The sequence below is a fragment of the Phaseolus vulgaris genome, chromosome 9, assembly GCF_051622355.1.
Source record: "Phaseolus vulgaris cultivar YP4 chromosome 9, ASM5162235v1, whole genome shotgun sequence".
Classification (NCBI taxonomy): Eukaryota; Viridiplantae; Streptophyta; class Magnoliopsida; order Fabales; family Fabaceae; genus Phaseolus; species Phaseolus vulgaris.
Window position 1 is genome coordinate 34,592,431 of NC_143506.1, and position 144,179 is coordinate 34,736,609.

Here is a 144,179-nt window from a genome sequence, read left to right on the forward strand (position 1 = left end):
ACTGAAAAATCTAAAATATTATAGAAGATGATATTTATCAACTAAAAATGTAGTTATAACTGAAAAATCTAATAGAACATCATATTTATCATCTAATCAACAATATTTTTCAACAATTAAGAACATTTTAAAAGACACAATTATTATGATTAAAAGTATTTAAGAGAAGAGTTTATTTGAACTTTTATCATTTTGGCTTCCATTGTCTTTATCCTTCAAAAAAATGTCTTTGTAAGAAAAGGATCCATCCTTAACATCGGACAACAAAGAAGTGAAAAAGAAAACCATTTTGACTCCATTATTAGTGTCCAAACTCGTCATCACTACATTTTTGTGGCATTATAAATACACTACCCATTGAAGCCTCTTCTCTCCGTATCTCACACTCAACACACTACCTTTGCTCAAACAAAAACCACCAACGTTGTTTTTTTCTCTCTTTCTCTTTTAATTTTCTCCTTTTAACACCCTTCAACCATGGAAGATGGTGTGCCCGAGGCTGATATCTCAGCTTTCAGATAATGTTTATCTCTTTCATGGAAAAACCCTTATGTTCTTCGCCTTGCTTTCTCTGCTGGAATTGGTGGTCTTCTCTTTGGCTATGACACTGGTAAATAACAAAACAAAACAAAAATCGAAGTTATCATACTCCATTTTAACCATTTTCTTCTCTCTCAAGAAAAAACATCAAAAAACTTGTTTTCTTTTTCTAGATGAAACAACCCTTTCCTCTGTTTCTCACCATTCCCACTTACATCTCCATGCTTTTCTAAGTTCTAACTTCAAAATCACTCATTTATTTAGGATTATATGTTGGAAACTATTGTATATTGCTTCTGAATCATTTTAATTTAAGATAGATTAGTATATTACATAAGGGTACATGAGGTTTATTTTTATCATATGATTAATATATATAAGCACATAATAATATGATGATTAGTGTTGTAATTATAATTTTGTTTGTAATTATTGGGTTGATAATGAACTGGGGTGTGTTTGTGTAAGTGCAGGAGTTATATCTGGGGCTCTTTTGTATATCAGAGATGAGTTCAAAGCAGTTGACAGAAAAACTTGGCTTCAGGTAATATCAATCTTCTCTCAGACCATTGATGTAGTTTCAGTCTTTCAATCAATTCAAAGTTCTTGTGAATTGAAACCTATAATGGACTTTAATGCCCTTGCTTACATGCTCTCTGTTTGCAACTTGCAGAAAAAACAAACTCATCTTTTTCTATGTTTCAAACAATCACACAAATAACCTCATACAATTATAATCAACCTATTTAAGATTTTTACACACGAGAAATCATAAATATATCTTTTTATACACAATTTTATTGAATTAGTTTTTTATTTTCATATTTTTACACACGAAAAATCATAGGATTTTTTTTTAAGATAATATTTTTCATGTGTTAGCACAAGAAATGTTTCGTTGGTCCCATTGGGGTGTTGGCCAACAAAGCAAAATTGAGCACCAACTACAGCAACCATTGAAAATCCCCCAAATCCTATTTATATTCTTAACCTGCGTAATCAATCATCAAACACTTCATTAAGAAAAGGAAGTAACTTGTGGAACACTTTAATTCTAATTTAACACTTATATGACCTCAAATCTATGTCATAAAGGTCAGATTCTTTTTCTTTTCTTTTTCATCTCACTGTTTGATTTCAATTTCATGTTGTGCTATAGTATTTGTGTTGTTGAATTGGAATTGTGAGTAAACTACTATTGGGGTGCTACAAAATCTAGCACACTTTTTGAGTTATGCTTATGTGAAACTGTGGTTCTTTGTTATGAAACAAATTTATGGTGATATATGACTTTTGGTATACTCATTTTGTGTGAACATTGGGAAAAAAAATCTCAGGAAGCCATAGTGAGTACTGCAATTGCTGGAGCAATCATAGGGGCTTCAGTTGGAGGATGGATCAACGATCGATTTGGAAGAAAGAAAGGAATTGTTGTAGCAGATGTGATGTGATTCCAATAACCTCATAGAGAAAGGTTCTTGACCTTCTTAGGAATCACCTTGAGTTGGACATTATAGAGGCACTTTTCTTAGAGTTGGATCATTGTTCTAAGACAAGAACTCACCAAAAACTAGTACCAAATCCCAAACTCATTTGGATGTTCCAATTATAGTCAAATTGAACCGATTAAAGTGGAAGAAAATGCAATTGCACCGAACATATTACTTAAGGAATGAATTGAACCGAACAAAAGAGCTAGAAAAACAAAGGAACAAGATGAATGGACAGAATTATAAAACTGCCGAACCAAAAACTCATAAAAACAGCAAGAAAATCTAACCAAAACTCAAGAACACAAGCTAACACAAACAATAGAAAGAGGAGAAAGGAAGGAGAGAAGAAATGCTCATGAAGATGGAAGGAGGATGGATGATCTCGCCACTAGAAGTGTGGAATGCTCCTAGATGAGAGTGATGCCGCCACTTGAGGACTCCATTGATCCATCAAGATAAGACTAGAGAAGAAGGCTCAAAGCTCTCCAAAGTTCACTCAAAATTTGAGTAGAGTTTTCTTAGATTAATTCCAATCTCAATTTTACAAGGAGAGCACCTCTATTTATAGCCTAAGGTGCTGAAAAAGCAAGCTAAACAATTTCAAAATTCCCTCCTAAAACATTCTAGAACCGGCGCCTATTCCATGCATGAGGAAGGTGTGACTCTTTCCTTCACTTTGGCACCTCCTATTCTACTCCTACACCTATCTACTAATACACCCCCCTAAAGCTCCTAACTAAAGCCTAAAAGATGCTAAAACAAAAGAGGTTTCTAATGTTTCCCTCTAAGCACCTTCAACTAAAGAAATTACAAAAAGAGAAAATAAATGTCCTCTAGCTCCCAAAGCTTTGAACATGCTTCTTGTAATCCTTTGAGGTGGACTTTGACCTCCATGGGCGTCTTCTATTTGTTCCTCCACCTCGTCTTGATCTTGTTGATTGGCCTCCATGCCCTCTTTTTTATTGGGTCTGTTATTATGGCTGCTGCCAGTAGCCCAGTTGTTCTCATTGTGGGTCGTGTATTTGTTGGCATTGGTGTTGGTATGGCTTCCATGGCATCACCCCTCTACATATCAGAGGCTTCACCAACCAGAGTAAGAGGAGCCCTTGTCGGTCTTAACAGTTTTCTCGTCACTGGAGGACAGTTTCTCTCATACCTCATCAACTTGGCCTTCACCAAGGTGGGAAACTGTGTTGTCACTTTTCACTTTCTCACAAATTTATGATACATGCCTGACCTATGTTGGTATTCATGAAATGTTTTTCTCTCTCTATATATATAGGCAATATCCTTGAGTGTCTTTAAAGGTATTCTCTTATCAAAATTTGGAGTTTAACCTCTGTAATCCATGGACTAAAGAGGGTAACTAAGTTGAAACTTTCTTAATATTGATTGAAAAATAGTAATAAAAACATATAAGAACATGCATCTAAATTTTTGTCATGTATCTCTCCTTATTGATAGTGTTAGATAGGCCTTAGCTATTTAATGTTTACCAAGAAAGAAACTGTCACAAAAAAAGAAATTGAACATACATGAGATAATCCATTTCCATGCGCATACATTATTAAGAAGTGGACTTTAAGTCTAACTCAACCTTATGAAACCAGCTTATAAGGTGAGGTTTGCATCCACTTATATATATGAAATATTTTTATCTCTAGTCGATCTGGGATCTCTAACATACATGCTTGAACTTTTTTTTTGGTTTTCTTTTGTTCATGTAGTATGTAAATGAATTTGTGCATAATTTGTTGTTCACAAACCAGGGACATGGAGGTGGATGTTAGGGGTAGCAGCAGTACCAGCTTTGGTTCAAGTTCTGTTAATGTTTACACTCCCAGAATCACCTCGTTGGCTATATCGCAAGGTTAGATTATCATCATTGATGGATTGTCATTCATATGTGAAACTGTAAATCTTAATTGTTGTTACATTGTTGCTCCCACAGGGTAGGGAAGAGGAGGCACAAGAAATTCTGAAAAAGATTTACCCGCCTGAGGAAGTTGAAGGTGAAATTCAGGCTTTGAAGGAATCAATTGATATGGAAATTAAGGAAATAGAATCATCAGAGAAGGTGGGCATGATCAAACTTTTGAGAACCAAAGCTGTGAGAAGAGGTTTATATGCAGGCACAGGCCTTCTAATCTTCCAGCAGTTTGTGGGGATCAACACTGTGATGTACTACAGCCCCACCATTGTTCAGTTGGCAGGTTTTGCATCTAACAGAACAGCACTTCTTCTGTCACTCATCACATCTGGCCTGAATGCATTTGGTTCAATTCTGAGCATATACTTCATTGACAAGACTGGGAGGAAAAAGCTTGCTCTGATCAGTTTGTTTGGAGTTGTGTTCTCCCTGGCTATGCTAACTGTTGCTTTTCGAGAAAGTGAAATGCATTCTCCAATGGTTAGTTCCATTGAAACCTCTCAGTTCAACAACACATGTCCTGATTACAATGCAGCTGTGAACCCTGGTAAATGGAGTTGCATGACATGCCTAAAGGCTTCACCATCTTGTGGTTTTTGTGCTGCTGATGACAAGGTAAATCCATTCCACCCTTCTTCATCTTACCAACACCATGTTTCAATTTTGTGGCCACAACACTCTTACCATTATTGGGAGAGAAGGGCTAGAAAACAAGTTATTTCAATTCCAATTGTGACCACATAATGCATATAGCAGGATTTTGCATGTCAGGTTACTATTAGTTATTGGGAGGGAAAGGAATGAAACAAGTTATTTCAATTCCAAATGTCGACACCTCCATGCATATAATTTTATATTTATTGACACTAATTTCAATTAAATCTGCAGCTTTTACCTGGGGCATGTTTGATATCCAATGATGTCACAAAGAAGTTGTGTGGCAGTGATCATAGGGCATGGTACACTAGAGGGTGTCCTAGCAAATATGGTTGGGCTGCTTTAATAGGACTTGCTCTTTACATAATATTCTTCTCACCAGGGATGGGAACTGTTCCATGGGTTGTGAACTCTGAGATCTATCCCTTGAGGTATAGAGGAGTTTGTGGAGGAATAGCATCCACAGCTGTTTGGATTTCCAATCTCATTGTTTCAGAATCCTTTTTGTCCTTGACAGAAGCTATTGGGACAGCATGGACATTCATGTTGTTTGGAATTGTAGCCATTGTGGCCATTTTCTTTGTCATTGTTTATGTACCTGAGACCAAAGGGGTTCCAATGGAAGAAGTAGAGAAGATGTTAAAACAAAGATCATTGCAATTCAAGTTTTGGCAGAAGAGATATTCTGGTTCTGAGAAACAGTGACTCAAACAAGAAAAAGAAAAAACTTGTTTGAGTCACGTTTAGATGTTATAGCTTTAAATAGTAAAATAATTGTCTTCGAAAGTATGAACTATGGGTTCAGATTATGAAACTTCAATATCAAGAATTTGATCTTCTAACATAACCATTTTCTATTTGGCTTCTTTTTCTCCTTTACACTAACTAATGTTAAGAAAACAAGAAAACATTTGAGAAAGTGTTTTTGTATATCTTCTTGCATCCGCTTTAAATTTTACACTACTCTGAATTGATGTCATGATAATTTATTTATGGCAAACAAAAACTGAAATAGCTACTAAGTGCATTCAAATATGAGCAATAAAAACACTCTTTTTCTAATTCACTTTTTTATTAAGATAAATACGAGATTCACGTGTTGGTGGAATCCAAATGGCATTCACATAATAAAAATTAATTTTTCAAAAAAGTTAATATTAAAAAATAGTGTATAGTATAAAGTTAAATATATTTTTCGTTTATGTACTATAATGCAAAATTAGTTTCTATTCTTAGTTCAAATTTTACACCTTTTGAGTACTTGTTGTAGGAAAACTATTCGAATATGATGGAGATCAAGTTCAAGACCAAATGGAGGCCAATACTCAAGGACAAGAAGAGGAAGAGGCTCAAGTGTTAGACGCTCAAGGAGTTGGTAGCCCACCTCAAAGGCTTACAAGAAGTCAATTCAAGGCATTAGGAAATAATGGAAGGTTGTTTTCTCTTTTTGTAATATCTTTGTGTTAGAAGGTGCTTAGAGGGAAACATGAGACACCTCTTTTGTAAAAGCATTTTTAGGCCTTTAGTTTAGGAAAATAATAGGAAGCTTAGGGGTGTGAGCTTAGTAGAGGGGTGTAGGCGTAATAGGGAGGTGCCAAACTAAGAGAGGAAGTCACACCTTCCTCATGCTCTAAGTTGGCACCACTTTTATGTCATTTGGGGGGTAATTTGAGTTTCATTAGCTTTTCATTTCAGCACCTCTTAGGCTATAAATAAAGGTGCTTGCCTTTGTAAAAATCAGATTGGAAATTAGCAATACAGAAACTCTACTCAATTTGAGAGAGAATTTGTGAGAACTTGATTTCTCCTTCACCTTGTCTTATCTTGAGTGCATTTGGTTCTCTCAAGTGACGGCACTAGCTCACTCATCTTGGAGCCTTCACCATCCAAGTGGCGTGATCATCAAATCAAAACATCCATCTCCATAAGTTCTTCTTTCTTTCATCTCCATATTATATGAAGCTTAAACATGTCTTAGTTTCTTTTGTTCGGTTCATATGCCTTTCCTTGCACTTTTGTTCGGCTATTTTCATTTGCTTCTGTTTTAATTCATTTCAGTAGCTTCTTTTCATATTCTGTTCGGTTCATTTGCTTTCTTAAGAGTTTCAATCGGTTCATTTGCCTTTTTGCACAATTTAATCGGTTCAATTGGCAATAGATGGATCTTCCATATGAGTTTAGTGTTTGGTGCAAGTTTTGGTGAGTTCTTGAAACATAGAACCTTGATCCAATTCTATTAAAAGTGCCTAAGCTATCTCCAACTCAAGTTGATTCCTTAGAATGTCAAAGAATCATCTCTTCTTTGCTAGTGGATTCATATCAGAATAGGTCCTTACCAATAATTTTTTTGTATGTAAAATCTGTTAATGATAAGTCAGCATGAAATATGACCAACTTCTAATAATTTTCTTACTACAAATATCTACAAATTCTAAAGTTTGGATTAGGGACAAAAATCAATTTTCTATAAAATTACATAGACAAAAAAATATGTAACCCTATATTATATTAAAATATTTAGTGTGTGGGTCAAATTTAAAGGATCATAGTTTGTGGACATACACCAGTTGATCATAATTTAAAGTAAATTCATAACTTCACTCATCTCTTAAAATTATAAAGCTTGGATTGTTGCTAGACAAAGGGACGCATAGCACAATTATATAAGTGACATAACATGTTTTTTCTTTTAATTTTGTGCTCCATTTATTGATTAATGCAAAGTAAAAATGTAGTATTTCCTATTATATTTTTTTCACTACTAAAAAATCATTAAATAGAAACCAATTTTAGAGATAAAAAAATTATTAGTTTCTATAGTGACTAAATTAGATACTAATTTAGAGACTAAAAAAGCTATTGGTATCTAAATTAGTTTCAATTATTGATAAAAAAATAGTTTCTAATTTGATATCTAATTAGATACCTAAGTTTTAGCTACTAATTATTTAGATTCTAAAGTTGGTATCTAAAACTTTGGTATCTAATTAGATACCAATTTAGAAATTATTTATCAATAATAAAAACTAATTTAGATATCAATATTTTTTAAAATAGTATCTAATTTTGTCAATAATAGTATTTATTGATTTATTAGAAAAAGACATGGTAATTCTTCAAGTTGGCATATTAAACTTGTAATCTTAAATTCAACACTTTAAGGATTGTTGCTTGTCAAATTGCCTTTCATCAAATCCATAAGTATGCAAAGTAGTTTAGAAAAATGACTAATTAAAAATATTATTAGTGAGACATGTATTTTATTAAATGTGTAAAGTTAAATATGTATAATTATACTGGGATATTAAATATAAGAATATATCTAATACAAGGATCATACTCAAGATTATAACTTAAGAAAACTTTTATAAGAAATTTTGATTGAAGCATGCTAATATGATATGAGATTGTCTTAAATTTAATATCTTGGGTTACAATATAGAAGAGATTAAACACAAGAAAAAGATTGAAATTTTTTAATGTAGTTTTTAAAAACTTTCTTTATATACGTGTTTATCATATGACATCTTTAGATAATAAAATATTATCAGATTCAAGGTCTAATTTAGAAAAATAAAGAAAAATTACAATTGATAATTCAAATGAAACACAAGTATTCTTTGAGGTCACTCCTGACTTAACAACACAAATATTATTTATAGTAGCTTCTTGAAGCTTTAAAATCCACTAGTATTCTTTATCAAACAAGTCACTCCTAGCTTATACATAACATAATAGTTTTATAGAGGAAGATTTTGAATACAAAGTTCAATTTAGACTAGGTTTTCTATGTATTACAAACAAATATAATGTTTAAGCTCTTTAAGTTTAAGCCACACTCCTTAAGATATGATAATTAAGAATTTACAAAACTGAAAGCTTAAGATAAGAAGGCTTGAAAATGTTGTTAACGAATTTTTCATTTTCAATTTTCTTCATCTTTGTTGGAGAAAAATCCAACTGCCTATATTTTGATTAAGTGTTGATATACAAAAAAAAGTATAAAACATTATCATACTTCATTTATAAGATGAAATGTTCTTTTCACAAACATATCATGTAAGACACAAGTGTTTCGTCTAGCAAACGCTATAACACTATGCAGTCTCTATTTTCATCTGATAAGGAATGTTTTGCTTCAATACTACGCATGAAGATTGAAGTTAATCTTGTACTTCATGAAAATATCTTTATATTTATTCTATGTTGTAGAGATTGTTTGTTTCCTTCGTGTGCCAAGTTGATTCATAAAAGCACATGTCAACATCAACAATTTCTTGGAAAATAATCTAAAGTTGTTATACTTAACGCTTGTTTTGTCAACTTTGGAAAAAACAGTCTGACCTATACGATTTTGTGCATTACACAACATTTTGGATTAGAAAAGGATTTGCAATGACTATTTTCTTCAATGTCTATTTCAAGACATCTTTCGAAGAAAAGAACAAAAATCTAAGTCATATTTTGCAAAGTTCTAAAACGCTACTGAAATTATTTTTTTGAGCCCTATAATAGTTTTGTAAGAACATTGTTGTGTTCATTAGCAAATTAATAGAGTACTTAAACCTTGTATATGTTGAAAGATGTTTCCCTCTCTAGTCAGTGAACCTTTTTTATCTTTTAGATTACATTTTTAGACAAATCTTTGTCTTAGTAAAAAATGGCTATTGTAAAAGAATACTTTGTGGGTTAACTAGGTTGTGTACCAAAATAATACTTGGGTTTTTAGCTAGAAGTGACTAAGTGTTTAAAGACTATTCGACAAGTTAGCTAGAAGTGGCTATGTTTCAAATGAATACTCGATGGGTTAGTCAAGAATGACTACGTTCTGAAAAAATACTCAACGGGTTAGCCAATAGTGGTTACACTCCAAAAGAATACTCGATAGGTTAGCTAGTGGTCATGTTATAAAATAATACTAGTGTTGTAACTTGTAAGGTTAGTTTGCACAATGAAACTCAATTAGTTGATATAGAACAAGATGTAATATGTGTTATCAGATGAACCAATATATAAATAAGAGTATATTCTTCTTTCTTTCATCTTGTTGAAATTTCACGTTATTAAATTTGCATTGACTTAATAAAGAGAGTAGCGAATGAAAATAATTGCAAAAGTTTAAAAAAAAGAAGATAATTAGGTTGATAAGAAAAATAATTAATTTATCCCAACTCTACTCTCATATATTTTATATCCAGTATTTTGAATGCATATTAGTATAAGATTGATTACATATTAACATTTAATTTTTCTTTGAATAAGCACACCTCCTGAAAATTACTAAAGAACAAACATGTTCTTAATTACCTCTACCATTAATGAAATTCAAATAGAACTAACAAAATTAAAGTTTTTTTTACTAAGACTATTTTTTTTTTTTTATTATTTTATTGTAGTTAAAAAAAATGTCAATACTAATAATAGTGAAATGACTATTTACCCAATATCTAAATATATTTTTATTTCATTAGAGTTATAAGTTTGGACATTTTCCATCTTTCGGATTTCATTAGTTTACATTAATTTATAACAAAACTACTATTTATATTTAAATGTTTTAGTAATTTAAAATAGAGAGGAATGTGAAGACGAAATGAATATTGAGAGGAGTATAAGAATGAGAGACATACTACATGTCCATGCACTAAATGTGAGCAAAGCTTGTGAGCAGACACGTTTGTTTCAGTTTGTGATGCTACCAAACCAATTGTGAAAAACTTGATTATGGGTGTATGCTTTAACACCGCATCAACACTACTTTGGTTTCTCAAATTTGATTATGGCTTATGCCCCTTTCACTTTGAAAAATGTATAACACATCAAATCTATGCTCCATTTTTAGACTTGCATTTTCAAGGTCCAAATTCATGCACACAGCAACAAACATATGCAACAATGTTATCTCAAAATCACATCTTTTGCCCCCGGAGACCCAAGATTCTCTCACACCCCATTTGGAATCTTTGTTCCGGGCTTGTTCAGATGCTTCTTTGCTTCAACAAGTTAGACAAGTTCACACCCAAGTCGTTGTTGGTGGCATGAGTGATGTTTGCTCACTGAGTTCCAGGATTTTGGGGCTGTATGTTCTTTGTGGTAGAATCAAGGATGCAGAGAACTTGTTCTTCAGGCTTGAATTGTGCTATGCTCTTCCTTGGAATTGGATGATAAGAGGGCTTTACATGTTGGGGTGGTTTGATTTTGCTTTATTGTTTTACTTCAAGATGTTGGGTAACAAAGTTTCACCTGACAAATACACATTCCCTTATGTGATTAAAGCTTGTGGTGGTTTGAATAATGTGCCGTTGTGTATGGTGGTTCATAATATGGTTCGGTTGATGGGGTTTCATGTGGACTTGTTTGTTGGTAGTGCTTTGATCAAGTTGTATGCTGATAATGGTTATATACATGATGCACGACTAGTGTTTGATGAATTGCCTCTAAGAGATACCATTTTGTGGAATGTCATGCTTCATGGTTACGTGAAAATTGGAGATTTTGGCAATGCAATGGGGACTTTTCGTGACATGAGGACCTCTTATAGTAAGCCTAATTCAGTGACATATACTTGTATTTTGTCTATATGTGCTACGAAAGGAAAATTTTGTGTTGGTGCTCCGCTTCATGGTCTTGTTATTAGTAGTGGATTTGAGTTTGATCCACAGGTAGCAAACACACTGGTTGCCATGTATTCAAAATGTGGGAACCTTTTAGATGCTCGCAAGTTATTTAATACAATGTCACAAACTGATACGGTAAGTTGGAATGGGTTGATTGCTGGATATGTACAAAATGGATTTACAGATGAGGCTGCACCTTTATTTAATGCAATGATCTCTGCTGGTGTCAAACCAGATGCGGTCACTTTTGCAAGTTTCCTTCCTTCTATACTTAAATCTGGGAGTCTCAAACATTGTAAGGAAGTTCATAGTTACATAGTGCGACATAGAGTGCCTTTTGATGTCTATTTGAAGAGTGCTCTTATTGACATATACTTCAAGAGTGGAGATGTAAAGACGGCATACAAGATTTTCCAGCAGAATACTTTGGTTGATGTTGCAGTTTGCACAGCTATGATCTCAGGTTATGTACTTAATGGGCTGAATATGGAGGCTATAAACATTTTTCGGTGGTTAATTAAAGAGGGAATGGTTCCTAATTGCCTAACCATGGCTAGTGTTTTACCAGCTTGTGCTGCAGTGGCTGCTATGAAATTAGGGAAGGAGTTGCATTGTGATATTCTAAAGAAACGACTAGAGAATGTTAATGTCGGATCTGCCATCACAGATATGTATGCGAAATGTGGTAGACTGGATCTTGCTTATCAATTTTTCAGAAGAATGTCCGAAAGAGATAGTGTATGTTGGAACTCAATGCTTTCAAGCTTCTCACAGAATGGAAAACCAGAAATGGCAATTGATCTCTTTCGCCAAATGGGAATTAGTGGAGCCAAGTATGATGCTGTGAGCCTATCATCTGCCCTCTCTGCTGCTTCAAATTTATCAGCACTCTATTATGGGAAAGAGATGCATGCCTATGTGACAAGAAATGCATTTGGTTTTGATACTTTTGTTGCAAGTGCACTGATAGATATGTATTCTAAATGTGGAAAACTAGCTTTGGCTCGATGTGTGTTTGACCTGATGGATGGGAAGAATGAAGTTTCATGGAACAACATCATTGCTGCCTATGGAAACCACGGTTTCGCTAGAGAATGCCTTGACCTATTCCATGAGATGTTAGGAGCTAGAATTCACCCTGATCATGTTACTTTTCTTGTTATAGTATCTGCTTGTGGCCATGCAGGCTTAGTTGATGAAGGCATACACTACTTTCGTTGCATGACTACAGAATATGGTATCTGTGCTAGGATGGAGCACTATGCATGCATGGTAGATTTGTATGGTCGTGCTGGCCGTTTGCACGAAGCATTTGATACCATTAAGAGCATGCCATTCACTCCAGATGCAGGTGTTTGGGGTACATTGCTAGGAGCTTGCCGGCTCCATGGCAATGTGGAGTTGGCTAAACTAGCTTCAAGGCATCTTCAAGAACTGGACCCAAAGAATTCTGGATACTATGTATTGCTTTCTAATGTACATGCTGATGCTGGTGAATGGGCAAGTGTTCTTAAAATAAGAAGTTTAATGAAGGAAAAAGGAGTTCAGAAGATACCTGGATACAGCTGGATTGATGTTAATGGTGGAACCCATATGTTTTCTGCTGCCGATGGAAATCACCCAGACTCTTTTGAGATCTATTTGATTCTGAAGAGTCTCCTTCTTGAGTTGAGAAAACAGGGTTATGTTCCTCAACCATACCTTCCATTGCACCCTCAAATCATGGGCAAGCATTGAAAGAAGAATGATTGATTTCTTTCATATTCTCAGCTACAGTCATAACAAATACTTGACGCAACTAATCATTTTGAGATAACTTCTATCCAAACTCATGAGTATGCTTTAAATTATCACTTAAGCAGGTAGTTATTACGTTAGAATTATTCTTCAAAGGTATATTTCCAATAGTCTCTCCTGAATCTGGTATTTACTTGAGAATTGCCACCCACATGGTTTATGAGCTTCATGTATTGGCTAAATCATGTCAATCATTCTTGTAACTTCTACATTCCTTTATTATCAAATTCTCTGTAACCCACATTGATTACTTGTGTAACATAATTTTCCTTATTCTCTTTTAATTTTTGTTGTTGAATTTATGCACTCTAATCTCTATTTATATTTACCGTAACAGAAATTGTTTTTATGTTGTATAAGCACTTAGATTCTCATATGGAAGACTTGGAAACTTTGTTGCATTTGATATGATTGTGGTACTTGTATGTACTTGCAATATAGCTTAGGGCATACTGAGATGGGAGAATAGAAGAAAAAAAAATCGCCATGAAACAAGGAATTAATTAAGACAGAAGAAAAATTAATAGGATATTTAGAGATAAGGGATCCTCCATAACGAAACAAGGAAAAATAGAACAACAAAAAATCAAAAGCATATTTGAAGTGACACTGCTAAATCTCTTTGATATGTATGAGAGAATGCCCCTCAGAAGATCATGTACTTTAGACCTCATTGAAGCTAATCATACAGTCTTATCCGATATAATTTTCTGAGCAAAAGAAAAATCCATAAAAATATGGCTGTTACACTCCATATTTTTTTGTTATGACTTGGCCTTTATTTCAATATGCCTCTTGGACTTTGCTGGTTGAAGCTTATCTATCTTCATTTCCTCAAGGTTTCAGGATTTCGTCAATCTTCAGTAGTTCGTTACCTCATACAATTGGAAACTATTTTTTCCAATTAACCCATGAATGTTCAGAGGCAGGAGTTGGTTATAATACTGTCTTCTTTTTGAGAAAATGAAATTCACTTCGCAATGGATAGTGTCATTGAAACCTACACTTGTCCTGATTTCAAAGCAGCTGTGATGTGAACCCTTGTGAATGAAGTTGGATGACACGCCTAAAGGCTTGATCTTGTGGTTTTTGTGCTGCTGCTGCTGATAAGGTAAATATATACCACCTTTGTCATTTTACCAACCCATGTTTCAATTTTGTGGTTCACTACAATCCTATCAATTATAATAGGGAGGGAAGGGTATGAAACAAGTTATTTCAATTCCAATTGTTGATGCTACTATACATATAATTTTACATTTTATATTTATTGACACTACTTTCAATGTATTAGTTTGCCATTCTATAAATGACTATTTTTCTCTTTTTCTCAAAAAAAAATTAAAAAACTAATATCCTCTAAAAAGTTGAATAAAAATAATGTATGGTAACCCAAATTTTCACCAAATATTTTTCTAAACTAGCAGCTAAAAAAGGATGGAATAATAAGGAGTCTCATTATTGAGTGAGAAAAGCAATCCTTTGAAATGTGGCCCATAGTATTTGAAAACAGAGTATGAACAACATCACATTAGAGATTAGCCCAAAAACTATGCTTTCTTTCTCTGTCACTTCCCACAGACAAAATAGCAAATAATTATTCAACAAGACAAACCTGAAACTGGTTGACCTCCACTCACTTCCACTCTTTATTATAGTAAGTCAAAGAATGAGCAAGTAGCAAACACCTTAATTAAATAATAAAGATAACATCACACTCACCTATTAAGGTATAAAACATATTATTTCCAATTCAAAATTTTAAAACAAATGTAGATTTTTAATTTAAAACTTTAAAATAATGGTGTGGTAAGTTTTGCTTATTATATATTACTCATCAAACTTATTTCCATCCATCTAATCTTAAATCTACACTTAAATTCTTACCAATGAACCTTACTCTCCCAATTTTCCACTTTTTTTTTTCATCTCTCAGATTACTGACTATGATAATGAGGCCCTTTTTTTCCATACAATTTGAAAGTTCCAATTTCTTTTCATTTTAATAACCATTCAACGCTTAAAGTACAACTCTTGATTATTTCTTTCTCATGTAGACTCTTGCTACTAGCATGCTAATAAATTATATATATATATATATATATATATATATATATATATTACCTTAGATTCTAGTAACAACTTAATACATTTATGTCTATGCATATTGTTAGTGGTAATTTCGCTCTATTCAATTTTTAAGTTGGTGCTAGTATTTTAGTTTAGTCTAATCCTTTGTTAAGCAAATAGGGCAACACATATTTTAGTCCACTTTAAAAACTTATATAAAATATAAAACTAAATATATTTTTCTAAAATTTATATCATATTAATTAAATTATTTTTAATTTTAAATATAATAATTTGATATATAAATAAATAAATAAAATATAATATATGTGTTCTAATAAAATAATAATTATTTTTATTTGATCAAATATAATTATTGTTTTATAAAATGGATCAATTTATAAGTTTATGAGTGGATTGCGTCTAAACCTATTTTAGATTGCAGGACAAAAAAGTTGGATCTAAAATAACTTTATTTAATTTAAGGGCAATTTCTTCTTCCATCCTAATTCATGCATTTCATGGGATGTTGGAAAAAGAATGTATAGAGATAAAAAAAAAAAAAAACCTAGTTTAGGCTATAATTTTTTTTTTTTTCACCTAATCAATCCAATTTTTAGTGTATATATACACACACTTCTTATTAATATTATATTTGAATCCATAACTATCAAGTGTTTAGCAAATTCATCTAAGCTTTATAAAGTTATAAGAATTTATTTCGTAATAATTCAACATTATATAAATAACCTTTTTTTACTTTAATATTATTATTAGTTGATCATATTATATATTTTTTTTTATATTTTTATAATATTATTGCACTTTAATAATTATTCTAGTCAATTATATTATTATTATTATTATTTACATGAAAAAAAGAATAAGTTCTTCTTCAAATTAAGGCCATTAATATAAAATAGCAAGAGAGTAGAAAAAAACCTAAAACCCTACTATTAATTTTTATTTTTTATTTTTGTTTTGCATGAATGCTTAGTGTTTGGTTCATGAGTTATATTTTGTGTGTGTTTAGAAGGGAGAGGATAAGCTGAAGATTGAGTTAAGGTTGAGAAAGAGTAAAGTAGATGATTAATTGATTACAGATGCATGCATAAGGCAGATAGTTGGTTTTTACAGAGCACCAATGTTCTTGAGGCCAAGAACAACCCCAACCCCAATGATGTGCCCAACAGCTCCACAGGCCAAGGTGTCTGCAAGGGTGAAGCCAGCAGGGTCACCAGTCTGCAAGCCTGAGTCCCTCACTTCCAGCTTTAGCCCTGCAGTGGCTTTCCTGTTTGCTGATGGAGCCAATCCAAACCTTCCAGCAAACAGCATCAAGCTTGTAGAAGCCACCATAATCTGTTCAACATCTCAACAATCTCATCTATCATATCAACAGCACTCTCTCTTATCTCACATTCTATTTGGGAAAAACATAAATGTATAACCAGCTCTGCTCTACAACCATCCAGTAACATCCTTATTCTAAGTAACTAAAATGTACACACAAAAAATCATATAAATGAGTATGTGGTCTCTATATCACCACTCTTATTTTTGTTTGAAAATCATTGAATATATAAAATAGGACCAAGTTTGCCACTTTCAATAAAAAATTTAAAAAAAAAGTTGTGTTCCAAAAATGTACTAAAAAGTTTGACAGTAGTATTTCAAATCATGGTAATACTAATCAAACAATTCACAACTGTAACAAGTGGTTTTGAATGTTTTTCTTTGTTCAGTCCACAGTTACCAGGTTCTTGGTATGACATACATGCTTAGAATTCAGTGACTATGATTCAAACAATTCTATAATCAACTTAAGAAACTCCAACTGACAAATACATATTCTCCCTCACTTCTTTTTCATTGCATTTGAACAAGAAAGTAGATTATTTTTAGCACCATTATGCATAGGCAACCAGCAATTCACATGATTGTTGCATGTACAAACAAGAATTTCTTATGTAGCCATCTAAAACCTGAGCTAGTATCTATTATGGTATGCTTTGTATAGTACTCAGATGAAACAAGAAAGGGCCAAGGAGATTTAGAAATGAGTGAAACTCATAAGATCCTACCAGATTAGTGGATGAACCAATGTAGTCACATCGAGTTCCCAAAGCACCCTTCCCCTTGCGCCTCATGGGTTGGACAGCAACCTGTGAACAAAAACATACCCAGTTATCAAAATTACATTTTGAAATGAAAGTAACAACAAGATCATGTTCAATCTTTGTGTCTAACATATATCTATAAAAGGGGCAAAGTGCTGACCAGGTTGTGCACAGGGGCAGCTGAGAATTGGGGTCTGAGACCACTGAATTGTGGGAGAGTGGTCATAGCAGTGGTTGCCATTTGTTAAAACTGAGAAGAGGAAAATGAAAATATGTTTGGTCTCTTTTTTTCTTGAAATGTTTTGTGGGTTGGTTTGGTTTGCAGAAGAACTATGATGTATCTAATGGCAGCCACATGAGGAATTTGTGGCTTCAGAAGGCCAAATTGAGATGGCCAAAGATTCGTTAGTCCCATGTGGCATTATATGATTCGGAGGAATGGATAATGGATAATGTCCGTAAGTGCCACCATGTAACACCCTATTTTTCACAAAAACACAAAACAAAAGAAAATAACATAATATAATTATTTAATTAGACTTAGAAAATAAAATACAAGTATTTTATAAAAATAAAATAAATTTAATTTATTAGAAAGAGAGAGAAAAAATTAACAATGTGTTGAGTTTGGTATTCCAAAATTCAATTTTAGTCATTTATTATCTCTTTTCATTTAAATTTTTCCAAAATGATAGATGTGTTAGGAATCACCTAATTAGAAATAATTATTTTACGCTGATAGCACGCCCATATAAAATTACAAATAAAAGCATATATCATTTTTATCAAGATAAAAATTAAACTCTCCATGATATAAAATTATTTAAGTACCTTATATAGCTAAAAAACTTATCGATTCATGGTGAAAATACTTAAATCAATCATTTATTTTTAAAATAATTTTCTTTTTTTTTCTTTTTTGTATTAATTAATGTGAGATTTGGGAAATACCCACTTAAACATAACAACTTAAAGAGTTTGTAAAGTTACTCTCAAGCTAAGAAAGATAGTACAAAATGTTTTATGTATGAATGTTTATAATAATTGTGAGTAAAAAGTTTATTTCTAAACCTTAATAGGATCTTGTTGTATTTTATTGAAGTATTATGATTGATTTTTTTATTGAGTTTAACTTAATTATTGGTTCATTAAATAATTTGTGTTATGTGTGTCATTTTAAGATTTTTAAATGCTCAGATTAAGAATTTGAATTTATTACTTATTTGTTCTGTAAATAACACAATTTAGGTATTCAAATTGATATAATTTTTGCTTGGTAGAAATTTAAGAGTAAATTTATTAACATCATAAATCCAACCTAACTCCAATGATTCACTAAATAACAAACTTTATATCAACATCATCGCTCATTTACAAATCACCCAAAGAAAAGAAGAAAATGGAATAAAATCCTTAATAACTTTAATAAACCTTTCTCTGAATCACAACTTTAATAAACCTACTTTAATTTTTATCTTATTACTAATATGAGAACACAGCAAAATAAGTTATTATCTCAATTTAAAAGAATTTAGAAAAAAATAAGTTTTATATGAATAAGATTTTTAATTAAATAAATAACTAATATCTCACTCTATTTATAAATTGTATATTCTTTATCTCTATAAACTTTATTTTTAAATAAAACTCAACTAACTAACAAATTTTAGCAAACTCACAATTAAGTATCCATCTAACCATTTTATCTTATTTAATTAGTTGTGTAAAATTATAAATGTAGAAAAAATTATATAAATTAATAACGCATAATAAGAATTGATTTAATTATAAAAAATCATCAACTTAACTAAATCACCATCTATATTAATCTTTCTTTTCCTTTCAATCTAATAACTTCAAAAATAACACATTTAACCACAACATTAAAAAAATGAAAAGTTAAGCTGAAGAATAACATGTTAGAGTTACTCTTACACAACGACTGGTAGAAGAAAATTTTTAATTTCTCGAAAACCTAAAGATGGACAAGTATAATTCCAGAAACAATTTTTAGCTTAATTTTCTGCTTAAACATCCCTGAAAAACTAACTTTCCAAGTTATAATAAATATTTTGGTAAAAAAACACTATATTCCTTTTAAGAAATTTAATATAATAACAAATTAAATATTTTGATAAAAACAATTCATTATCTTTTGATTTAAATAAACTTATACAAGTATTCTCAAGAATACTTTCCACCATCTAAACAAAACGTAATCATTCGTAAAATTCATAATTTTCATATATAGAAAAAGTCCTTCTACCACCAAAGGTTTACTTAAAAGAAATTAGAAGAAATTTCTTTAATTATCATCCAAAATTAGAAGAAATTTTTGTAACAAAATTTAATAAATAGCATGCGAACATAAAAGGTTAAAAAAAGTATAACTTTTAAGTTTAATCTGATAACCCAAACTCTACTAATTGGACTTCATATATTACTTAAAATTTAAGCAACCCAACTAATGAATACCCCATCAAGGTCTAGGCATTATGCATCATTCATCATGCATAACGAATACTCTTAATAGAAGTTGTTTCTACAAGAATAATGATAATATGCAATCCAAATGTCTAAAAGTGAGGTCGATTCTAGCACTGATGATTGACATGGTTTTTGGTATGTTAACAAAGTATCAAGACTCTTTTTGCCTATATTCTTTCTTCACATGATATAATCCAACCTCTGGCTGACTTGAAATGAAACCACCAAACCAAACACTGATTTTAGCTCCATACAGATAGCTAGCTATACAAGAAGCTTGGAGGCCGCGATCCATTTGTGACCTGTATGCAGGCAAACCACAATCTTACATCCTGCATGTCATGTCACCTTAAGATCAGGAAACCATAGTGTTTACATCTCCACAATCCCTGCATCTCCAACACGCTGTTCCAAAACCACCACTCACCAACAAGATAAGTGATAACTCGCCTTTGCCATTAATTTTTTGCTAAGGAGGGTAGTGGCAAAAGACAAGGCTAGGCCATACTAAGGAATATCCGATGAACTTTGTTTTCAAATACTTGTCACGCTGAGAGGAAGAAGGCATCAAATATCTGCCTTCTGTATTTACTTTCTTCTGCTGTAATATATTCCACTGCCAGAATAATTATGATGCCGATGTCTTGATCCACTACCCCTGCCACTGTTTCCATCCAAAGTGCTGCCACGGCCACTGGTTTTGTTACCTACACTCGGCATCCAGTTTGCCGGCTGGGTCCCTAATCCATTAAGCTCCTCCTCTTCTCTGTCATTGTACTCCAAAACAAGCCTCTTGATGTCTTCTTTCTCTTGAAGCTCGGCTGCTTCTTTCTGTTTTGTACTCTGCACCAGTGAGGAATTCCGTGGGATGAACATCTGCTTTGTTTGCTGCTTGTTTCCGCGCTTCACAAGAACTCTAACCTGAACCTCTTTGTTTCCACCTGTATCCTCATCCAGTGCCTCATCACCACTTTCCCCACCAACTCCCCTCCCGTGGTGATCCTTGGTAGATCCCTCAAATACATTCATTGGAATCATCATGTTCAACGTAGGACGACCCCGTAGCTCCTGTCTTCTCTGTTCCATACTCTCCTACAGAATTTATGAAGCAAGTACTTTGAAAAGTTAGAAATACAGCCAGACATAACTAAAACAACAAGACAATGCTGTTTTTACTTTCCAAAGGCAAATCTTAAATTAAAAAAGATTGTTGAAATTTAGGGATTGGATGGAAAAGGGCGAAGAGAAGACAGAATATATTTGAAAGAAAAAAATCTCCAAAATAATTGTGATATAAAAGCGCAAATCAGGGCACAGGTCTTCCACCTAGTGAAACCATGTAAGGATTTACCCCCCTACAAGTGATGAGGCTATTTCCAAAAATTGAACGTGTGACTTCTAAATCAAAAAGTAGTTTATAAAAAATAAATACAAACTCATTGTACATGTGTAGTTCAAGTTGTACAAGACCAGCTCTAATTATTTTTAATTCCAGATGTTGTTCAATTAGAAGGAAGGAATTACTAATTAGTATAGTTTTTCTTTATCATAACAGCGTAGCAGTAGGATTCCAGGAAAAAAATTTAAATTCACAAAGGAAGCATCAAACTTTTGCAGAAATGTAGGAGTAAGCAAATACAATAAATTATGCAAATACTTGCCTGCACTACAGCCTTGAGCTCCTGATCGAAATCAGCTTCTTCCAGAGGGTCCACCTCCGTCACTTTTTGTCTCACATGCACTTCATCCTCCTCATCGGAAGCAGGTCCAGGCCCATCGTCATCGTCATCTTCATCATCCTCAGTTTCACAGCCATCATCGTGATTGTCCTCATCCAACTCTTCATCATTATGACCCTCTACATCAATTGTGTCACTCCCTGAATCAGTCTCACTGTCATTAACATCATCTTGCACCCCATTTTCATCCATACCATTATCAATGCTCTGTCCATTGCCAACCACAGTAGTAGTGGAAATGGTCCTACTCGAAGGCTTCTCATTGTCAGAATGTTTTTCACTACTGGCCCTATCAGAAGAAACTATTCTATCATGTTCCTCAAGTTCTACTAGAGCTGCATTCACTTCCTCAATAGAAGTGTAACGAACCATATTGGGTCGTAAATCCGCAAACAGATCCTGCACCCAACAGATAATGAAAAAAAAAATAGTAAATGAAAGACAACAAAGATATATACCATTTATCATGACAAAAGTTAAACTATAGGGAGTAAGTTAGCTTGGAAACGCCACACCTTGTAGTTAGTGGGATAGCTTTCAAAATCTACTGCCAAATAAAAAATTCTAAAAGGAATACTTGAGTCGATGGGCAGTATAGTATGAAGAGAGGACGAGGTATAGGCTAAATTTTGGCAGCTAGCAATTATCCTAAAAAACTATCACGTTTTCCTAGGTGGCATAACATGCAAGTTCTTTTTTCATTCCAAACATCAGCTCACATATAACCTTAGTTAATTGTGGGAACTTGCCAAAATGACTGCCTCGATCCCAAAATGACTGCAGGTTAAGGTTTTTTCACATAAATTAAGAGTAAAAGTAAATGTGTTACTTGAAACAATCTTATCAAAATAAGCTCATCCTCTAATCTCAATAAATGCATTGCTTTTATTTGCTGCAAATACAAACATTGATATAATTTATAAGAGGACAAATTATGAACAAAATATTTACTTCATTGAAAATCGAGATTTTGTCAATTTGGAATTTAGGTTAAAGCCTACAACTACACTCATTTTGGATGGAGATAGTACAGCACAACAGGCTAGTCATACAAACAAATCTCATTTTACATTGACACTAAGTCCACCGTCAAAATTCCAGAATATAGTCATGCACACAGATGATGTTAGTAACCACTAAAAGCAAGAATAAACAAGAAAACCAATATATCTTTAACCAAACAAGAATAAAAACAATTAGTTATCTGAAAGTGTCAAATCAAAATAATAATAAAATTCAAGAAAGCAGCTAGGAAAGTATAAAGCTACCTAACATTCTTCTCATCAAAATTCTAAATATACAGATGTTAGCTGCAATTTCCAACACTAAAACAAATCCATATCTACAGCATTAGTAGCCCAACATTATTAAGTAAACAAAAAACTATAGCTAAATCAAATCTATAAACAAACAAATCAGCATATTAACCATACCCAAATAATGAAATACTATTAAAAAAAGGGCTGCCTGACTGACCTGTAAGTCAAATTCGATGTCCAGAGGCACAGCCCCTTTGCTTAAAATATACCTCTGGTAGTGTATTAGGAACCGATCAAGTTTCCTCTTAGAAGAGCCACGACCAAAGTAATGCCCACAAGTTTCAAGCAGAGTAATTATCAACCTTATGCGAAAACAATCTTCAGGTGGATCAAGTACGTCTTGCTGACAAGATTAAAGAACAGATTTTTTCATAATGTTACGAGAAGGCTCTCACACATAAAAAAAAAGTAAACTAAGAGTCAAAGAACAACATTCAAGGCCACACAGTAAAACTATGATCTGTTGTCCACTTAATTTTTTCATAGTAACAATGTGTTCAGTAAAATAAGGTAAACGAAGCAGTAGATGAATAATATTGATAATGCACAAAAAAGCATACCCATTAAGTTTGGAAATGTTTAGGGGAGAGGGTATAATTGCCCTTACCAAGTCCAATTAGATGATAAGATCTATGAAAATGCTGGATAATGAAAGTGCAGAGCAAAAGACATACAAAGATGCGCAGATTACGATGATGCCAAGCTCATGAGTCACATTATAAAACTACAGGAAGAAGTAGTTTAAGAGTGGAATAAGACAAGAAACCTATATATCAGAACCAATTTGGCTTTGTACCAATTCAATAGTGGAAGATATATATACTTATTTCAAGGCTTGATAGGAATATACAAAGAAAAAGCAAAGAAAAAAACACATTCAAAGATTTGGGCATGACCTACAATGGAATGCAATGAGAAATATCATTAACAGGTCCAGAGAAAAGAGTATTCATATTGCATATGTTAAATTAGTTTATTATCCGTTGTTCAGCTATTATAAATCTGCATTTGTTGTATATGGAAGGATTAGTGAGTAACCCTATTTCTCTGATATATATGTATGTATGTATATGTATATATTCAAAGTCTGCTACTGGTCACCACCATCTCTTGTTTCCACCTGCCAGCAACCAATTTTGTGACCAATTCAAGGCACAGTAGACAATAGGTGTGTGTATTTTACGTTCGAGGTAAAAGGTCAACTTTCTATGAACAATACTAGCCGTAAAAACATCGGCAGTGAACAGTATTTCCGACTATGAACAGGATACCAAAATGGGTCATACCCAAGGAAACTACTACTATATGGCTTTCGTGACAAAACAGCCAACATCTCAAAATATGATGTTGAACCAAAGTTTTCTAATGAGGAATATTAAAGAAAAATTAGGGATGAAATTCAACAGCCTAGCACAATCATCTACAAATCTCAAATTGCCAACAACTTGAATTTCACAACTTGTAGAAAGTCAAAGTCGATGGATAATAATTAACTCAATTACTTTTGATCATATTTCTGGTTTACTTTTTTGTTCTATTCTTTTTCTTTTCCTAAAATTCCTCATTTCATAACCTTAGCCAGTGAATCTAAAGTTCTTTCTCAAGGAATTTGTCAAGTTTCCCTTTCTCCTAAATTTGTTCTCCTTGTACCCACATGCCCTTCAATCTTAATTTTTTAAGTCAATTAACCATGTCATCAAATTGCTTAGTAACCTTTGATGTTAACTCTTTTGCTATACAGGAATGTGGTACAGGTCACCACTGATTGGCGAAAGACATTCCAAAGGCTTATACTGTTTTGGAACTAGTTCATCTCCGTCTTGTTTTGCATCCCAATCTCCTAAACACATGATCGCTTAGGTCATCCTCACTTGTCAAAATCAAAGAAAGTGGTTCCTGGATTTAGTAGACTTTAAGCCTTAGAATGTGAGTCATGTCAACTAGGAAAACACGTTAGATAATCCTTTCCAAAAAAAATCTAAATCAAGATATAATTTTGTCTTTTCTATCATTCATTCTGATATTTGGGGGTCAAGCTGTCACATCATTTGGATTTAGATATTTGTTACTTTTATTGATGAGTATTCTAAAGGTAGTTGGGCTTGTCTAATGAAAGATAAGTCTGAACTTTTGTCTATTTGTATGTTTTTCCTTAATGAAATCAAAATCAATTTGGGCAACTACGTAAAATTTTAAGTGACAATGCTAAAGAATATTTTTCTTTTGATTTTTCTGCACTTTTAATCAGTCTACATGTCCTCACACACCTCAGTAAAATGGTATAGCAAAGAGAAAAAAGATACTTGGTTGAATTTGCTTGCACCTTATTGCTTGGTTGGATTATACCTATCCATCACTATGATGATGCTATCCTCACTACTTGTTTTCTTATCAACAAAATGTATTTTTCTTCTCATAAAAATAAAGTTCCTTATTCCATTTTATTACTAAATGAACTTCTCTTTCATATTTCTATGTTTGTGGTTGTGTATGTTTTGTTCATGATATGTCTCAGGGTTTCGATAAGGTGTCAGCGAAGCCAAAGCCATCAAATTTCTTTTCTTGGGATATTCTAAAACTAAAAAAGGGAATTGTTACTAGACTTTTGAAACCAAGAGGTACTACATGTGTGCCAAGGTCACTTTTTTTAAGAGACATTTATTTACTCCTTTTGCAAAAGATGTTCATTCAATCCAACAACCCTTCTTATGCCACTGATGGAGTCCTTTATTCTGCCTACATCTAACAACCTAAATCTCATCTAGAGTCCACCCGAACCATCATCACCACCTATAGTTTACCTACCAACACAGGACCCAAATGACTAATCCAATGCTTCAAGATTAGGTCATTCTCAATCGTCACTCAATACCAGGCTTCCAATAATGATTCAAGTAGGTTCATCGTTATCATAGGTTGTCTCCTTTCTATTTTTCTTTTATCTCCTTTGTCTCTTTTATTACAATTACTAAAAATGTGAATGAAGCACTTGATCATCTTGGATGGGAACAAGTCATGATTGTTAAAATGCAAAGTCTTGAACATAGTAGCACATAGCAGTTAGTTCTTCTTCTTTCTGGAAAGAAGACGATTAGACATTGTTGGGTTTAGGTTGTTAAAGTTGGACACCCAATGAAGAAGTTGATCACATCAAAAGCTAAACTAGTAGCCGAAGAATACACTTAGACCTATCGCCTTAATTGTAGTGATACCTCTGGTATCCAACATGACTATTGCCTGCCTATTCTTTGCCATATCAATTATTCATCGTTGATCTCTTCATCAGCTAAACAGTAAAATGTTTGGTTTATACATTTTGTCATTTTCTCTATGCACTCAAACAATACCCACGGCTCAATTTCAAGAATTTAGCCACATTGATCAAACCTTTGGTCTAAAACACACAGAAGCAGGTTATTTGGTATTTTTCTGTTATGCATCCCTTTAAAAAATAGTTTACTTAATATTGTCTGTTGATGAAGGTTGCAATCAAATTCTAGGGTTTTGCAGCAATGAAGCCTGCAATCAGATCAGCAGTCGGAGGCTCCCAAGGATCAGAAGCTATAATACCATCTGAAATTTTGGAAATAAGAGTAGCCTATTCTAGGGGACGAATCCCTGAAATTACGGGATTGTTATACTAGTAATAATAGTAAGACATAGCAAATATAATGAATTAAAACATATTAGGAATAATATATAAAACTCCCTAAAATATATTTTGACAAATCATATTCTAATAAGATATTTCTATAATTATTAAGATCCTAATTAATATAACAAAGCAAATATAAAAGAAAAATAAATTATAAGAGATATAAATAAGATATTCTAAAATAATTTGAGACAATATCTTTAAATATTTATCATTTTTCTACAAGTCTCCAAAGCATATTCATGGTCTATTGAGTTTGTTCAAATTGAAACTTTTGATTCCAAGTACCAGAAATTTGGAAGCCTGAGGTCGTGAATTAAGTAATTCAAGAAAACACGACTCATCTGCTTTTCCCAAGCAAACTTGAAAAATATGTAACTATTTTTTAGTGCCAATCACACAAATAATTGGGGTCCAAGCCTGATCTTTCAATTTAATGAAAGATAGAAGTTAACTTTGTTTTTGTTGCTTTTTCAATGTGATCAAAAACTATTTTAGAAAAACAATTTAAAATTTTGAGAAGTGATAATGTCAAAATGTACTTCAAGAGACAATAAACATCTAAGAAAGATATTCAAAATGTTCAGTTGAATGTTTTAGCTTTTGATAGAGCTCAAAAGGATTAACTCATCAATGTAGCCAGCCCCAGCTTGTTGAATAAACTTTAATTGATGATTTTCGTTGGATGATTCTTTATGATACTTAATGAAAGATAGCTCTGAACTTCTTTTTTTGTTGCTTTTTCAATGAGATAAAAAACCATTTTAGAAAAATAATTTAAAATTTTGAGAAGCGAGAATGTCAAAGTGTAATTCAAGAGAAAAGAAACATCTAAGAAAGATATTCAAAATGTTCAGTTAAATGTTTTAGCTTTTGATAGAGCTCAAAAGGATCAACTCATCAATGTAGCAAGCCCCAGCTTATGGAATAAACGTTAATTGATGATTTTTCTTTTGTCCACATATAGATTGGTGGGCAAAATACATTACAACTCAAGCAATAAATTTTTGTTATTCATGCACAACATGGAAGGAAATGGGTGTAAACAGAATTTTATTACATGTAGTTGCAATAAACTGCAAAGGACTTTACCAGCTCAGCTAAGTGAGACCTGAAACCTATGGTTGTTGATTGTTGAATAGTGATGATGCATAACAAATAAAGACTAAATGAAATTCTAACGAAACCAATGATATTGCAACCTCAAATCCTTCTAAATTGAATAATATTTCATCCTCCCTTTACTGTACCTTCCCTCATATCTCTAACAAATTTAAGTTTTTATTAAAGACAATAATAAATTATTGGTTATTAAAAATAAAGTACTACTTAAATGGGCAAGGAGTTTAAAAAAAAATAGATGACAAAAGGGGGAAGTGCATAATTTTAATACTGACTCTATGGAAAGGAAAGCTCATGAAAAATCTAAAGCACATAAACAAATTTGGTACATATACAGTGCACGCCTTTGTTTTAAAGAAACATACTTTCAGGTTTTAACAATACAGAAGACGGAAAAAGCTTAATTCCTTCTGCCCCTAAAAATAGGTAAACAGTGCAAAATCAATACCTCTGATGTCCCATGACCATAGATGAGAATGAGATATAGGGTCTCAAAAATAACAGAAGAGTCTACATGCTCATAGTTGTAAAGCTCTCCTAAGAATCGCATGTAAGCAATGCGTCTTTGCTGCATCCCATAGTCATTTAACTCTAACCCAACTCTAATCTCCTCAAGAACCTGAAAAGCATATCTTTAGTCAATGTCACTCCAAAACTTCAAATCTTTTGGAGTGGTAAATCTTCAGCAAAACTCTTGTCCCTTGGAAATACTGTTGTTGGTTCTAGAACTTGAAATAATAAATTTTTCATCATTAAACAAATGAAAATAATTTGGTTAACATTAACGTGTTAAATGAAGTGTATAGATTCCAATTGAGGCAACCCTTGTTCAGTCTGACCAAGTTTACATGCATACAGGTAGGCAATGCTCAAACTATGCATCATTTTATTGTACAATGAATAGACCATAAATTCAAGAGTAATATCAACATACCTCATCAACAATAGCTACAGCAAACTCATCATGATACCGACTTAATCCAAGAGCAAGAGATGAAATCAGGTGGATCTGACCATATTTTCCTTTGTAGACCTTCATGAAGCATTTCAAAAGATATGGCTCACATTCATTCCACGGTAATTTGCGCAGTTGCCTCAGCACATGCTCAATGGTAGACTTGTCAAGATCAGAGAAAAGTAATTTTCTGATATACTGCAATGAAGATGTCATTAAAATACTAATTGATTATGAAACTTATTAGAGACACTGAGAGAGAGAGAGAGAGAATAAAAATGAAGATCTCACCTGATGCAATGGAGGACGAACTTTAGCTACTCGTGCAGATCTTTCTGGTGGTTTGCAAAGGTAGTATGCATTCTCCACTAAAGTGCTATGTCTCGGATCCAAATTTTTTACATTTTTCAAGCGCATCAATATCTCCAACATGTTAGCCATTCTTATACTAGTTTCTGGAGACCGATACAGAAAACGGCCACATGTTTCAAGAAGATTGCAAGCTACATCAATGTTGTGATGTGTGAAATCATCTAAACAGGCCTGGAAGGACAACAAGACGTCAATAAGGGACTGAATTTACTATATGAAAACATCAAGATTGTTAAAATAGGTATTAAGTAGGTAGTAAGTAGTAGTTGTACTGGAAAACTAATATATGAGTTGTTTACTTACTAACATTATTTTTTTATACTTTTTGGTGTTCCTAATTTCAAGGAAACTGTGTATCTTTCATTTATGTGTATTTATTTATATACATCTATATAAATCCTCACCCATGTCATATTTAGACACATGGTTTCAGTCGATCTATATCTATTTTTTTGTTAGCTCTTTAACAGGTGGTTTGTCCGTTTTGGTTTCTTGTAACAAAAATACTAAGCGTTGGTGTTCATGTTGATGCTAGTGGGTGGTAGTGCTAATATCTCAACCAACACTGTGTTGCTGTGAGTGGAGACCAAAGTGCAAAGAGATACTAAGCACTTAGTGGTACTAGGTTTGGACTATTTTCATGTGTTTGAGCTGTGTTTCCAAAAAAGTTATGTTGTGTGACTTATATGAGCTGCATGTGGCCTTAAGATTGTGAATTTTTAATGTAAGTTTGTTAAACATTGAGATTTAGAGGTTATTTTTCTTATCTATGTTATTACTAAGCATATGCATACATTAATTTTATTTTGCACTTATAATAAGATCTAACAATACATGTTATGATCACTAAGTTACAATATTGTTTGATCTTAAAGGGGACCTACTATAATTTTGCATATGAGGAGTTATTTATTGGTTTTGTCCAGTCATAATAACTTCATTATTTAGATGATAGTATACAGAAAAATCGCTTGTAAGGAGTCCTATTGAAACAAAGAAATATAAGTCTGCCTGCCACACAAACCAGAATAAATGAAATTTTCCAAAAAAAAAACCTGCCAGTGACAATCTTTCACTTCATTCCCAATCCTAGGTATGATTTCGATTAGGGCAACATACTAACCACAGAGACTAGATTTAAGGTCAATTTTCCTAACGTTTATATCAAATTGATAGTGAAAAAAATGAACAATCTCTTACCTTTACATTGAGCAAGGCTTTAAACAAAAGATTAGTTTGGTGCTCTATATCTCAAAAAAATTAATCAACAGGAAAAGGGAAAACTTTGGAACCCAAGAATTTTCTACATTGGACAATTTCTTTATCCTCATCATAGTGGCTACTTGCATCCTTCCTAACAATCTATAATCTACAAACAAAATGTAAAGAAAAGGGAAAATTCAGGGAAGACAAACAAGCTTGCACAACAACTACATCTCATAAATGTGGCAAATTTCCCAAACAATTTTGCATTTTGAAACTTTGAATTAATCTTTCAATTTTGTGAAATTAAAAAGAATAAAGAAGTCTTCTTCACACATGTGAACCAGAAAAACATATTGTATGCTAATAACACAATTAGGGGCTATCTGTTGTACATGGAAAGACCATGGGGACAAAGGGCATTTGATCCATAAAAAAATTTTGAATCATCAAATATGGAGGATAACACAGTATAATTCATCATAAACCTTATCAAAATACCTAAGACTTCGAAATAAATAAATAAAAAAAGTAATAAAAAGGTAGTTTTGAAAAAAAACGCAACATTTAATCATGGCAAACTGAACCCTGTCAACAATATAGGAATGCCTCCAAAACATAAGTTGCAACATTAAGAAATTTGTAATCATAATTGGAAGGATCTAGCCTCCATTTATAATAATTTGATTATTAATCTATTGTACCTTCAAACAACTGAAGACTAGGCCAGGAGAGGCAATTTTGAACTTGCAAAGTTCTCCAATGAACCTGATATTCCTTATCTTTGTCTCAATATTCATCTGATCCTGTAAAGACATTTCAAAAGCAGATAACAAAAGTAATCAGTTAAATTTTTAGCAGAGGGTAAAAAATTAATCCTATACGCAAAATTGTGTAAAATAACCTTTTTATTTATTAAGAAATTGAATTCCTCCTCCAACATCTGTAACAGAATGGAGGAGACATCCTTCATACAAGTTGAGAGTGTGGCAACCATGCGTGAATAATATGCTAGCAGTTCTAGAGATGTCCTTGGTACATTGAACAAAGCCCTCACAAGCTTTTTCCGATTTGATTTTGAATTCAGATAACAGAACTCGACCTAACATGTGTTAAACAAAAAGGCATAACAAATAATGACAAAAAAATTAACAATACAATGTAAGAATAAGTAATACAGCAAACTAAAGTATCCTCACAGTTAATTGATCTATAAGGTCCCGGCTCACACAACCCGGAAGCCTCTGCAGTAGAGCATCCAAATTTGTCCCTTCAAGACTTCTGAGTTTGTCTTTTTCATTTTCTCCCTTTTTATCATTATCTTTGTCTTTTTCCTTTTCCTTTTCCTTTTCCTTCTCTCTGTCCAGTTCTTTAGACTTGTCTTTTTCTTCCTTATCCTTCACTCTTTCTGTGCTTTCTGCCTCTGGCAAAGCATTAGACTCTGTAGAGATCTCTCCACTTTCATGGGTGGTCTGTTGACCTTTGTCGGATTCAGGTGATATTTCCTAGATAATCATATATCTTGAAGTCAGTGAGTAGTTGCAGAAGGTTGGTAAAAAGAGAAAAAAACATCAACAGGAATGGGTTATATGAGTAAATGTTTATATTATTCTTTCACAGAATTATATGGACAGTAACTAAATTGACTGAAAAAGACTTTTAATAGAAAAGGCATTTTATTAGACAAAAAAAGAAATACAAGAATGCACACAATAAGATATGTTCCAATACAAGGACAACAAGATATAAGAAATATCAATTGTCTAAATGTTATGGCATGTTCAAAAAAATTAACCAATGAGTTCTTACATTTGGTTGGTCTTGACTCTTTGAAGATTGCTCACTACTTTTTTGCTCTGTTTCTCCCAAAAGCACAGCAGGAACAAACGCTCTGAAGAAAAATATGCAGGAAAAAGTTCCATATAAAAATAAAACACTGTTGAACCAACTAAAAGAAACTTCAAACATTCCATGATTATATCAAAACTTTAAACAGGAAAGAATACAGAAATCAACTGGATGAATATATTTGTTACAGAGAAGTATTTTAGAAATACAAACCTAAGATCAGGTAAACATTCATAGAAAGTCCTTGTATCTTCATCATCCCATATTGGTTCAACAACAGAAGAATCTTTACCAGAAGCAGAAGAAATACCCTCCTCACCACTGGTAACCCTAGTCGTATGTCCATCCTCTGGCATTACAGGAGGCTGCATATCAAGTGCTTCTGCTAATCTATAACAAGAAAATCATAATTACAGGCTTTAAGAACTTAAGGGGATAATTAGTGACATCAAAGCGATACTCACTCAACAATGATTAGACATTTATAGTTAAACAGTAGAGTGACATACTAAATTTAAGAAAAACTGAATTCAGGGGATAGTGGAGCAGACCTATCATACAAAGGCAACAAATTCTTTTTTTAACCAATTTGGGGTACCAGGCCGAGAGAGATAAGCACTTGCTGGAGGGTGGAGCTTACCTTAGACAATGAGATCTTAATATATAGGAATAGATGAACCTAAATGCATTATGTTTCTAAAGGACAGAGATCTCCCTGAACTAACCTAACCAACAGATAATCATATCCAGATTTGCCTCAAATTTGCTTGACTGAATGTCTCACTAGATCAAAGCTTTCATGAACACACATATATGCTAGTGATAGGCTGAAATATGCAGGTACAGCAACACATGTAAACCATCAACTGGGGTTCTTAGTATTTCAAGAATATAATTAGTCAGTATACACCAAGAACATATGCAGTAAACAGCAATGAAATAGTCAAAAGTAAACAAAACAACTTACGATGAAACATTTCGGTACAAATGGTCAAAGGATTTACGAAGCTTTTCATATGAAGCAATATTTTCATCACTTAGCTCTCCTTTTGCATTCAAAATCTTCGAATTTTCATGCTCCATTAATCTAAGTGACTGTCGGAAAGCAAAATTGATCAGTAATCAAAGAGGGCATAACAACCTTCTGTTTGTAAGTGACCTTTAAGAAATACAATTCTCAGGTTTCATACTATATTTTTCTCTCAGAATTCTCTAATATGTGTGTGTGTAAAGGCAGAAGCTCTTACAGAATGCTCAGACTGAAGCAGTTCAGCTGCAGCATCATAAAAGGAATAGCATGCTTTCCGTAAAACTTTCTTCTGATCTGCTGTGATGTTAAGGCCTTTAAAAAACTGCATCAGAATGTCAGTACAGGAAAATATATAATTCAGCTAGTAACAGAATAATCCTTGATTGATACAGAGTAAGATAAAAATAGAAATGAGGGCTGAAGTTAAACTTGCAATCATGATGAAAAATGACTGAAGATTATTATGAAAGTCAATGAAAATATAAAAAGGAAAAAAGGACAAAAATAAGCAATAGAAAGCGTGAGAATATCCTACTTAAGATTAATAAAAGAAATACCTCTTCATGAATTTCCGGCCCACTAACTGAGAGTCCAAGAAAAATTCTCCCCTGACGAGCAAAACTGGAAAGAAGGGTCAAACTTGTTTGTGCAGCTTCCCGATCTTTCAGCTGTTCCCCATTGGTAAGATCTTTTATGATATTTATAAAAATGCCACCATCTTCAATAACGCCAACAAAAAAAAGTTCCAATAGAAGTTTCAGGGTGCTGCGCTTCTTCATTGCCTTCAAGTTTTTATCAGCATCTGATTCATCACCAGGTTTTCCAGGAGAGAAAACCTTGAGAAGCCCTTGAATCAGGCTTGGAGCAAAGTCCTTGTACCTTTGATGAAGCAAAGAACAGATCTTTCCAAAAAGAAGCAAATGATGGAGCATATCAGAAGGCAAGTATTTAAGTTAAGATACGCACTATATATAAATTAATATAGAAATACAAATTTTGTGGAAAAATTAACTATGTGCTAAACTATGTAATCAATTATTTATCTTTAATTAATATAACAACCATTGAGAAAAGGAAGTGTTGTGTAGTACAGTAACCATAATTAGTTGTGATTTGTTAGCATAATTAGTTGTGATTTCTTTGCATAATAAGAAATTTGGGAAAGATTTAATTAGACTTGATTTGTATGGTTTTCCTTCTCATTGAGTTTCTCCGAGATTGAGTGCGAGCAAGATATCGGTGCAGTGGAAGAAGAAGATGGAGCAGAGCACTACGCCACTAGGATCCTGGATCTCCAGGTACAAATGTTAGAGGTTATAAAGAAGAGAACGAAGGAGAGAAAGAATTGAAGTAAGAAAATCATATTTGTCATTGCATTTAAAATCCGATAACAACAAACAAATATTATATTGCTAGAATGAACTAACTGAAAACTGACACAGTACAATATTCACACAGTAACCATAACTAATCAGTGGATCCCTTGCTTCTGAGGAAAAAACTTCAAATGACATAGAAAACAGGGTGAAAAAACTGCAAAAGCACATACCTGAACTGCAGCTTGTATATCAGAACTTCTGAGTTTGGCATCACATATTGCAGTCACCGCTTCACTGACAAATTTGCTTAAGTTGACACTTCTCAACTCATCCATCAGAGATTCACGCTGCTCCTCATTGATCTGCTTCAGCTTCTTAATAACCGCAGTGTTACGCTTAATGCTGGAATCCAGTGTCCTTAAGAATCCTGAGTCTGCATGTAAGAGCAGATTGATTATTATTCATGCAATTAGTACTAAGACAATACAACAAACATTCAACAGGACAAAGACCTTATTCTGCAACCCCCTCCCTCACTCTTCCTTTGTGTTTTCACTTTCAATTGTTCTGCCTATAATTTCAACTACATTACATTTTGAAATTTGGGTGAAACTCCTTTTCTTGGGTTCTGAAAACACTTAGGAATCATGCTCTAAGAGTGGTTGGCATCCACTCCTTAAGAATTATTTATCCTATGCTCGGATTTCTTTTCAACCTCTAAAAATTACTTTTAACTCAAAAATAACAAAGGTGATCCTTCCTCTATCGTAGTTTAAATGTATATCCACTCCCCTGAAATGATTACCTAAACAAGCAACTAGATCTTTGAGCTGAAAGATTGAGCAATTATTTTGTTCACATAGGAAGGATAGAATAGTGAATTATGGGTGATGTCAGTTCAATTTTAGAAAATTTTTGAATTTCTATGGATATAGAATGGTGCAAAGTGATTTTGAGGGGAAGACCAATAGTTAATTTATAAACGATGTGAGTGATTTTTAATTACAACACTACACACATGAATGCTTCTTAATTTCCAACTGACTTGTGTTGCATGCAGGGATATGAATTTTTTGGATCCGAAAGGACTCCCAAGGCAAAAAAAAATTTAGAACTTACCATTGACTTTCTACACTGTTCTGAGATCATAATTTTGGTTATCTTGAATGAGAAGAAATTTTTCAAGCATTCAATTTATTCTTTAGGTTTTTAAGTTTCAAAATGGCTTAATTTAAATTGTTTTACTTGATGGATAATGTGCATGGCACGTTGAAATTACTCAATAAAAAAATATGGGTTTTGCTTGCTTGTGCTATTTCAGTTATAGCACAGTAGGGATCGCTCAATATGTTATAAATCACTTAAATCATGGCTATGTACTTTCAAATAAAGGAAAAGGGAGCTTCTTATTCTACTCCTCCAGACTGAGGCAGGGAATCTAATATAGTTTTAGTGGAGTGCCCGAAAGTTTGTTTCAAGACACTTAGTATTTAGGTCTTATATTTCTTGAAGTTGCTCAATTATTTTTCAAGCAGAATTTTAGACAGGACTTATGTCATGGTTTGTCATTTACCAATAATCAATATTCAAAAATTGGATTTGGTTATTTATAAAATTTCAAAGTATGAGCTATTTGGAAGTGAACTGTGCTTTAAAATCCTCCAGTGAAGGCCCAAGAATAGTTTTCATATCTCTAAGACACTCCCATCAAGCAAGAGCCTTTTGGATTTGAAGCATGGATAATGCAAAAGTCCATTTCTGCTGAACTGAAATTTATTTTACGAAGAATCTTAATGGTAAGGATCAACACTGATGATTTGGTCATAAAAACTCTGATACCATGCTACAGACCAGTTCTTTTGAAAGCTTAACCTATTAAGGGAAAGCACATGAATTGTTTTTATATCTCAAATTATGTATTAGTTTGAAAATATACTGATAACTTACATATTAATTTCCTAATATAAAGCAGATTCTATATCGAACAAAAACTTATCAAATACAATTACATTGACTGATAATAGTAGTGTGTTTAGACAACAAGCAGCTGCCAGGATCAAGGAAGCAGTCCAGAATCACATTCAAAAAGAAGCAGCTGCAGCTATCTATCTACCAGAATGTGTCTGCAAATATTTGCATTAGACAACCCAACCTAAGGAATTATATTATATAGAAACTAACATAAGAGTGTCATCAAGATTCATTTTCTCAAAAATTGAGTTTCCCATTTATCTTCCAATAATCATCTCCGAAGCAATACATATTGCTAGCAGTATGTATCCAACAATAGTTGTCGAAGGTAGAAGCTAAGAATCATCTTAAATAAATAACAAGATAAGAATCTCTCTGATAACAAATGTCATTATTGTGCATGTTTCCAATCAAGTTGTTAACACAGCATAAGAAAGCACTTTTATTTACAACAGTAAAACTATTATTATTCATCTTAGGGAGCCATTTTTTTTGCTTTCTGATTTGTTCTGAACGAGGTATAAGACTTAATGCCATGATGGTTAGGAGTCAACCCTGAGATCAAGTAGTCTATCAAAGGTACTCAATAAGGGAGAACTTAAGTAATTCTATTGTCTCCAATGATTTGAAGAATTATATCCATTCTATTGGCAGCAAAAAATCATTTAGCATATAAATAATTATTCAAAACTAACAGAAGATTAACTAACCAGGCCTTTCAGGATTCAAATTGCTTTGACGTAAAGCCATCTTTGCCTCAACAGATTTTTTTATCTCCTCGAGGCGAGCAACAGCTTCCTGCGTAACATTAGAGAAGTTAGGCCTTTACTAAGTCATCTTGCAATGAATGATCTATCCAAGAACTTCCATTACACAACTTCTTATTCACAGACAACACAAAATACACATCCACAAATCCTCATGAATACCGAAATTAGCAGCCAATTTACAGTTACCCTTCACAAAACTGCTAAATTGTCCTACTGAATACTCACAGAAAGAGAATAGAAGAAAAATACTCAACCAATATAGGCACCATGTAGTCATGAAAAAAAAAAAAAAAACTAAACCATTGATGTAACTTATAAATAAACAAAGTAGCCCACAATAGAGTAATGCTTAAACCTCATCGTCTTGTTTGCTGTTACTTTCATCCTCATGGTGATCCATATCCGTATCTTGTGCTCCCAAAACACGCGCCTGCGCAGCAACAATTGGAAGAACACTGACACGAATTAGCTTAGGGTTCAGCGTGAGAAAAGAGAGTTTTTCCCCAGGCAGAATAATACTTGAAGAAAACTGCAATTGAATGGTTAAAACACAGTAGCGATAAAACGCGACAGAGCACATGCATGGATTTAAGGGGAGAAAGCGGATCAAAGATGAAATTACCGGTGTGAGGGTCGATATTTTGGGGAAGAGGAGCGAAGTGGGTTTTGGTGTAATCGTCAGAGGTTGCTTTGAGTGGGAAAAAGGAGAGAAGAATAGGAGATGGAAGTGGTGAGTGTTGGTTTGATTTTCGAAGAAAATGGTGGTTTTGTTTTGATGAAATTGCGAAGGTGAGAGATGGGTTTGTGTGAGTTTTTTTGGGTACTGTTTGCAGTGCGGAAAATGAAGGGTTTTGCTTCCTGCACCCTCTCATTTTTTTAACCTACACCCCCTCAATTTTTAATATGCACCCCTCATGTTTTAACCTGCATCTCATAATTGGGTGAAATGACCAACCTACCCTGTCTGTTTCTCCTCATTGCACCCTACCACCATTGCTGCCGCCACTCCTCCACCATCACTAATGTAGTTAGAAGAAGAAAAGCAAAATTAATGTCATTTTGAAAAGCTTTTTCTGTAACACATTTTGCAAAACTCTTTCTCGAACACATTTATGAAAGGTGTATAAATGCATTTCGCAAGGTATTATATATGTTTTAGAAAGTTTATTTTAAAAATCTTATTCCAAAATGTATTTCATGTGTTGTAGAAATTTTATTTCGAAGATCTTGTTCTAATAATGTTGTATTAGTATATGGTCTAAAACATCATGCACTGAAAATAAGTCAAGTGAGTGATCAAGAATGATACAACGATTCTTTCTACAACACCAGTAGGAAGGTATGTATTCTGACATATCCTTTTACCCTTTCATTTCTCGCTTTGTAGTCATACCCATCAAGCACTCTAACATTTTTCTTCGCCAAAATGACCTTAAACAGCTAGTTCGTCTCGTCCTATAATATTTCATGAAAAAAAAATCATAACTTGTATCTATATGCATTTAAAGACCATCTTTTGATGGATTTCATACTTAGTTACACTTTGTCTACCCTTATAGACTTTCAACCCTAAAAAACCTAAGGTATGCAACCAAGAGCACTTATCATCAACCCCTTCTAAACAATTCATCGATCTCCTTATCTATGATTAGAGTAATGTATACCAAGATAAAAACTTCATGAGGCCCCTGACCAAAGTTGATGTTAAGTTTATTATGGTTAGCCCTAATCCTTACTCACCCAACCTTACCCAAAACAACCTCTACACAATATTGGTGTTAGTCCTTCTAATTCTGATGAAGTGTTTTCCATAGTTGATTATGTTAGCTTGTACACACAAGATCATCCTCAAATAACCAACTTTCACAATAGTAATGTTGCCTTTGTTCGGGATCTAGAGCATCCAATCAAAAAAAATTATGGGACTATGTATCAACTGAAATAGCCATTTTTTACTTTTACAAGCTTTTTAAGGCCCAAACATCTCTTCTAATCTTAAGAATTTAGAATAAAGTTGAGGTTGTTTTCACTATGTAGAGAGAATAAGCTTGAAAGAAGATTGACCTTCAAACTCATGTTGAGCTCGAGCATCATATAGAAGCAAATGCCAAAGCCTTAGTAGACGTTGAAGTTGCGACTAAAAAAGGCTAAAGCAAATGTTGAACTCATGCCAAAACACTTGAGAATGCTAAGTCCAAGGCTCTTCAAGAAGTTGCTATGGTCAGAACTAATGATGTTATATCTACTGACTCAGCAAGATCTAAACCTTTGTTTACTCAAACTATATCAAAAGTATCACCCCCACAATCAACATAAGCCATTATCGTCTAAGTCTAATCAATTCTCGAAGCTCATGATTTTTGCTAGTGAGAAAAGTTGACCTCATTAACCAAATTCTTTACTGATTAGATGAGAACCATGGTTCTTCAAATTATTGTTGCCAAAAAGCCTAAATCACCTTTTCTTCAATTGATCCAACCAACCTAGACACCTTAAACAAACCAACCTTCATCCTCTTAAACACAAGCCTAAACAAAGCAAGCACACTTACCTTCACCTTCAAAATTATTCGAGTGTTCCACCCTTTTTTTTATATAACAAAAGGGAGAGAAAATGCTTACAATTTTGTAACACGACCATACATTCATTCTTTTTGTACATTAGCTTAAATTAAACACTTGTAGATAATTATAGAATTCTTTGTATATGCATTCTTTTGCATATGAACTAATAAGAATATTTTATGCATATATGCATACGAATCTTACAATTTATTATATATCATACATACATGAAATTTTGTGCTTTAAATCTAACACATATATTTTATATATGCAAGCAACTATTTTACATATATTTTATGATACATCCTTCATACTCTGATAACTTAATCTTTTATGCTTTGATATGTTTTTATTTCAGATGATATTCATGCTCTAATACTCTTTTACTTGTGAGATATATTTTTGTTTTATCTCTTATAGATACGTTAATCATACAATTATGTTATGTTATTTTATGTCTTGATCAATTTTCACGCTCTCATACTATCTATCTTCATCTATATAAAATTTGATTAAACATATTTGCTCAAATAATGCTAAGACATTATGATTACATATATATTTGCTTTGATGATGTGTTAGTTTTACAATGATGTTCCTAAAAGTATAATTCTTAGTTGTTTTTAATGATATGATGTTTTGATCCTATGCTTCGATATCTTAATCTCACATTACATTTGATGACACCATGATGTTACTAGCTTTGATTCATGCTCTAAAAGCTCTAATGATGTATCTCGTCTAATGCCTTTTAATGACTATAATAGACCGTGCACTTAAAAAGAAAAGTCTTTTCTTAAAAAATATTTAAATGAACTATCACCCTATTTATAAAAAAAAATTGATTATTTTTCAAAAGAACCAATTAAATGAGACAACTAGATAGAAAAAATATACATGTTTCCTTGCTTATAAAGTTGATATTATTTGTCATGATAAAAAAAAAATTGAGATTATTATCAAAGCATAAATGAGTCTAGTGATGATAATATGCAAGTCTTAATCTAAAAGCTCACAAGATAATCGTGTTTTGATGATAATAAACAAGACAATTTTGACACCTCTAATAGAGTTACCAAGTGCAAAATAAGTACTAGACAAAACACAAGGTGTTAAAAGATTTATCTTGTACAAAAAGATGATGAGACACAAGACATACTTAAAGCTCTAGATGCAAAATATTTTATATCATACTAACAAAATATCTTAATACAAAATTTATGAGATTAGACACATTCTCACAAGCTCTAGATAAAGTTTTAAACCTTAAACAAGTTTGTCTCTATGAATATTTAAGGAGACAATATGCAACTAGTGAAGCGTTGAATGAAAGGTCACCAAACGCAAGTGTTATGAAGATTAAACAAGTGTTAGAAGCGTTTGAAAAAAGTATCACAAGATGCATATGTTACAAGACTACAAGTCTCAACAAAGTACTAGCCAAGGTTAGATCAAGACATAACTAAAAAAGATTAAACAAGGTTTATAAGTGGCATAAGACACATAAGTGAGATATGAAATCACCTAATAGGTACTAAGATAACCAATAATATTTTTCAAGATAAAAGTCTCTGACACAAAAGTACCAATTATTTATGTGTGTATGCTCAATATGGTATTGTCTACAAAAGCAAAGACTTACCAAAGATAAAGAGTGTTCCTCACACACCTCTTTGATGACATTAATATAAAAGTCAACATAAAGTCGTAACCTTCAAAGAAAGCTTAACCACAAGATCTTCTAAAGCATGTAAGCTACAAAACTCGTTTTATATATTATAAAAAGAAGTTTTTCCATGCAGAGAGATGTCATTGTGAGTAAACTCAAAATTTCCCTTTGAAAGAGGTTCAAAAGAGACATCGTTTGTAGTGTATAAGCTTACCTAGGTCACATAAAGATTTACAATATGATGTCGATATGTATTAGGGTGTCGAGTGGGTTTAATTTGTATGAGATTGAGATCCTCGTAATTGTGTTCGTATGATAAAAATATAGTCACGATGATGGTAATAATAAATGATGATGATGGTGATAATAATAATAATATAAATAACAATATGAGAATAACAATATAATAATAATATTCAATTTGGTACATTCTTGAGTTTGTTTTCCTAATTGAAGAATGAAAAAAAACTTAACTGTGTCATTGAAGGATGAAAGAAAAATATAGTGTTAAACCAAAATATTACAATGTTAAAAGAGGAAGATAACTCAAAATAGGAAAAGAAATAAATTAGATAAATATATAAAGATGGAAATAAAAAATAAATGTAAGTTACACATATTTTTTATTTTCTTGTGTATAAAAAAATTAAGTTGCATTTGCTTGAATAATAATATATATGCTACATTTAAGAACAAAATAACTCAAAGGACTTAGTATAGAATAGAAATATCCTATCCGTAGCATATTTGAACTGGATAATATCCTTATAAATAGGTTGACCAGCATTAACAAGACACAAGTCGCCTTGAATTGACAAGATTGAAGGGTTGATGGGTTCAATGGATTGAAAATTCCTGCAATTCAAAAACAGGTTCTTTACTGGACATGAACACTTATTGGTAATAGTGACAATCCATTCGGTCTTTCCTTGCACTTGAACTCCGGTTCTCTTTTGGCTTGTAATAATATCTGCCGGATAGCATTGACCAAAGCCTAACATCATGAGACATAAAAGAGAAATATATGAATAAAAATATAAAAAAAAAAAAATATGTACAATTGAAGAAAACCCTAAATATTACCTTGAGAAATAAGGGAAAGGACGTAAACTATGCTAAGAATTTTGATGATTGAATTAGCCATAATAGACAACAAATGTAAGACTTGATTCTTAAATTCGATTTTTCACATTATTTATAGGAAACTTGTATAAGTTAACATTGCTTTAAGTTGTTTACATCATTAATTGGTGAGTTATTAGAATAATTTACGTTTGAGATGAGTAATTTGTAGATGAGTTATTTAAAAACTACGTTGTTGTTGCTATGAATTATTTATAGAAGAGTTATTGTATACAAACTTATGAAATTTATTCCACTAAAACATTGATACTTCCCCGAATAATAAATTTCTAATTAATTAAATACTTTTTTTAATTAAACTAATAAAAGGAAAAATTAAGAGGAGACAAAAATATATGGAATAGGATCTGGGTGGGATTTTATTTTTTTTATTTCAAAAACTTAAAAATGACGTTTTATGTATTACACCAATGTCATAGAAACTTCAAAATAAGAGTACACATATTTTTTAAAACACATGTAAAAAATATTTTTGAAAATGAAAATTTTAGGAATTTTTTTAAAATAATATGCAAAAAAAATAAAAATCATCCAAACATATTTTTCTATTTCTTTATTTTGTTTAAATCTTAAAATACTTTTCGAAGATTATAATTAAATAAGTCTGAAATTTCTTTCTCTCTCTAATTGTATATTGCTTGTGAGAGACAAATTTTCAGTTTTGATAAGATGGTAAGTGAAGAGTTTGAGAAAAAAAAAACCTATTTATTCTTCTAAAAATTTAATTTCCTTATTGACGTATAGTATGTTCTGAAACTAAAAGAAAAATCGTTATTACTTACTTATAATTGTCTATAGATTTAAATATATAGTTAAATTAAAATTTAAATATAGATTTTACGTATGAATTATTATTTATATATAAAATTGATTTATCTTTAAATTTTCATCTAATAGTGAAGTGAAGTAGTTTAACAACAACCATAAGTAAGAGCTTTATGTAATTTTGACATATGTGAGTGAATTATTTTTTAAATATATCATTTGGTAGATAGATAAAATCATATTTCACCTACTCGTTTTACACATGAATTATAACAAATAACTTATTGAAAAATTAAACTTAATATTAATATTAATAATAATAACATCAATAATAATATTAGTATTATTATTTATTAGTGGAAACACATGTTGTGTATCCGTTTTTTTATGGTAAAAAGAAAAAAGTAAACAATTAGTTTTTATAAAAAAACATATTAAATTTATAAAAGAAGTATGTTAATAAAATATAATTATAAAATAAATAAATATTTTTTATAATTTTATAAGGTAGTTAATTGATTTTAAAAAATAATTATAAATAGAATGAGATAAATTGATGAGGATAAAGTCGGTAGTGAATTGTGTACACCAAAATAACATTCCAAAACCGTTATATATTAATAGTTATAGATGTTATTAATAATATTATTAAATAATATTAATATTATTAAAATTTAATAATATTATAATTGTTATTAATATTATTATTAACATTACTAATATTAGTATAAATAACATTGCTATTATTATTATTATCATTATTATTTATTATTACCATTATTAACAATTAATAATATTTTTATTATAAATACTATTATTATTTATTTTTATTTTTATTATTAATTATTTTTATTAATAATAATCGTAATAATAATAATAATTGTAATGTGATCACAAATTTTTTTTCTCGTGTAGTGTATATGTTTTATGTATATTAATGAAGTTTGGGTTTGATTACCTTTTGTAGCAAATTATTAATAATAATAATAAGTTTACTAGCGTTTGATTTTAAAAATCCATAGATAACAATTACATAGCGTTTGTTTTATCTACGACTTTCTTCTATTATCTACGATTTTCTATAATAACTAATCATCATGAATTTTTTTTATTATCACTTTCTCATACATAAATTATTCAATCTTATGAAATTAGATATGTGAAGGTTTCTTAATATAAATAATGTAATTTTACATTGAATCTACAGAAATGGGTAAGTTTTTAAAATGTAAGTCATATTTTGAAGCATGTACGATTTCAAAACGAAGAAAATAAAAAAAAATATTAATGTTTAGAATTTCTCTTTAATTTTAATTTTGAAAAGACTAATATATCTCTGCAATATTGATTCAATTGTTGAAGGGGTGGTTGGCAAAAGGGAATTATAATGTTTGTAAAGAAAGCAATGTTAACAAATAAAATGAAGATTTAAATTATTATCATTATATGATACATTTAAGAACAAAATAACTCAAAGGACTTAGTAGAGAATAGAAATATGGTATTCCTAGTATATTTGAACCGGATAGTATCCTTATAAATAGGTTTACCAGCATTAACTAGACACAAGTCGCCTTGAACTGATAAGATTGAAGAGTTGATGGGTTCAATGGATTGAAATTTCCTGTAATTCAAAATCACGTTCTTTACTGGACATGAACATTTATTGGTGATAGTAACAATCCATTCCGTCTTTCCTTGTACGGTAACTCCTGTTCTCTTTTGGCTTGTAATGATATCCGTCGAAAGACACTGACCAAAGCCTAACATCATGATGCAGAAATATATGAATAAAAATATATAAAAAAAATTAAGATGTGTATGTATAAAGAAAACCCTAAAGATTACCTTGAGAAATAAGAGAAAGGAAGTAAACTATGGCAAGAATTTTGACCGTGAAATTAGCCATATTAGAAACACAAATGTAAGATTTGATTGTTAAATTCGTTTTCTCATATTACAACATCATCAGAGTTACATTATTTATGGGTATTGTGAATAAGTTACGTAATTTATTATCATTAATTATAAGTAATTATCGTTAATTAACATTAATTGGTGAGTTATTGGGATAATTTACGTATGTTATGAAACTTATTCAACTAAAGAATTGACACTTTCCCAAATAATAAATTAATAAATAATTAGATACCTCTCTTTTTATTTTTATTTTTTTTAATTGAGCTACTGAAAGGAAAAATTACGAGGAGATTAAAATATGGAATAAGATCTTGTTGAGATTTTTTTTTTTAATTTCTAAACTTAAAAATGACGTTTTATTTATTACATGAGTGTAATAAAACTTCAAAATAAGAGTACACAAATATTTTTTTAAACACATGCAAAAATAATTTTCAAGATAAAATTTTTTAGGAACATTTTAAAGCAGTATGCAAAAAAAATCATCCAAGCATATATATTTTCTATTTTTTTTTTAAATCTTAAAATACTTTTCGAAAATTATAATTAGATAAGTCTGAAATTTCTTTCTCTCTCTAATTGTATAATGCTTGTAAGAGGCAAAATTTCAGTTTTGAAAAGGTGATCAGTGAAGAGTTTGAGAAATAAAAAACCTATTTATTCTTCTATAAATTTTTTTTGAATATCTACTTATTTTTAGATGGATTTTTTTTCTTTTTTTCTAAACACTTTACTTCCAATTAAAATAGTTATCAATTATCTTCTTACACTATAAGATCCAACCAAAAGGTATAAATAGTAAAAACAATCAAGCTAATGTATCATAGCTTCATTTTTGCTCGAACCCCTTTGCCACCAACCTTGTCTTGTATATATCAATCTCATCATTTTCTTTCACTTTAATCTTGTACACCCACTTCACATCAATTGCTTTGTGTCCTTTGGAAGATCAGTGAGCTGTCTGTAAATTTAAACATGAATAAACGTAAATTGAACACATACAATAATGTTCTCATATAGATCTTATCATATTATAGGAATAAACACTTACCTTGATCCATGAGTGATCCTAATTGAGCAATTACTTTATCTCCTTCTTCTCAATTTATCTCTTAACAATTCCGTTCTTGTCACACACTTTCGTGATGGTTAACAATGAGACAACTATTATTTGCAGAGACAGAACCCTATAGCCTTTAGTTCCCAATCTCCATCAGATGTAGGTTTTCCATTAGGTATATCATCAGATATATATTTCTCACATTAACCAATGGGCCTTTAATTCTATTATTATTATTAAATCATATTCGGGCTCAAAGCCCAAACTCTAAGTCATGTGAGTCACTTTATAGAAATTAATTTACATAATTTCTTACACTGTCATGAATCTGCAAGAAAAGCAAAGTGAATCAATTCTCCATTGTCATCAGCTTCATCATCAAGATTTACTTTGTAATCTTAAAGGTATACAGGTTGTCGTTGCTGCCTTCTTGATCGCTCCATCATAGTTGCAATTGAAGCTGCAACTTCAGGTTGAATTACAGCTTCCGGTTGAACTGCAGGTGCTTTAAGAGTGACTCCATCTTCCATATCATCGTTCAAAACGTAAAATATATCGTTTTTTCGAATCCATTTCAGTTGTTGCATTCCATTGCTATTCCTCATCTTCGACAAATGTAACATCACGACTGACAACCACCTTCTTTGTCATTGGATTGTACAGTTTGTATTCCCCATGCTTATATCCAATGAAAATGGTCTTCACTGCCTTATCATCCAACTTCGATCTTGCTGCTTTGGGAACACGAGCATAAGTAATTGACCCAAATACCTTCAAGTGATGCACATTGGGTTTGAATCCGCTCCATGCCTCAATCGGAGTTGTGTTAGGAACACTCCGAGTGGGTGATCTGTTTATCAAATATACCGCACATGTTACGGTCTCAACCCAAAAATAATTTGGCATACCTTTCGCTTTAAGCATGCTCTTTGCCATGTCCGTGATTTTTCTGTTCTTTCTATCGGCAACTTCATTCTGTTGAGGGGTGTAGGGACAGGTTATGTTATGCTGCAACCCAAGTTCTTCACAGTGCCTCTTGAACTCATTAGACTTGTACTCACCCCCTCCATCACTACGCACCATCTTAATTAGTTTGTCATTCTGTCTTTCAACAAATGTTTTAAATATTTTAGAGTAATGGAATACCTCATCCTTGCTTTTCAATAGATAAATTCAGTTTTTCCTTGAAAATTATCAATAAAGGTTAAAAAAATACTTATTACCTCCAATTGATTGTATGCTCATCGGGCCACAAACATCTGTATGAACAAGCTTCAAAGAAAATTTCACACGCCAAGGCTCCTTAACAAATGGTATCCTATGATTCTTTCCAAAAATGCAAGTCTCACATAATTGATCAGGGTGATGAATATGGGGTAAACCATTCACTAAATTTCGTTTGGAGAGATTTTCCAAACTCTGAAAATTTAAGTGCCCAAAGCGTAAATGTCACAACCACGATTCATTATTCGTTATTGCATTCAAGCACTTGAAATCACCCATATGAAAATCTACTAAACATGCTGTTTTTTTATAAAAAGGTTTTAAGAATTGAGAATTGATTTTCAACTATGTGCATCACGTAACCCTTTTTGGTCAGTTGTCTCATACTCAACAAATTACTTTTCATATCATGTAATGTACCTGTGATCACCATTCTTCAATGTGATAAGAATTCTCCCTTTTCCAGTTACTAGTACGAACCTGCCATCACCAAATTTCACTTTTGTGCGAAATGAGTCATCCAAATCTACAAAACAGCTCTTTCTAACCACACATATGATTCGTGCAACCTATATTCAAATACCAAGTCTGATTGTTTGGAGTTTCATTTGATGTGGTTGCCATTAGTACTGCATGATCTTCTTCATCTTGTTCATGATCTTGTTCGTGATTATTGTCTTCTTGAGCACAACTGACAACATGATTATCACCTTTTGATTTGCACTCATTTGCATAATGGTTGCGTTTATGGCAGTTATAACACTCCATATTTAATTTATTATACATGTCTCTCGTCCTCCGCAACCATGTTCTCCACGACCACCTCCTCTGCACCAAGAGTTATTTGAACTTGGATTATGATTGGAACTAATGTTGTTTTGCTCATCGCCTCAATGATTCTAGCCACCACGATCTTTGTTGGAATAGCTACCACCATGTCCTCGTCCTCTACCTCGTGAACTACTGTGTTTATGATAAGAGCTACCAATTGAGATTTGTACTTCTGAAGTCTGTTCAATTGATTTTTCAATCTTATTGTCATTCATCCACTGCTCATGCACTCGTAGGGAATCAAACAATAACCTAACTATCATTGTTGAAATGTCATTGGCCTTTTCATTGCGGCAACAACATGTTCGAATCTGGGAGTTAAAGACCTCAAAATCTTCTCCACCTTTACATGTTCTGAATGTGTTTCACCATTTATCTTCATCTGATTTGTCAAGGCAAGAACTTTATTTATATAGACATCAACAGTCTCTGTGGTTTCCATCTGCATCAGTTCATATTGGCGTCTTAGAGTTTGAAGACGCACCATCTTGATCTTGTCATCACCTTTATAATTGGTTGACAAAATGGTTCAAGTCTCACTTGCAGTTGTTGCTCCTTCTATTTGCTCAAACGTCTCGTCATTCATCCCTTGATGGATGAGATACAAAGTCTTTTTGTCCTTTTTTTTCTGGTCACGATGCACTAGTCGTTGTGCCTCAGTTGCATTATCAGCTAATGCAAACACACCACTCTCAACGACATCCCATAACTCATGATAATCAAACAAAACTCTCATTTGCACACACCACCAATTGTAAACTTTTTCATCAAGGATAGAGACTAATTATTGGGTAGAGTTCATGATAATAGATTGACCTTGATACCAGTTGTAGAAACTAATTGAAGGAAATAACATAAGACAAAAAGTTGTAGAAACTTATTGAACGTAATTGAACAAAATTGCAAAACTTCTTAGTTGATACATGCATTTTGATTTACTTCAATAATATATAATAAAATGACTGGAAACTATAAAATAGGAATACTAACATTCCTGTAAACGGACCACTAATACAATACTAACAGTAAATCATTTAAAACTAATAAAATCTGAACTAATAACTAACATTAACCATAAAAAAATGATATCATTTTGAAAACAAATTAAAAGACTATCTCAAGTGGTTTTGAGTGACAAACAATCTCATCTAAGAGAACAAATTAAGACAAAGGAAAAAAAAATCAAGTCAAATTATTATAATCCATTAAAACTAGATTGTTAATCTAGTAGAAAAAATACTTTGAAACTCAAACTGATAGTTTTGATCGATTTCAACCCAGTGCGTTTTAATTGATTAAAACAACTTTTTAAAAGATTACAACGACTTTTTAATCGATAAAATCATTAAAATACTCATTTACTATTTTGATGGATTAAAATGAGTTTTTAATCGGCTAAAAAGGAGAGTAAATTCATTGTAGCCATGAAAATAAAATAAAAACCAAATAACATGCAATATTCAAATATCATTAATTGTAAATCAAATGAATACATCAATTAAAATCAAAACAACACTATCATATTAAAATAATTGGAACTTTTTGGTTAAACTTATTCAATTACATCATGAGTTTTAAGTATACATTAGTTTGACAATGTTCAGGTTGGCACGATATTACATTACGCTAAACCAAATAATTATCTTTGTGGTAGTAAATGTATGTTGAATGAAGCTGTAGAATATGGAAGTTGGAACGCATATAGAAAGAGAGACGATATTAGGAAAAAAAATGGTGTAAAAACTTAAGAAATTAATTGCAATGTAGGATGATATTTACGAGGTACAAAGTGAAATAGCATATAGTAAATTGTTTATGATAATGTCATAAAAGCAGTTATTGCGTTAATGGATCAGTGGTATATATTAGAAAAATATGCAAAAATTTATCTTCGTTTTTAAATAAGGCACATCCATTAAGGGCAAGAATGGAGCACGGTTGAATTAACGAAAATGAATTACTGTTTCTTCCTGCAACACCACATCTGCACCTTCACATGTTCTTCTCGAACCTCCATAAATTTTGATATTTTCAAAAATATTAATATTTCAGATTACATGTTATTCAAAAGTCTTTTTCTAAATTATATAATCTAGAAGTTTTTTATAAAATGAGATTAGTTTCTGAATTATTTAATCTTTCAAATACATGTCCAGATTTCATAATTAAAAAAATAATATTTTAGATTATATAATCTATAAGTTAATTCTGAATCTGAAATTAATCTTCAAATTATATAATCCAAAATAATATATAATCCAGAATATGACATAATAACATATAGAAATATATGAAGAAAGAGTCATTCATGAAACAATACACAAACTAAAAGTGTTCTTGCGTGGGCCTTCATACAAAACAGACGTATTGCATTAGGAGGAATTATTTTTGGTGGAGTTGAAGGTGTTCGAAATGTTAATAGCCATTATTTTGATGCACCTTGGAAGCGAGAATAGTAAAGGATTAAAATTATAAGTTGAAAATAATTTGATATTTCCTCTAAAACTGGTGAATACAAAAGACCCTCTTCAGCAAGAAAATTGGTACAAAGAATGAGCACTTGCATGTAAGCTACAAAATATAAACAGTGAGGGAGAAATGTGATTAGTGTCCTAGAATCCACTTAAAACTACGTGAATAGAGTTACAACGTCTCTACGATAACCTCTTACAATCAAAATCCTTGGTACATTCTCCAGCAACAGATCCATGTATTCCATATAGAAGTATGCTGGGTGACTCAGTGGAGGTGGAGGAAGACTTACCAATACAACAGCAGCCATTCTTGAATATCTCAAAATTATTGAATTCAGCTTAAGTGTTGTGTAAAGAAATTTCTCAACCTGCTTCTCGTTCACAATCACAGGTTTACCATCTGCCATTAGAGGAGTACCTTCTGTCTGGGCTCCCACCTTCATCTGGGTTAAGTAATCTTCAATTCTCTGCTGAGCACTAGTAAATGCTTCCGTTGACTCGTCTTGTGGAGACCCACCACCCCCATCCATCTGTGCATCCCATTTCATTGTTATCACAAACACTTCCGCTTGCATCCGAAGATCATAAAGGAATTTTTTCACATCAGCTTTCAGTCCCTCTGCATCCCCGTCATCTTCTGCGATACAAAACACCTGAATCTTACAATTCTCAAAGCTCGCCTTGGTAAGAAGGAGCTGAGAGAGAAGCAGCATGAGACCACCATCTCTTACAATCCAGTACAAATCAATTGTACCATACTGCCTCTGGTACTCATTCGGCCATTCATCAAGACCCTTAACTATAACCACAGCTTTGTTTGCAACAATGCAATCATTGATTATCCCAACAAAGGTGGCAGGGATTTCTGTCAAGTTTTCCCTTCGCCAAATTTCTGGGTAACGCATCACCACAATGTTTGGTTTGAGATTGCCCAGGCCCATTGTCTGAATAATGCCACGGAAGCCTTCAGACATGTTAGGAGCAACAACAATCTCAGCCACACCTTCACAATTTTTGTAATCAATGTAGGTGCTAAGTTGTTTACAAGCAGTTTTGGCATCTTCAGCACATTCATGGTAATCGCCATCTAGTATAGAAACAAATATGGACATTCCTCGACCTTTCTTCTTCATGCAATTGGCAAAATCTGCAAGTTTGGGATGACAGGGAACGTTTTCTGGCAGTTTGCCCCAGGGTCGGCAAAATATTAGTGGAATTGGATACCAATTCTTTGGGTGCACTTGGTTTGCTACAAAAATAAATGGAAATAAGTTGCTAGGGGAACCTAAGTTTACAATAACAAATACATTAACAGAAAAAGAAAATGAGCATCATAATGCGATAAAGCTCTTTCTATAAAAACATTTATTTTGACATTTTTAAAAATAAACTGCTTAACAATTTTTAATTTTAACATATGAATCATCAGACTCTTACTCTGAATGATCAAGATATTAAAAAATGTAGATGATAAATTAGGTCATGAGAAATACATGCAATATCAGAGAAAGTAACAGCAATTCAAGTTTTAAGTTACAAGTGCTATGATTGAAATTTATAATCAAGCAAACTGTAACTAGTAATGGCTTATTTGGAAAACATTTATCAAAATGAATATTTATCGTAAATAGACAAGCCAAATTCTGTCAAGAATTTCTGTTCAACATTATCTTGCAACGCCTATAATAAATATTCATTTCTTTATAAAAGATATTCTAAATGATCATCTTTCTTTCCTCTTCCATTGGGGTTGACAAGGCATTTGATGAGAAACGTTAATTGGACAACTGGATGAGTAATCAATTTGTTGCGATAATAAAAGGTCCTAATCATGATGAATCTCAAATGCAAACTAAGTTTACTTCTATAAAATAGAATTTATTCAAATCCTGTACAGAAAACCCCCACCAAAAGAATCTAGAGAAATTTGAACCATGATTTTTTTCTTACCATAATCCCATGAAGAATGCAGATTGCATCATTAATAATTCAGAGAGAAGAAGTCAGAATGTTTTAAACTCTCAAACAGATAATTCTAAATAGTCTTTCCAGTGGGAGTGAGATTTCTTTTCTTAAAAATGAAAATATAATTACACAAATTTCCAAGCCTAATCATCAATATTAAGAGCATTTCTATACAACATAATTCAATATATAAAATAAAACAGAAACTTAGTGCAAGGTGTTCCACAATGTGTCTTTTAATTAAATTTGAAATCATTCAAACTGAAATTAAAGGATCAAGCTGAATTGGTAACCGAGTGAAAGGAGATGAAAAATCTAAATAAACTAAAATAATAACTTCTCCGAGATAACAGGAATAAGACATCATCAGAACGAATAGCTATGTCAGGGTTAGGGAACCTTTGAAAGGAGAACAAACTAGTGATTGACCATTCAATCTTAAATAGATGCCAAATTCAACAATGTTATTCTCTTCTGTATTGTATCATCTACTTGAGGAGAGCACGTGATTAAATTTGAATGATACATACCTCCTAGGGACCGAAGGCTACGAAGTGCTAGTTGGAAATAGGCACTTTTGAAACCATCTCCCCAGTCCCCAGCCTTTCCTTTAATGCTCACGTACTTATATATGAGGCTTGCAAGGGCCAAAGATACCACGGTGAATGACCAGGAAATTAGGAACATGATCACTGCAAAGGAAAAAAGTAATGATCACCACAAAATCAAGTTTCAAGATGAACACTCTTGTAGCAGTAGTAAGCACCTAATGAATAATAGCAAACTGTGTATAGATTAACAATACTTCATTCCTCAGACTCACCCCAATGTTAAATTGTAGTATTCGTGGGAAAAAAATGGAGTATTTCAAGATTGTGCATGCATTGCTCTCTTCACATAGACCATTACATCAACTACGAACTAGATCTGTGATTATCCTATTCATTTTAAAATTAGAGATTTGGGCAAATTCATATTTTGTTGGCATTGAGGCTGCCCAATCTTGCAGAAACACCTATCAATCCAGATCTCAAGCTTTACAATAAGCCTCAAGTGGGCCTCAGTAAATACTGGAGACATGTTGCAAAGAACATTATCAGGCAACCAAATATCTTTCTGTGAACAAGGTCAACCATTTTCTACAGTCTACATGTGATAATCATTGAAATGCAATTGTTTGCAGTCTTCGGAATATAAAAATACAGAGTATGCCATCTTTCTTTGATAGAACTTATGTCACCTTGGTAAGTGAAAAAGGTGATTATTATAGAAACTTGATCAGAATAAAACAAGATGAATTTCCTGAGGAAGAAAGAGTGAAACAGTGTTTATTTCTAAAATGTAAGATATTATAGAAAATAATAGTTTTCGTTCTTCGAGTGACTAGAATCCTATCAACAACATATTTCCTGTCCTTGTCTGATTATCTCTCCTTAGTTTATTTTTATACAAACCTCTCTTACTCTTAACTAACTCCTAACTATGTGTAACTAACATCAAATAGCTTTATTTCCATTTCCCATATTTCTTCTCTCATAAACATTTGTAATAGTGGGCCGCATCCTATCAGATTGCATTCCATGCTTTATATGCATGGAATGAACAATACTATGTTAGTGAAAAAACCAAAACAAAAATAAGGAATTGCATTAGAACCAGGAATCATTATCCATTACCAGAAAAATGGAATGGGATGGGAAAAATGAAAATTTCATATCCTCATTTATCTTATAGAATAAAAATTTTACCCTAGGGACTAAAGGCTACAAAATGCTAGTTGGAAATAGGCACCTTTGAAACCATTCCCCAGCCTTTCCTTTAATACTCTGAGTATACTTACTGCTCTAATACCATTCACTAAAAACAAACTGTTTCAACACTAATGCTTGAATAAGTGAATCAGGTTAGGTAAAATATGTAATAACTAAGCTTCTTTCGACACAATCCCCATATACAATCAAATTTTCTATTAATGAACAAAACATATACAGTAGTCATTTCATACAAGAGAAACATATAAAGGGGAACGTGCTACAAGCTTTCACCAATTCTAATAAACAACTGGGAGACATTTAAAAATTCTCTCAAAGCTCCTCACAATAGCTACATATACCTGAAACAAGATTGGTGCATATGATTATTATGTGCAGCTTGACCAATGGTAAAGTAGCAGCTAGTTAATAGCCATCCCATTCATTTGTATGTGTTGGCTTTTAATCGTAGTTATTATACATAACAAAGCTAGGTTTGCACCTTAAAGATGTAATATCAGTAGTGTACATACATAGGCCTTTCCACTTTTACCGTAAGTCTTCAATGTAGGGTTATATACACTAAAATACACTCAATACAGGGTTTCTCAGTTCTCACCATATCCTTTTTGTCTAAAATGTCGTATATGGTGTGTTTGGGTAAACAATTAAATGAAGCATTTATTTAATAAGCTTTAGTTACATGAGAGCTTATATAATAAATTTGTCCATAAAACTTCATGAGTCGATGAGTCAAACTATTTTGACAAACTAGAATAAGTTCCCTAAAGCTTGTCAGACACACCCATAGTGCCATACATGATGGTATGCTACAGTTGGTGTCTTTAGTGCACCAAATCTAAAACAGAAAGATTCTTCACATCTGAATATAATGAGATAAGAAACAACTGACTAAACTAATTGGAAAAAACAAAGGGAGACAGCATACCTATGCATAGTAATGCTCCCACAAGGGACGTACTCCAATGGTGAAATTTCCACCGAGGACGCCAACTAGGGGCATCTAGTAGATCGAGAAGGAAGCAGGATAAGTTGACACCAGTGTAACATAGAAGGAAAAACATAGTTACAGTTGGAGTGATAAGATCCAGATTCCCAATAATGACACATCCGATACACAAGAAAGCAGTGAAAAAGGTAGCAACATGTGGTTCACCGCCATCTGCAACTTTAAAGTAGTTCAAAATAGGTAAAATATCATCATTGGCTATTGCTGCGAGCAGACGTGGGGCACCAGTCAGGCTCTGAAGAGCAGCACCCATAGTCGAAAGAATAATTCCAATTTTAATTAATGAAGGAAAAGGCCATGCAATTGTAGCTGTGAGTAGCCTGCATAAAAGCTCAAAATCAGACTTCAAACCAGTATCCAAAATGGCAAGGACAGATATAATATTCTTAATATATACATATCTCTATAATTTATTTTAAAACATAAAATACTAATATTCCTAATTAATCCAAACCATCCTCCCAAAGATCAGATACATACTAATAAGGGATAAAATACTTCCAAATACAAACAAAAAGGTAGAGATAAAAAGGGGATTTATCAACATTCAGATAGAATAGACATTTTGAGCTAATCCTTGAATCTTGTTTTTTATTTTCCTTTTTCTGTTGTTATGAGGAAGCCTGACCCTATTCAATTTTTTCTCAGGTTCCTCAATAAATTTACTTTTAAAAAGAGAACTTGAATGATATTACTATATTCTGATCATTTACATCAGTCAGTACAAGGTATATATGAACATTGAAATGAATGCTAACCTAAGTACTTTTGGCTACAAATCTGTACATCAGAAGGTAAGTGGGAAATTAGGGATGTTAGTCCTAATTAAATAAATAAGAAAATAAACTGTAATGACTGAAATACTACAAATTCTTTTTATATCAAGAAAAACTACACGAACAAATTCTTAACCAAAAATTACCTGTCCGTTAAAAGCTTCTCTCTGCTGGCAACGGAGCCAAACAATACCAAAGAAACAAGATACAGACAACTAGTTGTAAGAGTTGCTGCTAAAGTTCCAACAGGAATTGATCGCTGAGTATCTCTCAGTGAAGATGATCGATTAGAACCTGCCATTATTCCCGTCACAGCAGGGAAAAAGAGGCCTACCAATGAACTGGGAGAAAAAAGAAAATCAGAATTATAAAATATGAAATATAATAAACTAGCAATTTTTTCATCAAATTGTTCCCTATCTAAGGGACCTGCTTTAATTATGAATGGTTTGGTCCCTATCTAAGGGACCTGTTTATTTGTGAATGGTTTTAATTATATGGACAGCAATGCTATTTTAAGGTGATGAAATGAAATTCTTTCCCCAACTCTTCCACCAAGGTTGCCAAACTTGGCCTTCTAGGAGAACTCACAAAGCCCTAGTATGCAAATTGTAAACTATTAAGAGTTTCCATGCTTCAAAAATACTGTTTAAAAAACATATCATTGTATACTGTTATAAATAGCAAATGATGGAAAATCACAAAAAGCTGAAATTCCACTGTCATATAGCGTGTTGCAAGCAAATATTGAAGCCACATGCAGCTGAAATATAACATTATATATTTTATAAGAAAATTAAGCTATAGGCCAATAAAACTAAGCTGTATAAACATTAACATGATATTAGCTCGGAGTCAGAAAATGGTGAAAACAAAAAAAAATGCTCATAGTTAACTATAGGAAAAATAAAAAATAGTGTAGCTCTTTGAAGGTTACTTTACACAATTCTCCCACATACTCTCACATTCACAAACTCTCCCTGCTCTTCACATATATCTAATCCCACCCATCAGGAACCAAATCCTCTCATTATTTATCAGCCATAGGAATTCCTGATTTGATATTCCTGATTCTGTCACTAATTTGATATTCCTGATTCTGTCACTGCCACATTTCTCTACTTTCCATCTCCTTCATTAAGGAGTAGACCTTGGTTAGTAGGAGGTCTGCACAGATCCTATAATTGTAATTACACGACTATAACTACATTCATGATAGGTCAACAATAACAAATATTTTGAACTGTCTAACACCCTTATCAACTCAGCATAAAATCCAAGAGTGACTCTTGGTCCTGGAAGTAATAGGTTCAAATCCTACAAACAGCCTCTCTTAGAGAAATTGAGGCTGTATACATCTAACTTCCCCAAATTCAAGTTGGGAACTTTGTGCACTACGTTATCCAAGCAAAGAATTTCAACAAACTAGTTAAAAAGATGAAATAAAACACTTTTAAAAAACTCCACCAACAAAAATTAAAATGTTTGGATAAAAGGTTAATGAAATCATTTTCAACTTCAATAGGTAGAATTTACACGAACTAAAAATAAAATAAAAAATTGAGGAACATAATCATTGCATTCAGCCATTACATCTGCAGAATTAGTCTAATTCAACTCTTTGAGTCAGTTTCTCCGATACACCACAAAGAACTTGGTCAATTGTCAAAAGTTAGAAACACTTTGCTCACAAATTATTTATGGACAGAGTAAAACCCAAATTGTTTAGGCTTCTCATGTCGCAGTGAAAGTTTGAATGGCAGAATAGAAGGGGTATATGGTTAAATGAGAAAAAGTTAAAAAATCTTACTTGAAATCCCAGGTTGTCGAACCATCAGGTTGTGGAATTCCAGCATCATTAGTCTTTTGATAATCTGAACTCCAATTGTCCCTAAATGTCTTTGAATTCAGCCCAACAATTCCCTCTGGATTAATTAAGGTAAAAAGAGGGGGGAAATGAATTGAATTAAATCAGTAAAAGTAAATCTGAAAAACAAAAAGATGGAAGAATGAAAGGAAAGAATTCCTCAACAACACCATGGAGTTGTTTTCCTAATTATTGGCTAGATTTGATTCTCTTTTCTGCTTCTGCTCAAAATTTTCTTATTACTAATTTCAAATAAAACATTATACCCTTATTCTCTTCTCTAAATTTTGTTTATTTGCTTCCAAAAAGGAAAAGGTAATCCTATTCCTATTTAATATCGCTTTCCAAACAAAGAACATGATTTTATTCAGATTTGGACTTCCAAATACATTTTATAGGCTTGGATGGGGTCAAGTTTGGCAAACTTTTGGTCCAAACACAATGAATTCGGATAATTTTTCTGTGGATTTTTTATGGTTAACCTTGATTACTATTGGATTGTCCAGGTCAAGTCGCGGGGCCACATCAGAAAATTGAAATAATCATTCCAAAAATTACACACATAATCAGAAGAGAGAAAAAACATGACTTTAAACTAACACTATCAGGTCACCATTCTTTATCAGAACACCCAAACCAAACCTTCAAGAAGTTGGATTGGTTTGGAGGTTCCTAAGGTTCACAAAATAAACCAATAGCTATTGACATCCCTTCATTTGACATGAAAAGGCTGATGATTTGAGAGTAAATTAGAAACCTAATTAAGGACTGCAAAGACAACAAAGAGAATAAAGGGTTCAAATGGCCCCATCTGCATTGACAGAAAATGTGTAGAACCATTCAAAGAAAGAAATAAGAGACTGAAACTCAATAGCTTCTCCATCAATAAAAGAATTTCCTTTAAAATAGAAGTTCCAAGAGTGTTTGGTAACATTTAAATTTGGAGAAATACTTCTTTAATGAAAAGCTCTTACACAAATCTTGCCAACAAGAATAATTTGTCCAAAATAAAATAACTAAAGCACACACGTAAAATGAGAACCTTGGGTTAGGTATGTTATGATTATAAATAATTTAAAACTTTATATGTAGCAGTTGTTCTGTGTACCTTAGGAAATTATGATGATCTTATTATTATATTTTGTAATCCATACACTGTATTAATTATCTATGTGTCTGTATAATTTAACTATGTCTGGATTAGGCACTCAAGTATATTCACTCAAAATTAGTTTTCCCTTTTAGATTTAGATTTGGATAGATAAAGTGTTTCCAGATCCATTAAACTGAAATCAAAAGTGTTTCAAGTTCTTATTCTGGAATATTTAGTTATGGCTATGAAATATAATCAATGTTCCTTATGTTCCTTTCATTTCAAACAGCTTGTTATGTGTAAAGGAGACACATAGTCTTACCCTAACAAGAAATTAAATGACGCAAAAGGCCCAAAATTTATGTTTCACATTCCTGAAAATCAACCCAAGTGTTACCGAATTGTGAAAGTGCCTACACAAAACAGTCTACATGTAAGCTAAGCCTAGGAGGAAGCTAAAATATGGCTTCCTTTAACAGGAAAGTGACTGCAAAAGGGAAAGTAAGCGATGGAAAATTGGGAAAAGGGGACAGAGAAAAAATAAACCTGTAGGATGATCCTTCCTTGCCAAAAGAACTCCCAAAAATATGCACACGAGTGAAAATAAAACAGGAATGAGAAAAGCAGGTGCAACCCGATTTATCATCTTCACACCTCCAAATACAATAAAGCATAACAAAATAGTCACAATAATCCCATATATTTGCAAGTCATGAGAACTTGGACTCTCTATTGGTTGTGCCACCGCAGTCCCATTAACTTGTGTAACAGTCTCTGCACTTGCAATACAAATAAATATATAATTATATAATACTAATAACAATAATAATAAATCATTACATGATCAAATTGCTCACTTCAAACTTAATGCTCACAACAATAAAACATAACCCTAAACAATAATAAATCATTACACCCATTCGTCCTATACAAACCCCAACATCAAAGAAATGAAAAGGACATTATTGAACACAAAACAATGTAACAGTACACCAATAAAAGAAAAAAATACTGCTTTGTTTTTATTAATCTAAAAAGAGAACAGTGACTCTTGCTTTCCCCTTCATCATGGCTAACAATGCAAAGGGTCCTAAATTATAGTCACCAAGGAAAAATGTGATGAGAAAAATTAATCATAGTTGGATGGCCTTTAAGCACAATTTATTTGCACCACTACATGCTTTGATTATTCCAATCTACCATCTAGTTCTATTCAAACTTATTTTTTAAAATAGAAACATTTCCAATAGCTATTGAAACCTTTCTGGTCTTTCTGACATGTAATAAATGACAACCATTAAAGTAACTATATATATATATATATATATATAGAGAGAGAGAGAGAGAGAGAGTGGAGGAAACAAATAACCCAAACTAACTCTAAAACATCTCTATCCTTCAATTCCTTCTAATCTATGGGTCTAAGTGTTGATGTTGGGCGCTAGTGGCCAATCCACTCTAGGCTATATTTGTGTTGTGTGTAATATCTGATCTATGGGATGAGGTGTTTTCTGCTATAAAAATGTTTAAACCCTAACACTAATATTAGTTACTCAATAAAACGCTTAGATTAAAAAAAATGAAAGGTGAAGATGAAGAAGATACACAGTAACTTTAACATAGTAACGTTTGGAACAACTCGATCCCTTTTCACGTTGCATATAAAAAAAATCTCTTTATAGCTCATATATATGTTAGCACAATTATAAAATTCTATAATTTCAGTATGCCAATTTTGCAAAATTAGGGAAAAAAATTAATATTACATTGAAAAAAGGCTAAAATAACACTTATTTTTTTTTACTTACACGATGCTTATTATGTGATGAAGAGAGTAAATGATAATGACAATGGGAGGGTATATATGCTCAATTAAAACCACAAAGCACCAACCTTCAGCAACTAATAAATAACATGTTTGCAAATGAAAAGGAATAATATGCATAAGAAACAGTTAATTCCAAAATAATTAGACTTGTTACCTCTAAAAATCCCAGCAGCAGGAACTGCTTTCAAAAACGTTTCTACAGCTCCCAATACATAACTAGAATCATAAGCAACAGACAACGAACTTCAGAATTAATTTCATGGTACATATCAGCTATCATAACTACAATTTGGTTACATACATAACCCTTCTAGCCGGTTTTCCTTTTAAGAGATTAAAATTAAAAGAGATTCATAGTATACACTTACAGTGCTCCGGCAACTGCATTTCCAAGGAAGAAGCATAGACCAATGCTAACTCCAACTTCAGGACCAAGGGCTCGACCTATTAGATAGTAAGGTCCCCCACCCTACACAACACAGAAGAAAGTATGAATTATTAATGCATCTAGATTTACTCAAATTTTTGGAAAAATAAAATGCTATCCCTTTTACACTTGATCACTTAAAAAGATTTTTTATTGTGAGTTATTTCAAACAAAAATTTAAGCTAAAAGGAAAGATAAAGAAATACATAAAAAAAATCTCATAGAACACACAAGAAATAAAATTGTGCCGCCTAATATTTCCTTTTAAGGAGATCTAACAAAGTTGGGTCAAACGCTGCCTTAGATCTAAGAGACCTTTCTTAAAATACTTGATTTTGACAAAACACAATGGTGCATTTAATAATAATCGCATAGCTTACTCCAACTAAAAGGAAAATACTTGTAATTATTTTTGTCATAAGACCACACGGAGTCCTTAAAAAGGTTTCTGGTTTTAAGAAAAAAAACTCTAGTTAGTCCAATTGTATCCAATGTACGTAAGAGTCCTTAAATAAATACTCATCCATTCTTGTCACAAATCATTATGCCTCAACTTGAGCAAGACATGACAGCAAACTCCTTTTTCAATTTAACTAACAAGTACAGTTTAAATTTGTGAATAATCCAAATAAAAGTTAAAAAAGAAAGCTATATGAAGTATACTAAGTTTTAACAATCAGATTTTGTAAAAACTGTAGTCATAGCAAATAAGCAGTACTTCAACTTACTCATACAGTGCTTACCTTCATGGCACCATTGGTTGCAATAGCACTCAATGATATTGAAGTAAGGAATGTACAGGTGCCACATAAAGAAACAAGCAACAATGTCTCTCCTATGCCAGCCATGCCAACAATCCTACAATAATGACAGTTATGAAAACATCCAATGTTTAGCTAGTTTAAAGTATCCAACTCAATCAAATTGAAAACACCAAGGGGATCAAACAAATATTATAATAATTAAAATACAGTATCACAGAAAATAATGAATAATGATCAATTTATTAATACATATAATACATTCTGATTAGGACAAATAGACAATGAAATATGCTACACATATGTACTTATGGATGGTATTGGATTGTGCATGGTGTATATATTATGTGTGTGTGTGTATCACTAATTCATCTTCTAGTATTTCTCATAAGAATCACATCATAGGTTCTGTTACATAATTGATAGAATTACTAAAAGCAGTTGATAAAAGTAACCATAAATGTTAAATGTCCATGCCAATCTAACACACAGTGTTGTTCCCAAAGTCAAACTCATGAAGAGTTCATGTCAGGATGTTGAATCAATTATGATTGATTTTCTTCGTTATAAATTTGAGGATTAGAAGTTTTGGAAGCTTAGAGCCCTTTTTTGTAACCATATAGTTCGAAGTATGTAATGATATTATCGATAACTAATCTTTACCAGAAACTTAACTAACCCCCTTTGGTTGGATATTGTTAAAAATGTTGGTAGGTAAATAGAAAATGGGAAAGAAAAAAAGGCAAGTATTTGTGATTAGTATGTGACCAGGTAGTTAGTTATTTTGGTTAGTGAATGAAGATATAATAAATAAGTCAAGTGGGAACAGTTTTTGACTAATTAAAGTGGTTACTGGATATTGCCAGTCTGAAAAGGAGAGTGCTCCTTTAAGGGGTACTTTTGTTACCAGTTATTGTACCCCTCCCTTTTGTGTCAGCAATGTCAATCCCTCATACACCAACACTCTGCCTTTATCTCTAAATCTCCTCATCAAGGCTTCTGAGAACCCTTTCCAAGGGGTCTTGGTCTTCCAGCACCAATATTGGAACCAGTGAACAGCATTCCCTTCCATACCAATCAAAGCCAGCTTTAACATTTTAGAAGGCCTGATTTGTTGAACTTCAAAAATATTTCTACCCTTGCAAGCTATTCCAAAGGATCTTGCCCTTCAAAAGTAGGTAACTCCACTTTGTCGGTCCAAGATCATCTTAGAGACTCCCCTTCATACCAACTGACCTCCTCTTCTTCTGAGGATTGATCAATCTGATTCACTGAAGTAACCCCTTCCATAGAATGATTTTTCTGATTACTCTGTCTTGAGAGATTTCTTGATATATTCAAGATCTGCTAATGTCACTCTTTGCTCACTAACCGATTTCTCTAACATTCCCACTCGATTCCCCATCATGATCAAATCTGGCAGATCGAACCAATTGTCAGGAAGCACACTCCTGATCACAAACACACCCTTTGCTGCAATAATTACTTTTGTATCATTTCACACACTCCACACAAACTCACAAAGGCACCAGGGTAAACAAAATTACCCCAAAAAGGAGCACTCTCCTTTTCACACTGGCAACATCCATTTATCACTTTAATTTGTCAAAAATTGTTCTCGCTTACAACTAAGGACCTATTTATTATGTCCTTGCTCACTAACTGAAATAAATAACTAACTACCCGGTCACATGCTGATCACAGTTTAACCCTTTTCCTTCTCTTCAACTAAAATAGACTTGTAAAGGTCTTCCCATTTTCTATCATCTCTAACAACATTTCTGACAAAATTAGAACCTATTTGGTTTGAAAAAGCATTTTAGTTCTCATTTCTTGCTAACTAAAATTACAAAAAAAATCGTATTTTCAAATTTTGTACAAAAAATGGTGAAAACAGCAATACGATTTTCACTTTTCAACTGGAAACAAAGTATGTTTTCTCAAATCAAATAGACTTGTAAATTGTGCTAAAAGAAGACAATGGACACAAAGGTTACCAAATCAAGATTTGAATCATGGACCCTTCAGTGATTTTATGAATTTTGCATAATATATCATATAGATTATATATATGTTTAATGTAGATGAGGCCAAACAACTTAGGCAATGAGTTATATCTAAGTTTGTGAAGTCTTTATTTTAGAATAATGGGAATAAAACAATCAAATAGCTAAATAGAGTGAGCATATTGAATTAGTGAATGACAAATAGAGATGGAATAACCATAAGATAAGTTCACAAGTGTTCTTTCAAATTCCTTTTCATTTAAAAATTTAAGCTCGCATGACTTTTTAAATTTTTTTCACCAGAATTGGTGAAAAAGTGAAAAGCATATGAATTGTTGTATCGTATTGGTGATAAAACTTACATACATCGATTCATGTATCATAAGATACATGTTCATTTAAGATTTATCTTGAGAAATGAATTGGTAGATAGCTAAAATATATCAAATCGGAAGATTCGAAACATGAATCATAAGATTATGATACAGACGGGTAAAATTACTAATAGTCTAAGTTCCCTATTTAATGGTATAAGCTTTACTATAATGCTCAAATAAATAAGTTATTCAATCTTAACAAATAACCTTTACTTCAGAAAAAAGAAAACAAATAAATATTCCAAAGGTATTCATCATGGAAATGTTTCAAAACTAAGACAAATAGCTATGTTGGGATTTGGAAAACTACATTTGTCACTATTTTGATCATATCTAACAAGTGGATCAGATTTTAACTTCAAACTGTAGTTACAAGGCACTAGAAATTTTCAAATGAACAATCATTCACTCAAAATACGTGATAAATAAGGAAGATATGGGTTCTGTCCATTTAAACTTGAATCTGAATTGTTAAATTGTATTTGAATACCAAATTATAATATCTGATTGCTTGAGAAAATTTTAAATTTCAAATAATCATTCTCCAATAATCAGATATTTAATACCACAAAGCCTAAACATTATCATATATGATGTGAGATTTAAAGCGATTTACAAGTTACCAAGAGAAACGAATGTAGTAGATGATGCCCAAAATGCTTTGTATACATGGAATAAATACGCCCATTAGTGTACCAAGTTTGGGAGCAGAAGGCTGCAGAATTAAATAAACATGTTATGTCAAGACAAAAAATAGGTAATGCACATAATTTTTATTTTTTAGTGACATTATATACAGCTAATCTAACAGAAAACATTCTAATATGATGCCATTGTTATCAAGAGAGTAGATGAGATGCAAATAAAGGGAGTAAAATTATACTCGAGAAAATAGCATACCTTTGGCAAGCCAGCAGTGATGGATATATCCTCACCGTCTCTAGGACTGGTTGGTTGTGCAACGTGCTCACCAGTCATACTAGAGAAGGACAGATTAAAGTCAACAAAAAGTTCTTTGAAATCAGAAAACCAGGAAAAATTCTAGAACTAAAATCAAATCACAATATCATTGATAGGAGACACCCCTCCAGTGTAAGAAACAAACTAGGGCCCATCTGTTTGTTCCATTTTTAAGGGTGGTTGCTCTTTTAGTTAAAAAAACATTCAAATCCCTTTACAATAACCAGATAATTATAAAAATATATAAGTAAAACCTTAAACAAATTCATTGCAGTAAATTTCTCGCAGCTAAATAGTAGCGAATGCTTATGACTAAAAGAAACCAAAAACAAGGTCATCTTCAAAGCATATCCTATCCACTCTCAAATTCAGCTGTGCAAAGAGTTTAATAGAGTTCACGGATGAGAAATTTTTAAAAGGTAATTTACTTTTACAAAGAATTTATAATGGTTCTTTTTGTTCGATGTCTAAAGGAATCATTTTTTCAATCATCATCAATACTATTATTTGATGGTAATTTTTGTATTTGGTATTTTTTGTATTTAGTTAGTGAAACTGAAATATTTCATCCAAACAAGAAAATTAAGATTCAAATAAATTTGAATTGTCCTATCCAAACAAAACATTTGAAAAATAAACAACTTGAAGTGAAAGCAATTCAAGTTTAATGCATTAGAATTTTGAAGAAATGGTAAAGTTCCCTATTCACACGGTAAAGTTTAAGTATAAAACCTGAAAAACAAACTATGTAAACTTAAAAAAACATCTACTAGCTGAAAATGAGTATCGGTAGCAGCAAGCAAGTCCCATATACCTTTTGAGACCAAGAATGTTGACAAGTGAATCGAAACCGAACAGTTCCAGTTTAGATTCCTGCTGCTGGGTTCCATTAGGTTGCTGTTGATGAAGAGCGTTCCCTTCTTTAGCATCCGAACTCCCATTAACACTAGTTTTCACTTTTCTGACCACATAGGTAAAAGAAGAAGAAAAAACTCAGAATAAACCCAATAACAACATCAACTCATCACAATGGACTAACTTTATTTCCTTCACAACAACACACAGTCGCACTCACACACCAAATCAACTCGACACAAGTGACTAGCTTCACAACACGCACTCTCACATACAAAATCTCACTTGTTTCAATCGCAAGCAATAGCAGGTCAAAACATCGCCCCATTCCTCCGGTAAAGCGCAAGTTTCTGATTACGAAACGAAATGAAATCGACACAATCGCGAGACAAGAAATTGGCGGAGATGGAACAGTGCGAATACCTTAGATTGGGAGGATGATCTGCAAATGCAGAAGTGGAAGAAGAAGAAGATCCCGGATCTATGGAAGACATTTCGAGCACCGCACGATCATTGGCCAACACAGGACGATACTTGCGGCCAATCGACGAACGAAAACCATCATCGCCGCCACCGCCTTCAATGTCACCGTCGCCATTTTCTCGATCCATTTTCTCAGATCCAAATCGCAAATCTGAATCAGAAATGGTAAATAGAAAAAGAGAGAATAAGCAACAGAAAATTCAGATCCAGCGTTCTATAGTCTTTTTTTGTTTGTTTGTTTGCTTAAGAGAATGAAATGCGAATGGGTAAGAGTAAGACCGCAAGGAAAGAGAATAGTATAACGAAGAAATTTATATTTATGTGTGTTTGGAGGGAGGAAAATAAATTGTTAATTTTGGACACAATTTTTGAATAAATTATTAGTTTCTATAAAATCATTTTGGATCGAATTAATTAATATGCAGTTTAACTATTCCTGTTCGAAAAAATTAAAAAAATTAAAAATAAATAAATATATATATATATATATATATATATACAGTTTAATGGATATATCTAAACCCACCCAGGATAGCGTAATTTGGGTTTTATACTTATAACCTATGAGTTAAACTAGTTTTAGTATTTGACTATCCACAATTTGCATTATCAAAGTTAATTTAATATTTCTTATTTATATTGATTATATATTGTTTAATGAATCAATATTATATAAAAAAATATTAATGTTTCTTTTAATATAAGCTGACTAATTTAACTCAGTTTTTGTATGGTAATAAAAATATTTATTACTTTTAGTTTTGTTTTCGTCATTTTAAAATATTTACCTTTAGTTCTTTTAGTTTATAAAGTTTTATATGGATCACTTCAAAGACTTAAAAGTAATATATTTTGAAATAAGGTCAACTAAAAAATAAATAAACAATTTATAGGAACTAAACCAAATTTTGAAATTTTAGAAGGATAAAAAAATACTTTACCTTATAAAATATTACCATTTGAGGTTATAATATAGAGTAAGAAATATTCAAAACATGAACCAGGTCAAGAAGGTGTTCGGTATTTCAGTTGTGTGTTTGATAATAGTTGAGTTTGTATAAAGTTTCTATTAAAAAAAATGTTCATATAAATCTAAAAATTTGTAGTCATCAAAAGGATTTTTTTTCTTTCAACTTCATAATACTATTTTTCTTATTTTTACTTTCAAATAAAATTATTATCTCATAACTATTTTATTTCAAGTTTACTCAAAAAATAATAATTTTGGTTATAATAGACTAGTGAAAAAGAAGTATTACGTAAGTCTATATTTAAAAAAATGATTAAATAATAAATATATAATAGATGGTTTGCAGTGTAGTTTTGGAGAATAATGCTGATTAAATATTAAATATATAATGTGTTAGTATGATGTTGAAAAATATGAGTGATTTAAGAGAAATAGATAAGGTTGTGAGAAGAAAATAGTAATAGTCAAAGAGATTAAATATGGCATAGAACACGTGTAACTACAAATGATATGATTTATATATATTATTAACAAATAAAATAACTTAATTTTCATATTCGTCCTACGTACATTCTTAAATTCCTTATAAATAATATATTATGTCTATAAGATTCCACACAATTAAAAAAATAATATTTATGTATATATTAACTTTTCAATATTATGAAATTTACTTTACCTTAACAATTTAGATGTTAAAGTTTTGAAAATGGTATTTGTTACATTATCTAAGTCCAATCTAATCTTATGAAACTAACTCATGAAATGAGGTTTACATTCATTTGTATATTATAAATTTTTTTTATCTCTAATAGATGTGGGATCTTTAACACACTCTATTACGTTAAGACCCTCCAACTCGTGTATATTTATGAGTAGTTTGATAGTAGTGACATAATAAGTCCAACAAACTTTTGTTATGATAGACTCTAAACGACTCTCATACTATAATAGAAAGTGAACTTTTAGTCTAACTCAACTTTATAAAATTGACTTATAAAAATAAGTTTACACTCACTTATATATTATGATATGTCGTTATCTCTAATCGACATGGAATCTTTAACATAAACCAAAATTATTCTCAAAATATTTGAATAAATAAAATGAGAATAACAAAGAGGTCCTAGGAAAAAGATGAAGCGAAAATTCATTTACATTTTTACACGTTCACCTAATTTCATACATACAATTATCGGATATGATATATTTTATTTAGGTGTTTAATGCTTATGTCACTTTTCTATTTAAAAACACTTTTGTTTAAGTGAAAAGAGTGTTTATAAATCATCCTTAATTTCATTTATTAGCAATCTAATAATTATGAAAAGTATAGATGTTGAGACAAATACGACCCTAGTAGATAGGTGTACATAATTAGAGTAAATTTATAAAAAATAAAGATTGAGTTTTAATCAATTAAAGATAAAAGAAGCAAACTCCATGCCTTGAAAATATATAGCTCCACTTCCACATTTGTTAAGTTTGTGTATCCTTAGTTTAAAAATAAATAAAATAGACTTGTCACGATGTTGGCTAATAATTCGATAGAACATGTATGTATTTAAATAATTTATTTAGTTAATTTCCTTATTATTCCAAAAAACTTTTTAATTTTTATTCAATCAAACATTTTTTTATCGTCAAGAGAAAATAGAATATGTATCAATTGTATAGAATAATTTTATATTGTGATTCAGTAACAAACCACAGTAGTCATTTTCTTTTCTTTTATAGAAACTATCTTTAAAAGTAGTTGAGAAACTAGTGGTAATATATTAAGCTATAACTATTGGAAACAGGCATGGTTGACAGTTATCTAATAAGAAACCGTTATCTAATAAATAAACCGTTATTGCAAAACAAAAATAGTAAGAAAATGTATATAAAGAAAAATAATTATCCAAATGTGTATCTTTATTAATTATTATCGTTATAAATTATAACACAGACATTTCTCTTATCTTTTTAATCATTAAAATATCGAATTTGAGTGATATTTGATAAAAAAAAGTGATCTCCTTTTTAAAATTTGGCTTGGATTTAAAGACATATTTAGAATGGATGAAATTAATTAGTGCAGATAAAAATGAGAAACCCTCAAAACCAACACATATACATCAATAATGCAGTCATATTCTGAACAAACATGATTATCATTCTTCAATGACATGTAGAACAATTTTCCATAAGGTCATTATAATGATAGAGTGAATGTGTCCCAAGAAATATCAGAAGAGAGTGTGTTGCAACAGTTACTTCCGAATAATTTCAGAACTCTAAGGATTTACCTGTTAAAATTCAAACAATGGAATATTTTGGACCAGGAGACATAATGTGCATGGTAGTGGGAGAAAGGAAGGGAAAAGGAAAAATAAATAAACGAAGCTAAATCTAGGGTTTACACAATACAGAGACTTCATCTGAATGAGAAGCAGGGAGCAAGAAATTGATTACATGAGAGGAAAGAGAAGACTATGAATGAACAATTGAAGAAACTGATGCTTTGTCACTAATAGAAGAACTTTTCTTGTGCTTTACATGTCTTTCTTTCAACTTCTCAACCTTATTATTTGCATTGTTCTGGTTGCTAACTGACCCTTCTTGAGCACTACACATCTGAGACTTCATCTTAAACCCAAGTTTCTTAGAAACAGTTCCCCAGGCGCTTGATCCCTTTGAACGACCCAATTTCTCAATCTCCTGCCTCATGTTTGAACATTCCTTCTCAAGCTCACACACCCTCATCCTCATGTTGTCCATTCCCACTTTCAAAACCTGATTTTCCTTCACTGCTGATGCCCACCCACCCTCTGTAGATCCAACAACACCACTTCTCAACTGCCTCGATCCGTCCAGATTATCCGAAACTAGAAAGCAACCGGCTATGGAAGTCCGGAGCTGAAGCTGCTCGAAAAATAGAACTTGAAAGATTGTTCTGATCGGTAGCCTCTCGTTCTGCGCCGCATGCGTGCATGCCTCTAATGAGAGCTTCTGGCAATCCATCAGCCTACATAGCTGCTCTCTCTCAGACTCCACCAACCATGGGTGAGACTGTAGTTTTGTTACAGCATCAGTGAATCAGTCCAAATTAGTTAGAAGAGTGACAAGCCATTGTAACTCATGCATAGAAGGAAATGCATTATAAATTTGAAACATTCTTTGGGTAAAGCATGCCCAATTCTAAATCAAGGATGGGAATTAAATAAACATGAGCTAAGTATATCAAAAACATGCTAAACACTAATTATATAATGATATAAACCAATTTGGTGTAGATATACCTTCAAGTAAATATCTAATGCACGATATAAACCATCATCCAAAGGCCGGGCATACTCGGGAACTGCTGCGGCGAGGGCCTGAAACTTGGGAAGTTTTAAATTAATATCTGGGGCAACCTCTGCAAGGTAACCATCAATCAGCTTGGCTACCATGGTGATTGGTGTTAATGAAGGTGATCCAATCAATTGACCATCGTCGATTGAGCATGGAGAGGCACAGCCAGTAACCTGATCCATGGCAAGGAAATGGTCAAGAATTCTTTGCACACAGTCAACATTGTAAAGTGTCTCCATAGAATATGAGAAATTTGGCATTAAGAGATCTTCTAGAGTAGCTTGGTCAAGCTGCATGCCGATCCGTTTTTCCAAATTAGATATGCAAGAGGGGCTCACTCGTAGAATCATGGCTGTTCGAAGTAAACCAAACAAGAACTTTGTTTGGACCAGGCCCTTCTGCATTGAGAGCAAACCATCAATCTCTTCCAGCAGAATCTTCTGGTCATCTTCAGATAGTGGAGACCCCATAGCTACCTGTGTAAGGCGGGTGCTGGACTCACCAGAAACCTGACGTCGATTTAACATAGGCAGATATGTTTTAGCATAGAAAGCAAGAGAACCGGCGATAATCTCCTGCCTAATGCCTCGAGATTCCATGATATCTATTAATCTCTTATAAAGAGGTAAACTCAAATTCGATACATCCTCATACCACCAATCTGCACTTGAATTTTTTGGTCTTGCCCCAGTACTTATTCCATTCCACAAAACACTTCCACCAGGGCTCTGCAAAGGACCACCACGCTCCAGCACTGGCCACCCGAATAAATTTGGGTCGGTAGACGCCTTTGCTGCTAGTGACTCAATACATCTTTTCACAATGTGGAGCTCTTCAGCATGGTCCGAAACATCGTCACAGGTTTGAAGTGCCCTCAGAGAGTCTTTCCAACTGCGGAGTACCACTTGATTGAAAAAGGTTTCAGCCTGTGTAATAAGATTACCTTCACCATATTCCTCAGTCATTTCTAGAAGCTCTGCAGCACACCAGAGGTACACAACATTTGATGATGTCAGTTCAAGTTTCACTCCATAGCAGAATTTTGCAACAAGTTCAAATGTTTTGGCACCGCCAGGAATGTCACTGAGGGATATGACACATTCTTCCTCTGATTCAGAAACCTCAGCAATCCTTCTTTCCAGAACACCACTTCTAGAGAGCAAAGGGAACTGCATTAAGCATGAATTCATTTAGCTTAGTTCACAAAACCTTATACTCAAAATAACGAGAGAAAGCTTTTAGATGGAGATACATTTTGGCTAAGAAGGTAATATCAAACATGTAAGAAATGATATATGGACGAAAACGGAGCTATAACTTGGCACTGTTTTACATAATGCTCCTATAACAATACTTATCAAGTGTTTATTAACACATAAACATGCCAAACTACAACTACATTTCACAGTAGCAATGTCTTTATTTTGAACTACTGTTACACTGACGGCATACATCCTAAAATCTGATTTCTATCCTTCATGTAAACTTTAGCAAATTTTTAACTGACTAGATCAAATTCTTAAAGCTAGAAACTTATGAAAACTGATGTTTGAATAGTGCATCAACTAAATGTGATGAAAATAAACTAAAAGAATAGGTGTAGATATGTTATACCTTGTGAAGATGAAAGGACATCTCTCCAACTTCAACAACTATATCACTAGGAAGCCCAGTCGTGCAGAACCTATGTTTATGACAGCAATGAAAATGTTACAGATTATATAACTCTGATGAATTTTTCAAATAAAAAAATTAAAACAGGCACATTGCATTTTCAATCTGTTTGAACTAAGAACAATCCCATTTATAAATGGCTTAGTTTTATAAAGAAAAACTTAAGAACAGTTCCTCATAGACCATGAAGAAGATAAATCAAATTCAGCACTCCTAGAACAAGTTTAAGATAAAAAATCTTCATTGACAAATTCATTTCTATCAAACTGGCATCAAAGTAGTACAACGACCATCATACACAGGAAGAACAGATTAGAATTTTGCCATGCATATATGTTTCACCAATTATATCAAATTACTAAAAAGGGAAGGAACTCATTAAACACTTTTCATTCACGCTTTACACGTAGGTCTTATGCACCAAACTGAACTTGACATAGGAAGATCCAACAAGAAAGAGTAATAAAAAAGAAACGAGTTCAATAATGTGAACCAATATAAACTCTCGACGAAACAAGCCAGCATTCAGTAAAAGCACAGCTTACAAGTAGGAAAAAGTTCTTCCCAATCTTAGGCTTCACAACACACAGAAAAAACCGTCACATTGAAGAGAGAGGAGAGAGAGAACACAAAAAACAAAACTGTAATTTACAGAGCAAACAAAAGGATAAGGCGAGATACCAGGCCTGCCCTTGACGCTGGAAAGCATCAGTTTTGGAACCCAATTTCACGCAAGCCATCTCTACTCGAATCCTCAAAAAGAGAACAACAATCGGTGAACAAAACCAAGTGAAGAAACAGATCCAAGGCCAATTGAATTTGAAACACAATCAAACCCTTCACAAACACTGTACCACGCAGCACCCCTTGGCCTCAAATTCACCCTCCACGAAATTGATTCACAATGCAGCTTCTTTCCATGCCCTTCTCCAAAAGAAACAACCTTTATCAAAATTCCCAGCAACCCAACAACCCGAAAGAGCCGAATCCACCACCAGATTCAATCAATAACACCACCACCTCAAAAACCCTAGAACCACTCCACTATTGCTAGGGTACAAAAAAACACAAACACCCACTTCCCAAAAAATAAAAATTGATCCCCAGAAACCTAAATTCCTTATCACCACTCAGTTTAGGTCAACAACCCAGTTCTCTACCCCCAACAAACAAACAAACGGAAAAGGCCTAAACCAAACTAACCGAGACAGAAGGAGCAAAACAAAAAACCACTCAAACCCATCAAAGAAAAAGTGCAAACAGTAACAGCTTGGTTAAATAGAAGGCATTGACTCCATCTAAATGCAGGCATGTGTGTGGAAAGTTATAATTTTGGGACATGGGGCAATGTGTAACATTAATGGGTTTTGGCATCTGAAAGGGTAACCCTCCGAACCCATGTGGGGTCCGTGTCTTCAAATACACTCATTGCTCTTTTCTCGAGCACGGAATCTCCATTAATAAAATATTAATAGTAATAATAATAATGAATAATTTGGGGCACTAAGTAAACTGGATTTGACTTGGGAGAACAAGAACAGTTGAAGATGGAAGTAAAATCGGTTTGGTATTTTGTATTTATTAGGGAAATTCCTTTGTTTATTGCCACTGTCGGTTTCGTAGCAGCTGAATGAAGGAAGGACCCCCAGCTAGCCCATGTGCGTTTCCACCGCACTCGCCGTTCAGTGTTCAGCTTCAAAATCATACCTTTCTTTTGGGTCCAATCACAGTTTTCTTAATCAAAATATTAAAATTGCAACTACTGCTGCTGATTACAATGCAGATACTTGTCAAAATGAACTTGGCATGAATCAATTTAAAAAGGAAAGTTGTTTAAAACAATTCAATCAACTTGGCAAACCAAATTCCACCTTCCATTTCTTTTTTCTGTATAAAAATCAGCATTTCACTCGTGGATCAGATCAACCAAGAAAAAGATTATCTACCAGAAAATTGAGTCAGACTAAACTACTTCATTTTCGCCACTTTTCTTCCCATATTCCATAAGAAAACAAAAACCTTCTATGATTTCTATTTTGGTTGGAGGAAGGTTAGCTTATGAAAGGAAAAATTTATCTACTACCTATATCTGGAACATGTTTTTTAAATTTAGGATAAGATAATTTAGAATGGATATTACAGAACCTGTAATATGGTTTTTGTGGGCTTACATGTTTTGGATTTTCTTTTAATTATGTATCTATTTTTTAAAACTATCAAAGTAAGGGAGTTTATTTAATGCTGGATCTCTATATGTTGATTTGATGCGTAAATTTCTAAAATGATAATCTATATTTGATAATCTCTTATTAGTGTATATTCTAATTCATCAAATTTAACATTTATAAATAAATCTTTGATTTGTGAAAATAACTTTAAAATATATATTTATTAATCTTAGAGTAAATTTTGTCATTTTTGATGATTGGTTTTAAGATATAACATATAAATTGTGTTCTATATTTTCACATGGGAATCTTATCTAATAAGGGGTGGCAAAGTGGGGCAGGCCGTGTGGGTCGCTAAAAAAACACGGGCGGGTTGCTTATTTTAACTTGTTGGCCTGTTTAGACCCGTCTCGCATAACTCATAGTCCGCGCGGGCCAAGTGCGGGGCAGGGCGGGTTGGCCCGCATAACTCGCATAACTTTAAGATGTATAACTTTTTTTCTACACTCCCATATTTTCTTCATGTAGCCTCATATTTTACATTCTGAAATTTTTAATAACATCTTAGTACGCATGTTTCATGAAAATAATATTATGAGACCATTTACTTAATGCATCTAAATAAAAAATAATAATAAATATTTCTTATGCGGGGTGGGTTAGAAAAATCAGCCTGCAAATTCTATGCGAGGCGGGCCAAGTATGGGACGGGCCTATGCGGGGTCTCATAAACAGAATTTCTTTTGTCCATAACATTGTCTCTCTGAACTATCACTTTAAGAGTTTTGTAATTTATTTCCACAACTTCACATTTTATTGAGGATTTTGTGGTGAAAAAAAAATTGCAATGTATACTATTGGATTTCACATGTTTTAACCCTCAAATTTTAAAATATTGAATGTTTTCAAATATGTCTTCAACAAAATCATCATCATTCATGGTAAAAGACTCAAATTGGTGTGTGAGATGACAACTTTCTCAACTTTAAATCCTTATTTCCTTTCTAATAGATCTTTAAGGAGTCCTAAATTTCCTCATTCGTCTTCAACCTACAAACTTTTTTAATTCATTTTTAAACAAAACACATATATTGCTTTGTTGTTCAAGTCCATGAAGTCAAACTTTTTGGGTGCATTCTTTCTCTAGAGTTGTAATGTTGATATATCCTCTAGTAATGATGTTCCACAATTAATAATGTGTGGATTTTATGTACATCTCCATATGATCATTCTATAATTTTCCTCCAAAAATGTTAGTAGCTTAATAAAACCTATTAATGAAGTTAATATGTATATTTTAACAATGAGATTAGTTCACTTTGTTTTTTTTCATGAAGTATGACTATTGATCTTGTTATACGAGTATATGAGAACCTACAACTAATTAAACCTATTTTATTTGTGACTATGTGAAATTAAGTATTTTTGTTGTAAATTTGTGGGAATAATTCCGCTAACATGGATATATATATATATATATATATATATATATATATATATATATATATATATATATATATACCTTAGTATTATGACTAGGGATGGCAAAGCGGGGCAGACTGTGTGGATCGGCCCGCAACCCTCTAGTAAAAATCGCAAGGCGGACTCACCTTTTCAACCCGCATAACCCGCGGGCTAGCAGCAGGGCGGGCTGGCCCGCAAGCCCACAAACCAAAAAAAAATGACTTTGGCAGCAGTGGAGTAAATATTTTGTTTTTCTTCCTTTTTCATTTTGGGGTAGAAAATTACAAGGGTCATTGGAATTATAATTTCCTTGAGACTCCTTTTTGGTCCAGATTTGGGGATGAAAATACATGATGTTGGATGTGATATTTTTCATGTAATTTGGAATAAATAATAATGGATATATAAGGTAGTGGGTAAGTCAAGAATATTGGAAGGTTGATACTTGGATCATGTAACATTCAATTAATGTTTGTTGTTGTATTAATCATAATAATGCCTTTGTTTTTTTTTTTTGTGACAATTTTTCAAGAGAAAAGTGAAAAAAAACATTCAATTTCTAAAAAAAAAGAGAGTGCGGGTTGGCCGGCAAACCCGCGGGTCAACCCTTATGCGGGGCAAGACGAAAAGTCTAGCTCGCATTCACTTTGTGGGGCGAACCAACCCGAACCATATTTTGTGGGCCAACCCGACCCGTATTTTGCTAGCCAAGTGCGGCGCAGAGCTATGCAGGCGGGCTGACCCGCTTTGCCTTCCCTAATTATGACCACATAAATATGATGTCTCTTATTAGATAAAGTGTTTAAAATTATACGCTAACATCGGATTAGTTGGATAAAGTTATATTTTTGTGTCTAATTAGTCAAATGAAGCTTGGGGTGATGATATATATTTGTGCACACATTTATAACTTCATTGTATAGTGAAAGAACTTTCCATATGATTTATTTTCATTTTTAAATCATTTATTTTATGTAGTACTAAATTGGGTTCAATGTATCTAGTGACTTTATTTTTGTATTTTTAGCTAATCTCACATCTAGTCACTAGTTTAGCCATAACTTTTCCTATAAATATTATTTTTCTTTAATTCTACTCTCATTGGATTCTAAATTTTGCAGGGTTAAAATTGGACATTTGGTTTATTCGATAGTGGATTTTTTTAATATTTTATATTATTTTTTGAAGTTGCACCATATTTGCTAAATTTTTGTAAAAGAACCTATGCGCATTCAATTCTCCTAGTTTTGGTTTAGACTTTTGTAATCAGGCTTCTTAACCTAATTAGATTCCACATTTATGCTCATATTTATCTCAAAATTCAGAGCATACATATAGGCTAAATGTGCTCTAAACTTGTACACAAAAATCACTTGATTAATTTTTAGCTTTAGTAATTGTCTATTCATCTCTTTTTCTCTGTTTTCTCTCATGTTTTGTTTCTCTGAATTTCTTTTTGTGTTCTCCATCCATGGAGAACTAATTTTTGAGTATCAACTCATGGAATAAAGATTAAACAAATTGAAATGAGTTTTGCACCGATTCTTTTAATGCTATGAGTTATTCTCTTCTCTAATTTCAGTTTTGTACGATGTGATTGCAATTTGCATTTCTGATTTTAGAAATCAATTTAGGAATAAATTGAATCTTGATTTTATAATTATATACAAATTGGATTAAATTATGGTTTGGTTTGATTTGTAAAACTGATTTAATTGATTAATTTAATCGGTTAATTGTTCAAACTCGAATTTGAATATTTAAATAACTATGATAAAATGAATTGTTTGGTTATTGAATCTCTAAATTGACCTTTTTATCTTGTTGATTTTTGGTTTTACAATTTATTCATGTTTTCAACAACATTTATACATTTCTCAATTCACAAACCCCTAATTTTAATTTGTATGAAAAGAATATTAAATATTAAACACAATTAATATGTGTCATTTGATAATCAAATTGTGCTTTATATTGCAATTTTTTTTTTTTAAATCATAGAATCTTTGAATTCATAGTGACATTGAAAATCAATGCGTTTGTGTTTGCTCAACAAGACAAATTTATGAGCTTGTGTTTGATTAGTGAGACAAAGTTTTAACATTGTATGCTTTCATCTCTTAAGTCTAATTAATAATTAATGTTTGTACATGATACAACCTAACGTATAGTTTTTTTTACTATTATTGTCAATTTACATGTTTTGACAGTTTTCAAAATCACCATCCTAAATTGTCTTAATGACATGATAAATTTTGGTTACATAGTTTTTAAAATATTTGTGAAGTACAAAGAAGGTTGAATGATGACTTTAGAACATGGCATTACATTACACAAGTAGTTAATTTGTTTACTTTGACAGGTTATCGTCTTTCTTATTCATATTCTTATATGTATATTGAATATTAATCGTGGAAGATGTATATTCTGGTATATTATGAAAATAGTCAATCAAGTATTTATGGAGTGATATTTTATCTATTGACATTGTAGAGATCCTATATTCAAATTTTAGAAAGTAGATTTTTTTTTTCTCTCTAAAATTTTCAAACTTTGTATACTCTAATGTTATTTTTTTTTACATAATTTATTAAGTAAGTCTTTATGCATATAATGATATTGAATCACAAATAATTGACTTGGATATTAATGTTGACTTTAAATAATGATCTGGTAATTTAAAAGAGATGTTGCAATCATTTTTTACTCAATAAACATTGATGTTCATATGAATACTTTGGAATAAACATTAAGATTGAAAAATGAAAAATATAATTTAATTAGTTGTTTTATGTTTATTTATTTATTTATTAATATCATTTTAAAGTTAACATATATTATGTAGTGTGTTTGGATGTTTACATTTATTTTATAAAATGATTGCACAATAATTTATCATTTTGTAAAATGTATGGCCAATGATTTATCATAATTTCTAACATGAAATGGATTAATTTTAATGTGTCATATTTATGGTGTAGAAATTTATGGGATGTATCTTCTTATAATAGGTTATTCACTTAATATTGTTTACTTCTTATACATTTCGTCTTCTCAACTCTAAATGTGTTGGTTTAACTAACTCTCCAAATAATTTTTTGTGATATTTTTTTTATTAAGTTCTTAAATTTAATTAATTTTTGTTAATTATGTTCAACAATTTATTTTACTAAATAACATTTACTTAATATTTAATATACCACATGAGATCGAGACTCTTGTCATATACAACTAAGCACATTAATGATAGGTTAAAGGAGATTAGAAGTAAAACCATATACAATGTCAGAATATTAATCACAAAATGTGTTAAGGCAGATCCATAGACACAATATCATACAAATGGACGACACAAACAACCGATACCCATAATTCGAACGACACCAACACGTAGTTATATTATAACAGAGCGGATAAAATCTTTTGACCCAAACAGTACCATTTGAAAAAGTACAGGTTGAAGCAATAAATTATAAAAAAAATATTTTGTATTCATTTCAAACCTATTTTTTCCCAATTATTTCAATTCTATAATTGTGTAATTTTTAATTTTAGTGTATATTTTTACGTTAATATTACTTATTCATTAAAGGTTTGTTGGATTTAGTTGGAGGCTCAAATAATATGTTAAGGTGCAAATAATATTTAATATTTCAGATTCAATTTCTTGTATGTATTTTAATACGGATTTCCTTGCAATCGAATCCACATGTGTTAATCTATATAATTCCAATTGTAAATGAAATGGTAATATGATCCATTTACCAATTAAGTGGTTTAGAGTTATTAAAATTTGATCCCTTTTCCCTTTCACTACCATTTTCAGAAGACACCATAACACATACCATGGAGAATGTTCATGACCATCACTTCGATTATGAGGTATATGTTTAGTATTGTTGTATTTTGACTTTACTTTTGTGATGGACATGTTTTGTTGTGTTCATATATTTTTGCTTTTTTTAATCTCATTATTTTCATACATTGTTTATTAACCTAACTTTGTACCTAATATATTCTTTTATTGCATTGTTGTATATTATATGCCTTTTTTAGCACGGTTTTGTTTTTTTAAAAAATGTAAACTGAATTCTTTTGAGCATATTTTTTTTTTCTATTTTACATGACTTCGTTTTCTTTAAATTGTAAACTAACTTATTTTTGAATGGTGTGTTTCTATTGATTTAAATTTATCTTTTGATATTTTTATTAATTGAGTCAAATATGTTTTTGTTATTGTATTATAACTTGAAATTTACTTTTGTTTTTAATTTAAATTTTATACCTTCTATTGTAACAAATAAATTATTAAAATAAGTTTTTTTTGTGTGTTTTTTAACTTAATAAATTAATTTTTAATTAATTATATTATAATATTAAAATATTTACAATGATTTAGTTTGAAATATCTTAATATCCTAATACATAATAATTTATAATGTATGTAAAAAAAATTAACAATGATCTATTTTAATAATTTCTTTTCTATAAATATCAAAATCATTTTAATCATTTCTTTATTATAAGTACAAAATTCTAAAATTTAAACTAAAAACTAAAAATCATTTTTTCATAAAAATATATATAAAAAAAGCATATTTAACGCTTATTAATTTTACGTTTTAACAATAATTTTCAGATTGTGTGGAACGTGAGTTTGCAATTGTTATTTGGAATGAAGTTGGTCCTGACATGTGGATGATGATAAGGACAACACACCATCTGATTATTTATAGATTCTTTCCTCTGCACTCCACTAAGCCGTAAAAAATGTCAAAGTCACCTATTTATGAAAATTTTGTTACAAAAATTTTACTTTCAGTAATTTGAAAATCTTTAGATTACACGATCTTAAAATTAAAAATTTTGGTGTTACATTGGTATAATTTAGGATTATTTATTTGCAATGATATTTGTAATCCAAAGTATCTAAACAAAACAACAACTAAGGTATGCAATTTTTTTTTGACGGAGAGGAGACTAGTACTCATTTATTTTTCGAGTATAGATTCAATTGGTTATTATGAAATCATTATTGTGTATGGTTGGGTGTGCAAGGTGTGTTCATAATGTTCCATTGCTAAACTTTTCTCAGTTTAGGATGAGCAACGCGTCGACTTCAGTAAATGAGGTTTGGGGAGAGATTTGATCGCAGTAGTTAACGATGTTTGGAAGCACGAGAATAGGTTAATCTTTAAATAGGGAGTAGTAGACGTACGGTAAGCTTTTGCTTTGATTCAATTAAAAACTTAGTCTTGAGTTACATCCAAGTTACAGTCTGCGTATTTCTCTTTTTCTAATTGGTGCATAGACCCGATAATTTGTACGAAGATGATCACATGATGTATTAATTTAAGATGTATGATTGTTTGTTTTAGGTGACTTTCTTTGAGTTAAGATATGAATGTTCTGTATAAACATACATGAGGGTATGTTTAGGGAATGATTAAGGTTGTAATTATATATAAGGGTTGAACCATTCATAGAGTGACTCATATTTTTTATTTTTTATTGCTTATAAAAAAAATAAAGATAATATAAATCACACAATTACACATTAAGTTCCAGACTAAATTATATATATAAAAATTCTATTACTATTGCGTAAGACCATACTTATATATTTAATATATTTAGTTTATGATACATATACATACATTAAAAGAAAAATGAAATATTTAATTATGTCGTACAAATGTTTTATTAGCACATACTATTGTTATCCTAGACTAATAAAATAAAAATAAAGACTCAGTAGGGAAAATGCATATAAAAGTAATAAGGTAAAAGCATGATGATAAAAAGGACTATGTTAAAAGGAAAAATAGGAAAAAAAGTAGCCACAAATTGTGTTTATGTCCATATTAAATCAAGTAACATGGACCAACCTAAAAAATTGTTGCTATCTTTATTTGTCCTTATTTATTTTTCAAAAGCTACAGAAGCAATCAGGTGTGGTAATTAATTTTATTGAAATAACTCAAAAAGCTTATTTTGTTTGTGCATTAAACTGTTTCATTTAGGGTCTCTTTTTATTTAATTATTTATTTAGACACAATAAAATGAAATCAAATAAGGTCTGGAATATGTTTTAAGAATTTGAACACCATACTAAAACCTTCAGTCACCATGCCATGCCATATATATATATATATATATATATATATATATATATATGATTCCTCCATAGCTTCCTGTATGATTGTATAAAACCATTCATGAATCACAATGTTTTTACTGAGCTAATTTTCTTTATTTTTATTTTTTTTTACTGGAATGAGATTTGTTATTGAGAAAATTATAGATATGAACAAATCGTAACATAACATGATTTAAATGTAAAAGAGTGGTAACAATGTTACATATTAAGGATAATTCGAGTTAAGATAACACAATTTTAATGTAATTAGTTTAAGTTAAAATCATGTTATTTTGATAAAACTTTATCTTTAACATGACAAAAATTGTGTAATATTGAATTTATGATTAATAGTTTTGAGTATATGTGAAATTATAACTTTAATTTGGGTTTAATTTTTGTTAATCAAAATGAGATGTTTTAAATGATTGTATGATGAAACACGGCTTAGTTAAAGATTATTTACATGAATTTCATACATTTCTATATATAAAAAAATCATAGTACATATATATGATACTTTTCGCATTAAAACCAGAAACACTTATTAAACAATTTTAAATGGGTTAAGATATTTAATCCATTTATTTATTTTCACTCATCACGTTTAATCAATATGTTGTTTATTGCATTTTTCTATTCAAATTATAATTTTTATTAAGATTAAATATATTTTATTTCTCTGTATTATAATGTATTTTTTTTTATAATTTAAACGATAGATTTTTTGAATACCTGTAATAAGGATAAACTTCTTTTTGAATATTTTAATACTTGTAGCAAAGATTAATTTCAATACTTTTTTTATCATAAATATTTAAAAAATTTAAAGTTTAAACTAAGGATAAAAAACAAATTTATATGAAAGTATCTGAACAAAAATTATATTTAATCTTTTTTATTAAGAAATTTCTCTGCTTTTCACATCTAATAAAACTAGTATATTGATTCTAAACTATGCAAATTACTTTGTGTAATGAATGAAGAACATATTTTATTGGATGCATTTGTTTGGTTGGCATAAGAATAGTAACAAAAGTAGGTGGAGTAGGAAGAATAATATTTTGACTGTTTGGTTGAAATTAAAAAGAATGAGTAGTTTTTTCACCTACCCTTCCTTGCATCAATTGTAACATCTTTTTTATCAAATATTCTGTTATAGAAAATTAGGTAGGCTTGATAATTGTTTTCAGTTTAATTATATTTTTAGTTTCTTAAGTATAAAATGAATATAATTTTAGTTTTCTAAATTAAAAAATTATTTAGTCTCTTAAATTATTTTTTGACTAAATATTAAATTTGAAAGGGTAATTTTTTTTTTCAATTGTAGTGTTTAAGGACTAATATTATACTTTTCAAATTTAAAAAAATAAAACAAACTTTTTCAAATTTGAAAAATCAAAATTATATAGCAACTAAACAGTTATTAAAGAGGATTCAACAACTATTATTTATAATATTATTGGTAAAAATATGTATTGAAGGGTAAATCAAGAAAATAAATTGTGTCCACTAAGGGTTAAGAATTGAACTGTAAGACTTTAAGTTTAACTCAACCTCATAAAACTGACTCATAAGATTGAGGATTGCACCCACTTATATACAATGAAATGTTCTAATCTCTAATCGATGGATCTCCCTTCTGCTTCCCCAGTCAATGTATTAGTAGAAGATATGATTTCTTTGAATTGAGATTTATTCGTTTTTAAGTAAGCACGTAACTCAACAAGAAATTTCCTTACCTGTCTAATTTCTAATGAATCAAGATAACCATTCGTTCCGGTATAAATAGTTACTATCTGTGAGATCAAATGTGATATTTTATTTTGATAATTCCTTTTATGAATATGGATTACAAATATTTTTATAAAAGCGGTTCATTATGAGATTTTATATTTCAGGATTTTATATTTCAACTAGATTTAAAGATATTATTAAAAAAATATAAATAAATATAGAATACCAATATTTGAAAGTTTTGTTTAATTTAGTTAAATAAGAAGTAATTAAAATCTAGTCAACCATCATATCTGAATAATATAATACTCTTAATTCTCGAAATTCATTGGTTTACCTAATTGACTACCATCTCATTTATAACTATGTATAAACTACTTTTTTTTTATAAATAAGCATATTACTTTTTACCACCAAAATATCAGGATACAAGGTGTATTAATATTTTTTAATTTTATTATAAATTTATGTGTGTATTGTGTATATGTATTATGTGCATTATATGACAACATTCTACTTTTAAATTTATAATAAAATTAAAAAAATGAGAGATTATATTATATATATTATTTACATATTTTATTTTTATCATATTTTAAAAAAAATTATTTACTTTTTTTAATTTCATTATAAACTTATATATTTCTGTATACATATTTAAAAAAATTCGGATATAAAAATAACTAAAAGTAATACATGCAACCACAACTTGATTTTTTTTTAAAAAATAGTGTAATTAAGTTGTTAAAAAAATTCAATATAAAAATCTTAAATAAAAACACAATTTTTATTTATTTTAAAGTTAGGTTTGCAGATACACTATAAGTGTAATTAAGTTGTTAAAAATAATTAATATAAAAATCTTATATGAAATCACAATTTTTTATTTTAAAATTATGTTTTCTAACGTGACTTATCTATATTTATAATTATTTTAGTTTAATATAATTTTAATAAAAAAGTATAGTAAAATTAACTAATTTATTATTTTTTTAAGTCTTAATTAAATTCATATTCAATATTTTTTATTATAATATTTGATTTATGTAAAATTACTTTATCTTTTTTTGCATTTTCTTAAATAACTGTCAAAACTTACCTTTATATGTTTCTCAAGTTTGTTTTTTCCTTCTTTATGAAGAGTTTTATTTGTTTTATAAAGCAATACATTGATCATTCTAGACAAAAACCCTAACTATCAAAACTTCTTTTTTGAAGAGCTAAACTCAAACCCCATTTGACTTAGACTCATGTGCTTTTGTACACTTTCTTTTTGATACCTTTTGGAAGAAAAAAATAACAAAAGTTAAAAATAAGGGCCCTCTCCAACATGGCAATGGAGGTAGAATTCATGCAAAAACTACTAAAAAAGCACATGCACTCCCTTAGCCAATAAGTAACATGGATAAGCACATACACAAAAACATTACATTATTGTTATTATAAGAAGCAAAATTGGTGTATTACATGATTGTTTCAAGCATGGTTGGCCAATGCAAAACACAATAACAATATTAGGTCATAAAGTAACACTTTTTGTGGAGACTCAAAAAAAGGTAGAAAAAAGGTTATTGCTCTGCCCAACTTTCAAATAACCTAATCACTAATCTTACACATTATATGTATCTTAAACTCTAAGAAACCACACACACACCACTTGTTTCTGCCTCAGCATTCCACTCATCAAAATCACAACAAAACAAAATCAAAGACTCTTCTTACTCATTTATGATTTCAATTTTATATTTAATTAGTGGAGTTATATATTTTATCAAATAAAATATATTTTTTAAAATGAAATCATTAATTAAAAAATGGCATTAAAAATAACTATAAAAGTATATAATTTGTGTATTATAATTGAAAAAGAATAATTCTTAAAGAAACCCAACTATGATTGTTCATGTTTCTTTGTCCGTAGTTTCACACTTTAACATTAATAATTAATTACCATTATTGTTAGTGTGAAAAACAAAACCAAATCAGTGTCCCATGCTAACAGGTATATATGTCTGCTGTGAAGTTCAATAAAGCTTTTGAGAAAAGTGTTCTCTCTCTCTTTCTCTATTCCATTCTTTCTATTTTACCTTGGAATGCAAAGCTTTTCAAGAGTTTTTTTTTCTCTCTATCATCACATGCTCAACATCTTCATCTTTTCACACACCCTTCAACGTTATCTTCTTCTTCTTCTATGCAGCACCAGCACCAGAAAACTTCAACCACGTGCTCTGCTTCTGATAGGTAGTAGTACTTACTATTTTTCTTCTTCTTCCTTCTCTCTCTGCAGTGGTCTTTGTGCCGCTCTTCTTCTTTCTTTGGATTCTCTCGGGTTTCGAGCTCTCCCTCTCTCCTTGTTCTGTAAAAAAAGGAACAAAGTGGGTTTCTTTTGGACGCTTTTTTAAAACCAGAAGAAGATTCACCTTTATGTCTTCACATTTTGCCATACCCAAATGCCTCTCTGTGGCGAGGTTCAATTGAAATTTGTAATGCGTTTCTGTTTGCGTGTTCTTGGAGTCCCCTCTGTTGCAGACAGCTTCTGTGTCAGAACAATTGTTTTTTTTTTCTTTTTCTATTTTTAATATTTTCTCCAACAGTTTGATATCCCTTGCTAATACCTTGGATTATCTGTTTTCTAGTGTTTGAAGCTTTCTCCTTTTGTTGTTTCCCCCCTATTGAGTTGGTAATGGCAACTGTTTACTTTGTGTTTTTCTTGCAATACTCTCTGGAGTGAGTATTGAACGTACTGTTCTATGGATTCTGGGTTAGATATTGGGGTTTTGATAATCATGCGAGAAATTCGTGGGAAAAAAAATAATGAAGGAGGGGAGTTAAGTATGTTGGGTGTGTTTATTTTGTGGCTGTAGCTGAGAACTGTGAAATATTTCTAACTGGGTGTTTTTTGTGTGCCGTGTTTAACTTTTATGTCTTCCTTGCGGTTTAATAATTATATTTATTTGTTTTTTGTATTGTAGGTGACAAGTTTTGAATATTGAAATACTGAAAAAGTTGTGGAGACTATTGGATAGTGGAATCTAGTGATGAACCGTACCTTCTGAGTTCTTGGCAATACAATGTTTATTATATAGTTATTTTGAAAAAAAACTATAGAAATTTGATTGAGAGATTTTTTGGATATCGTTTGTGACTTGTGAGATTTGTATATTCCAAAATGGGCTGTGTTTTTTCAAGAATTGATGAGGATGAGAAGGTCGGTAGGTGCAAGGAAAGGAAGAGGTTAATTAAACAGTTGGTGAAAATTAGAGGGGAGTATTCTGATTCCTTATTGGGTTATTTGAAAGCACTGAGGAACACTGGTGCCACCCTGAGGCAATTCACTGAGTCTGATACAATTGAGTTTGAAACTGCCTCTAATGGCATACCTGAGCCAGCCTCTCCACCTCCCCATCTGCCTGCATCCCCTCTGCTACCACCGCCGCGGCCTCCTTTTCTCACTGACAAGGCTATGGTGCATGAAGATGAGATGCTAGAGACAGATGACACCAATGTTCTTCCACTGCAAATCGATCCAAGTTTGAGCTCATTACGGCTGTATCGATGCCCTGATAGAAACGAAATAGTGGAATCAGTGGAGGAGGATAATTGGGAAGAAACCAAAACAGACTTTGAGGATGAAGAAGCAGAAGCTGCTGTAATTGCTGAAAAATTGCGTAGGGGAAAGCAACAGTTGATAGAACCAGTTGATGAAAATTCCTCTGCAATAAGTGTGTATAGAAAAGATGCTACAGCTATGCCTGTGACAGTTTGTAGAAGTGGGAAAACATTGGAGGCTATAGGTAAAGAGTTGGATGACCAATTCCTGAAAGCATCTGGATGTATAAAGGAAATTGCTGTTCTTATTGATATCAGTGGAGGAGATACTCTTCTGCGACAGAATTCTGGGCGTCATGATAGTAAGTCTTTATACTGTGTTCTTTTGGGATGGTGGAAGTTCCATAATGATAGACTATGTGTTATGATCTGTTGGCCATTACCACCTGTCTTTTCTGCCTTGGAACATTTTAGTTATGTTTGATAATCATATTTATAATAATGCACCTTTTAATAGTCATAAACTGAGATTAGTTGTTTTCTAGAAATTTTTTTACTGCTTATTTACATTCACAGGGATTACAATTATCATATTTGTTGAATCTTTTAGAAGTCACAAAAGACAATGGTAGATTATTCTATTTTTTGAAATTCTGACGCTTTATTATAAGCTATGTTTTATGAAATATGATCATAGTAACATTTCTTCTTGATTATAATATATTGTCTTATCTGAATTTCATCCATCTAATAACTATCCAACTTAATCACATTCGGGGTTTTGTGATAGACCATGTTGTTTGGCAGGTTTATTATACTTAAAAATTGTTTTAGACATCATTCATTTCCTATGCAGTTTTTGTGCTGACATGTTTTTACTGTGGCCATGTTATTTGAAGGTAAGAGAGGCAATTCTGCAAAGGTCTTCAGTGTACTGTCATGGAGTAGGCATTCAAAATCACCACCATCCACCAAAGATTGTGCTGAATTTTCTGGTCACAGTGAACCATGCAAGCCTGGAGCTCATTGTGCCACACTTAAAAAATTATATGTGGCAGAGAAGAAACTGTTCAAGGCAGTAAAGGTTAGCTAATAAATATAGTTATCTGACTTAATAGATAGGAAATTAGAAATTTGCCAATTTAGTGTCACCCTTTTATTTTGGGGCTGTATAAAGGGACACACAGCTGTTCAATGCAAATATATCTATTGAGAAAATGAGGAACAGAACTTCAAGGCATATGTATGTATATATGAAGGGCACCGTCTCTATTTTGAAAATGAAAAGTAGGACAAGATAGAAAAATAAATGGAAGGTTTCGAATAGTCTTTTTTTATTCTGGAAGGTGTTGAATAACTAATATAATAATTTTACTAGTAACTAATTTTCATGTATCACCTTATAATTTTTGAAATATGGTATCATGAGGATGTAGGGAAATTAGTCATATTGAATAATTTTAGACCCATTATATTTTAAGATATTCTAATAGCCATATGAGATCTGTCTCTGTTTGCATCAAACTATCCTCCTATTTTCTTTTCTATGTCCTTCCATTTGCATATGTTTTGTAAGTGGGGTGCAAATCTCATCTTATAAGCCGGTTTTCTGAGGTTGAGTTAGACATAAACCCACTTATTATGATAGTATCTAAGCCAGTTAGAGCCTATCATAGTCAAATTCTTTGGGACTATTATGCCACTATTATCGAGATACTACTGTTAGACCATCTATAATATCCAATCCCATGCCCGGGATGCTAATTTCTTGACATGAGGGGGTTTGTTGAAGATGGGCTCCTTTTAGACCATCCATGTATTTAATCCCATGCTCGAGATGTTCATTCCTTTGTGTAAGGGGGTGTGTTAGAGATTCCACATTGACTAAAGACTAGATTATAATATATAAGTGAGTACAATTCTCACCTTACAAACAGGTTTTGTGAGTTTAAGATAGACATAAACTCATTTACTAAGATGTTTTACTCTAAAGTGTGGAAGGTTTTAGTTTATTACTCTACGTATATTCTGTGTTCATGGGTATTTGTATCTAGAAAGTTGCATCACATTATAATCCTAGATAACATTCTCCTCTCTGTATATCAAGAGTCCTACATATGGTTGATATCCAAAGCGTATGGATTACATTTTCTACTGAATTAGAAGCTGTTTCATTCTCTAATCTTTCTTATTCTCTACATTCTCCCCTACTATATTTAAGATGATGTTAGAGAATTACCATCTAGTGAGACCTATACCATCACAATTCTGCTAACACACTACTAAAAGTATGAAACCATTTTATTTTTTTATAGCTTCCTTCTTATTCCAACGTGATCTATCTCACATTTTTTTTATCATGGTTGCTGCTCTGCTGGTTTTGTGATCTTTTGTGGCTCTCCATGACAAGGCTGTTTTCTCCATTTGGTGGGAGGGGGTGTTTTGGCATGTGACTCTTCTCACCACTGCCATCACTATGATCTCCATCTTTATGTGACATAATCCAGCAAATCACTGTTATCTGCCTTCAATAGAAAACCTCCATCAACCTTTTTAGGCAGAACCACCACATACTAGATGAGTAGATGCCAAAAGAGCCCAGATCTGCGTTCTCACCATCAATCCTCTTTGTTCTCCCACTAAACTTTTCTGGTGGCATTTCCCTCTAATCACCACTGTTGCTTCGGTCTCCATCCTCTGGCAAGTCTGTTGAACGCCTCATCCCATCACCATCCACTTTGCCAGAAAGTTTATGGCGGCTTTCTGGTTATGTTTCTGGTGGCTCAGATCCAGCAACATCATATTCCAACTCTTCATATTTGTTAATCATATTTCTGCTGTTGGATTGTCTTTTTTCTATCTCCATTGCTGGCTATTTTCCCCCTCATTACTATCTTCATTTTATCCTAGCAGCTCAATCATCTGCAAATGTCTGCCTCTCTGGTAAGTGTGGGATTGGCTGCCACTATTTGAACCTTACTAGTGGTGCATGATTGGTCCTGTGCAGTTTTCTGACCAGCAGTTTCACCTTGACTCTCCTTGCAGTGCTACTAGTCTGGTCTCTTGATTTTTTCCACTTTCGTTGGACGGATCTCCTTATATACATGCCTTCTTTGATGCCTTTTTACCTCCATGATTCTCTTTCTTATAGTTCTTTTTTATTTAAAATAAATATAAAAAATGAGTATTAATATGTAAAAGGCTTAAGGCTTGAATAATGATATTTAATGCACTCAGGAAATAGAAATAGTATCTTCTTCTACATTTTATATGAATTCAATGTTCATGGTGGGTTTTATTGATAAACAATCATGGGAAATAGTCTCTACGGAGTCTAACAAGAGTCCTGTATGAAGAACCTATGCAGTGCATGTTCTACTGAATAAGAAGCTGTTTCATTCTCTATGTTCTCTCTTTCTCTCTAAATTCTCTCCCCTAATTGTAACATTACATGAATCACTGTACAGTAGATATGCATATGTTCATCTTGTACATTAAGGTTAATAATTAGTTTTCTAGAACAGAGCCAAACTGAAGGAGTAAATTCTAATTATTTATCCTAACATAATAAAGTACAAGAGAAATAAAGGAATACTATAATGGGGTTGCTCTTGCTCGAATGTTATTTCAATCTGTTGACTGCTAATGTAATTTCTTGTGGGTTGAATTATTGTTGGAGATCAGTTGTTGCATTTACTATTTCTAACATATTTATTATCTGGTAACTATGGGAGTAGGGGCATTCAATAAAACCATAGCAGGATCATGCAATCCGTTGGGATGAGGGAATTAATTTTTAGTTAGAATTTGTCTTATTGATATCCATCAAGAGGAAGAATATAAATCCAGGCAAATGAAACAATAGTCTTTGCCTTTGTTAAACTGCTATAGCACCAAATTATAAAATTGGTTTCAAATTTATCTGGATCATTATCTTTTTCTTTTCATCTGAATGGAAATCTTTGCTTTTGGATTTAAATATTTTTGCATGATTGTCCTTGACTCATTGTTCAAATGTCATATAATGTAGGAAGAGGGAATTGTTGCCTTGGAATTTGATAGGAAGTCATCATTATTGCGTAAACAAGAGGATGAGAACCTTGACATGGTGAAAATTGACAAAATTCGATCATGTGTTGAGAAGTTGGAGTCTGATTTAATTAGCTTACGGCAGTGCATCAGTGAAACAACTTCATCAATTTTGGAAATGATAGATGAGGAGCTTTTACCCCAGCTGGTTGCATTAACTGCAGGGTATATTCATTTGAATCAATGCATTAGAGTATTCTAACTTAATGATGTGTTAATATCAATCTAACTTAATGATGACCTTATGGTTGTTTTGTAGATTAGCACAAATGTGGAGAACAATGCTTGAGTCCCATGAAACCCAAACACTCATCTCCCAGCAGTTGAGTGACCTCAGTGATAATCATAACACGATACTAAATTCTGAATATCATCACCAGGCTACAATTCAATTTCAGACTGAGGCCTCTTATTGGTATAGCAGCTTTTGCAAACTTGTAAAATCTCAACGGGAGTATGTGAGGATCCTCTATGAATGGGTTAAGCGTACTGACAGCCTCAGGGATGGTCAAGAAAGTAGCAATCATTCTTCTGTTCTTACCATTTGTGAACAGTGGGAGCATGGGCTTAACGAGTTACCAGAAAAGGTACTTTTGGTCAAAATTTGATGTCAATCTTTGTTCCTTGGACTTTGATTATTCTTGACATGAAAAACAGAAAATCTCTCAAAACTGGAAAATCTTTACTTTCAAAATTCAAACTAGTGCAACTGGTTTGTTTTGTCTGCAATGCTATCTCCACAGTAGTCCTGTTGTTCTGTTTTCACCTACTGTACATCGGCCTTGGCTCCGCCCTTCCAAGTGACTCAGTTTTTACTTTTATCTCACTCAGTAGAGCAGAAGTCAACAAAGCATAGTCCAGCCACCGAGTGCTTGTTTTTTTGCTTCATGCCAGTATTTGCTAGTTCTGTGTGTCTATGTAAACTTCAAACTCTAGGCCATGATGTTGAATTACAGATATCATCTGATTAAGTCATTGTTCCAAAAGTTTAAACTGTTGGGGTAAATGCACATGAATGTTTCATATCTAGCAGTTTCTCTGCACTAAAGTTCTGGTTTCAAAACATTAATTGGTTCCTTGTATTATGAGTGTTCAAAAGTTGGTTTGAAAGATTAAATGATTTGTTTGAATAAAAACTTTCTTTTCTCCATGTTACCACCAAACGTCTTAAAGAATTTCATCAGTTGATTTTCTTATAAATAGCAAGACTTACAAATTTGCTGACACTCTGGCTCGTTGCAGGAGACTTCTGATGCAATAAAAAGCCTATTGTCATGCATCCGTTCCATAACTTCTCAGCAGACCGAGGAACACAACATTCTGAAAAGGTTACAGAAGCTTGAAAGAAAATTCCAAAAATGTGTGAACTCCTTGGCTGAGATGCAGCAAAAATTAGACGGAGATATGGCTGATACAAGCCCCAGGCATCCAATACATGTTAAGAAAAGTGAAACAGAAGACATTAAGAAGCAAGTGGAGAACGAGAGAGCAAATTATTTGGATGCTGTTCAGTATAGTAGGGCCATGACCCTAAATCAGCTACAAACTACACTTCCCCCTCTCTTCCATTTACTGATGGAATTTTCAAGTGCTTCATCTCAGGCTATTGAGCTTATCAATACCCCAGTCAAGCCATTGGAGTAGAGTGCAGAGGGATATTGCACCACATAACATTTTAATTGCTGTCTGGTGCTTTGGATGGTATAAGCAGAATATATATATTTGTATTTGTATATTGTAAATTGTGTTCTTGTCAGTTTTTCAACTGACACAATTGTGTTGAGTCATTGATGATGATGGTATCAAAATTAAACTCTTTTGTGTATCCCTTCCAAGCCACCATATTCTGAAGTTTTTAATGGGGGCTGAAGGCTATTATTTATATTGTAGCAAATGGAAAGAAAAGAAAAGAAAAAGTAGAGGAGAGGGTATATACTAGTATCAATTTATAACAATAAATTTATAATGTGCATGCATTTGATTGATGTCAGGTTTCATAATGCATATAACTGAGACTTTAGGTTAATACATATATGAGATGTCAGGTTTTATAATACATATAATGTATCTTTTATTAATAATAATAAAAATAAACAATGTTTATTGTTTTTTTGTTTTTTTTCTTCATATTTTATCTTTTTATTCTTGGGAATACAATCAACATTGTTTAATCACTTGTTTTGAAGAAATTGCCCATGACAAGTAAAAGTTACTATAATGGAAAATTAAGAGTTATTCCATTGTATAATTATAATATAATATTATACGAGTCAATATAAATTTTTATTTTATTTTATAACTGTATTTTAATGTATGCAGTTTTTTCATAACTCCAGTATAAAATTTAAAAATCCATTTTTTTATAATTAAAATGTGCACACCTTTTTTAATTGTTTTGTTGTGTACATATATTTTTTTTATCCTTTCCTGTCTCTGTAAGCACTTGATTTAACTATTTGAAAGAGATTATCCATTATAAGGAGTTACTTTGATGAAAAACTGCAAGTGTTTCTATTGATTAATAAAAATACTATAAAAGTTAATAAAAAAATCCTTTCTATAATTGTTTTGTATATAACAACTTTTATAATTTCAAGATAAATTTTAGAAACTTATTTTTTATTTTGACGATTAAATTACAAGTGTGTAACTATAACATTATAAAAAATTAATAAAGAATTTATTTTTATAATCCTTTATCCATATGTTTTTATAATTTCAATATAAATTTTAGTAACTGAATTGTTTTTTCATTTTGATACTTATTATAATAATTTATTTTTTAATTATAAATATGCTTTTTATAAACATAAAAAAAATAAGCAAATATACATTGTCATGCTATTGAGATTGGTTATTACTGTTTTTTAGTCTAAGGAAAATTTTTTTCATACTTTTTTGGACAGAAAAAATAAAATAAAATAAAATGAAATTAGTTTATTTATATGGTAAAGTTAAGATTAGTTTATTTCACAGTGCGCGTTGAAACATTTTTTTTTCTATTATTATCTTCAACACTCTACAAATTGTTATCAGCTACTTACCCCAACTTCTGCTCTCAATTCATGGTTCTTTTTTTCCGCGTGATATTGATAGTGAGTTTCTTCTTCTTCTTCAGGTTAGGGTTCAATTAGGGTTTTAGTAAATTGAAGGATTGTGCTTGATAATGATAGAATGCATGGTTTGAATGAGGTTTCTTGATTGTTTTCCATGTAAATAGGGTTCTAATTAGGGATTTAATACGTTGTTGTTTGCTGATGGGAATGATGTGCCTTTTGATTGTGCCGTGTTTTAATCCGATCTATGCTGTGGGTGCCTGTCACTGAAGCAAAAACTGTGTTTACATTGTTATGTAGCCTAGTTATGTGCTGAACTTCTTTTTCATTTTGTTTATAATCTTCATGGTTGTTATATTATTACCGTCGAGATGACAGAGACCAGATAATGGAGTATTATTTAGTATTTTTTTAGGAAAGTTACCAGAAATTTGCATCCCTGGAGGAGATGAGCCTGACAAAAAACAAACAATTGAAAATTTGCTAAAAGCAGCTAACTAGAGCTGGTTTATTTTATGAATATTAACTATATCTTAAAATGGTCTACAACTATTTGAAAATGACTGTACAGATGTATAAAAGGGGATCTTTCTCTGATGAATTTGAGACACCCGTAATTGAACATAAAAAGATAATGTCACTGATATATACATTTATCTGCATGTCACATGTATTTTTCAACATACACTATAAATCCATGCAAACAAGATTATTGTAGACATTAATGCTCATAAGCTTAGATAGGAAATCAAATCCAAGATTTCTAGTAATTAGCTTATTTCCCCCTCCTTAGAGTACACGTATATGTAGAAAATAAAGTTTACAGATGAAGGATGAAAAATATTTCTTAAACTGATTACCCATAAGTCCTACTTGGATAGCAATTGTCTGCAATGCTTACCAGAATGGTTAGCCAGATATGCTTTATATTTTGCTTACGTTGGAACACAATTTTTTTTACAATAATTTATCTTATTTGTTGTAGTTGATGGACAGGAACTGACATCAACAGTATATAAATTCTAGATTCATTTTGGTGAAGAAGCATTTCATAAACAAGTCAAACAAAAAATTGAGCACAACGTAGCCATTTTACTGCGTGGCCTAGCATATTTGTCCTTTTAGAGGTAATTTTCCTTAAGTCCAAACCTCATTTAATCCTATCACAACACTATGTGCGTAGTTTTATCTCTACTGCAAGGAGAATTGTCTAGGGAGACAGTTTAATAGTTCATATACCTGTTATTAGCTTTTGGTGAATTGATATTTTGCCAGTTGCTTATGCAATTGTACAATTAGTTTATATTTGAAATGATACTGTTTTTAATGGTAATTAGTTCATCCTGCAAGTTACAATATCTACAAAATGAATCTTGTTCCTGTTAAAGATTATAATTTTAAGAAAAAATGAGAGCCTTCAAACTGATTTTAGTTGTTAACCTGGTTTTTTGTTGGCTTCCCCTAAAGTCTTGTGGACTTCCTCTTTGATCTTGTTGGCAAATTTCATAATAAATATATGGCCAAGGACTTGTCATGATTTTGTTTCTTCCTACGGCAAAAATATATCAAGTCTAATTTATTGTCAACTCCAGTATTAATAAAATACTTGAAAAATTACAAGCAGGTCTGGTCACTGCAATTTGTACTACTAGGGTAGGGTGTTTTCATAGTTAAGTGTAAAAGAAAAAGCTAGACTAAGGATAAAAGGCTTACTTGTATGTGTTATCAATAACAAGCTAAAAGAATAACACGAATGAGGAATGACATTGATTTGGTTACCCTTGACAAATGGGGTCACATAGTGGGCATACATTTGGTTTGGATTTTATCGGTCAGGGGTAGTAATTTAGTATTACAAGACTGTAAAGATGCCCAATCAGCAAAGTCATACATTCTTTATCTTATGTTGTAGGTTGATTTGTTTTAACTGGAGGGATTGTTGGATTCCTTTTACCTAGGAATACTGCAACATTGAACAGTGGTGTGCTCTTTGTTGGTGCTTTACTGTTCCTCAATACCTGTAGCTTGAAGATCTGGAGGCAAGGAAAATCAAGTTTACCATTTATTCTAGGACAAGAAGGTATGCAATTTAAGGGGTATTAAGATAGTCCTGGTGTATGAATAAAAACAAAGCAACTGAAAAAACTACAGCATAATCTCAATGCAGTGCTTTTATCTCGACTGGCTTTAGTGTTATTATAGGTATATCTCAATGAAGTGCTTCTATCTTATATTTTGTCAGATTTTCCTGCCTTCTCACTGGTGCCTTTGTTATCTATATCCTCCACTGGTCCAATCAAAACCACCCTCCAATTAGCATTTATTGTTCTTATCTAATAACAAATCTAACTGCATGTTCTTTTTTCTTAAGCCACCCAATTGATCTCTTATACTTATGGTTACTGAATACCAGATACTGATTGTTGAAGAAGAGGTATTTCAACAGGTTATATTTGGTAGAGGAACTACTGTTACAGAATATGAAAGTGGAAGAGGTGAATCGATGTCAGATTCAAGAGTGGTATCCAAAGTTCAAATCTGTATCCATCAAGACTTTAATTCATCAACTCCCCGAGTCATTTATTCAGTACCTTCTTGATGACTCAGGGCCCTTCCTCTTACCTGTTTCTGTCTTAAATGAAGATGCATTACCCAATAGAATTCATAATCCCAATGAGGAAGAAGATTTTCAGGTGTCAGAGGGATCTGGTGATGAAGCAGAAAGTTCTCCACCACCTTCTTTTCCAGAACTTGAATTGAAAATTAAGGAATCCATTGAGTCCCTTGGGGGTGCAGTCTTTCCCAAGCTGAATTGGAGTGCTCCAAAAGATTCTGCTTGGATAAGTACTGCTGGTACCCTTCGGTGTACCAGTTTCAGTGAGATTGCACTTTTATTTCGGGCATCTGACTCATTGGTCCATGACTTGTGCCATGTGTATGATTCATGCCAGGACAAATCTTTGACGAGGCCCCATAACTTTTTTCTTGCACTCCGGAAATGGTATCCATCCCTTCAGCCAGACATGGAATTTCGATGTTTCATACGAGATCAGAAGTTAATTGGAATTTCTCAACGAGAGGTTACTACTTTTTATCCTGTTTTGCTTGAAAAGAAGAATGATCTCCTTTCGTTGATACTAGCATTTTTTAACAATCATGTGAGGGCTAAATTTGAGTCAGAGAACTACACATTTGATGTTTATATCACAAAGGATGAGAGAGTTAAGGTTGTGGATTTTAACCCTTGGGGTGCCTTCACATTGTCCTTGTTGTTTGCATGGGATGAATTAGAGCTTATTCATAGTGAAGGAAATGATGTGGAGTTTAGAATTGTGGAAGATCGTTGTGCTGTTAGGCCAGGCCTTAAAACAGCAGTACCTTTTGATTACTTGGATACCAGTGCGGGCAGTGGTTGGGATCAATTTCTAAGGAGTGCAGATGAAGAGTTAAGACAACAGTCTACTGAAGCTGGTGCATGATAATCAGCTGCTGTTTCTCTATTATCACTTAAGGTAGCAAATAAAAAAAGTAGCTTTTGTATTTTTGAGTTTTTTGACAAGGGGGAAAAATCGTGTTCGAAAGCATTACCGCATGGAGGATGCAGATTTCTTGTTTAACACAAACCTCTTAGTCTTTATGGTTATGAAGTTTATTTTGTTGGACTTCAGACATCACATTTTTAATTAAAGTTTTTCTGTTGGTCATTTTAAGCTGCAACCAATTTCAGGGCTTCAGATAATTAAGTGTTGAAACTCAGGCACACGGACATCTGAAATGACAATTGTGTACTATAGCATCATGTGCTTATTTTGTACCTCAGTATTTTGGAGAAAATTTATCACATGTTGTGTATTTTTTTTTATGAAGAAATGAGTTGCTACTACATGTTTGTGTTATTCATGTGCTTATTTATGTTTGTTTCTTTCATTGCAAACTCTTCCATGATGTTCCTTTGAACTAACTGGTGACACTAATATGCATAATTCTTTTTTGGTGCCCTTCACGTGCATCTTTTCTATGCATATGTTCATTTAATAATTTAGTTCTTTTGTATCTGCATTTGCATCACACGGCTTCATTACTAGAGATGCAGGTTAGAATTATAGTTTCGTTTGGATTAACTTGCTTTTTGTAAAACTGTTTTTATAACAGATTCTTGATAAATGATTTTTCTCCAAACATGTTTTTCCTCCTGAGCCATGACTACAATTTAACATAGATTTGTTTCCTTCAAAGTTCATTAATCGATTTAAGTTAAAGTTATAATAATCTATCACTAATCCTTTCTAGGAGTTGAATGACAAAGAGGTCCTTTGAATTGAATCCATTGTTTGGAATTGAGTTGTGATACGCTAAAAATCCATAGTTTGTAATACACCCACCTGAAGTCCAAGTTGAGATAGCTGAATGGCATTTTGTTGAGCAGACATGTAAGGTTCTTGGGTTTTGTCAAATTTTCCTTCCTTTAGAACTCTTAGCGTAATTTGAGTTTATTACATCCTTTGATCCTGTCTATGAAAATGGAAAGAAACAAAAACCAGTATATTTTACAATTCTACAAATAGGACTCCACAACTTTCATAATAATAACACTAAAGTTATTGAGAAACTTATTCTCACCCTAATATTAATAACTTCAAACATACTTTCAAAGTTTTCATGTTATCAGTACTCACTGTCCAATGAAACATGTTTTACAAAAAATTGAGCTTGTTGAAAGAATAATAGCTTTGGTCATTTGGTAAATATATTCAATACTTAATATTATGGATAACCAAAAGTAATTTATAAAAGAGGAGTTGTGGAGGGTGAATTACTCATTATTACGATATTTTGTTTATATCCTTATTTATTTGAGTAAATCTTTTGCTTAAAAAAATATTACAGACACAAATTTATTTTTTATATTTTCTAATAATTTTTCTCCTTTTTTTCATCTAGCACTTTATTTCTTATATAAAAATCGAATTTTTTCCAATGAAATTAATTATCCTAACTTTTAAGTAAATAACCAGTTATACAATCAAAATATTTATTTTTCGTAAAAAATCCACAAACATTTTTATTATTAATAGGAAAGAGACTACCTCTATGTTTTTAAAAGAAAATAATGGTAGTTACGTGATTGTAATATATTGAATTGTTGAAAGATGTAATCTGGCGTAGAGAGATACTAATAATTGATAATAAGAATACAAAAATACTTATAATTTTTAGAATGTAAGATAAAAAATATAAATCTATATATTATATAATTATAAATTATATGAATTGATAATAAAGATTTATGTATATTAAGTAAATTTTATTTTTTTTTAAAATAGAAAAATATTTTTTATGATTGATTTAAAATGATTTATTTTTTATTTTTATAATTATAATAAAATTTTATATAATAAATTTGAATTTTTAGAAAATTAATGTATTTTTTTTAAATCTTTGAATCAATTTTATTTATTGAATTCCTTAACCTTATTTCTACCATTTGCCTTTCATATATATTCTTTATCCTTCACCTTTTTATTCATTGCGAAAAGTCTTTCCGTCCAAAGTGAAAACGGTGTCGTAAAGGTGGCTTCTCTGGTGCCAAGTGAAAACTGAGAAGAACCCTATTATTCTTATTGTTGTTGGGAGCAGAACACAGACGTGAATAGTTGTAGCCATGGCGGAGGAAGCGGAAGAGACGATAAACGCAGTCAGAATATTTGTCGGAGGATTGGCGGAAGCCGTCAGCGCCGAAGACCTTCGAAGCTTATTCTCCTCTCTCGGCACCGTCCAAGCCGTTCAAACCATCCGAACTAAAGGTCGCAGCTTTGCCTACATCGATTTTCAATCCAATCCTAAATCCCTTTCCAAGCTCTTCAGCAAGGCAAGAATCAATGACTATTTTATTTATTTATTTTTTGTTTCCAATAATTATCAATGGCATTGTGTGATTCATTTAGCCAACTTCACCTAATGGTTTATGGACATGTTTATTCGAACTTTTCCCTATCAGCTTTTAGGAAAAAAAAGAAGAAGAAATAATTCTGCGTAAGCTGAAATTCGAGTTACAGATAATACTTAGTTATACTTATGAATAAGATAGTTTTAACTTATAGAATTTTTTTAATTCTTTTTAGCTTTTCTTTTCTAGAATTACTTACGAAAAACTTGTTGATAAGCTGCGAATGCTTTTTTTTTTGTCTTGTTTTGTTTTCAGTGACTAATTTTAACACTTGATTGACATTGCAGTATAATGGGTGTCTTTGGAAGGGTGGAAAGCTGAGACTGGAGAAGGCCAAAGAAGACTATCTCGCACGGATGAAGAGAGAATGGGAGCATGACGCTCTTGATGATGCTACTCAACCACCCCCTAGTTCTCCTAAGGACACCACCGGAGACTCTTCCAAGTCAAATACCAAACACCTCAATATTTTCTTTCCCAGATTGAGAAAGGTCAGTTGATTAGTGTTTTTTAGAATATGCGTTTCAATGTTAGGGTTAATCTTGTGATAGTTTCGTTTGTTGAGTTGAGGGTAAGGGTGATGAGTAGGCAGTTGGATTGGGTAGGAGTTAGATGGGTTATGTTTGTGATCTGTGAACTGTATGCTTGAAATTATTGTTGTGGGTTTCTTGTGTTTTGTAGTAAGGTGGAAAAACTTAGTTGCACTGCTTTTGGTGTTGTTCACTAGTCAGAGATGAAGTTTCACCTGGTTAGGGGTGCTACCTAATTTTCAAATGTGATATGTTGGTGATTGAGATGCAACTGTGATCCGAGAAAACAACACCTAAGGAATTTGCATTGCATCTAAGTTTTCTTCTTCTGTTAAACTGAAGGAAAAGTCTTTCATTGAGTTAATATTTAAGTATGTGTAGAAAATCAAGATAGGCCTGTTGGGATGTTGCACTGTTAGTTAGGTCTTGAGGGTTGAGAGTAGGCCTTATAGTTTATTTTTATTAGTTCAGCTCTTATAGACAGCTGTTAGAATAAGTGTTTTATAAGTTGTACAACCATTTTCAGAGCAATGATTTTTATTTTAAAATTAGTTTATTTATTTTTTATGCATAAATACATAGTCATTTAATTATGTCAAATGTATCCTTGCATTTGCATTGTGTTTAATTATGTCTAACGATATTAGGGCTAAATGATATGACTTCGCTTTTACATGCTACATATATACCTGTGCAGGTGAAAACCATACCATTCAGTGGAACTGGCAAGCACAAATACAGTTTTCAGAATATTAAAGTTCCTCCACTTCCTGTGCATTTTTGTGATTGTGAGGAGCATTGTAGTCCTTTTGTCACTGAAAAAGGGAAACTATATATTAATGGGGCAGCCGAAAGAGGTGGAATGAATGATGAAGAGATTAGCATAATGAATGCTGTGATGAACAAGCTACTTCAAAAAGAAAAGGTTTCCAGTGCCGAGAAGCTTGGAAAGGAGAAGGATTCTTACAAATCACCTGATGCTTTACAATCTGATGAAGATAGTGCAACAGATGAAGATGATCTCATTATTAACATGGAGATGAAGACAAATAAAACAGCTTTAATAGGGAACCAGGAACTTGAAAGAATCCTGGAAAATAAGGTATTTTTTCTTTATTTTTGGGGGAGGAGGTGGAGAGTATAATAAATTAGGGTCTAGGCAGTAATGTCAGTTTCCTTTTAGCAAAGAAATGTATTCTATTCCATGTAATTATTGTTTTTAATCTTCAGGAATCATGGTTGAATATAACAAAAATTGCTAAGGAAGAACCCAACAAGAGTATGCCTCAAGTAGAGAAAAGGAATAATAGCAATCTCAACAAGAACAAGAAGAGGAAATCAATTCCCGCATTGGAAATGGAAAGTAATGCAGAAACAACCCCTGGAGGCAAGGGTAATATGCAGAATAAGGTGGGATCTGGTGACCCGGAAGATGTTTTTGGGGAATTGACTAAAGTTTCATGGTCTCAAAAGTCTTCATGGAAAGAACTTCTTGGTGGCGGAGGCAATACTTCTTTCAGTGCTTCTCTCATATTGCCAAAGTTGGACTCTAGTAAGAATCTACAAACATCTGATGACCTGTGTGCACCTCTATCTACAAACAACAAAACTGAAAACATGGAAAGGGACAGAGAATTATGGAGCCGCCCTACCAATACGCAAGTGATAAAAGATCAAACTGAAGCTCAACCTACCAATACGCAAGTGATAAAAGATCATACTGCAGCTCAACCTACCAATAAACAAGTGATAAAAGATGTTACTGAAAATCAGCATGATGTGGCACCTAATAAGACAGGCAGAGGAGCTTCATGGCTGCAAAAACAATCCTGGACACAAATGGTTAGTGAGAATAACAATTCATTTAGCATTTCACATATTTTGCCTGGTATTACGTTCCCAGAGCCAAAGGCCAAGGACCCCATTGTGGAACCTGCCATTTCCAACTATTTCAAGCATAATGGTGTAGCTAAGGATACTATTAATAATGTTGTGAGTGATGGTTTTAAATCAAGGGAGACTATACAAGAAAATAGTCAGTATATCGGTGCCAATGACATTGCTTTTGCTCCAGTAGTTGAGGAAAAAGTTGAAACAAGTCCCAGGGAAAAATCCACTGAAAATATTGAAATAGGTGAAACGTGCTCATTTATGAGAAGTGCTGCATCTATGAAGGAATGGGCAAAAGCTAAGGCCGCTGTAAGTGGATCACTCAAAAGAAAAAGTGGTGAGAAGTAAGATGACAAGGTTATTTGTTCTTTTAGTGCAAGGAGATGAAAGTGAAAGGTAATGAAGGACAAATTGATTTTCCGACACTAGGATAAAAGCAAAATGACATTTGCAATTTGGACACCATTTTCTACACTGTTGTTATATCAAATCTCAGATCGTTCTGATTGGGAATCAGTGATATAACTAGTCCAAATTGGTTGTTGCATAAAAAATGTTTTGTAACCTTCATGATCCAACATTACCCGGTAATTTTTTCTATGAAATCATTAATCCAACCATAGCTGAACTCGTCTTAGCGAATTGGTGACGCGGTGGTTTATAAAGTGAATTGGTGTGTTGTGACTTTTTGAGATTTTTAAGTTGTAGTATGAACAATTTCAATTTTGAAGTTTATAATATGATTTTTTGATAGAATTGGTTCGTGCGGTGTATTTTTTTTTCTTGTTTTGTTAGGCCAAAATGAATGTGAATGAGGAATGAAATTACAATTGTAATATCCAACATATCAGTATATATGTTTAAGAAGGTTTTTTTTATTTTATTGTAATATTCTCACGAGTTAATATATCTTGAAAAAAACATTTTATTTAGAATTGAAAATTATTTTTAGTTTTAGTGTTATATAATACTATTTATTTGTTTGAGTTGAACTAAAAGTGATCGTTGCAAGTTGTAAGTGACTCTAACTAGTGTTTATAATATAATATTAATATGTGAAATCTCTAATTCGTATAAGACGTTTTTTATGTTATTTTTAACAATGGATTTATCCAATTAACTTGTTCTAAAACAACGAGATTGAGTCTAATTGAATTAAGCACGAATCAAACAAACAAAATTCAACTATTTGGATATCCTATATGTGATTTACAAATTCAGTGAACTTGAACAAAATTAATAATATAATTTTTGTAATTTTAGTTAATATAAAAGGCAGTTATAAATATTGTTCTCACCTTTTAATAATAAAATTAAGTATGAATTTTTGGATAAAATTATGTGTTTTTTCTTTTCTTTTTAAAGTAAAGTTTATATATTTACATAACATTTGTCCCACTTTATTTAAATTAAACAAATTAAGAAAGGTTTAATTTGGATTGTGTAGAAAGATTTGAAAATTCAAACCAACAAAAAAATGGTTGGTTCAGATTTATTTACCTCCAAATCTATTCAAATCGATGCGTGAATACTCAATGAATATTTATTAAGGGATCAACATTATGATTTAAAATTTGGGGGGAATAAAAATCGATTTTTTAAATAGAATAAAATAAAAATTCACTATATATATGGATTAAAAGCACTGATATCAGGTTTTAGAGAAACGAAAAATAAAAAAAGAAATTGACAAATTCTACCAGCATCTCAATGGGTTTTAAACTTCATACATTCATGTGATATTCCAATTTTATCTTTTTTATAAAAGTTTAAAAATTTTACTTCTCTCATAATCTCACACTACACTCTTTCATTGTACAATTCAGTAAATATGTGTATTTGGATATACATATCAAATTGTAAATTTCAATATTCATTTCCTAATAACATATCGAATTGTACAATTTGGTATATATTACTTTATTCGGAATATACATACTGAAATTCAGTATGTTATTAAGAAATAAATATTGAAATGTACAATTTAGTATGTATTATTATTTGATTCGGGATAATATATACCAAAATATACCATCCAATATTCATTTTGTAATAACATATCGAATTGTATAAATAATTTAATATTCATTTCCTAATAAGGATACTAAATTGTTAATTTGTATAAAAAAAGTAGTTTATTATATTTTTTTTATATTAGGTGCAAGTATGCAATGTAGGATGTTAATAGTTTTATTTCAACTTTTCTTTTTAAAATATAGTTATAAACGTATGTAAGCATAATATATTTTCATGAATGCATTGTTGGAATTAAAACTTTTATTCACAGTTTATTGGAGACAATGCGTTGTTGGTAGGAGTTGAGATATTTAACTTCAGTTTCATTAAATTTTGCTGGGACTGTCTAAAGGAGGATTTTCTGGCGCTGGTGAATGATTTTTTGGCAGAGATAATTGACTCAGGGGGTCAAACGCTTCTTTTATTTGTTTGATTCCTAAGTCTGATATCTGCAATTGCTTAGTGATTTCAGACCCATTTTGTTGGTAGGGTATGTGTACAAATTGTTTTGAAGATTATGTCTCTCATACTGAAAAAGGTGTTTAGTAAAGTCATCGATACTAGGTAATCTATTTTTCTTGAAGGAAGGGGACTTATGAATAATGTTCTCGTGGTCAACGAAGTTCTAGGCGAGATGAAGAGGAAGAAGAAAAGTTGTGTCTTTTTCAAGGTGGATTATGAGAAGGCTTATTATATGTTAGACAGACTTGGTTTTTTGCAAAAAGTGGATATCTTGGATTAAAGCGTGTTTGGAATAAGCTTTGGTGTCAGTTCTAGTAAATGGGAGTCCGACTAACGAATTTATTCTGAAGAAAGGTTTGAGGCAAGGTGATACTTTAGCTCCATTCTTGTTTCTTATAGCGGCTGAAGGATTAGCTGGGGTTTCTAGGACTACGATCGAGAAAGATTTGGTTGAGAGCTTGGAGATCGGGAGGAAGAGGTTTAAGGTGAACATGCTTCAGTACACTGATGATACTTTTTTTTTTCTTTTCTGTAAAGAAAACTTCAAAAGCATGTTTAATGTAAAGGTTATTCTGAATTGCTTCGAGATGGCTTATGGACTTAAGGTGAATTTCTTAAAGAGCAAAATTGGTGGGGTAGGAATCGATCAGACTGCGATCCTCTATTTTACGTCAATTTTAATCTGCGATGTGATGAAAACTCCTTTCAAGTACCTAGGGATGCCTGTAGGGGAGAGTCATAAGAGGGGCGAGTTTTGGAACGAGGTGGTCAATAAATCAAGAGCATATTAGGTAAATGGAAGGGTAGATTCATCTCGATGGTTGAGAGGATTTGCTTGATAAAGTCTGTTCTGTCATCTATCCCTTTGTTTTAGCTTTCTTTGTTCAAGATACCATCCACCGTGTTGGAGAAGATTGTAAGTCTTAGGTTGCTTGGGATAAGGTATGCAAATCTTGGGATGCGGGCGGTCTTGGCATTATCAATATTAGGCTTTTCAATTTGGCCTTGCTGGAAAAGTGGTTTTGGCGTTGAGTTCGAACAAAAGTGGGTTGTGGAGGGAGATCATCGAGTCTAAGTATGGAGGCTAGAAAAGCTTGAAAGAGCTGAGGGTCAATTACAACAAAGTCTCCCTTTGGTGGAGATTTGACGGAGATCTGGAAGTTAGAGGTTTGGGGAGGGAAGTTTGAAGATTGTTTTAAATGGGAGGTTGAAAATGAGAGAAATATTTTGTTTTGGGAAGATAATTGGGTGGGTTCTGGCGCTTTGAAAAGTAGATTCCCGGGGCTCTTTTTGTTGTCTGCCAATAAGGAGGCATATTTATCTGACTGTGGGGAATGGGTTAATAATATGTGGGTGTGGAACTTAACTTGGAGAAGGGGCCTCTTTGTTTTGGAGGAGGCCCATGCAGGTCAGCTTCTTGAGGTGGTTCTCTGTTTGAGTCTCACTTTGGAGTTTGAGGATAAATGAGTTTGGAAGGATAACGAGTCAACAATGTTTTCTGTCAAGTTTGCCTACGGTCTCCTTAGGGAAACAGGAGAAGAGGAAAACTCACGGTTGTACAACTTCTTCTGGAGGATTACGGCTCGTGCTTCAGGTCATGTCATAGCCTAGAGGGTGAATGAAAACAAGATAGCCTCCAAAGTCAATTTGGAGAGACGAAAGATTTAGGTTGTGAGCAACCTTTGTTGCTTATGAGGGGTGAAAGAGGAGTTGACAAGTCATTTGTTCTTTGGTTGCAAAGTTTCTTGGCTAGTTTGGAATCTTTGCTACGCTTGGTTAGGAGTGAGTTCGATAAATCTTCTTAACCTTGTTTCACATTTCATGCAGTTTAAAATTCTTGATGTGCCTACATCTATTAATTTAATTTTGGGTAATGTTTGGATTGCACTGGTAAGTGAGTTATGGAGACATAAGAATAAATACATTTTTAATGGCGAAGTAGTTGTTCATTTTGAAATTTTCTCCTTGGCATAATTAAATGTTTGGTCTTGGATTTCCTCAAAGGTATCATTAGTGGGTTTCTTCTTCTCTGATTGGTGTTCAGAACCACTGGTATGTATGCAGTCGATCAAAAGTTGCTTATAGGGCGGTCGTGCTATTTCTTAGTTTTTTCGTTGTCTAGCTGGTAACTTTGGAGTAGGTAGTTGGAGGTAGCTTTGTTGTTTTTGTTTTTATTTGGAGAGAGGGCGTTTTGTCACTTTTGCTTTGTATAAGAGTTAAACCACCCCTTAAATGAGTCATATTCATTTTATTTTTTCTTGTTGATAAAAGAAAATCTTTATTTGAAAACATCTTTGTTATCATGAAGTAAAACCATTTTATTTGTAATCTAGTTTATACTTTTTCACATCAACACACTTTGGTTTCAGATTAATTGTAGCATAAACATGAATACAAATAAAATAATTAATAATTTACATATTGTTAAGTTGTTTATGTTGGTTATTAATTCTGATTATATTATTATTAATTTTGATTTTATTACCCTTAAACTATTTTATCGTTATTATTGCATTAATGGTCAGTTTACCGGGTCTGTTAGTATTCGTATCTTATAGCTTCTAATAATTGTAATTTTATTTTATATATATATATATATATATATTATCGAAGTAAATCAAAATGAATGAGATCAACTCAATGGTTTTGCAATCTTGTCCAATTATCTTCAATCAGTTGTCTTCTCTTATTTCCTTCAATTAGTTCCGACCGTTTATTCTTTTTCATATTTTATTTTTTAATCTTCATATATATACCCATGAAACAATCTAATTCAAATAAATTAGGTTGAGATTGTTTTGTAATTGGATTAAATTTAATCCAACCTAGCTAATATATTTCATGTAAGTGTTTATGAGATAAGTTTTACTTAAATTATTGTGTTTAGTTTGAAGAATTATATAGGATGCAGGAAGTGTCTTAAAAAGAAAAGATATTTGATATAAAAAAGAGTCACATAAGTTTTATTTAAATATAAGGATAAGGATAAGGATAAGGAAAGGGTGATGAAGGGTTTAGGGTTTGATTAGAAACATGTGGAAGAAGGAGTGGAAAAGAAAGACGGAATACACTAAAACAAAATGAAAAGAAGAACATAAGCATTATCGCATGTGACTCAGATATTGAACAAGGTGTGGAATTTAGTGACATTGAGCAGATCCCATGTGGGGCATTCCACAAGTAGTGAGAATTGTGTTAATGGGAGGAGATAATATGGGAATGTTGAAGTTGTTGTCAATATCAATGAGGATCTTAACTCTTGCGGCATCGCAAAGGCAAACACCAGCATGAACTCCCATCCCCTCAAGGGTGTTGCAGCATTCGGAGGTTGAGCCCACTGTAACACTCAAATTCAACATACCAGAACATGCACTCAGCCCAGCCATATCCATAGGACATCTTTCAGAGGTCACCATTGAGAGTGAGAGCAGATTCAGAGAGAGGAATAGACCAACACAAACACTACCCTTCCAACCCATTTCACTCAACAAACCTAATTCCTTCACAACACTTTCTTACACTTTTCTTTTCTATGTGATCGATTCTGAATCATTAACAACTCAACACCATTATAGCCCTAAAACTTCTGCATTAAGAAAATAGAGGATGTTATCAAGATTATAATACATGACTTTAACAACTTTATAAATAAATTACCCAACACGTCATCTCCATGCATTTCACAAAAAACGATTGCATTAATTTCTTTTTACTAAACATAAGGTCTAATTCAGATTATTAAAATTAGTAAGAAAATCATTATATTATACGGGGTAAAAATACTATGTAAACAATATATATATGTTACTTTTCATTTAAATACTTTAATATTTAATGGCGGTTCATAAAATTTATTAGACAACAAGATTTTACATCATTATTTAATCGTAATTATTTTCTATAATAATTTTTTTAAACCTTATATAACTTATCCAAAAAGTCATATATTAACTAAGAATTGCTTTATTATTAGTTGATAGCGTATATAATATTTTTTATACTTAGCTCAGATATTTAATTCTTTCATATGATGTTTCTATAAATGAAATAATAAAATATAATTTTTTATATAAAAAATGTTACATAGAGAAGGTTGAGAGAGAAGGTTGAGACAAGGAATCCTATGATGCAATTTCTCTGTTCCCTATTGTGGTTGCTAGTCTGGCGGAATTAGTATGACAAAATAAAGTAAAAAATTCTCCAAGGATCAAGATAAGAAAATAAAGAAGAAGATGTTAATGTTCTTTTATTCGCTGATGATATCATATTCTTGTGTGCGGCTAATCATAAAAATAAATTTAATATAAAGGCTATTTTTAGATGTTTTGAGTTAGTATCAATACTTAGGGTTAACTTCCACAAATCAATGATAGGAGTCATTGATGTTGAGTAGGGAATGATGGACTGTTTTGCCAAAACTCTGAATTATACTCAAATGTCTAGCCATTTTAAGTATCTAGGAGTACTTGTGGGTGAGAATTCAAGAAAACGATAGTTGTGGGTACTTGTCATAAATAAAATAAGTAGTAAACTCAATGCTTGGAAGGGTAGGTATCTAACTTTGTCAGGTAAAGTTTTTTTTTTGATCAACCAGGAATAATCAAATTAAAGGGGACACTTTAGGAGTGTCCCAACCCTTATACAAAAAGCTTAATCACTCAGATCGAACTTTGGTTTCCTCAACAAACAGATCAACTTTGTCAGCTAGAGTGTCTTATTAAACCTATTTTTTTTCTTCTATTCCTTTATTTCACCCTCTTTCTTCAAAGCACCAATTTTTGTTTGTGATGAAATTGCTAAGTTACAAAGATTTTTTTTTGGGGTCGGGGAGTGAAAAAAAGGAAAACTGCGTGGATTAGCTAGGATAGTATGTGAAAGTCCAAGGGGGAATGAGGTATGGGTATCAAAGATATTGGAATCTTTAATAGGTTCTATTGGCAAAGTAGTGACGACTTGGAACTGAAGTTAAAGAGATTTGAAGAGAATTTTTTTAATCTAAATATGAACCTATTGTTGGCCTGCAAAATGGAAGTCCAATGACACATTAGTCCAAGTGGTGGAAGGACTTAGAAAAAGTGTGTGACGCTGGAGGCAACCAAAATTGGTTCCAAAAGTCTTGTCTATGGAAATTAGGGTTAGGTATTCTATTAGATTCTAGAAGGATAGATGGATTGATGAAAATAGTCTAAAACATTGTTTATCTGGGCTTTATTCCATCTCTCTAAATCAAGATAAAATTTTAGGGGAGGTTGGAAGCTGGACAACTACAAGATGGAAATGGAGAAGGGATAACTTTCATTGGGAGAGTATTTTAGAATCACAAATGGGAAATCTAATAAGTAATGTTCCACTAAAGAGGTAATTACAAGATACATGGTCTTGGCTTGGTGAGTAAAATGACTATTTTTTCAATTAGGAATGCCTATGGTCTTTGGTTGAACAATAAAAGCAATCCATGGTAGTTTTTTGGATTCTCTTTGGTTTGTGAAAGTATCCCCTACTACCTTAATTCTTGCCTGAAGGGTCATATTAGGTAAATATGCAACAAAAGTTAACTTAATCAGTAAATGTATCACCCTACAATCTCTAATTTGTCCTTTATATCAACATTCTCAAGAAACATGTAAGCTAGCTTCAAGAGTTTGGGATACATGTTGAAGGTGGTGGGAATTAGGTTTGTCCACCATAATGCATTAGTGTGCCATTATAAGCAATTTCATCTATTTGGTGTTAATAAAAAATAAAATCTGTTTTCGAAGGATTTATGGGTAGCAATAGTCTAGAAATTTGGAAACATAGAAACAAAGTTGTTTTTAAACAAGGATAGTTTACGTTGATGAAATTGTATTATGTAGTAAGCAAGTTGAGTTTGATACCATGATTTTGTTGGATCATTCCTCCAATCTTAAAAAAAAAAAAACTAATTATGGGATGTAAATGTTGGAGTTATAGTGTATTTGATGAATCCAAAGTCTTTCTTAAAGAATTTAAAAGATTGGATATAATGAAGATATGAATGTGTTTTTATAATTAATTAAATACTTATTTTGATAATCACTTTAAATCATAATAAAATATAAACTCTTTGATAATACAACGAATTAATCCATTAATTTTATAAGTAAGTGAAATCTCTTTTCTTAAAAATTATTTTACATGATAACAAAAGTTAAGGTTCTGAAAACTTTTCTAATTTGAAAGGTGATATGGAGTGAGTTAAGTACAAAGACAGCTCATGAAGATGCGAATATTAGCATGCAAATGTAGTCCATGTACCTTATTATCAAGGGTTATGATATGTATTATGTTACTTACAATATCTTTTATTAATATTTTATCAAATAATTTAATTTATGTATTAATTAAATATTTTATTATTAAAATTAAGTGATATTTCAAGAAAAAGAAGAAGGGTGTCAATTTTTTTCCCATTATCAATACGGATGACATTAAAAATGAATAAAAGGAATGGCCCGTAAGTTTGCATCCTTACCAGGGAACATTAAACATTAAATAAATTTCAATTCGTACAAATTTTGACTAAAAGACATTTCAATTCGTACAAATAAATTTATTATGATTAAAAACACTTTTTAATTATAGGGTAAATATGATTTAAATTTCGATAAATATAATTATGTGTAGTTTTAGTTTTCTTTTAAATAATATTATTTTTCAGCTTTGATATTTTCTAATCTCCATATGGCTTTTAACATTAACTTTAGGATTCGTTTATATAAATTCCAATAAATACTTTTAAGAAAAGAATTAAAACAAAATTATTTTTCGTACATTAAACTTAATTTATGTATAAGTTAATTTATAAAAAAATCTCGTTCTAACATTTTGATTTATCTCTAATCTATGTACACCTTAACTTCTGAAGAAAATTTTTATTTTCTTTTTCATATATTTTTCTTACTTTGAGAAAAATTCATAAAAAAAAAAACTCATAATAAGTTTTCTAATGAATTTGGAAGTTATTAATTAAAGAAATTTACATATTTTAAATTAAAATAACGATATTATTTTTTCAGTATATACTTTAATTAAATAATATATTTATTATCTATAAATATTAATAAATAAATTATTTTTAAAATCAGTTAGTATAAATAATTTATTATCAATTTTTTTTTTATGAAAAACTTTCATGTTAGGCATCATTATGTTACTTGACATCTAAGCTAGGTTGACACCTTAAGTAACAACAATAATTTGCAATCACATGAAAAAATACTATTAAAAAAAAGAAAAAGAAAGAAAATACAAAAATATGGGGGGACTAGACCAAAATCCACATGTTAACTATACCTATTAATAAAGAATTATAAGAACAAACTAGATGGAAACCTATTATACCAATGAAATGATTCTCTATGAATAAATCCTAAATTAGCCAACTTATCAACACATACATTCCCTTCACGAAAAATATGAGTAAGCCTAAATCTGATTTTTCCACAGAAATTAAGACAAGTATAACATCGATTACGAAGCATCCAAGGAACATTTGTCCTAGTAGTAAACGCAGCACAAACCAAGCCAAAGTCACATTCCAGCCAGACATTAGTAAGTCCCAACTTTTGAGCTTCCTCCAAAGCATATATAACTCCATAAAATTCAGCAATCAAAGTAGTCTGAACGTCAAGAAACGTAGAGAAAGCTCCAATAAACTCCCACATACTCCCATGGAAAATACTTACACAAGTGACAAGACCTAGATAACCCCTAACAACCCCATCAGTGTTAATTTTAACCCAGCTTGGTGAAGGAAACTCCTATCTAACAGGAAGAGGATGAAGAACTTTACCAGTACGAGTATTAATACCAAAAAACTTAATCACACTGAAATCCATCATATCATTCTTCATTGTTGCTTTAGAAGACTTTCCCACTAGACAAGATAAATCTTTAATAACTGAAATAGCCCTAGAAACCTCAATGTTATCCTGAAAACGAGCATAATTCCTCATACGTCATATCATCAAAATAAAAAAAGTTTTCATCTCAAGCTTAATCAATTTAACCAAAGGAATACCATCACTCTTAATAAAAGAAAGAAGATCATCCTTATTAGAGAAATGAGAAGGAAAAATCTGCCGAACCCAACTCCAAATATACAAAGCATTAGGGCATTGAAAAAATAAATGATGAATAGATTCCTCATGCTTTTCACAAAGCGTACACATAGAACAAATATGTAGACCTTTATTTTGAATATGCTCATCAGTAGGAAGCCACCCATGAAAAGCTTTCCAAAGGACAAGAATTTTGAAAGGTGGAATATTTGACAATTTTGTTTTTATTAATATAACTAATTTTATGAACTTTATTTTAATTATTCTTAATATCGCTAATAATAATAATAATAATAATAATAATAATAATAATAATAATAATAATAATAATAATAATAATAATAATAATAATAATAATAATAATAATAATAATAATAATAATAATAATAATAATAATAATAATAATAATAATAATAATAATAATAATAATAATAATAATAATAATAATAATAATAATAATAATAATAATAATAATAATAATAATAATAATAATAATAATAATAATAATAATAATAATAATAATAATAATAATAATAATAATAATAATAATAATAATAATAATAATAATAATAATAATAATAATAATAATAATAATAATAATAATAATAATAATAATAATAATAATAATAATAATAATAATAATAATAATAATAATAATAATAATAATAATAATAATAATAATAATAATAATAATAATAATAATAATAATAATAATAATAATAATAATAATAATAATAATAATAATAATAATAATAATAATAATAATAATAATAATAATAATAATAATAATAATAATAATAATAATAATAATAATAATAATAATAATAATAATAATAATAATAATAATAATAATAATAATAATAATAATAATAATAATAATAATAATAATAATAATAATAATAATAATAATAATAATAATAATAATAATAATAATAATAATAATAATAATAATAATAATAATAATAATAATAATAATAATAATAATAATAATAATAATAATAATAATAATAATAATAATAATAATAATAATAATAATAATAATAATAATAATAATAATAATAATAATAATAATAATAATAATAATAATAATAATAATAATAATAATAATAATAATAATAATAATAATAATAATAATAATAATAATAATAATAATAATAATAATAATAATAATAATAATAATAATAATAATAATAATAATAATAATAATAATAATAATAATAATAATAATAATAATAATAATAATAATAATAATAATAATAATAATAATAATAATAATAATAATAATAATAATAATAATAATAATAATAATAATAATAATAATAATAATAATAATAATAATAATAATAATAATAATAATAATAATAATAATAATAATAATAATAATAATAATAATAATAATAATAATAATAATAATAATAATAATAATAATAATAATAATAATAATAATAATAATAATAATAATAATAATAATAATAATAATAATAATAATAATAATAATAATAATAATAATAATAATAATAATAATAATAATAATAATAATAATAATAATAATAATAATAATAATAATAATAATAATAATAATAATAATAATAATAATAATAATAATAATAATAATAATAATAATAATAATAATAATAATAATAATAATAGCAGCAGCAGCAAGCAGCAGCAGCAGCAAGCAGCAGCAAGAAGCAGCAAGCAGCATTAAATATTTATAATTTATATTTTGAAAACAACTTATAATTATTTTTAATTTTCTATCCACGTTTAACTTAAAATTAATAGAAAATTTATTTTGTTCATATAATAAGTATGTTCTTGCTAATAATTTTTTTCCTTAATTATAAAATAAAGAATACATGTTATATTAAATAAAATAATTACGTATAGATAGTATTAATTATTACATCCAAAAGATAAACAATCCATGTTATAGAGCAAATGTATTTAACTCATTTTAAAAGTAAATTAAAGAAGTAAATTATGTATAATAATTTTATTATCTTATTTATGAAAAATGAGAAATGTATTACCAAATTCAATCTATTATACATCTAAAAATAATTAAATTATGTTAATATATAAGTTATAATAAATAAAATTATTATCTTTTAAAATATAATTATTATTTTATAAAATGTAGTGATTCATAAACCTAAAAGTCATGGTTCATTTACGTCAAAATTTAAAATGAGTAGAACAAAATTCTTTCCACTTTATGTTTAATTTTGGGAGACTATTTCAATTACTTAACCTTGATGGTAAACTTTAATGAACTTAATTGTTTAAAGCTGAACAACACTGGTGCAAAAAGACAAAACAAATGTGACTATTTTACATTTATAAACGTGGCTATAGAGCCGCATTTGATGAACACACATTCTTAAATCGAAGAGATAAGAAGGCGGCTATATAGCCGCATTTGTAAATCATTTTTATAAGGGCAGTTATTTCTGGTAGCCGCACTTGTATATGCTTTTGAATGATGGTTTAGGGTTTAAGGGTAATGCATTTACAAGTACAACTATTGCCATAGCCGCATTCATAAATGTGATTTAAAATGGCAGCTATGGTAAAAAGCCGCATTTGTAAATCAAAGCACTTGATTTACGAATGCAAAATAGCCACATTTGTAAATTAAAACGCTTGATTTACGAATGCGGCTTTACCTATAGCCCCACTTGTAAATTAAAGTGTTTGATTTATGAATGCGGCTATTACAAATAGCCGCATTAGTAAATGAACTTAATTTAAAAAAGGCCATCACGTTTTTAAAGACTATGTCGGTTCATAAAAGTCGTACTTAACAAACAGTAGTTGTTTATACATTTTGCACTAGTGCTCCCAATTCTTTTATATATATATAAATTACGTATGATATATATATATATATATATATATATATATATATAATAAGTAACATATTAAGAAGAACCCTCCCATACACAACTAACTCTTAGGATCATCATCAACAAAAAGGGATTATGCATTTTTTCACAATGTTTTCTGCATTTTTTTCCTATGTGTTATGCATTCTGCAGCTCAGTACCATCAATATTGTTTGTAATGGAGGATAAGTTTTAAGGATTTGCAGAATTATGTAGCAGCCGCAACAAATCAATAGAGAGAAAGCATTAGAGGATGGAAGATGAAGGAAGAATGAGCTCTAATGTTAGGTTTGTCAGCATAGTTGTTGTCAAGATTTTACACATTTTGAAGGAAATATAGTGTGGGGAAGCTATGAATTTTTTGTATAAGGGACTTAATTAAGTTCTTTTTATAGATATTGCTTTATTTATTTTTAGGAAGTTTAAACTTTGTTCTTGGTACTTGTAAAAGGATTAAGAGATCTTTAAAGTGTTCTCTTTAGGGCCAACACAGTCACACACCCACACAGAGAAATACTCGTACACACACTCACCCACACCTTATACATACTTTGACAATATTTTCATCACGTACTCCAATGCTTTCGAACCTAGCTGCTGAATATAAACCCTAAATTTTAAAGTATTTTTTGTATTGAGGTTTTACTAGATCCCAACCTCTATCAATTGCAGCTCGCACAATAGTCGACATCCACTGCATAACATAATAATTGCACTCATAACTTCCAGATTGCCTGTTGGACTGCATGTGAAAAGAAATGTATTAAATGATTGAGTGAGACACATTAAATTGAGTGAACAAATATACTTTAAACACCTTAAGGTACATCCAAGTGAGTTTTTGTGCGTTTGCAATTCCCCACCTATCAACATGTTATATCCACAGTAAGCATTGAAATAATAAATTTCATGTTAGAATACATAACATTATATATAATGTATAAGTAATGATAAATGTTAAATGAAATTGTCGTACCTATCTATAATGTGTTTAAAATAGGTAGGGGGTTTCTTATGCAATGAGCAAAACCATGCAGCAGTATAATCTTGAACAGATATGATCAATAGTTTCCAATGACACCTATATAACAAATCAATTAATTTCTCTTATTTCAATAATTTAGTATAACCTATTTAATAAATATGAACTTACTCATGGATGTACCGAGCAAAATAAATTTGTTTTCCTCCATTCTTTAAGGTAGTGCTGATGTATGCTGGTGTTTTTGACTTCTTGTTTCCAAGTGATTGAATGAGATAAGGGTCTAAAAACCCATATATATTGTGTTTCCCCTCATTGAAGCATAATCCACAAATATACCTAAATTTTAATAATTTAGTAATAATATATTTAATAAATCAAAAGTATAAAGATTTTAATATTTGAACTTACATAATCCATAATTGCAGAACTGTTATGTTAATCTCTTGATTTCCGGATGCAAGATCCAACAAATCAGACATGTGAAAGTACAACGGTATATCACAATGCCTTCCAAAAACATTGGCATCCCATGGAACCTCTACGACAATGGTATCTAAAGTTGTAGCAATTTCCACCAATGCCGCCACAAGATCATCAAAGGAGAACTTTTTTCTTCTTTCATAGAGGAAGTTTTTTCCTAGGTTTCTGCCACTCATCAACAAACAAACAAACAATTAAATTAGTTAGAATATAATATATCTGATATATAATCCTATTAGTATACAACCTTGAGTGTGAATATTTATTGTATAAAAGCTGACTAAAGGGGTTCAATGTAAAGATTATGATGTTATATATTGCGTGCCGTGTTCTGCCAGTAAGTTTCATAATGAATTCTAAGTTGCCTTATTTGGTAAGGTAATAAATTTCTACTACATGTTACATTGAAACCAACCACTAATGATTTCTCACTAATGGGTGTTATATATAACTTAACTCAAATGTTTTCCTTTTACAGTAGTTCCTAACACAAGAGTTTTTTTTAATAAAAGATAATATCTATACAAAATCTATCGATCTATTCATGATAAAATTCAGGATATGATATACTTATAAATTACTTATAATTCATTTAAAAAATCCTACAAAAATCTATTTATGAAGAAAAGATTTGTGTATACTTCACAGCATCTCAGGCATTTAGATATTTAATTCCTTCAAATAATTTTTCTATAAATGGAATAATAAAATATAATTTTTTTTTTAAAAAATGTCAGGTATTGAAACAAGGGGATCCTATGGCTAAGGCTTTGTCAGGACTAGTTAGAAAAATAGCAAAGGAAAAACTTCTCCAAGGGGTCAAAATAAGGAAAAAAAATTAGAGGTTAATGTTCTTCATGATGATATCGTATTCATGTGTGAGGCTAACCATCAAAAACAAATTTACTATAAAGCCCATCCTTAGATGTTTTGAGTTAGTATCAAGACTTAGGATTATCTTCCACAAATCAATGATGTTGAACGAGGAATGATGTACTATTTTGCAAAAACTCTGAATTGTACTCAAATGTCTATCCCTTTTAAGTATCTAGGACTACTTGTGGATGGAAATAAAAAAAAAAAACGACAATTGTGGGTACCTGTCATAAATAAAATAAAATAAGGAGTAAACTCAATGTGTGGAAGGGTAGGTATCTAACTCTGTTAGGTCGATTGTGTCTTATTAAATCTATTTTTTCTTCTATTCCTTTATTTCACTTCTCCTTCTTCATAGCTCCAATTTTTTTTTTTTTGTGATGAAATCACTAAGTTACAGAAAAATTTCTTTTGAGGGTGGGGGAATGAGAAAAGGAAAATTCTATGGATTAGCTGGGATAGTATGTGAAAGTATAAGGGGGAAGGAGGTTTGGACATCAAAGATATTGGAATCTTTAATAAGGCTCTACTGGCAAAGTGGAAGTGGCAACTTGGAACTGAAGTTAAAGGGATTTGGAGAGAAGTTGAAGTTAAAGAGATTTGGAGAGAAATTTTGTTATCTAGATATGAACCTATAGCGGGGAAACAAAATCGAAGTTGAGTGAAAACATCAGTCCAGGTGGTGGAAGGACTTAGGAAAAGTGTGCGATGTTGGAGGCAACCAAAATTAGTTCCTAAAGTCTTGTATATGGAAATTAGGACCAGTAAATTCTATTAGATTCCCGGAGGATAGATGTGTTAATGAAAATAGTCTTAAACATTGCTTTCCTAGGCTCTATTCCATCTCTCTAAATCAAGATCAACTGTAGGGGAGATTGAAAGCTGGACAACTATAAAATATAAGTGAAATTTAAAATGGAGGAATGATAGGTTTCGTTGGGAGAGTATGTTAGAATCACAAATGGGGAATATATTAAGTAATGTTCAACTACAAAGTGTTGAGTTTATTAGTGTCTAAGTTCAAGAGGGGGTGAATTGAGCTTACAAGATTTTCTCAAATAAAACCTTTTTTCAGAAATCTTGAGAAAAACAACAGATTGATTCAAAGCAAAACAAATTTATTTTTCTAATATCATAATTACTTCAAGAAAATAAATCGATTGGTTTTAGAATCAATAGATTTAATTTCTAACTTTACCGATTTTCACATAAACACTTTAATCAGTAGCAACAACAAAGATATTTGAACAAGTACCAAATTCAAGAAAGTTAATCTTCAAATCTTTTTAAGAAACAGTTATGGAAATAAAAAGAATTTTGAACAAAAGTTATTCATAAAATATTACTACTTGTTTATCTAACCAACATTAACAAATTTAGAGATTCTTAAACTCGCATAAATTTCTCCAGAATCTTGATGCACACTATATGAGACTACCCAATTATGAACAAAACAACATATTTAATTTTAGTTCAACAAATTTATTTTATCGCAGAATATGAGTTTTCTAGATTTATTTGCAGTGATCAAGAAAAGAGAAAAATGCACACACACAAAGTTTTATACTAGTTCACTCAATAAGAGCTACATCCAGTATCTCCTTATCCAAAGTGGATTTCACTAAAACAAATCAATCTTTTACAAAACCTTTTGATTCTTAAACCCTTCAAGAACTAATAACACAATGTTGAAAAAATTTATTTCAGCAGCACTCACACCCCTATCAAAAAGTGGAATTACAAACACCTTTACAAGAGAAAAATAATAGGAATGAAAACACCTGTATTGCCGATTGCAAGAGAACAAGAACACAACCCTCTTTGCAGAACCACTGTGACAACACCTTGTATCTCACACCAAGAGTTACTTAGCACAAGAACATTTCAAGCTTTTTGAGAAAATCTTTAAAAAATTAAAACAAATTCTAAACACTCTCACTGAAAGCTCTTTAATTTGTAAAAATGTAATTTCTCTAGCAGCCTCAATATGAAATACACCTCACCTTTTATAGCTTTCAGATTAAACCAGAATTTCAAAAAACAGTTAAAAGCTGTTATAAAAATAACAAATTTAATTTAAAATCACATATTGTTTTTTGAAAATACAGTTGGTGGTTGCATAACCACTTCCAGATCAGTTTGCAAGGGTAATATTTGGCACATACTGAATTTGATCTCAAAATAGAGCTTTTAAAAGACTTAGCAGTTTTTGCACCAGTTCACAAAGAATCTGTTTAATTTTAAAACACCAGATTTATTTTGTGTGTAGAAAATTTGTTTTGAAAATCTTAAGACACATTTTGAGAAAACTTTTTAATAGACCCATGTGCTTAATCTAATCACATTGGTTGTGAGATATGAGGTAGATCACAGGGCAAAAGGCATATTTAGACACCCTCTAACCTAGTAGGGAACATCAATTAAAATACACTAAGCTTCAAAAACATTTTCTTCATCAAACTCACTCTATGATCAAGTTGAGAAGAATCTTCATCTATCTTCAACATAAAGGGGATTACAAGATACATGGTCTTGGCTTGGTGAGGAAGATGAATGTTTTTCAGTTAGATCTAACTATGGTCTTTTGTTGAATAATCAGACCAATCTATAACAAATATTTGGACTATCTTTGGTTTGTGAAAGTATCCTCTAATGCATAAATTTTTTCCTGGAGGGTCTTACTATATAAATGCCCAAGAAGAGTTAACTTAATTGGTAGATGTGTCACCCTACAATCTTTAATATGTCCTCTTTGCCAACATTCTCAAGAAACCCCATGCAACATCTATTTTTAACATGTAAGCTAGCTTCAAGAGTTTGGGATACATCTGGGAGGTGGGTGGGAATTGGGTTTGTTCAGCATAATGCACTGGTGTTCCATTACGAGCAATTTCATCTATTTGGTGTTAATAAAAACAAAATTTGATTTGGAAGGGTTTATGAGTAGTAATGGTTTGCAGTATTTGGGAACATAGAAAAAAAAAGTTGTTTTTAAACAAGGGATCATTGATGTTGATGAAATCTTCCACATGACCTAACTTAAAACCTAAATAGGGATGAAAGACAAAGCTTCTCATATTGATTTCTCTTATTTTGATTGAATGTTGTGCCCTATGATATGTTTGAAAACAATTAGGTAGTTAATATAGGTGCAGTTGTTAGAAATAGAGGTCTTAAACAAGAGGGGATGAATTGTTTATGAAAGATTTTCGCAAGTATTGAAGGTAGAGTGAAAGACAATGATCAATCAATTAGAAATCAATTTAGCTAATTAGAAAACTATTTTTAGTTTGATTCTAGAAAATCAACCAGTTGATTTTGTGAAACAACCAGTTGTTTATACTAGTAGTTTATAAAATCAAATATAAACCACTTTAAAGAGTGTAAGGATAGAGAGATTCACACAGGATGTTTATACTGGTTCACTCTTTACCAAGAGCTACATCCAGTCCTCAGCTAACTACTGAGAATTCACCATGTAATCAAACCTTGATTACAAAACACACACCAAAGTGATGATTTTGAACCCTTCAAGAACACACATCACCTTTGGCAAACCACACAATTTTTAGAACAAACCTCTGAAACTGCACCACACCAATTCACACAGAAATACAGTGATTAAGGAAGAAAGGAATATAGAGAATATAGAGAATCTTATTCCACATTTGAGAATGATCCAAAAGCTCTTTGAAATCTTGAAAAACTTAGTTTCATTAATTTCTCTTTCATAGTTAATGACCAAGAGCGTAAAATACTTTTTTTTAAACTCCGATCAGATGGCAAAGCATTTTATTCAAGAACCAAAAGCAGTTTGAATCATTTAAAACAGATTGGAACAGTTTCACAGAATTCTGTTAAGGTTTCGAGAAGAACAACTAGTTGAATTCTCAAAACAACTTATTGAATTGGCTTGATAGGAAACACTACAAGAAAATCTGGAATTACATATCAATTATTGCATACGAATAAAAATCCGTATGTAAAGTGAACGTTACATACGGATTCTAATCCATATGTAAGATATTTAAAATTTAATTTAAAAAATAACTAAAAATGTTATCTATATGTAATTTATTAAAAATTTAATAAAAAAAAACTGTTACATACGGATATCCGTATGTAACTTATTTAAAATTTAATTAAATAATAATATTAATAATATTTATAATATTAATAATATTTATAATATTTTTTTTATAATTTTTTTTATGTTAGACATCACTATGCAACTTGACATCTTAGTTAGGCTGTAAAAAATAATATGAGTTGCACTCTCGCATAATATTAATATTTTTTATAATATTAATAATATTTAATAATATTAACAATATTAATAATGTAAACAATATTAACAATATTTAATAATGTTAACAATATTAATAATATGAACAATATTAACAATATTTAATAATAATAATAATAATAATAATAATAATAATAATAATAATAATAATAATAATAATAATAATGACTCTCTTTGAGTTTCTCACTAAAATAAGCTATGGGGTGACCCTCTTGAAGGAGGACAACCCCAATGCCTATATTCGAGGCATCACATTCTATTTCAAATGTTTTAGTAAAGTTAGGAAGGGCCAAAATGGTGGCTTTAGTCAATCTTTCCTTCAAAGTTATAAAAGCTTTTTCTTGTTCTTGTCCCCACTTAAAAACCATATCCTTCTTTACTATAGCATTCAATGGTGCGACAATTGTACTAAAGTCTTTCACAAACCTCCTATAAAAACTAGCAAGGCCATGAAAGCTTCTTACTTCATTCACATTGGTGGGTGTAGGCCAATGTTGAATTGCTGCAACTTTTGTTTGATCTACATGCACCCCTTTACAACTTACTACAAACCCTAGGAAGTCTATATGATCTAATGCAAAGAAACATTTAGCATGATTAGCATATAACTTCTCCTTCCTAAGGGCTTCTAAGACTTGCCTAACATGTGACTCGTGATCTTCTAAGGACAAGCTATATATAAGGATATCATCAAAGTAAACTACAACAAACTTGCCAATGAATGCTCTTAATACATGATGCATGAGTCGCATGAAGGTACTAAGAGCATTAGTCAAGCCAAAAGGCATGACTAACCACTCATATAAACCAAATTTGGTCTTAAAAGCGGTCTTCCATTCATCACCTTGTTTAATTCGAATTTGATTGTAACCAATCTTAAGATCAATTTTGGAAAATATTTTAGACCCATACAATTCATCCAACAAGTTGTCTAACCTAGGGATGAGATGCCTATACTTGATGGTAATGTTATTTATAGCGCGACAATCTGTACACATCCTCCATGTCCCATCTTTTTTAGGGACAAGTATGACAGGCATAGCACATGGGCTCATGCTATCTTGAACCCACCCCTTAACAATTAAACCCTCAACTTGTTCTTGAATCTCTCTAACTTCTTTGGGATTGGTCCTATATGCTGGACGATTTGGTAAAGAAACCCCGAGCATGAAGTCGATTTGATGTTCAATCCTTCTTAGAGGCAGTAAACCTTTAGGAGGATCTTGAAACACGTCTTCATATTCCTTTACCAAGTTATCCAAACACGTAGGACTATCCTTAGCCAACTCACAATCAATCATTCTAGGAATAGCTAAAATATAGGCTTTTGAGCAACTATTACCTTTTTGACTTGTTGTGTGGAGATGAGAAGGCTTCTCTTTGAACTTTTTTTTACCATGTTCTTTCTCTCTCTTTTCTCTCATTTTAACTTGGTCCTCATGGACTTCCTTTGGAGAGAGAGACTTAAGTAAGACCTTGTGTCCATGGAAGTGAAAAGAAATTTTGTTGGTAAAGCCATCATGAAAAACTTTTCTATCAAATTGCCATGACCTACCTAAAAGAATATGTAGGGGCTTCCATTGGGACAACATCACAGAAGACCTCATATTTATATTTACCAATAGAAAATACAATGAGGACTTGCTTATTAATAATAATCTCACCTACCTCACTTAACCATTGTAATTTGTAGGGCTTGGCATGAGAGATGGTAGACAACCCAAGCTTGTCTACCACTCTTGTGCTTGCCACATTAGCACAACTCCCCCCATCCACAATCAAAGAGCATAACCTATCATTAATAAGACACCTTGAATGAAAGATATTTTCTCTTTGACTTTCATCAAAGGGTTTTAAAACTTGTCCAAGCATGCGTCTTATTACTAATAGGTCATCCTCATGTGGGCTTTCACACTCATTCTCACTTGGGGACCTAGAAGGTGAGGAATGTCTAGAGTTTTCGGACTTATGCTCACTAACCACTATCCCATCATGCATATACATATTTCGTTTAGAAGGGCAATTAGAAACAATATGTCCATAGCCTAAGCATTTAAAACATTTCTTACTAGACGATTTAGTTGGTGATTTAGGCGCGAAAGTGGAAGTAGAAGGCTTAAATTCTCTAGGTTTTTGAAAGGAGTGTCTTTAGAAGGAAACTTTGAAAAAGATGTATTTTTGAAGAGTGGTAGTAGCTATCTTTAGAAGAATTTTTGGAAAGCATTTTTCCTTGCAATTTGAGTTTCAATTTTGGTAGCAAGGTGAACTAAAGTTTGTAAAGAAGAATATTCTTGAAGCTCTACCACATCTTGAATGTCCCTTCTAAGACCACTAACAAATCTAGCCATCTTAGTGTTGGGTCTATTAGTGTCTAAGTTCAAGAGGGGAGGGGTGAATTGAGCTTATAAAATTTTCGCAAGAACACACAATTTTTCAGTATTCCAGAGGCAAAAAGAACAGATTGTTTTTACATGAAACAGATTGATTCTTCAGAGCAGTCTTGGCACAATTTGAATTTTGTTCAATGTAAAATTGTGATTAACAGAGAATTCTAACAGAACCAGATCAGCTTAATATTGTGAGGATGAAGGATACAGCTATGCTTAGAAATCAACCAAAAGCTACACAACACAAGATTTCAAGAAGTATGGTCCTTTGTCAGGTTTTAATGAATGGTCAGTTTGTTCACAATTCACTTAAACCATTATATGCAGCAACCTTGTTTATGATCAGAAAACTTCAACAAATTAGGAAGAACAGTTTTCACTTAACCCAGAATTAACAGATTCAATTTAAAAAGAACAGATTTAGTTCTTGACAGAATTAAGCAAAAACCAGAAAAGAGTGCAGGGATGAGAATACAAGATACACACGTTTTTATACTGGTTCACTCATACAGAGCTACATCCAGTCTCACCTTACCCCAAGGTGGAATTCACTAAAAACAGTGCCAATCACTTACAAAACCAGCAGTTCTTGAACACTACAAGAACACCACACACAATGCTGAAAAACCCTATTTCAGCACACCTTGCACTCCAAGAAACCCTATCAAGGAGTGACTAACACTTACACCTTTACAAAACAGAATAAAGGAAAGAATACACCTGAAAAGAAGATGCAAGAACTCAAAACCAGTAGTGCAGAACTGCACCAGCACCTTCACCAAGCTCAAAGGTTTCCTAGAACAAGCACACTTGAAAATCTCTTTGGAAAACCTTTCAAAGCATCTTTCAATCCTTCTTCTCACATGGAAATTGTTTGATCTCTGTCAAAAGCGTAATTCCTCAGCACTTGTTCATGTGAGATGGACTTTTCTTTATATAGAAAACAGTTTCTAACTTCTTTTCAAAAAACAGTTGAAAAGCAGTTAAGAAAACAACAAATTCAGTTTTGAACTTAACAGATTTATTTTGTAAAAACTGCCAACTCAGCTTAACAGAAATAAATGTCTGAGTGGTACCTTTGGAGCCCTAACTAACTTGTGAAAAACCTTTCAACTCACCAAGGAATAAACCTGTTCTTTCACAGTAAAACAGATTAAAGTGTAACACACAGGCCAGCTCAGCTTAACTGAAATAACGAACTGAGCTTTCCCTTGGTGCCTTAACAGAAATTTGGAAAAGCCTTTTAACAGAGAAGAAATAAACATATTCTTTCTCCATAAAACAGATTTATTTGTGTACTGTTTTAAAACTGTTAAAACCATTTTAAAAGCTTTTAAAAAAACATTTAACCACATCATGTGCTTGATCTAGACTTGGTTAGGCATCTAGGATAGGTTACACAGCAAAAGGCAATCATACACACTTACAAGCCTAATTACAAATGAATCTAAAAACCTATTACAATCTTCAAAGCACTCAAGCCATTTTCTTCATCAAACACACATCAAGCCTTGGTAGGGAAGAAGCTTCCTCCAGCTTCAACACTTAGCATCTTCACTCTCATTCATATTAACTTTAATTAAAAGCGTGTTGAGTTCTTTAAAATAATCATCCACACTTAGCGTGCCTTGATGAAACCTTTGGAGTTTCAACAATAGGTCTTTCCTAAAGTGTGGAGGAACAAATCTATCGCGCATACAAGCCTTTAAATCGTTCCAAGATTCCACGAGCGACCTCTTGTTTAGCCCAATGTCCAATGAGAGTTTGATGCCACCATTGCATGGCATAGTTTAAGAATTCTAAAGATGCTAATCTAACCCTTTGATCATCTAAAACCCCATGTACATGAAAGATTTGCTCAACCTTGGCTTCTCACCCTAAATACACATTAGGATCTCCCTCACCACTAAAGCTAGGCAATTTTACACAAGGTAAATAAGGCATAGCCACATGTTGGTGCCTTTCTTCATGATTATGATGCCTCCTCCGTTCATTGCCTTCATGATATCCATGAGAGTGGTGAGAAGTCCTTGAAGAATTCCTATGATGTTGCCTTCTTTCTCGGCTGTGATAATTTTCTTCACGGTCCATCTCTAAACTTTGTAGCCTTGTCTCCATTTGTCTCATCATCTCAAGATATTGTGCATTTGATTGTCTAGCATTTTTCAAATCTTCAATGAGAGCTGCCTTTTGAGGTGAGTAAGGCTTGGAGGATTCTCCACTAGAAAAATTATCCATGATAATAAAAGGCACAAAAAAACAAACAGAAACAAACAATGAAGGAAACTTGTTGGCAAAATAAAGCAAAATGTAGCTTGCTGGAAAAGGCCAAAAGAATGTACTCAAACCACTCCAAGAAAAGTGTTCTTTCCTTAGCCAAGCCTCTCTTGTGGATTGGATGAGCTTCAAGTGAAAAATGCCAAAGCAAACCACACTCACTTAAGAACAATGCACCACAAAACTTAGAGGAAACAAAAAGACAAGCAAGAAAAGGAATAAGCAAGACAAGCTAAACCAAAACAGAATGCAATTTATGAAAAAACTGGAAAAGAATATGAATTAAAAGACAAGCAAGAAAATTAAGGCACACAATGAAAGACTAGCACACAAAAGAATCCTAAAGAAGAGTACTAGAATAGATGAAGAAAACAAAAAACAGTGCTACTGGAATTTTTATTAAAACTGTGAATGACTTAAAATATTTAACTGGAACTGTGTAATGCAAACTGGAATCTGAAAATTTAACCACTGTAAATTCAAGATGTTATCGAAAAATAGGCACTGGAATCACTCAAAAACAGTAATCCAATTAATTGTGATAAATTTTCTAAAATCAGTGCCTAATTACCATATTTTTCTGTGTCAGGATTGCACACTGTACGTATTTCATTTATCATTTTTTTTTGTATATTGAATTTTGCTATACTTATTTTTTTTCAATATTTTATAACACCTCAAAGTACTTAAATCCAGAATTTCAGAATTTTCAAGTAACCACAGAAATTTTCATAAACCAAACGGTCAATACGTTTTTAAGAAAAACAGAGGAACCTATACTGGAATGAAAAACAGAATTAAAGAAACTTCAAAGACATGATAGAAATGATGTATAAGAACTTGTATAGATCTAATACACAAGCATGAACTCAAAACTAAAAACAAAAATGCACCATAGGATAAAAAACAAAAACACAAAAACTGTACTCAAATAAGAAAAACAAAATCAAGTGTTGACAAATTCGAAAATACATGACTGGACAAAACATGTAAGGATTAAAAAATTAAAATGACTCAAACACAATGAATTAACAACAAGTAAAACAGCAAGAAATACTCAAATAAAGCAAAAACAGAATCACTTACGCAAAAAAACAGAATTAAAGTGTCCAACAACTCAAAAAAGTTTTTGCACATAACCTAAGCTCTAAATACCACATGATATGAGTTGGATAGACACTAAACAAGATACACAACATTTAAGGAGGTTTAAGGTCATCTCAATGGAGGATAATGTCATCCAAATGAGAAGTCAAACTCATTTGAACAATGAGTCTCATGTCCTTAACATAAACATATGGCGGAATTGAAAGGAAAACAAGAACAACTTCAAGAACATGAATAGAAACACAATTGAAATATGTAAATTGCTAAAACTGGACAGAATTGAAAGAGGAAACACATCTACATAAAATCATCCAAAGAACACAATGAACCAATTAGAAACTCAAGAACAACACAAGAACCAAACTAAACGGTACAAATTGATGAACAAGACTTAAAAGCTGAAACTGCAGATTGAAAATAGCAAAGGAGATGAAAGGAATGGAACTTAGATGGTTGAAGACCAGCTGGAATGGAATTGGAGAATGATCACGCCACTTGGTGATGGAGTTCCAAGATGAGTGAAGGTAAGCCGCCACTTGTAGCTCTTCAATAGCACACAAGATGAGACTATGGTAAGGAGATCAAAATCTCTCAAAGGCTCTCTCAAAATGAGTAGAGTTTCTCTATATCAATTATCCAAATTTGAATTTTGCAAGAGCACACACCTCTATTTGTAGCCTAAGAGATGCTGAAATGTAAAGCTAATAAATTTCAAATTTCCCCCTAATGACACTAAATTTCGGCGCCAACTAGAGCATGAGGAAGGTGTGACCTCCTTTCTAGTTTTGACACCTCCTATAATACGCCTACACCCTCCCCCTAAGTCACATGGACAATGTGACTTTATTTGATACATTCACACCTATTTATTTAATATCCACACCACCTACAACTATACAAGAGAAATGAGAAGAGTCATCATTTGATGCTCTTTTCCCAACGCTCTAGCCATGCTCCTAGTGATCCTTTAGGCTTGGGTCCTTTCTTGGGCTTGGGCTTCGTGGGCTTGAGCTTCCTCTACTTGGTTTCCATCAAGTCCTCAGCTAATTACTGAGAATTCACCATGTAATCAAACCTTGATTACAAAACACACACCAAAGTGATCTTGAACCTTTCAAGAACACACACCACCTTTGGTAAACCACACAGTTTTCAGAACAAACCTCTAAAACTGCACCACACCAATTCACACAGATTTACAGTGATTAAGGAAGAAAGGAACACCTAGGTACAATCAAAGATTAAAGTACCGAGAATATAGAGAATCGTATTCCACATTTGAGAATGATCCAAAAGCTCTCTGAAATCTTGAAAAACTTAGTTTGATTAATCTCTCTTTCATAGTTAATGACCAAGAGTGTAAAACAACCTTTTTAAACTCCGATCAGATGGTCAAAGCATTTAATTCAACAATCAAAAGCAGTTTGAATCATTTAAAACAATTTCACAGACTTCTGTTAAGGTTTCCAAAAGAACAATTAGTTGAATTCTCAAAACAACTTGTTGAATTGGCTTGACAGGAAACACTATAAGAAAATTTGGAATTACTTACTGATTATTGCATACGAATAAAGTAAACGTTACATACAGATTCTAATCCATATATAAGATATTTAAAATTTAATTTAAAAATAACTAAAAATGTTATCCATATGTAATTTATTAAAAATTTAATTAAAAAATAATAAATAATAATATTAATAATATTTAATAATATATATAATATTAATAATATTTTTTTTATAAATTTTTTTCATGTTAGACATTACTATGCAACTTGACATCTAAGTTAGGCTGTAAAAAATAATATCAGTTGCACTCTCGCATAATATTAATATCTTTTATAATATTAATAATATTTAATAATATTAACAATATGAACAATATTAACAATATTTAATAATAATATATATAATAATAATGATAATAAATATAATAAAAATCATAATATGAAAAAAAAAATTGTTTAATGTAGTGGTTAAAATTTCTAGGTTAACAAAGGAGTTGGTTTCGAGTTTCGTTCACTATGATAATAGTTTTATTTCAACTTTTCCTTTTAAAATATAGTTATAACTTATCCTGGAGTTTCGTAAGCATGATTACTAATTTACATGTTTTTATTTATTCTTTTTGTATTTTACTTTTTAATCTTATGAAACAATCTAATTCAAATAAATTGGGTTGAGATTGTTTTGTAATTGTTTACAACTTAGTTCTAACAAATAGTGAGAAGTTAAAATCCCGTAAAATAAAAGAATTATCGAAATAAAAAAGTTGTAAATGAAGAAAATGATAATGAAAAAGGGAGTGATTTTCTTGTTGAAGAGAATACTTTAATGAAGGTTTTACTTTTTTTCTTCTTCTTCTGAGTAATCTCTTCTTTGATTTGTTAATTATTGAACGTTACATATCAAATGGTTGTAATATGGAGTAAAGTCTTGAGTTTATGTTTATTTTTGATAGTAGATTTGACGTAATTGTTTAAGAGATAAGTTTGAGTTAGATTATTGTGTTTAGTTTGAAGAATTATATAGGATGCAGGAAGTGTGTTAAAAAGAAAAGATATTTGATATAAAAAAGAGTGACTTGAGTTTTATTTAAACATAAGGATAAGGATAAGGAAAAGGTGATGAAGGGTAAGTAATCCTCCCTCCAACACTAAAACAAAATGAAAATTATGATATATGTCACTCACACCTTCAACTAACATCGACCAAAGTTGGGCAGTCCACAAAGAGCGAGAGTTCTGTTGAGGCTATCGTTGATGTCATCATCGTTGAGGTTGAGGCCAGTGTCCCTGGTGATGTGAGGGAGGAAAGATCTTATAAGATAGCAAACGCAACTACCAGCTTCAGCAGCACCTATCCTGACAAGGATCTCGCAGCAGGGTTCGAAAGGGTTTTGGAACTCCTCTACATCATGCACAACCTTGAACGCACAATTCTTAAAATGATGACATGTTTGAGAGGTGACGATTGAGAGTGAGAGGAGATTCAGAGAGAGGAATAGACCAACACAAACACTACCCTTCAAACCCATTTCACTCAACAAACCTAATTCCTTCACCACACTTTCTTACACTTCTCTATGTAGATCGATTCTGAATGATCAACAACTCAATCACCAGGGGCTATTTATAGCCCTAAAACTTCTGCATTAAGAAAGAGCAATATATATGGACAACTTGCTCCAGTATACAACTTTTCATTTATGATATAAAAAATGGGTATTTTTGTCATTTCATACAAAAGTTGAAATTTTAGGTAAAAAAAGAGAGTTGTATACTGAAGCAAGGTTGTCATTGTATCATTTTCCATTAAGAAAATAGAGGATGTTATCAACATTATAATACATGACTTTAACAACTTTATAAATAAATTACCCAACACGTCATCTCCACATGTGTAGTCGGTGGTCGCGATGTTGGTTATTTTTTTGGGTATGGTTTTCTCACTTTAAGGTTGGTCTGCTCCAACCATAAATGAGAGTTTCGTTTGTGGATGATATAGGAAGTCCACTTCTGGTTACTGTATATGGGTTGGAATACCCCTGAAGTATCCCCTTTAATTTTATTTATTCATTGCTGATATAAAAAAAACGTCATCTCCATGCATTTAAAAAAAAACGATTACATTAATTTCTTTTTACTAAACATAAGGTCAAATTCAGATTATTAAAAATAGTAACAAAATCATTATATTATGAGGGGCTAAAAATACTATTTAAACAAAATATAAATATTTTTTTTATCAACAATGAATAAATAAAATTAAAGGAGATACTTCAGGGGTATCCCAACCCATATACATTATCCATAAGTGGATTTCCTAAAAATAACCAACATCGACGACCACCGACTACACTTCTCATTTAAATACTTTAATACTTAATGACGATTCATAAAATTTACTAGACAACAAGATTTTACATCATTATTTAATCGTAATTATTTTCTATAATCATTTTGTTAAACTTTATATAACTTCTCCAAAAAGTCACGTATTCACTAATAATTGTTTTATTATTAGTTGATGGCGCGTGTAATTTTTTTATACTTACAAAATACAGTGATTATATTCAAAATCTATTTAAATTATACAACCTTGAGTGTGAATATTTATTGTATAAGAGCTGACTAATGTAGAGATTATGATGTTATGTTGAGTGCCGGGTTCTGCCAGCCAGTTTCATAATTATGAATTCTAAATTGTCTTCTTTGGTAAGAGTAATAAATTACTACTACATGTTATGGGTGTTATAACTTAACTCAAATGTTTTGGTTTTACAGTAGTTCATAACACAAGAGTTTTTTTTAAAAAAAAAAGATAATATCAATAAAAAAATTTATCGATCTATTCATGATCAAATTAAGGATATGATATACTTATAAATTACTTTTAGTTTATTTCAAAAATCCTTCCAAAATCTACTTATGAATCATGCATTTAGATATTTAATTCTTTCCTATAATGTTTCTATAAATGAAATAACAAAATATATTTTTTATATAAAAAATATTACATATAGAGGATTGAGATAAGGGGACCATATGACGCAATTTCTCTTCCCTATTGATGGTCTGGCGAGACTAGTTACACAAACAACAGAGTAAAAAATTCTCCAAGGGTAAAGATAGGAAAAAAAGTAGAGGTTAATGTTCTTCAATTGATGATACCATATTCATGTGTGAGATTAATCATAAAAAGGAATTTGCTATAAAGGTATCCTTAGATGTTTTGAATTAGTATCAATACTTAGGGTTAACTTCCACAAATCAATGATAATAGTCATTGATGCTGAGTGGGGAATGATGGACTATTTTGTCAAAACTCTGAATTGTACTCAAATGTGTAGCCCTTATAAGTATCTAGGACTACCTATGGGTGAGAATTAAAGAAAATGATAGTTGTGGGTGTTGAAAATGAAGCTTTGATGCCTCCAAATCCTTGAAGACAGCTTGAAGACCTTTTTGCTATGTTTAGGGTTTAGTTCTAGGTAGTTTAGAATTTGGTTGATCAACTACTAATCAATTCACAACTGAATCAATCTGGTTTTAAAAAGAAAAATATTTTTTCAAAGCTAAGTGCAAAACAACCTATTGATTTCTCGTTTTAATCGGTTGTTTTTCCTCAACCTGTGTGAAGGGTCATTTGACTATTTTGGTTTGGTTGGCTTAACTGTCAAAACCAATTCAACCGGTTAAATCGACATAACAAACCGGTTGATTTTTGAATTTCTTAACATCTATTCATAAAACTGTTAAATCTGTTTTCAGTTATTTAAAAATTGTTTTAGCTCATGTTTAACTGATTAAAACGACTAGTTTGATGAACTATAAAGTTGTGACTACCCTTCTTATTTGAAGAACACAACAAGTGATTCAGAAAAGATTTTGTGAAAGTTTGGATTTAAGAAAGCAAGATTGCCTTCAACTGTGCTTTGGTCAAAAAGTGGATTAGGAGCAATTGCGATTTCCTGTAATCAGGTGTAATCTGTTCCATCTTTATTGTAATTTTTCTTTAGTTTGAATTCTTGTAAACTGTGTAACTGTAAGGTCAGAGGATTGTTCTGACTGTGTGTGTAAATGTAAAGAGGGTGTGTGTTCTTGAGTGGTCAAGATCACCTCTTTGAGGTTGTGGTGTATTGTAATCTATTGTTGATTACCTAGTGAATACCCAGTGGTTTTTATGGGGACTGGATGTAGCTCTGGTAAGGAGTGAACCAATATAATTGTTTGTGTGATCTTCTCTCCCTCTCACTCATTTAAAATATGGTTCAATTGTGATTTTATCTCTGCTACCATAAACAATCGGTACCAATCTTCATTCTTAATCAGTATTTTCGAAAAACTTCCCTTAAACAATTCCCCCGCCCCCTCTCTTAAGGCCATTAATTCTTATAGTGGGTACTTGTCATAAATAAAATAAGTAGTAAACTCAATGCTTGGAAGGGTAGGTATCTAACCTTTGTCATCTGTAAATCAATACCAATCTTCATTCTTAATCAGTCGAAAAACTTCCCTTAAACAATTCCCCCGCCCCCTCTCTTAAGGAGTGTGTCTTATTAAATCTATTTCTTTTTCTTCTATTTCTTTATTTCACCCCTCCTTCTTCAAAGCACCAATTTGCTGGGATAGTATGTGAAGTCTAAGGGCGAATGTGGTCTGCGTATCAAAGATATTGGAACCTTTAATAGGCTCTATTGCAAAGTGAAAGTGGCCACTTGGAATTGAATTTAAAGGGATTTGGAGAGAAATTTTGTTATCTAAATATGAACCTATTGTTGGGCTCCAAAATGGAAGTCCAGTGAAACATCAGTCCAAGTGGTAAAAGGACTTAGAAAAAGTGTGTGACGAGGCAACCAAAATTGGTTCCAAAAGTCTTGTCTATGGAAATTAGAGTTAGGTATTCTATTAGATTCTGGGAGGATAGATGGATTGGTCAAAATAGTTTGAAACGTTGTTTTCTTAAGCTTTATTCCATCTCTCTAAATCAAGATCAAATTTTAGGGGAGGTTGGAAGCTGAACCACTACAGGATGAAAGTGAAATTTAAAATGGAAAAGAGATAAGTTTCATTGGGAGAGTATTTTAGAACACAAATAGGGAATCTAATAAGTAATGTTCAACTAGAGAGCTAACTACAAGATACACGGTCTTGGCTTGGTGAGGAAAATGATTTTTTTTTTCCAGTTAGGTCTGCCTATGGTCTTTTGTTGAACAATAAGAGCAATCCATGGTAGTTTTTTGGGCTCTCTTTGGTTTGTGAAAGTATCCCCTACTGCCCTAATTCTTGCATGGAGGGTCTTATTAGGTAAATATGCAACAAGAGATAACTTAATCGGTAAAGGTGTCACCCTACAATCTCTAATTTGTCCTCTATGTCAACATTCTCAATAAATCGTGCATCATCTATTTTTTAACATGTAAGCTAGTTTCAAGAGTTTAAGATACACGTTGAAGGTGGTGGGAATTAGGTTTGTCCAGCATAATGCACTAGTGTGCCATTATGAGAAATTTCATCTATTTGGTGTTAATAAAATATAAAATTTGTTTTGGAAGGATTTATGGTTAGCAACGAGTATTTGGGAACATAAAAACAAAGTTGTTTTTAAACAAGGATAGTTGATGATTATAAAAAATTTCACATGGCGCAACTTAAAATCTAGATATGGATGAAAAATGGTCCTATTATAATTGGATGTTGTGTCCTATTATATGTTTGAAAATAATTAGGTAGTTAATATAGGTACGATAACTCTATTTTTCTACTATAACTATACATGCATTGTTGTCTTATATTGTGGTTTACTTCTACTTGGACTATGTTGACTGCTTTGACACTTTTTCAATACTAAATGGTTGGAAAAGGGAAATGGTATCTGTTTGCAGGTATATGAAAGAGGTTAGGTTGGTCTTTTGGATCATGTGGATCCATGGGGAAGGTGTATGTTGTTGAAACAGGTTTTTTTACGGCTACTATATGTAGATTTTTTATAAATACTTCCATTTATTCATTTGTTCATTGCTTATAAAAAAATAAAAAAAATTAATTTTAATTATTTAAATAATATATTGAATTGATATATATTAAACATTAAATTATATACTAAAGAAAATACATTTAAGTTTATATTTCATATTTAACTTTATATTTGGTATCTTAAATTTTAGAATGTTCAATTTTGATTCGCTAAATTTTTAAATTGGTTTACTTTGATCTTTTTATTTAAAGAGAAAATTGTTGTGATTGGTTCTCATAGAAGATCTTCTCCCCCAAATTAAAAAAATGGTGTTGTGCTATTAATTTTGTCACACAAATAAATAAATAAAAATAGGTTGCAATATTAGTTGTATCCATCTCACTAGAGGACATGGATTTAAATGTGTTTACATATAAGTGTGGGGGAAATTCTTCTAGAAATATAAATTTAGAAACAATATATCAATTTTAGTCGGTGGTCGCCGAAGTTATACAAGGTCAACATGATTGCCGGTCAATGAAACGACGATCTTCATGCGTGCGTAGTCGGTGGTCGTCAAAGTTATGCAAAGGTGAACATGATCGTCGGTCGATGAAACGACGATCCCCATGTGTGCGTAGTCGGAGGTCTTCGAAGTTAGGCAAATGTCAACATGATCGCCGGTCGAAGAAGCGGTGTTCTCCATATGTGTGTAATCGGTGGTTACTGTATATGGGTTGGGATACCCCTGAAGTATCCCTTTAATTTTATTTATTCATTGCTGATAAAAAAAAATATCAATTTTAGGGATGACAACAAGACGTATACTCATTCACATATCCGAAGTAAAAATTTATATTTATCTTTATTCTTGTTGGTATAAAATTTGTTTCTCATCTCATTTATATCTCGTAGTGAGTAAAAACGTGCATATAAGTGTTTTTTTTACGTTTTCAAGCTTTAAGCACAAGAGACTTTTGGTTCTTGAACAATTTGTCTTATTGCAATTCCAACTTTTGGATTTTCAGTAGTCTAAGAAGTTATATGAAAAATATTTTGTTCAATTCTTTGATGTGCACAACGAAATTACCCAAGTACTTTGCTTTTTAGACAATCTATGTAAAACCTAATTAATACGACCATATTCATCATAATGTTTTCCTAGTGATTCATTTAATATGATTTGGAACCTATTAAGCATATATGCATATATATATATATATATTTATTTTATGTTTTTATTCCATATCAAGCAACTTGTATTATGTAGTAAGCAAGTTGAGTTTATACCATGATTTTGTTGGATTTTTCGTCTAATTCTAAACAAACAAAAAATTAAGTATGGAATGTAAATGTTTTAGCTATGGTGTATTTGATGAATCCATATCTCTTGAAGAATTTAAAGATTGGATATCATGAAGACATGGATGTGTTTTTAAGATATGTTATGTTGATTATAATTTGTTGTAAGTTTGTCTTTTGAAAGTATTTTCAATAAAATATTTTAATTGATTAAAATATATTTTTAATCTCTTAAAATATTTCTATCTAGATATGGAATGACTCTTTAAAACATTATAATTGATTAAATACTTATTTCAATAATAATTTTAAACCATGATAAAATATAAACTCTTTGTTTTAATATGTTACAAAAACGAATTAATTGATTAATTTTATAAGTCAACTTTCTTACCTTAAAAATTATTTTACATGATAACAAAAGTTAAGGTTCTGAAAATTTTTCTAATTTGAAAGGTGAAGTAGAGTGAGTTAAGTACAAAGACACACCCAAGAAGATGGGAATGGTAGCATGCAAATGTAGTCCATGGTACCTTATTATCAAGGGTTATGATACGTATTATGTTACTTACAATATCTTTTTATTAATATTTAATCAAATAATTTAATTTATGTATTAATTAAATATTTTATTTTAAGAAAAAGAAGGGTGTCAATTTGTTTTCCATTATCAATACGTATGACATTAAAAACGAATAAAAGCAATGGCCCGTAAGTTTGCATCCTTATCAGGTAACCTTAAACATTCAAAATGAATAAAAGAATGGCTTAGAAAAAATCTTGACTAAAAGACATTCCAATTCGTATAAATAAATTTATTATGATTAAAAGCACTTTTTAATTAAAAGGGTAAATATGATTTAAATTTCCATAAATATAATTATGTGTAGTTTTAGTTTTCTTTTAAAATAATATTATTTTAGAGATTTGATATTTTCTAATCTTCATATGGCTTTTAACATTAACTTTAGCAGTTTATATAAATTCCAATAAATACTTTTAAGAAAAGAATTAAAACAAAATTATTTTTCGTACTTTAAACTTAATTTATGTATAAGTTAATTTATAAAAAATCTCGTTCTAACATTTTGAGAAGTTTATCTCTAACCTATGTACACCTTAACTTCTGAAGAATTTTTTTTTATTTTCTTTTTCATATTTTTATATTAGAAAAATTCATAAAAAAAAAATCATAATAAGTTTTCTAATGAATATGAAAGTTATTATTTACACAAAACTTTTAGTTACTAATTAGATATCAATTTAGAAACTATTTAATAATAATAGAAACTAATTTAGAAACCAATTTTTTTTTAGTTTCTAAAATGGTCTCTAACTTAGTTACTATTGCAACTAATTATTTTGGTTTCTAAAAATTGATTTCTATTTCAGGATTTTCTTGTAGTGTGTAGTGATTCATAAACCTAAAAGTCATGGTTCATTTATGTCAAAAGTTAGAATGAGTAGAACAAAATTCATCCTACTTTATGTTATAAGTTTGGGAGACTATTTCAATTACTTAATTAACCTTGTAAAATTTAATGAACTTAATTGTTTAGAGCTGACCAAAATGATATTCCAATTCTTATATATAAATTAGTTATGTTAATAAAATCAAATTTTCTTTAAAAAATTAATATATTAAAGTTCTATAAGTAAGAATTTGTTTTAATTTTAATTATTATAAATTTGTATGTAATTTTTTAGTTAATTATGAACTTTTTTAAGTATTTTCGTTTCTTATCATTAGGTTAATTATAAAAATGAAAAATATGAGATAATAAGTAACATTTTAAGAAGAACCCTCCTATACACAACTAAATCTTAGGATCATCAACAATAAAAAAGGATTATGCATTTCTCATAATGTTTTCTGCATTTTTTTCTTATGTGTTATGCATTTTGCAACTCAGTACCATTAATATGGTTTGTAGTGCATACTACAAGAAAATAATGAAATAGAAACTAAATTTAGAGACCTAAAATAATTAGTATAGTAACTAAATTAGAGACCATTTTAGAGACAAAAAAAATTTTAGTTTCTAAATTAGTTTCTATTATTGTTAAATGGTTTCTAAATTGGTATCTAATTAACAATCAAGGTTTTTGCTACCAAATTTAGAATCTAAATTATTGGTAGTTAAAACTTTGGTAGCTAATTAGATACCAATTTAGAAACTATTTAACAATAATAGAAACTAATTTATAAACCAATTTTTTTTTTTTAGTTTTTAAAATGGTCTCTAATTTAGTCAATATAGTAACTAATTATTTTTTGTCTCTAAATTTGACTTCTATTTCATGATTTTCTTGTAGTGGCAGGAGAAGTTTTAAGGAGGTACAAAATTATGCAGCAGCCGCAACAAATCAATAGAGAGGAAGCATTAGAGGATGAAAGATGAAGGAAGAATGAGCTCTTCAGGTTAGATTTTACATTAAGTGTGTGGAAATCCTGTAAAGTCAGAGGTTGTTCTCGCTAGAGGTGTGTTTTTGCAAAGAGGGTGAGTGATTCTTGTGGTTTCAAGATCACCTCTTTGTGGTTGTGTAAGTTGTAATCTGTGAGTGATTACTAGTGGAACCCAATGGTTGTTCTAAGAACTGGATGTAGCTCAAAGTTGGGTGAACCAGTATAAAATTGGCTGAGTAAATCTCTCTCTCTCTCTCTCACACACACACTCCTTATAACTGTTTGTTTTAATTATTCTTTTGCTGCTACTATAAACAATCGGTTAAAACGAAGTTTCAACCGATTGAAATTATGCAAACAGTTTCTTAATAATTGTTTGATTGCTTTCCTTGACTGCTTAATCTGCGAATTGTGTGAAAGCATCATTCTTATTCAATCTTTGCGAAAATATTTGATAAACAGTTCCCCCCTGCCCTTCTTGTTCAAGCCATTAATTCTTACAATTGACATCAATTGCTAGGTTCTTGAAAAATATTCAAGTTCTATTTTTCTGAAAAGTGTTTTACATGGCTGACAAGTTGCCTTTTGGGGAAGGTGCTTACATAAACAGACCACCACTATTTTGTGGTGTAAACTACCAGTTTTGGAAGGTAAGGATGAAGATATTTATGCATTCCACAGATAAGGGTATTTGGGAAATAATTGAAAATGGTCCCTTTCTACCTCAAGTTAAAAGAGATGAGGTTTTAATTGATAAACCTTCATCTGAATGGACTGAGGTTGAAAGCAAGAAAGCAAAGTTTGACTGGATTGCTAAAAACATAATAACCTCTACATTGAGTTGTGATGAATTTTTCAGGGTATCACAATGTAGTTCAGCAAAGGAGATGTGAGACATTCTTGAAGTCACCCATGAAGGAACAAATGATGTCAAGAGGGCCAGAAAGCATGCTCTTATCCAAGAGTATGAGCTTTTCAAAATGCAGAAAGGGGAGACCATATGTGATGTGCAGAAACGGTTCTCTCATATAGTGAATCATTTGATGAGCCTTGGAAAGTCTTTTGATAAAGAGGAGCTAAACATCAAGATCTTGAAGTGTCTTGATAGAACATGGCAGCTAAAAGTCACTGCCATTTCAGAATCAAAGGACTTGACATCAATGACAGCTGCTTCTTTGTTTGGTAAGCTAAGGGAGCATGAGCTTGAGATGAATAGGTTGGTTGTCCAAGAGAGTGAGGACAAACACAACAAAGACATTGCACTCAAAGCTTGCAATCATAAAAAGTAACAAGACTCAAGTGAGAGTAATGAAGATACCATGAGTCTGTTGTTAAGAAAGTTTATCAAGTTCTTGAAGAAGAAGAATATAGACGCATTACGAGATCCCGAATGTGGAAACCTTGAGAGCGAAGGTTCTTTCTAATGTGAGTGTCAAGTTTTATCAGTTTAAATCAAAATTGACAACAAATTTTATATATGGTGAAAGGAAAGAAGAAAATCCTTGTACAATATATGCATCCCTTGATGAAGAAACTTAGCAGTAGTTTGTGAAGATTCGAGAAACTGAAAAATGACAAGTTAATATCACTTGTTATATTTGGATGTAGTTTATATTAACGTATTATTAACTTTTAAATGTTGATGATAGGATGTTTGGAAGAAAGCAAAAGTCAATCAGACATAATAACTAATCCTTATAACTCTAAATTCTAAAACAATCCTTATAACTTTAAACCCTAAATTCCAAAACAATCAGATTGAGTCTAGTTGAATTAAGCACCCTAAATTCTAAAACAACCAGATTGAGTCTAATTGAATTAAGCTGAATCAAACAAACAAAATTCAACTTGAACAAAATCAATAATATAATTTTTGTAATTTTAGTTAATATAAGGCAATTATAAAAAAAAATATTGTCCTCACCTTATAATAATAAGATTAAGTATGAACTTTTGGATAAAACTGTGTTTCTTTAAAGTAAAGTTTATATATTTACATAACATATTGTCCCGATTTATTTAAATTGAACAAATTAAGAATGGTTTAATTTGGATTGTATAGAAAGATTTGAAAATACAAACCAACAAAAATTGGTTGGTTCAGATTTATTTACCCCCAAATCTATTCAAATCGTGCGTGAATACTCAATGAATATTTATTAGGGGATCAACATAAGGATTTAAAATTTTGGGAGATTAAAAATCAATTTTTTAAATAGAACAAAATCAAAATTCACTATATATATGGATTAAAAGCGCTGATATCTGGTTTTAGAGAACCGAAAAAAAGAAGAAGAAGAAATTGATAAATTCTATAAGCATCTGAATGGGTTTTATTACTGGAACTCCATGGATCTATGTGATATTTCAATTTTATCTTTATTTAAAAGTTTAAAATTTTTACTTTTCTCTCGTAACCTCACACTGCACTTTTTTTTATTGTAAAATTAAGTACGAATGTGTATTCGGGTATACATATTAAATTGTAAATTTTGGTATTCATTTCTTAATTATATATAAGATTCTACTTTTTTTTAATAAATAAAATAAAATGAGGTACTTCAGGAGTACCCCAATCCTTATACAAAAAATTAAAACAAGTTTTCTTGCACCCAACCAGCTTATGATCCACCAGACCATACACAACATTATCCAAAATCACATATAAGAACAATATACAGAATCTCCAAATACATCAACCCACTAGTGAAACACACCCCCAGAACAGACACAAAATCTATTAGTTAAAGGAGATCTTTGCCAGCAGTGTGACCTACGCCATAACTAATTGTCAAAGACAACAATTGGTCATGCGAGAATAGAACATAACTAGAAAAACCTGCACAAATCACAAACAACTTCCAATCGCAATCCAAGACAAACACATCAATCCATCCCTACCAGGTAGAAAAAACCAAGGAAATCTGCACAGAACACACCACAACTACCAAACTTGGGCAAAAACATTAAATAAGAAACACCAAATATTAATCTTTCAAATACCTCATACAACACTAAGGTTCCAAACACCAGTCTAAGTAAGAGAAAGTAGTCAACCTTTCTTTTAGCATGATCCAAGACCAAGTTTTCCTTTGTACGACAGTAAAGACCTCCACTAGATCTACCCGCCCATTCTAAAAAACAACCTTATTCCTGTGATTCCAAATTTTACTTACAATACCTACCCAAATGCCCTCCCAACACATGATAATAGCATGTTTCAAACCTATTGGTTTAAACATCTTAATGCATTTGTGCATCATAATGTAGAACCAAAGAAGACCCCAACCACTCGAGACAATCCCCAAATTCTCCAAGAAACCTTACATTCAAAATATAAATGTCTTACCGAATCTTCTTTCGCACCACACAAGGGACACCTAACACACACCAAAGGTATACCACATCTCAAGAGATTGTCCTTAGTGGCAATCGCATTACATAACACCCTCCAAGCCGTAAATTGTGTCGAATGTAAAGTCTTTAATTTCCAGAGTTTTGCGAAGGGTTCCTCAACCACTACAAACTCCTCCCCCATGAGAATATTATAGGTTGCCTTCACGGAGAGTCTGTAGAATCAACATCCCTCAAGAGCCATTTATCGGTCTTATTTTCACCCTCTCTTGTTAACCTCTTGTTATCCAACATCTGCAATAAACTATCAACCATACTAGATTCCCACACAAAGAGATTCATTCTCCACCTCAGCTTCCATGACCAAATATTATTGTTCCAAACCCCAACTTGTGAAAG

At 31.4% G+C, this 144,179-nt stretch overlaps 11 protein-coding genes across 24 annotated transcripts; 6 read left to right on the forward strand and 5 right to left on the reverse strand.

Moving 5' to 3' along the window:
• Positions 1-3,009: 3,009 nt before the first annotated feature.
• LOC150025280 (putative inositol transporter 2) lies at positions 3,010-4,366 on the forward strand. The gene is made up of 5 exons (XM_090295703.1): positions 3,010-3,213; positions 3,316-3,340; positions 3,803-3,903; positions 3,985-4,277; positions 4,342-4,366. The coding sequence occupies exons 1-5, from the start codon at positions 3,010-3,012 to the stop codon at positions 4,364-4,366; spliced, it is 648 nt and encodes a 215-aa protein (XP_090151829.1).
• LOC137820042 (putative inositol transporter 2) lies at positions 4,284-5,325 on the forward strand. Its single transcript, XM_090295364.1, has 2 exons — positions 4,284-4,578; positions 4,852-5,325. Exons 1-2 carry the CDS (start codon positions 4,399-4,401, stop codon positions 5,323-5,325), a joined length of 654 nt encoding a protein of 217 aa, XP_090151490.1. The 5' UTR covers positions 4,284-4,398.
• Positions 5,326-10,257: 4,932 nt separating this feature from the next.
• LOC137820040 (Tetratricopeptide repeat (TPR)-like superfamily protein) lies at positions 10,258-14,321 on the forward strand. Its single transcript, XM_068623819.2, has 2 exons — positions 10,258-13,099; positions 13,874-14,321. Exon 1 carries the CDS (start codon positions 10,428-10,430, stop codon positions 12,972-12,974), a length of 2,547 nt encoding a protein of 848 aa, XP_068479920.1. The 5' UTR covers positions 10,258-10,427; the 3' UTR covers positions 12,975-13,099; positions 13,874-14,321.
• A 1,843-nt stretch (positions 14,322-16,164) lies between these two features.
• PSAK (photosystem I subunit K) lies at positions 16,165-17,518 on the reverse strand. Its single transcript, XM_068623820.2, has 3 exons — positions 17,382-17,518; positions 17,186-17,266; positions 16,165-16,463 (listed from the first exon to the last, which is right to left on the reverse strand). Exons 1-3 carry the CDS (start codon positions 17,460-17,462, stop codon positions 16,236-16,238), a joined length of 390 nt encoding a protein of 129 aa, XP_068479921.1. The 5' UTR covers positions 17,463-17,518; the 3' UTR covers positions 16,165-16,235.
• Positions 17,519-19,639: 2,121 nt separating this feature from the next.
• LOC137820125 (regulator of nonsense transcripts UPF2) lies at positions 19,640-37,797 on the reverse strand. Its single transcript, XM_068623962.2, has 18 exons — positions 37,634-37,797; positions 37,367-37,441; positions 36,952-37,039; positions 34,501-34,703; positions 33,509-33,853; positions 33,169-33,273; positions 32,889-33,016; positions 32,135-32,311; positions 31,883-31,964; positions 31,273-31,578; positions 30,978-31,175; positions 30,778-30,879; positions 28,790-29,041; positions 28,478-28,696; positions 27,992-28,162; positions 22,924-23,109; positions 21,370-21,846; positions 19,640-20,800 (listed from the first exon to the last, which is right to left on the reverse strand). Exons 2-18 carry the CDS (start codon positions 37,409-37,411, stop codon positions 20,297-20,299), a joined length of 3,588 nt encoding a protein of 1,195 aa, XP_068480063.1. The 5' UTR covers positions 37,412-37,441; positions 37,634-37,797; the 3' UTR covers positions 19,640-20,296.
• Positions 37,798-50,656: 12,859 nt separating this feature from the next.
• CCC1 (cation-chloride co-transporter 1) lies at positions 50,657-67,159 on the reverse strand. Of its 2 annotated transcripts, XM_068624090.1 has the most exons (13): positions 66,781-67,159; positions 66,317-66,463; positions 65,443-65,521; positions 65,166-65,257; positions 62,142-62,256; positions 61,340-61,440; positions 61,126-61,187; positions 59,690-59,917; positions 57,994-58,108; positions 56,330-56,524; positions 55,327-55,727; positions 53,157-53,318; positions 50,657-51,910 (listed from the first exon to the last, which is right to left on the reverse strand). In XM_068624090.1, exons 1-13 carry the CDS (start codon positions 66,966-66,968, stop codon positions 50,817-50,819), a joined length of 2,979 nt encoding a protein of 992 aa, XP_068480191.1. In that variant the 5' UTR covers positions 66,969-67,159; the 3' UTR covers positions 50,657-50,816. The 2 variants fall into 2 exon arrangements, with proteins under 2 accessions (XP_068480191.1, XP_090151255.1); XM_090295129.1 differs by lacking the exons at positions 59,690-59,917; positions 61,126-61,187; positions 61,340-61,440; ... (3 more) ...; positions 66,317-66,463; positions 66,781-67,159 and adding an exon at positions 59,466-59,517.
• A 2,895-nt stretch (positions 67,160-70,054) lies between these two features.
• On the reverse strand, positions 70,055-74,539 carry LOC137820452 (Phototropic-responsive NPH3 family protein). Its single transcript, XM_068624554.1, has 4 exons — positions 73,505-74,539; positions 72,764-72,833; positions 71,095-72,318; positions 70,055-70,864 (listed from the first exon to the last, which is right to left on the reverse strand). The coding sequence occupies exons 1-4, from the start codon at positions 73,561-73,563 to the stop codon at positions 70,286-70,288; spliced, it is 1,932 nt and encodes a 643-aa protein (XP_068480655.1). The 5' UTR covers positions 73,564-74,539; the 3' UTR covers positions 70,055-70,285.
• An 11,753-nt stretch (positions 74,540-86,292) lies between these two features.
• Positions 86,293-93,794, forward strand: LOC137820982 (benzoyl-CoA reductase subunit C, putative (DUF630 and DUF632)). Of its 4 annotated transcripts, none has more exons than XM_068625353.2 (6): positions 86,293-86,572; positions 87,304-88,242; positions 88,780-88,964; positions 91,911-92,134; positions 92,229-92,556; positions 93,212-93,794. In XM_068625353.2, exons 2-6 carry the CDS (start codon positions 87,501-87,503, stop codon positions 93,611-93,613), a joined length of 1,881 nt encoding a protein of 626 aa, XP_068481454.2. In that variant the 5' UTR covers positions 86,293-86,572; positions 87,304-87,500; the 3' UTR covers positions 93,614-93,794. The 4 variants fall into 4 exon arrangements, with proteins under 4 accessions (XP_068481454.2, XP_068481455.2, XP_068481456.2 ...); XM_068625354.2 differs by having other exon boundaries at positions 86,326-86,575; XM_068625355.2 differs by having other exon boundaries at positions 86,571-86,799.
• A 1,007-nt stretch (positions 93,795-94,801) lies between these two features.
• EDA35 (temperature sensing protein-like protein) lies at positions 94,802-98,908 on the forward strand. Of its 10 annotated transcripts, none has more exons than XM_068625587.1 (4): positions 94,802-95,064; positions 96,011-96,152; positions 96,938-97,105; positions 97,439-98,908. In XM_068625587.1, exon 4 carries the CDS (start codon positions 97,506-97,508, stop codon positions 98,502-98,504), a length of 999 nt encoding a protein of 332 aa, XP_068481688.1. In that variant the 5' UTR covers positions 94,802-95,064; positions 96,011-96,152; positions 96,938-97,105; positions 97,439-97,505; the 3' UTR covers positions 98,505-98,908. The 10 variants fall into 10 exon arrangements, with proteins under 10 accessions (XP_068481688.1, XP_068481690.1, XP_068481693.1 ...); XM_068625589.1 differs by having other exon boundaries at positions 94,926-95,064; positions 97,472-98,908; XM_068625592.1 differs by having other exon boundaries at positions 94,937-95,087; positions 97,472-98,908.
• Positions 98,909-100,550: 1,642 nt separating this feature from the next.
• Positions 100,551-104,142, forward strand: ROS3 (RNA-binding (RRM/RBD/RNP motifs) family protein). The gene is made up of 4 exons (XM_068625636.2): positions 100,551-100,894; positions 101,260-101,463; positions 102,200-102,604; positions 102,733-104,142. Exons 1-4 carry the CDS (start codon positions 100,688-100,690, stop codon positions 103,738-103,740), a joined length of 1,824 nt encoding a protein of 607 aa, XP_068481737.1. The 5' UTR covers positions 100,551-100,687; the 3' UTR covers positions 103,741-104,142.
• Positions 104,143-109,010: 4,868 nt separating this feature from the next.
• Positions 109,011-109,349, reverse strand: LOC137822411 (putative lipid-binding protein AIR1). Its single transcript, XM_068627298.1, has one exon. The coding sequence runs from the start codon at positions 109,347-109,349 to the stop codon at positions 109,011-109,013; it is 339 nt and encodes a 112-aa protein (XP_068483399.1).
• Positions 109,350-144,179: the final 34,830 nt, after the last annotated feature.

Excerpts from the sequence above, each read along its gene's own strand:
- LOC150025280 (XM_090295703.1), top strand. The coding sequence starts at position 3,010 with ATGGCTGCTGCCAGTAGCCCAGTTGTTCTCATTGTGGGTCGTGTATTT. Across the intron at positions 3,214-3,315 it reads TCAACTTGGCCTTCACCAAG|GCAATATCCTTGAGTGTCTT; the intron begins GTGGGAAACTGT and ends CTATATATATAG. Across the intron at positions 4,278-4,341 it reads AACAGAACAGCACTTCTTCT|ACTGGGAGGAAAAAGCTTGC; the intron begins GTCACTCATCAC and ends TTCATTGACAAG.
- LOC137820042 (XM_090295364.1), top strand. The coding sequence starts at position 4,399 with ATGCTAACTGTTGCTTTTCGAGAAAGTGAAATGCATTCTCCAATGGTT. Across the intron at positions 4,579-4,851 it reads TTTGTGCTGCTGATGACAAG|CTTTTACCTGGGGCATGTTT; the intron begins GTAAATCCATTC and ends TTAAATCTGCAG.
- LOC137820040 (XM_068623819.2), top strand. The coding sequence starts at position 10,428 with ATGTATAACACATCAAATCTATGCTCCATTTTTAGACTTGCATTTTCA.
- PSAK (XM_068623820.2), bottom strand. The coding sequence starts at position 17,462 with ATGGCAACCACTGCTATGACCACTCTCCCACAATTCAGTGGTCTCAGA. Across the intron at positions 17,267-17,381 it reads CTGCCCCTGTGCACAACCTG|GTTGCTGTCCAACCCATGAG; the intron begins GTCAGCACTTTG and ends TTTTGTTCACAG. Across the intron at positions 16,464-17,185 it reads TTGGTTCATCCACTAATCTG|ATTATGGTGGCTTCTACAAG; the intron begins GTAGGATCTTAT and ends GATGTTGAACAG.
- LOC137820125 (XM_068623962.2), bottom strand. The coding sequence starts at position 37,411 with ATGGATCACCATGAGGATGAAAGTAACAGCAAACAAGACGATGAG. Across the intron at positions 33,017-33,168 it reads TGCTTCAGTCTGAGCATTCT|TCACTTAGATTAATGGAGCA; the intron begins GTAAGAGCTTCT and ends GCTTTCCGACAG. Across the intron at positions 29,042-30,777 it reads TAGTCTTCAGTTGTTTGAAG|GCCTGTTTAGATGATTTCAC; the intron begins GTACAATAGATT and ends TTGTCCTTCCAG.
- CCC1 (XM_068624090.1), bottom strand. The coding sequence starts at position 66,968 with ATGGATCGAGAAAATGGCGACGGTGACATTGAAGGCGGTGGCGGCGAT. Across the intron at positions 65,258-65,442 it reads TCACTGCTGGCTTGCCAAAG|CCTTCTGCTCCCAAACTTGG; the intron begins GTATGCTATTTT and ends TTAATTCTGCAG. Across the intron at positions 53,319-55,326 it reads GGGAGCATTACTATGCATAG|TGATCATGTTCCTAATTTCC; the intron begins GTATGCTGTCTC and ends TTTCCTTTGCAG.
- LOC137820452 (XM_068624554.1), bottom strand. The coding sequence starts at position 73,563 with ATGGCTTGCGTGAAATTGGGTTCCAAAACTGATGCTTTCCAGCGTCAA. Across the intron at positions 72,834-73,504 it reads CAGCGTCAAGGGCAGGCCTG|GTTCTGCACGACTGGGCTTC; the intron begins GTATCTCGCCTT and ends TCATAAACATAG. Across the intron at positions 72,319-72,763 it reads TGTCCTTTCATCTTCACAAG|TTCCCTTTGCTCTCTAGAAG; the intron begins GTATAACATATC and ends TGCTTAATGCAG.
- LOC137820982 (XM_068625353.2), top strand. The coding sequence starts at position 87,501 with ATGGGCTGTGTTTTTTCAAGAATTGATGAGGATGAGAAGGTCGGTAGG. Across the intron at positions 88,243-88,779 it reads GAATTCTGGGCGTCATGATA|GTAAGAGAGGCAATTCTGCA; the intron begins GTAAGTCTTTAT and ends TGTTATTTGAAG. Across the intron at positions 92,135-92,228 it reads CTGGTTGCATTAACTGCAGG|ATTAGCACAAATGTGGAGAA; the intron begins GTATATTCATTT and ends GTTGTTTTGTAG.
- EDA35 (XM_068625587.1), top strand. The coding sequence starts at position 97,506 with ATGAAAGTGGAAGAGGTGAATCGATGTCAGATTCAAGAGTGGTATCCA.
- ROS3 (XM_068625636.2), top strand. The coding sequence starts at position 100,688 with ATGGCGGAGGAAGCGGAAGAGACGATAAACGCAGTCAGAATATTTGTC. Across the intron at positions 101,464-102,199 it reads TCTTTCCCAGATTGAGAAAG|GTGAAAACCATACCATTCAG; the intron begins GTCAGTTGATTA and ends ATACCTGTGCAG. Across the intron at positions 102,605-102,732 it reads AAAGAATCCTGGAAAATAAG|GAATCATGGTTGAATATAAC; the intron begins GTATTTTTTCTT and ends TTTAATCTTCAG.
- LOC137822411 (XM_068627298.1), bottom strand. The coding sequence starts at position 109,349 with ATGGGTTGGAAGGGTAGTGTTTGTGTTGGTCTATTCCTCTCTCTGAAT.